General features: G+C 44.0%; 1 protein-coding gene across 7 annotated transcripts; it reads left to right on the forward strand.

The window, feature by feature from the left end:
• Positions 1-16896: 16896 nt before the first annotated feature.
• On the forward strand, positions 16897-95782 carry PPP1R14C (protein phosphatase 1 regulatory inhibitor subunit 14C). Of its 7 annotated transcripts, none has more exons than XM_057738110.1 (6): positions 16897-17795; positions 37729-37840; positions 73914-73995; positions 74881-74964; positions 76353-76385; positions 94202-95782. In XM_057738110.1, exons 1-4 carry the CDS (start codon positions 17481-17483, stop codon positions 74954-74956), a joined length of 585 nt encoding a protein of 194 aa, XP_057594093.1. In that variant the 5' UTR covers positions 16897-17480; the 3' UTR covers positions 74957-74964; positions 76353-76385; positions 94202-95782. The 7 variants fall into 7 exon arrangements, 6 of the variants coding, with proteins under 6 accessions (XP_057594093.1, XP_057594095.1, XP_057594092.1 ...); XM_057738109.1 differs by lacking the exon at positions 94202-95782 and adding an exon at positions 84467-84479 and having other exon boundaries at positions 17343-17795; XR_009054229.1 differs by lacking the exon at positions 73914-73995 and having other exon boundaries at positions 17343-17795; positions 94202-94218.
• Positions 95783-144179: the final 48397 nt, after the last annotated feature.

The raw sequence follows: 144179 nt of genomic DNA on the forward strand, positions 1-144179 counted from the left end.
CAAAAAATATACTTCATCTACTTTGATTGTATCTTTAAGACACTGTAGCTGCCATATCTCACGGATAGATCTTTTGAAAGATAATCTCAATAATTCCTGGTATAGGGACACACACAACACCTGCCACTGCCCACCTCAATCTCTTAGGGTTTTAATCTACAGATGCTCGTGCTATGAACAGGTCACACTTGGCTAAGTGCCCACTGACAGTGGCCTTGGTGAGCCGAGGTAATCCTGATAATTTAGCTGAGCCCCTGGGCCTAAGGGAGGACAGACGATTCTGGTCTTTTCAGGCCTCCCTGGAAGCTCAGGATCAGGGTCAACTCCAGGCCTGCCTCTGGGGGCAGGGTCAGCTGTGCGCCCCTCCAGCTCCTGCCCTCTCTTCCCCACTTGCTGAGGGCTGGCCCACTCAGACCGGCTCTGGGTAACACAGCACATTCTGGGACGGAATGGTGTCCGCCTGCCTTTTCCTGTTCACGGTGTCAATCAGGTGCTTTACACAGCCCTCCCTCCCCGCCCCCCATACCCAACAAGAGATATTGTGTTACTGAAACTTCCTGGGAACCTGGAATTCATCAAACAGAAACCCACAATGAGAAGTATGAACAAATCCTACAAGTGTTTGCTCCCCACAGGGCTGCCAGGGCAGGAAAGTACTTTGTGTTTCTTGCCCTCGGAGAGACTTGGGGCCACCCAGCCAGCTGCCCCTACATCACAGTCATGAGTCATGTGTGGAAATGTCTGGAAGGGACCGCTGTTCTCCAGGAGGACTATCCATCAACCGGGGCCAAGGGGCCATCATCGTGACCAGTGCTCTGATGAGGCTGGACACCAAGGGCCCGCCTGGGCAGCTCTGCAGTGGTGGGCTTGTCTCGTGGTCTCCCTCCTCTGGGCCTCTCTCCTCTGCCACGTCCTCTCCAGTTTCCTCATTGTCTCTTCTCACTACCCCGTTCCATCAGCCACACCCTTCTCACCACCAGCCCCCAACCACCCAGGCCAGCTGGCTTCATCCAAGGCCAGCCTTCCCTGGCCTGTTAAGACCCCAGGCTTCACCTCCTCACCTTCTCCTCCAGGCTTGTAACCTGAGAAGGTCCTCACCACTCATGCCCCGGGAGGCCACATACATCCCAGGGTGCTCTGTGCACACGAGTGTAACACTCACACCTTCTGTAACCCAGTGGCGACTGTCGGGGGACAAAGCACAGTCTTAAGGAGGGGACACGGTTGTGGGCAGGCTGTGGGGACCATCTCTAGGGGCCGGGCGGTAACCCTCCGATGAGACAAAGTTGGCAAACTACAGCTCGTAACTAAACAGCATTCACAGACATCTTTTGCTTTGCTTGCACAGTTTTCTTAAATTTTTATTTAGTTGTCAACATTTTAAAATTAGGAGAATTCACCTTTTAAAAATTTGTATGTCTGGATTCTTCTGAAAAATTGAAGATGTGGCCATGTGGGTCCTGAACAGATCTTGGGGGGCTGAAGAATGTACCTGAATTTTATATGCAAATGGGGCTGCTGTACTCCCTTCCCAGGGCCCTGAGGGCTAGAGGCTGGGAAAGGTCTTGCCGGTGGGGACGAGGTGCCATCAGGCCCCTGGGTAACTAGTGCCTGGTGAGAATGTGGAGGAATTCAGGGTCAGGATTCTCTGTTCAGAACCCGCATGTTTGGAATCAAAAGAAGGTAAGTGACACACTTGCACCTGAGTAAACATGGTTTCACAATGGTGCTGATGTCAACACTTCTAACCAACTCAGAGGCTGTATTGCTCAGGAAGTTCCTCAGAGGTCAAGGAAAATCAGTTCTGGGGAGGCGGGGGTAGAGGGGCTGGAGCTCAGGGCTGGCGTCAGGGACGTGTGACCTGTGCAGTCAGGCAGGTCGTGTGCTTGGAAGGGCCTCATGCTTAGTTTAATACTCGGCCGATATTGTCTTGAAATTAATGATAATTTTTGAGTAAGGGTCCCACAGTGTCATTTGCACTAAGCAATCTCCCCAAATTATATAGCCTGTCCTGGCAGAGCTTAACCAAAACAGGACCCCCTACCTCACCAAGGAGATATTTTTGAGATGAGGTGCTTTAAAGAGCCTTGGAATGTTGATGGATGCTCTGGTGTTCTGAGCAGAGACTGATTTCATGTAAAACTGTGTTAATCAGTGAAATTAGAGGATCCAGTCAACAGATGACAGGGCTTCCAGGAGGATGTGGGAACCACTTAACACACTGTTAAACAATCAGAAGACTACTGCTGTCTCAAGGAGGGTGAGCTTAACATCTTTTCTGCTTTAAGAAATTTTTGCAGACTATTGGGTGGGTGGACCTGAGCCGGCTAGGACCACATGTGGTGTGAAGCTGCATTGCCTCACAGCCTGCATGTGCAAGTAAATGCTCTGGAAACCTCTGGAGAGTAATCTACTTAGGGTTGTTACTTTCCTCCTAAAGGAGGACACATAAGTCCTCCTTTCAGGCGACTACCACATTAACTCAAGAAAATGCTTTCGAAATTTAAACCCCCTGAATGGAATATTTCTGCAAGTGTATTATTTTAGAGCCTTTTGCTAAATATTCTAGTTCATACTTAATTCTTATAATAATTAAAAATGGATTGAGGGAATTACCTGGTGGTCCAGTGGTTGGGACTCCACACTTCCAGGGAATTCCCTGGTGGTCCAGTGGTTGGGACTCCAGACTCAGGGAGCCTGAGTTTGATCCCTGGTTGGGAAATTAAGATCCTGCAAGCTGCATGGTGTGGCCAAAAAAAAGAAAAAGTGAATTGATAGGTTGTTATGGGTTGAATTGTGTCCGCTCCAAAACGTGTGTTGAAATCCCATCCCCCAGTACCTCAGAATGAGACCTTATTTAGAAATAGGGTCATTGTGGGTGTCATTAGTTAAGATAAGGTCACACTGGAGTCAGTGGACCCTTAATCTAATGTGACTGATGTCCTTATAAGAAGAGGGGAGGACACACAGAGACAGGTAAGCCAGCCACGTGTTGATGACCAAGGCAGAGGGGAAGTGCTACAGCTGCTGGATGGCCAATGTCAGGCGGCCACCCCAGCAGGGGGAGAGGCCTGAAGGCTGCTTCCCTGCAGATCGCAGAGGGCCTGTGGCTCTTGATTTTGGACGTCTCCCCTGGAACTATGAGAGAATACATTTCTGTTGTTTCAAGCCACCCGGTTTGTGGTATTTTGTTACAGCAGCCTTAGGGAACTAGAATATATAGGTATTCCTCAAATCCATGTTTTTTCTTTTTTTAGGTAAATCGAGTTTTTCCTAGATGCCTAGATTTAAAATTTTTAAAACTCCATTTTTTTGATATCTGGATCTCATCTTAAGCTTCCCAAATTTTGGCCTCATAAGTAAACTTCAGTATTTACAATGTGTGCTGTACTGCTTAGGACTGTTGTTATAATAAGAGGTGATTCGAGTCTATGCGTGTTACATTAAACACAGTAGCTGTCATGAATGAGTGTGGAACTATTACAGTGAACATGCAGGAATCCTCAAATGTAATCACAGGCAGCGGCATTTTTGTCTCACCTTGTCCTTAAGTTTCTCTGTGGGTCTAGTCCTGTCCCTGTTCAAGGTGAAAGAACTAGAAGCTTTTCTGGTTATTTATGATTTTTCCAGTCACTTTCAAACTAACCAGGCCCAACCCAGTGTTGTAATTCATATGCAAAGGTCGTATAATATAAAAGCTTGAAACTTCTCTAAAGCTTCCTTCCTTCGTGTTCACCCATTCAGGATTGATACGTGAGCACAGAATGAACTTCTGTAGTGGTGGAGCCAGCACACATCTTGGGCCTTTGCCATAGCACTTAGCTACTCTACTGAACCCACGCTGCACTACTGATGCAGAAGCAGGTGCACAAGCAAAGCGTGTGGCTCACGGGCCAGATGGAAATAAGTGCTGCATAAAATCTACGCTTGATATTTATTTCCCAGAAAAGTGATGCATTGATTATAGTTTTTCTGAATCACCTCAAGATATCATTTAATGCCAATAAAGGGTCTGCTAACTAGCTACAGCCTGGGATATGTCCTGGGGGTGGTCTTAGAAGTCTGTAAATAAACATGATCCATGTGTTATCTTGGCCACAGCAGGCAAGTGATCCCTACCGGCAAAACTCCCTCACTCCCATTTTAATTTCTCATTCACTAAAACCTCCAGGAGGTTTGGCGAAAGGAAGTCGTGAGTCTTGACCCTGCAAACAGAATCATTGCTGCTGTCCTCTTGCTTGTCTGATTAAAATTTAATTTCAAATTAATTTCAATTCTGGCCCTTCCACCCATGTCCAGGGGGAGCGGTGACACCTGGAGAAAGATAGCTATTTAAGCAAACAAACAGTTCAGCTTTTAAAACAGGCTAAAAGAATTTATCTATAAACACTTAACTTTCCTCCTTCAGAAAACAAGCCAGAACTCTAGGTCCTACCCAATGAATACACCTTGGTCATAGGGTGTTGCATCTGAAAGGACCCTCTAAAGCTGCCTGACTCGGGGGAGAGAGAGTTGAGTGAGAGCTTCCTGAACCTGAACAGCAGCTTTATGCAGGAGGCTGTGCAGTATCAGAATCTCAGGTTTGGAGGAATGTGAATGGGCCGTCACCCAGAAGAGCTTTCCCAGCGACTTGGTGATGCTTCTCTGTCTCAGTGTGATGGCCAGACGTGGTACTCGCATGCCGTGGCTACTTCATAACTGTTTGCTGGAGGGACAACCCCTAATGAGACGCTGCATAGCGTAGGGGGCTACACTGGCTGGCTCTACCCATTACCTGCTGTGTGATTTCGGCAAGTTACTTAGCCTCTCTCTGTTTCCATTGCCTCATCTGCAAAATGGTGAGTTGTCGTGAGGATTAAACAGTTAGTAGATGTCAAAGAAGTGATTATGATAGTGTTTGGGCTTTAGTGGGGTTATATAAGTGTTGCTGTTGTTATTACAGTAGAAGTATTTATATTCTCCCTTATTATTTCGGAATGTTGAAGTGGTTCCCAGTATTTCTCTCTTAATAAGCTCAGTAGAAGGGTATAGAAGAGTTACAGCCTATCAAGATTTTCATGTCCAGATAGCATTTGATATTTAAATATCTTTATGTATTTTTTTTAAATTAACATATGTAGTCATGTACTTATTCATTAAATGTACCGCTTGCCAAATCCCATGCTAGGTGCTAGGGAAACCAAGCCAGTACGGTAAGCCAAATCATTCCTTGTTTTTCTTCTGAGATTTTATAATCTAAATCCTGTTGGTTAAAAATCATTTCTTCCCCTAGTCTTACAAATTTTCTGAAACTACTTTGATTTTGTATCTTAAATATTTACACTCTCATAAACTGGGCCTGTCTTGCAGGGCCCTTTTGCAGCATTCTTTGGCTTACAAACAAAGCTTCCATTAATGAAGAAATCAACTGACATTCGGTGTATTTGTATAGAAATAAATAACCCCACTTTTGGAAAAAGATTAGATTTATTTGAAACAGACATTTGAAAAAAGTTCTAAATGTGTTATTTTGTATTCATTCCCTTTTCCCCCCCATAAAGTGAAAAACAGAAAATGTTTCAACACAGCAGGAGAGTGGGTGATTGCGGGAGCCGCTGACTAGATATGGGTGCCGAGGCTGTGAGCCCTGGAGGTGCCTCCAGCAGGGCTGGCAGTAGGTGACACGAGCTGTCATTCCCTCTTCTGGGTTCATGGCTGACAACACTAGCGCCTGATGGTGTTTTCCCTTGTAGAGCCTGGACACCGCCTCGCAGCCCAATTGCAAGCAGAGTGGTGGCCCCCGGAAGCAATATGAACTGCCATTTGAGATGAAGCTTATTTTCATCCCGAGTCTGCAGGAGACTGTGGTTAGCAGCCAGGTACACCCTCACCTTTAAAGGCTCTGTATTAGTACCTCGTGCTGGCGTAGCACAGTACTACAAACTGGGTGGTCTAAACAACAGAGATGTATTTTCTCCCAGTCTAGAGGCTCCAAGTCCAACCATCAAGGTGTGGCAGGACCATGTTCTCTCTGAAGGCTCTGGGCGAGGATGCTTCCTTACTTCTTCCAGCTTCTGGTGGTTCCTGGCAACGCTTGGCTTGTAGGCGCAGTCCTGCAATTTTTGCCTGTGTCCTCATGTGACTTTCTCTGGCTCTTTTCACACTGACTTCCTCCGTGTATGTCTGTGCCGCCATGTCTCTTTGCTTCTTAGGAGGACATCAGTTATGTTGGATTGGGGCCCACCCAGCTTCAGTATGACTTCATCCATTACATCTGCAATGATCTCATTTCCAAATTAAGTCACATTTAAGGTTCCAAGAAGGACGTGAATTTTTTTGGGGGCGGGGGGGCACCTATTCAACCTAGTACAGACCGTTTGCCTTCTGTCATTGTCACACAGCCAGTTTATCCCCATCAGTAGTTGCTGCCTTGGTCCTGGAGGATAAGAAAGGGGGCTGGCGGTGGGAGAGAAGAGTGGGACACATGTGACGGGGAAAGGCTGTGAGAGGCTCTGTCCACTGGCAAAGGGTGGTGATGGTGGATAGGGCACTTGGAATATGCACCTGGGGGAGGTGGGGACCTGGAAACTAGGAAGAGGAACACATTTCACCCACTCGCAGCTTGGTTCACAGCTGGAACCGACCCGCAACTGCATCCCAGGACTGGCAACTGCAGACGGCTCAGCTAACCCCCCATGTGTGGGGTCCGGCTTATTCCTTGCGAAGCCTGACTGATTTTACAGGACACAATAGGGGATACAGCGCAGCTGGTGAGTTAGATTCTGACCCTGTTTCCCAGAAAGTCCCCACGTTTCTTGGTTCACTAGAATCATGAATTTCCTGGAAGTTTTATTTTCTAAAATGATGGCGGCAGTCACAGTCGCAGTCCTGCGATATCTGTGGTGACAGATTTGGAAGTACCTTGAGGCTTCTCTTCATTTACTATGCTCTGCAGCATTTCTGGGCTTTTCCGTACAGAACCTCTTTCTAAGGCTTCAGACAGCCAAAGGGCATCTGTGGAATTTTTAATAATTTTCTCTCTCTGCGGGTTGGGTAATTGGGGCAGAAGAGGTTAATGCCACTTATTACCTATTCTGCAGCTTCTTGCCTTGCAGTCTACACTCAGGATATTATACACACTTCCTGCTTGCTTCGTTTTCTGGGCTGCAGCATTATTGCTGTACCGTGACATACAATGTTATAATTTGGTCTGTTTTTCAAACATAACGTAGCAACATAGTGCAATAGATTTTTCTGTTATCTTAAATATGAAAGCTAGAAAGAAATGCCATTTTCTACTTTTTTCAACATATTTCCTGGGATCAACATAATTCTCTACACAGAGTTCTGACAGACCATACTCTTTCAGTTTAAAAAAATTTTTTCCAGTTAGGTAATTAGATTTCTTGGTAATATGATTGATTTACTTATTTATACAATTATACAACTATATGTGATCCTTTTATTATTCTATGATTGAGATGTTTTTGTCAGTCTGTAAAGATCCACTCTTGTTATATTTCAAAACAGTTGCCCAGTTGCTTCGCCAATTTCAAATTGTACAATGAAATTCACACTGTGACTGAACAGTCATTTCTATAGAAATTGACATTTGATTAAGCACTGATGGAGGACTGATGATGATGATTCTAAGTTTTTTGTGGAGCAAAACCAGAGAGAGTAGTTAAGAGTGGGAAAGACTAGAAGAAGGCTGAGGACAGAGGGCAGTGTTGGGGGAGTCCTGTTGTTATACCTACAATTGTCCTCAAATGGTCTTGGGTGGTGGCCCTCCAACCTAGGGGCACAGTGGACTCACCTGGGAACTTTTAGCACCAATGTCCAGGCCTGACCCCCCAGGGACTTTGACTTAATTGGGGTGGGGTGGACCAGCATCAGATTTGCCTCCCATGTGTCAGGGAACAGGGAACTGCACATCTAGAAGATGTCATAGAGAATTGCCAATTGATTTCAGAATATCTCAGTTCTCAGAGTAGAGAAGGGAAAAGGAAAAGACTGCCTTCCTCATTTCAAAACAAAACTTGGCTACTCCCAATTTGGAACCAGATTAGAGATCTCTGTGAGGAGTGGGCTTGTGGTCCCTTGAGGCTGCCTATCCCCTGAGCCTCTCTCACAATGACCCTGGGCTCCACCAAGCCAAGCTCCAATGGATGGAAAAGGGATGCTGCATGTCTATAACTCCATGGCTCTGCCCTCAGCTCACGGCCCTACTCTAAAGATCCTGCGTAGAACTGAGAGGCGGCTGGAACTTTCAAGCAGGATCTTACTAATGACCAGGCCAGCAGATAAAAAATAAGATCACAACCCCACTACCCACAAAACCTCACGGTGGAGGGAGGGGTCACTTCGCCTCTAGCAGCTTGGTTTCTTTATCTTTTAAATGAGCAGAATCATCAATCTTGAAGGTAGGTTGTCTGCAGGGTTGGGGGCGGGTACTTAATGAGATAGCATTTATAATACAGCATCTGACAAATAATAGGTGTGAGTGATGGGGAGCTTTTGGTATTATAAGACCCAAACTATTATAAACCTACTTCACCTGCTCCAGATAAGACCAGCTCAGGACCTGCTGACCTGGCTATGAGCCCACTTCCCTGTGGAGGACACTTACAGGGATAGTTGAGTCTAGACATCTGCTCATGGTCTAATCACAAGGCCAATGAAAGATCACTTCTCCCACTTCCTCTGCAGCATCTAAGGAGTTGGCCTTCTAGAAGGGCCTTCTAGATTTCCACTGGGATGGAGCCCGTTGTAACACAGTGCAACACACAATACAACACAACACAATGCAGTGATCCCAACAGTCCTGAGAGTCATATAGGAACAGGGATGTGGATTTCTAAATATTTATTTATTTGGCTGCACTGGGTCTTAGTTGCGGCACACGAGACCTTCATTGAGGCATGCAGGATCTTAAATTGCGGCATGTGGGATATTTCAGTTGCAGCTTGTGGTATCTAGCTCCCTGACCAGGGATTGAACCTGGGCCCCCTGCATTGGGAGCATGGAGTCTTAATTGCTGGACCACCAGGGAAGTCCCAGGGATGTGTATTTCTACAGGAAGGATTCTCATGCCATCCTCCACAGCACATGGTGGGCAGAGTGCAGAGACCACGCAGCCTTCTGAGAACGTGAACATCTTTCTGGGTCACTAGGATCAGCTGTGTTTTTATCAATGATTTCCAGAGGAAGAAATCAAAGCCCGCACCTCCCTTTCTCAAGCTGGAGTCAATGCCCCCTTATTATTGCTGTCGTTACAGCTGTAAGAGTTGACGGTCATTCATAATGACAACACGGGGCCTTTGGCACAGAGGCTTTCGGAGCGTGGTTCCTGGGCTGGTGCCAGTTGGTGACCTGTTCTGTCTCTGGGCCATCGCAGGACAAGTGCAGAATGCAAGAGTAGATGTTTAGAAAGTTTTAAAGGCATCTGACTTTGTCACGGGACCAGTACAGACTGGCATCAGAGAGCAGGGTTTGGAGCAGTCTGAGTGCTGTCAGACTTGCTTGGTGAGTTGAAGGTGATGCAAGCGGCAGATTAGTTGTGCCCTGTGGGACCATGCCTCGGTCCACGATGACCTGGTCCTTCACCAAAGATGGCCTGGGGCGGTGGCCTTTAGAATCATTCCTACTTTTGCAGATGGGAAAACAACTGCTCAGCCGATGGCAGAGTCAGGTAGAGGAGAGGTGAAATCACAGTCTGATTTCACACCTGACTCTTTAGCCTCTGTCTCATAACAGCCTCAAACCAACAAGGTGTTGAAAAGCTGAAACTAAATACCGGCGGAAAAGGTGGTTAGAGCTCCAGCTGGTGTGTGGGACCTTGGGAGAACAGAGTGACAGTTATTTCCTTTATTTACTATGGAAACATAGTAAAAGCCCAGAAGCATCTCTGTAGAGGGGAGAAGTGTGACTTCCTCTGATTTAAAAGAACAACCACCTCCAGATTGAGCCTATACTGAGAAGAGAGGAGAGAGACCTGCATATTTGTGTATTTATGTTGGAGATTCAAGGAAAAAAAATGTACAGCCAGAAGTGGAGATTAGTTTTACTCATTCCCTATTTCGGGACACCTACCATTTGGTAAGCACTGTTCTTGGTGCTGAGAATATAAACTCCAATTAGCCATGTCCTCAGGAGTGTACAGTCTAGTGGGAGGGACAGATGACTTAACAGACTTCTTCTGTCCACAATGAGATGCCTTGTGCTACTACTGTTTTAGGAAGTGTGGAAAGTGAACAATGGAGTCCCTGCCCTCATGAAATTTACATTCCAGTGGGAGTGCGAGGCAGTTAACAAATACATATACACTTTTCAAGTAGTCTCAAGTATGAGAAGGAGAAAGAAAGAGATCGAGGGGATAGAGGGTGCAGAGAGAGTTGACATTGGAGCAGAGACTTGATCACAAAAAGGCTTGATGGGTGATGTGACAGATGGTGGTCAATGGGCAAACATGAGAGCAACACCTAGTTGAGACCAAGGAGATCGTGGAGAACTTAGTCCAGGAGGTGATCCTGGAGGGGGTGAGAGGTCAGCCTGGCACCATGCGGAGCTGGGAAGAGGGTTGTAGGCAAAGGCAAAAGTAGATGCGAGTGTTCTGTATCTGGAAACTCCACGTTCAGTGAGGTATTGGGCAGAGTGAGATGTGTATGTGTATGGGGGTGGGATGGGGAGTGTTTGACCAGATACTGGAGCAGAAAGCAAGGGCCAGAGCAAGAAAAGCCCGCTTGCAATGCCAAGTTGTTTGGACTTTAGCGTGAAGGGAATGGGAATACGGAGGGAACGTTAAGCTTAGGATACTGATCACGTTTGCTTTCAGAAATCTCCCTGTGGGAGCAGTATAGAGAATGGACAGAAGGCAAGGCATGAAGACAAAGTAGGAGCGCACAGGAGAAATCCACGGGAGAGCGTGGAGATCAGAGGAGGCGGCTGGTCTGTGATCCAGACAAACATGGGACGATTAGGATTTGCTTATTGGTTGGACATGGAGGATAAGAGAATGAGGTAGATGGTTCTCAAGTTTCTAGATTGAGCAGAGAAGTGAGTGGTGCTAAACAGTCCTGGCAAAAGGAAGCTAGGAAGTGAAGCAGGTCCAGCCTGGGAAGATGGTGATTTCACTTTGAATTTGTTAATTTGAGGTGACTTCTAGGCATCCAGGTAGAGGTGCCAACTGAGTAAGCAGTGGATACAGGGGTTTACCTCCATCTATTGGAACCTGTCAATGGGAACACTAACTGAATCGTGCTGTGTAGTGACTGGAGTAGATTCCCTATGGAGATGATTTCCCCCTGTTCTCTTCACATCCCTGGAGTCAGGATGTGCCTGTGGCCGCAGTTTCTCTGGGACATTGTTGGAACTATAGTGAGTCCGTTCTTTCTGCTATGTTTATGATCCCTTGACACAACAACAGGCACTGTTCTAGGTGCTTTTTTCCCCCAGGAACTCATTTTCCCTCAGAACAACCTGTGAGACAAGTGCTTCTGATCATTTTATAGCTGGAGAAATGGAGGCACAGAGAGGTTAAGTAACTTGTCAAGGTCACACGGTGCTTAAGTGGCAGAAGCCGGATTCAATCCAGGCACTTGGGATCTGGGGTTGGTGCTGGTAACTACCACCACATACTTGTCCTGAGGCTGCAGGCTCTACCAATCCCCGATGGCCTTTGATCTTCACCCTCCAGGCACTCCACCATTTCCCGAGGGAGCGTGGAGGTCCAGCAAAGGCCCATCCTCATGTCCAAAGTATTCTTCTTTAGTTCTCTTGTGACACTGCCAGGAGGACCACACGCAGGTTCTGTGTCAGCTGTTTGGGGTCAAAATTGTTGACCAGAACACTTAATAATGATGGAAAGAGAGTGCCAGGGAGGTAAATAAGCAGCCTGGAGTGTGCCACGAAGAGTGAGAGAGCCTGGACTGGCACTTGTAGGCATGGTTCTGGCTGACAGCAGCGCTCCTCCAACTCTGGGTTTCAACCCTTTAGTGGGTTGGGAAATCAGTTTAGTAGATTGTGAGCAGCATTCTTTAAAAATAATGAAATAGAACAGAATAGAACAGGACATGTCAGTGTATTACATGTAATATGGGTAAGTGACATGTGTGGATGTCTATTTAGGTCATGCCAGAAATGCATTTCTTATTGTGGTTTGTGTTAAAAAATTTTTTTTGAAAGAAATGGGCTAGGGGTTTCCCTGGTGGTGCAGTGGTTAAGAATCTGCCTGCCAATGCAGGGGATACGGGTTTGATCCCTGGTCCGGGAATATCCCACATGCCACAGAGCAGCTACACCTGTGCGCCACAACTACTGAGCCTGTGTGCTGCAACTACTGAAGTCCATGTGCCTAGAGCCTATGCTCTGCAACCAGAGAAGCCATGGCACTGGGAAGCCTGTGCACCAAAACGAAGAGTAGTCCTCCTGTAGCAACGAAGACCTAATGCAGCCACAAACAAAAACAAAAACAAAAACCAACCAACCAACCAAAAAAAACCCCAAAAGGGCTAGAGCAGCCTTTACTGTGCTGACATCTGTGCTGACCAAAACAATATTCACTGTACTGTTGCTCTCTAATGTATTGAGATAGGTGTATATTTGTGTACTTTAACTATAAACATATTTGCATAGTGCATGGGCACTAATAGATCTAAAGCTCGGACCAGGAATCTGCTGGAGGTGGTGATTTGGGGAGTCTGTAGCAAGTAGATGGTAGGTTGTCAAAGTGTAAGCTTTATCAGGAGACAAGGTCACCTGGAATGAGTGTGTGAAGGAGCTGAGGGTAGAACCCTGGAGAACCGTTTATCTTTAAGGCAGAGATATAGGAAAAGGAGTTTGCCAGAATCACTGTGATGGAATACACAGAGGCGGGAGCAAAACCAAAAGGGTGTTGGCAAGAAGAGATTCAAGACTGTCAAATGTGGCAGGAGGTCAAGGCAGATAAGAGCTGAAAAAACACAGATTGAATTGAACAACAGGGTTCAGTGGAGACCTGGGTTGGCAGTGGTGGCAGCCATGGTGCAGAGGGCTGTGAGGGGAGACAGAGACATGGGGAAATGGACCACTCTTCCAGAACACTGGACGTGAGGGCAGGAGGCCTTTGGCTGGACAGGGAATAACTGGCTCCTCTTGAAACAAATTCAACCTTAGTTTCACAGAAAGAGACAAACTATTCCACAGCTAGGCTTACAGGAAGCCGCAGGGATGCTTAATCTTTGTTAGAAGGGATGTGATGAAGCTATGGATTTCTTCCCCTGTTTTTCATCATCTCTGAACAGTCAGGTAAGAATTTTTGTTAATTGCTTGGACAAAATTTTAGAATTCTGACAGTGACTGCTATTGGCTCTGGTTATTTATGCAAGTAGTGGCTAAGTTTATTTTGGAATTATGATTCCAAGTTGTAGTACTTGATACAATCAAAGGCCTAGAGTTAGGAAGGGGAAAAAAAGGTGTGTATGTTGTGTGTGGGGGTGGGGGTGGGGATGAAATAGTCGCCAAAGGAAAATGACGTTGATACACTGTTAACAACATTGTTGCTCCCACTCCATAAAGAATAATGAAATAATGGGCTGTTTTGAAACCTGAAAATAATGTGAGCAACTGGTAGAATCCTAAAGAACAGATGACTTCTTTTTTTTCTACTTTTGTAATTAAAATCAGATTTAAAGTTACTTTTTGTTTGTCTTATGGCTTTATCGAGTCTTTGAGAGAAATCGGATGCAGGCATCTTATCACTGACCTGTACGATTCAAGATAAGAATTCTCTGTTGAATCTTGAATTCTCTGTTGAGGTTTGCGTGCCTTGCGGGCTGTAATTGTCACAGTCTCCCCATAGATTACCATCATTATTTGGACAACTAGCCTTCAAGGAATAAGGAAATTTGCACCTGAGTATACACATTTGTATTTTAGTCCCTGCTTCCCCAGGGAATGAAGAAATCCCTGGGACTTCTGATTGTTACCTTTTCTAACAACCTCTGGGTATAAACATCCTTTTTAGAGATAAAGGACGGATATAATTCCTAAAAGAAACTTTCCGCAAATCAGAAAGTAAGAAAGTCCAAGTGAAGAAAACACAAAGCGATAAAGAAAGGATATTGACGAATAAACCTTTTTTAGGCTGCTCTCACCTCAGGAAGTAATTGCTTTAAGGTAGAAGCTCATCTCTCTTCTGTTCTAGAAAACTCTCAGACCATTCAATTCACTAAAAACTATTCATTGTTTTTGATTAACTGCCATTTTTTAAAAAAACTTGTTTACGTTAGAAATGAAGCGGTTTGCCCTTAACAAATTTACACATTAATCTCATAGATGAGAAATATCTTCGGTTTTGCTGAATTTAAATATTCATCTATGTAAATGGTTTCTGGCCCGAGAATAATTTCCTTGTTCCCAAATATTTTGTCTTCAGTATTTGAAATTACTGCAAAAACAGTAATTCTATTCTCCATCAAGATACGAACATTGAGTTTTTTGCTTGTTTGTTTGTTTTGTTTTGTTTTTGAATTTATTTATTTATTGGCCGTGTTGGGTCTTCGTTGCTGCACACGGGCTTTCTCTAGTTGCCGCAAGTGGGGGAGCTACCCTTCACTGTGGTGCATGGGCTCCTCTTGTTGCAGAGCATGGGCTCTAGGCACACTGGCTTCAGTAGTTTTGGCACATGGGCTCAATAGTTGTGGCTCTCAGGCTCAGTAGCTGTGGCACATGGGCTTAGTTGCTCCAAGGCATGTGGTATCCTCCTGGGGCAGGGATCGAACCCAAGTCCCCTGCATTGGCAGGCAATTCTCAACCACTGTGCCACCTAGGAAGTCCTGAACATTGAGTTTTGATTATTCAGACATTGAATGTGTGTGTGTATGAGTGTGTGTGTGTGAGTGTGTGTGTGTGTGTGTGTGTGATGCGCATGCATCTGTGGTGGGAGTGGGGCTGTGGAGTTCACTTCAAATGTAAATTATGTCCTGGGTGAAGCTGTTGGATTTATAGGAAGAGGAACTCTTGTTTAGTTCAACTTATAATTCCAAGTCAAGATGACTCATTTGGGCATCTGAAGGTCAGTGAACCCCTGGAAAGAGCCTGACTCCTCCTTGGTTATTTTTCTACAAGTTAGGATGCCTAATACTCTGAATTTCATCTTATATGTCTCTTAGTAGTTGTCATTTTTGAAGTTATATAAGTAAAAACTGAATTTTAAGCATAAAGGAAGACATTTTATGCAGTAAGAAAAAACTGACACAAGAAGTTCTCAGAAAGAACTTAGTGAATTTTTATAAGTCCTTTGAAGTTATTCTTGAATGACTGAATTCATTGTCCAAAGACTCAAAGTAAGGAGTTGGAATTTTCCACTCTTTGCCACACTCCTGGATCCCAGGCACAGTTTTCAAAATAATTGGTACAGCCAGGCCCCAACACAAGAAGGAGGCTAAGATTTTATATAGTTTCTCCTTCATTAACTCTAATTTTAGCTGTTTTTGTTTCGAATGAAATTCTCTTGGTTAGTCCAGTTGGTTAAAGCTGGTGCTAGCTAACTTGGATAAGTGCCAGATGTTTAGAGGGAGACAAGCTTATTTGGGGGTGGGGGGGACACTTTTTAATCACTGCCCTACCTCCTCTCCCTCCTCCTCCTGGCTGACAGAGTCCCATTTTGTTGAGATGCTTGCCCTTTTGGCTATGGGAAGCGGGTTTAAAATGATCTACTCCCCAAGGCAGATGGGGGTGGGAGGTGGTGTGGAGAATTGTCATCAATTTCTAGGAACCAATCAGGGTAGTTTTGTCTCCCTTTCCCATGAAAGGTTGGGTGGGAAACCTATCACCTTAAAGACAGCTGACTTCTTCCAGGAGGAAGGGATTTTTAGCCTTGATCCCCTCTAATTATGAGAAGGGTTCAAGACCCACACCAGCCACCTTATTTCACACAATCCCTACCAGAGCTTTCCTTTCACTCTTCAAGGCCAGGTGTGTCCCGATAATGAACGTCAGGCGTGGGACACTTTGGGAAAATCCCTTTGTAGTCACGTTCTGGCTGGAAAACCCCAAGCGAAGGCATAAAGCAGATACAAATTTGGATAGAGCAGACCGGGGCACCATTTGCAGGGCCAGAAGAGTCAGGACAAAGCTGCTGGCTACTTTTATTTTCAGTGTCTTTTTAGCTGTGAGTCTAGGAGCCTACCTAGAATCCTCTCCATCGTAGAAAGTGTTCAGAGGAAGTTGACTTGATTATTTTATATCTGAGAAATTTATTTGAGTAGCTGTCAGTAACCTTTACCAACTTTTTACAAAGCTCATAAAAGCTGCTTATTTGTGGTTGAACATCTTTGCGGTTTCTTTCAATTGCCTGAACAGAAATGTCGTGTTACGTACAATGGAAATATATTAGTCTCCCTGTAAGTTTACACACATACACATGCAGTTTTCTGTTTAGAACGTCCCTGCCCATCTCCTTGCCCTAAACCTTATAAGCTCATTCACTTGTAACTCTTCTTGGCTGCATGATGTTTTAAAAGTAGTTCGTGCTGTTACTTTCGTAGCTAAAAAAGAGGTTGTTTGGAAATGGCGTTGAGAGGAAAGCTGGGGATGCAGGGAATACGATACTAGAAGTGTAAGACCAGTAACCAGCACTGACTCCTACAGAAACATTTGCTGTCAGGATGTCCCCTTGCCAGAGAGACATGGAGCCTTCTGCCCTTTAGATATAAAGATTTCCTAACGCTCTGCGTATGAGGTAGCAAGACACTGTGTAAGGGGAGAAAAACAGGTCTGAAGAGAATTTCTCAGGCGCGGTGATTGCCTGGTTGCACAAACATCGCCTCGTCGATTTCTCTCACAGTCTGAGAGGGGAAGTGGCATGAATAGGAATGGGTGTTTGGAGCCGCGGGGTGGGGCCGGGAGGCGGGGAGACACTTCCCTGCCCTCCGAGGAGGCGGTGGGGAGAGGAAAACCTTTGCGAGGAGCCTGCGGCTTGGTCCCTTCCCGCGTTCCCTGCCCCCGGTGGTCCCAGCCCCCAGCAGCGCCCGCCGAGGCCGCAGGAGGGGGCGGGTTTCGTGGGCTTCGGGACGGCGGGAGGAGCGCCATCCCCGTATCCCGGAGAACAGGACGCGCGCAGAGGACCATCCCTGGCACCAGACCCACGCCAGTCCTCTGGGTGTCTACACCCGGGCGCCCGGGCGTGTCTGTGCGCCCGCATTCTCCCCGCCGCGCGCAACTCCCACGCCCCGGGCCAGCTGCCTGCTGGTGCGGGGTCCGCCTCCCCGGCGGGACCGAGAGGGTCCCTGGCGGCGTCTTTAAGGCTGCGCTCCCCGCCCCTCCCTCCTCTCCGCCCTCCCCCGCCCGCGCCCCTCCTCGTCGCCGCGGCTCCTCCCGGCCTCCCCGCGAGCCAGCGGCGGCGCGGAGCAGGTGCCGGCGAAGCCCTCGCATGCCGCTGCCCGGCCCGAGGTGGTAGCGGCGCCGGGCGCTCCGCCCGCCCCTCCTCCGGGCCGCACTCGGGCTCCGGCGCGCGCGGGGACATGTCGGTGGCGACGGGCAGCAGCGAGGCGGCCGGCGGGGCCGGCGGCGGCGGCGCGCGGGTTTTCTTCCAGAGCCCCCGGGGCGGTGCCGGCGGCAGCCCGGGCTCGAGCAGTGGCTCGGGATCCTCCCGGGAGGACTCGGCGCCCGTGGCCACGGCGTCCGCTGCCGGGCACGTTCAGCAGCAGCAGCAGCAGCAGCAGCGGCGGCACCAGCAGGGAAAAGTGACAGTGAAATACGATCGCAAGGAGCTTCGGAAGCGGCTGGTGCTGGAGGAGTGGATCGTGGAGCAGCTGGGGCAGCTTTACGGCTGCGAGGTACCTGGGCGCGGGGCCGGGAGGGTCGGGGGCCTCGTTCGCCCGGCTGTGCCAGCGCAGGAATTCTCCAGGGCTCCGGCTCCCGGCTGCGCACCGGCCGCGCACCGGCCTGGCTCCTGGGGACCCAGGGGTGGGAGCGTGGCGCGGCGCGTTCTCTCTCCAGGGTGCTCTCTGGTGCCGGGGGGCAGCGATGGGGACGCCCCTCCTGGGTCCAGCAGCCGTGTGCCCGGAGAGCTGGGGGGAGCCCCTTGATGGCCGTGGGGAGGGATGGGTCTTGCTCAGCGCACTGCGTTTCTGCCAGCCCCGAGCTCTTGTCCGCTCCAGCTGCAGCTACCCCAAGTGAGGCTCGGAGGGGATCACCCCGGCTGCGCGCAAACCCACGAGAACAGCACTCACTGCCGGGATCCTGGCAGCCCCGATTTTTGTGGAGAGAGAGAGCAGGAAAAGCCTGAAAGCTGCTTATCGGAAAGGAGAGGTTCTCAGAGACCACCTCGGTTTTTGAAGCAATACAACAAAATCACAAGCTGAACGCTTTTCCTTTTCCAGCCAGCCACGATGCATGTCCCTATAATTCGCCCTTGCATTACCAAAGCTGCTCACGTTGGGCTTTGTTGAAGCAGCTTTCTTTCTTCCTGCCCAATTTCAGTGACTCCCCGTGACGGGCGCAGAATGAGAGCCTTGGGCAACCTGGAAGGGTGCCTGGGTGGAAGGAAGGGAGCCTGCGGGTGGTGTGCGGGATGCCTGGGATCGCCCAGCTACCCCTCCGCCGCGACTTCCCACAGTTCAGGGGCTGAGCTTCTACGCAAATCTGACTGCCGCCTAAGGAGAAATAGTTGATGTAAGGAGAAATATTTAGAGTAAGCTGTAACAAACGTATGGCAGAAACATGACCTTAGCCAAAATGATCGCCCATGAGAGTCTTTAGTAAGAGTAATTGTAAATGAAGTATTCTACTTCTCTTGAGGGAGTGGAGTTTGGAAAGGGTGGAAGAATGAAGAGGGTTAATAATTAAGGAAATGGCTTCTAAGTTAAAGGTAGGTTTGCGTCCATAGGGCTGTTACCCTCTTCAGCAAAAATGAAAGCCAGATGAACTCACTGGCTTTTCCTCTGGTTTGGGTTTCACACATTTTATGGCCTATTGTGAATACATATTTTCCTTAACATTCTCTTCGTGCTAGGAAACAGCATTCTCATTACAGACTCCTGATGAATGATGATGATATAACGAAGCTTGACTATATGACTAATGGGCTTGTAAAAATATATTGTTCCTTGAGCCCAGCTCTTACAAAAAGCCATTTTAATTGCATAAATAAAAAGTGGCCAAAATAGGAAGTGTTTATGGGTTTTTCTAAGTAGGAAGTTGGCAAAACTCTTTAAAGAAACAATTTATTTGATTTAGATGAGATTACTGTGGGATGAATGGATGTGTTCAGTCTTGCCTCTGTAGAATCCAGTTAATTTCCATTTATTTCATAATGGTCTTTATACTCCATTTTGGGTTTGGAGAAGATTTGGGTTAATAGAGAAACTATTGTTGAAATTAACAGTGCTTTAGCAATGCTCTTTTTATGGGAGACTAATTACATGTAGCTTGGGAAATAGTTCTAGCCTCTCAGCAGGTTGGTAAATTACATATTTTTAAAACTCTTCTGAATAATTGGAAAAAAATGAAAGATTCAGTGCTCACTGTCTTAAACATGTAGGTTAGATACTTACTTTAAAGGGTAAATATGACCTTGAATCTTTTCCTTCTACTTCTCCCATTTCAGACCTCAACGTATAGCAAACAACAGGAGATTTGAGAGGTTTTGTGGTAAAATGACACAAGGTGCTATATGCTGCCCGTATGTCACTAAAATGTGGCAAGTGTTTCTCTTCAAGTTGTTTGTTCTGTCATTTTAGGTTGAAGGAATATATCATTGAGGAGGTCGTTGGCAATTTGTAAATACTATATTGATGCTACACCTTCACTGAATAATAAAAAGCCTGTGGACTAATAAGTGGCTATATAAAGGACTGTCTTCCATCTATTTCTCCACTGGTAGGGATCTATTTTTAGCTTCAGTTCTCTGGTCTGGTAGCCTTTTTTTGCTGATAGTTTCAAGTATTTTAGCCTCTGGTTTGTGAATCGAGAAGGACCTACCTAGCTTGTAGCTCTGAATCTCATGAATATGAACCTTAGGAAATGTCCTTTTTACACTTAAAATTGGGAATGTCTCCAAATGTTTAGTGCATGAAATTGATACAGAAAGCCAACTTGCCAGATAGAGGCCTGAGCTATCTGCCAGGTTGGGGGTATTCTAGATGAACATGTATTTAATTTCAGAAGAACTTGCATCAGGCAGGTCAGCAGTTAGATGACTTGTCCTTTTTAGAATAGAAAATATTGGTCTTTTAGAGTGGCATAAAATATGACATTTAAAATTAGAAAGGAGTGGGAGAGAAGAAATACACAGAATAACTTCCTGGCCATGGTTTTATCTAGAAGTTTGCAGTGGCCAATTGGTTTTGTACAGAGAAAAATGCAATGACAGAATTTATGGAGTACTTATATTATGTACCAGATGTTGTTCTAGGCAGTGATTCATTTAGTCTTTGCAGCAACCCATATGAAGAGGGTGCTGTTATCATCTCTGTTTTACAGATGAGGAAACTGAGACACAGAGGGATTAAGAGGCTTTCCCAAGTGTGCCTAGCTGGTGAATGGCACTGGGTGAGGTGGGGGTAAGAACCCAGCAGTGTGGCTCTGAGTCCACGTTCTACCCACCAAGCCTGATGATAACTCTGCCAGGTCCCGTGGAAGAGAACAGATGGAGGCCCTCATAGCATGTGTCTAAATATTTAAAAGTTATGAATCAAGCTAATGAGCATTTATGTAAAATGTGCTCTATCTGCCTACCTTGACAAAGATATCTTCAAAATGGCCTGGAAAGCTAGGTTTGAACTTCGAATCCTCAGATTTCCCAGAGCTCAGGGCTGGTTGGGAGAATCTTCCCTTGGCCCAGGGCCTGCTTCTCTTGGTTTTTCGCCCGTGATATGTCCTACCTGGTGAAGGGCATTGGGTCCACTTGCATGTCCAGTCTGCCCACACCCTCTGCCACTCCCTAACCATGCCTCTGGCTCCAACCAGTGGCAAAGTCCCCCTTTGAGAGGCCAGACCTGGAAGGAGCCTATTCATGCCCTGGAAGTGTGCTGGTATTTAATCAGGGAATTCTGGGGACTCAGAGTGTAGCCTAAAACCAGATGGAGGAATACCGGTTCTGGATGGGTAAGTCCACCGGGTCCCAGGAGCTCTGCAGGAAGATGAGTGTGGCAGGAGTGGGGCCCAGGCCTGCGGCCCCTCTTACATAGTCTAAGGGTGGTATCGTTAAACACCACATTGCATAGCCTTTTGGATACATAAATAAATGTTTTTATAGATTCTAAAATGACTATGTTTCTAGTTATTTTCCATTTCATCTTCTTGTACAGGTAGTCACATTTTCATCTAGGAGTTTGATTATAATGGAACTGCTAGGTTAAATCTACATCCACATTTAAGGATTTCTGTTTTAAGACATTTTCATATCTCTCCCAAACCTTGATGGTTTTTAAGAGCATTTGATATCTGGCATAGTGTCTACTCTGACGAGTATTACAAGACGACTTACTGGCTAAGTCATGTCAATTTTTCCCATCTTGCCCAGCGTCAAGATAACATCTGTACTTCCAGTTTTGCAATTTGATATGCTTTGGAAATAAAAGCCTGCTGTTACCCTTTGATTGCTGAAACACCCGCAGCAGCCCAGGCATGAACAGACTTGTGCACTGAGGCCATCCCCTGGGTTAACCTGAATGTCCATTTCGGAAGGCTTTCCTTTTGCTTGCAGCTGTCTGCGTTATAAAAAGTGGTTTCTGGTACGTTACACTTTTTCATCTTCCTTTACTCTCTACCATCCTCATTTTGTAAGTCAGTGGTTCTCAAATTTTTTTGACTGTGGGCCTAGAAAAAAGTACCCTGGCTGCCTGATACAAACACTGACACATGGACAGATGAAAACGGAGATTCACAAAGCGCCACTTAATGTTAGCATATATGTGAAAGAAAAATTACAAAGTTAATATAAAATATGACTTTATTAATGTTTAAATGCAATATTCTGTTCTATTTAATTTACCAAAATTGCTGGTAATAACCCTCTAAATTGATTTCATAACACATTTTGGGGTTGTGACCTGCCATGAAAAAAATACTGCTCAAGAAAGGGAAAAGCTTAAACATATATAAGAGAATTAGCTAAAATTTATCAAGTGCTTTCTGTGTATCAGGTATGGTTCATGTAATCCTAGTAATAACCTCTGATATTCCCATTTCATGGATGTGGAAACTGAGGCACAGAGAAGTGAAGAAGTTGCCCCAGGCCCCTCAGCTGGGACATAGCAGAGCAGGGCTGTGTCCAGAAAGCCAGATGTACCTTAATCACTGCTTCCTGAGGTGGAACAGTGCCTGGCACCTTCTGTGAACCCCTGTAGGTTCCCTGCTCCCCAGATGTAGCTGTTGTAACTTCAGAGTTGACTGATAATGCATGTGGGGGACACCAGTGTCTTTGGGCTTGTTCTTGGATCAGGCCTCTTGTTTTTAGTTCAGGTCCTTGCTCTGTTCTCGATTCCCACTCTCCAACATCAAATACGCCTGCTTTGCCGCTTCGTTAGTACCTCAGCTGGAAGGGAGAAACTGCTGTCTAGGAGATGGTTTGTGGATTAGATGGTGAATCCCCATTTGTGTAGGTATTTGAGAACGAATAGGCTTTTAAACAAGACTGCTTAAAAAGAAAAACGCCATAAACTCAATCTGTAAAATATTAAGGAATAAATTAAACGTTAAAAGTCCATGAATAAAAGCATTCTAAATTGCCAAAGGATGAGAAGAAAACTGTACTTAACAAATCTCCCTTTGGAAAAATGGTCAGGGAAATGTGGTGTGGAGGCCGTGGTTAAAAGAGCAGATGCTTTGAAGCGAGGTGAACCTGAAGGCACAGTGTGGCCCCAGCACTTACCGGTGCTTAGAGATGAGGCAATTTCCTTAACCTCTCTGAGCCCCACTTTCCCCCTGCCTTTAAGGGAATCACCCTGGCCCCTTTGTGGGGTTGTTATGAGGACCGAATGGGTGAGATCGTGGAACCTAGTTGGTGCTATAGTTTGAACCATAACCAGCCACTAACTGTTGGTCGTTCTCTGTGATGTGGGAGAGCAGGAGGGGGGAAGAAAACAAAGTATTCATACCTATTTGGTGGTAGAATTTGGAGACAGATGTGGGGTCAGAGGTGGTGGTGTGTCTTTGAACTTGAGCATGGGCAAATATTCGCTCTATCATTCCCTTTCTTCCTAGAGCCTTCCTCATTCTGGAACTTCCCCTGGATTTTCATCTATGCAGAGAGAAGTTAGACATCAACGATTTGAAGGCAGGATCGGTCTCAGTTTTCTTTGTCTGTGTCCCTGGTAGGGCATAGTTCTTCGACCATTAAGCATTTTTTTGAGTGAATGAAAAAGGATCAGCCTTCAGAAAACCTTTTAAAAGTCACTGATGCTTTAGTACCCGATCAGCTGGTGGTGCTCCTTTATCATCCTCCTGGCTATGGAAGAAAATTGATCCAGGGTTTTGTTACAATCATCCACATCAAGCTCTTGCATCGCTGTTGTTTTATTTCAGCATTTTTGGATATATACCTACCTTCATTGCCTCATTTGCTCTACGGCTTGAAACAGGAATTGAAAGACAGTAGTCACAGCTAATTGATTTTTGAGCTTAGACTGAGCGAATTCTTTTGAAAACTGAATCTTCCTCCAGTCTCCCATCCACTCTTATCCTTAACTTCTAAGGTGCCCCTCACCACACTAGCCTACCTGCCCTGCTCATCTCTGACAACTGTTTGCTTCCAGGATCTTCTGTTTTTCTCCCACCTTTGAAACAGCCTGGCTTCATAGGGTCCCCTTGCCCAGCGCATAGTCTCCTCAAAGACATCATCTCTTTCTAGATGGAGGGAACAACTGCATCTGTTCCGTTTTCCGTGTGGTGTGTGCACCATGTGCGTAATTGCATTTTGTAGTTTACTCTCTTGTCTCTTGTTTCCTGCTCTTGTCTATTTCAGACCTTCACCTGTCTTTTCAAGGCATGTTTTCTGTTACCTGCCCTGCCCCTCGCAGCCTCCTCCGTTCAAGCCAGTGCAGCCACCCTCCTGGGCACTTCCTTCTCTTAGTTACCCACCTATCTGGGCTGCTTTTTCAACCTCCCATTTTCATCCCAGCACATATACAACTTGCAGTGTTTTTTTCTGTGACCACCAACACCCCTGCTTCCCTTTCTCAATCCTGTGCTCTCTCTGGTTGCTGCCCTATCTTCTCCTTCCCTTATTATTTTTCCAGATCCCCCCCCCGCCCATGAAACCCACTGTTTATCCACTGCAAGCTGATGTTGGCTCTCCTCCCATGGTTTCCCTGAGGACCTTCTTGCTTCTCAATCCAGTGGGTTTGTTTGGGTCTTTACTTTACTTGACCTTCTGAAGCATTAGGTGCCCTTCACCACTTCCCGGGGAAGCCTTTGCTCTGAGCAGACCTCTCCTGGGTCTCATCCTAATCTCTAGCGTCTCTTCCAGCCTCCTCTCTGGGTTTTCTTCCTCTGCCCGCCTCTTCAGTGATGTGACGCCAGCTCTGTCTTTGGGCCTCTGCTCTATTCTCTCTATTTCCCCCCACTCCTGCATCCTTTTTTGGGGTGATATGAATATTCCTGTGGCTTCAGTTGCTGTCCATATGCTGACAACTCTTCAATCTCTGTTTTCAGCCCTGATCTGTTTTCTGAGCACCAGACATATTCAGATGCCCTGTGGGAAACATCTTCAACTGGTCTGAAACTGAGTTTCTCATTTTCCTCTGCAACCTGCCCCTCTTCCTCAGTTCCCTGGGTGAATGGCAGGCATGCTGTCCACGGGTGTCCCAGCCAAGAGCATGCTGGCCTCCACCTCTGGCCTCTCCCTGGGGGTCACAGCCCACAGTCAGGAGGTCTTGCCGACGCCTGCTCCTCAGAGCTCTGCAGTCTGATCCTTTAGCTCCTCACTGCCACCGCTTTAGTCCAGCCTCTTATGATTTCTCACCTGCATTGCAGAAGACACGTTTTGGTTCTTGTGTCCCTCAAATTACTGCTACTACTAGTACTAGTACTACTACCAGCCCTCCATTATTGCTGCTGTTATTAGTACTTTTGCTACAAAAATAGCTCTTGGTCGAGGGCCAGGTGATTTATACATTTTATCTCCTACAATTGATCCTGGCAGTAACTTTGTGAGGTGGGCGGCATTGTCTTCATTTCTTCTCCTCATAGAGGAAGAAACTGAGGTTGGAGAAGTTGTTTCTTGTCCTTGTCCAAAGTCACGCTGACTCCCAAAGTCACGTAGCCTCGATACCACCATCGCTCCCAGCAGCCGCGTGTATTAAGTTCTTACTGCACACCCCATCCTTCCTGAGCCCTCACTCGATCCCTGCAGCAACTCTGCAAGGGAGGTGGGGAGACTGAGGTACACAGAGTTTGAGCGACAGGAACCAGTCAGAGGCCATGTCACTCTCAAGTGGCAGAGGCTGGAGCAAAGCCGTGACCCTGGTTCCTGGGCTGGGTCTCCTCCTCCGAGCCCTCACCTCCAGCTCTCCCTCACCACGGGTGCCTCAGAGCTCCCCCGACACGGCCTGCTGGAGTGTTTCTGAAATCCAGACCAGATCTAGTCGCACCCCACAGCCTTCAGGATTCAGCCTGCGACAAGGCGTAGGGGTTTTCTGCTGCCCCCTCTCTGCTCTCATCTCTCGCTCCTGCCCCCACCCCGTGTCTTCGGTTATCAACCGAGATCCTAGTGCAGGTCAGGCAGGAACTCCTTCCCACTTGCTTCTCCCTCTGCCAGAATCACGTCTCCTTCCTTCCTCCTCCTCACCTGTCTACTTCTTACCTGTTCTCCTCCAGGAAGCCTGTGACAGGTGTCGTCACTGGCAGGCTGGCTCTGCTGGCTTTCGCTTACCCCTTTCTCGGCGTCTTTCTGTAATCTTGTCTGCCGGCCTCGGTGCAGCTTTGTGAGGGCAGAATCTTGTGGTCCCTGCAGCCCCAGTGGCCTCTTGCATCCTGGGGTCCAGGACCTGGCTGTTAAATGAGTGATGTAGAAACTCCTAGACAAGTTGGCAGCATCTCCTGGTGCAGTGCATTTCAGAAATATATACCCCAAATTAAGTGCTTGAATATAATTTGGCTCTGTCTGTTAAAAATCTGCTCTTTGTGGGACTTCCTTGGCGGTCCAGTGGTTTTAAGACTCCTCAATTTCAGTGCAGGGGACACAAGTTCGAACCTTGGTCGGGGAACTAAGATCCACATGCATGACGTGGCAAAAAAAAAAAAAAAAAAAAAAAGAATCTCTGCTCCTCTATCATCGACCTGAAGTTTTGGTTCTTTTTCATGGTTAGGAATTATATCTGTGTGGTTTTTTGAAACTGACCTAAAAGAACGTTACGATGGAATAAGGCACAAATGCCCAGGTGATGAAAGTCTTCAAGGGAAGTAACCACTCGTTAATGCCATTCTTCTCTGTAATTTTAATTTTTCAGTATGTACAAGAATATTATTTTGTTTGCACAAGATTCAGAGCGACAGACTGACACAAGCCTTGATAGAATAAGGAATGAAAGCCAGGATTCCTGCCTCTGCTTAAACGTTCGGGCCAATAAATTCTCACCAGGTTTTTCTTAGTTAGCACTGGCATTTTGGAAATCTGTTCCACTGTGTAAAAGCTTAGAAAAAAGAAGAGACCAGAGTGTGATTTAGTCTCTAAAGCATCATTTTATAGTTGAGGAAAAAATGACCAAGGAAGGGCTTTTCATTTTTGAAAGAATCCTTAGGGCGAACTGTGGAAAGACCTGTGGAGGGCAGGAATCAATTTCTTTTCCTTTCTTTCTTCCTTCCTTCCTTCCTTCCTTCCTTCCTTCCTTCCTTCCTTCCTTTCTTTCTCTTTCTTTCTTTCTTTCTTCCTTCCTTCCTTCCTTCCTTCCTTCCTTCCTTCCTTCCTTCCTTCCTTCCTTCCTTCCTTTCTTTCTTTCTTTCTTTCTTTCTTTCTTTCTTTCTTTCTTTCATTCCAACAGATATTTACATAGATGGGGGAAGAGGTATAAGATGCCTTCATCCATTTAAACTGTGTAAGGGAAAAAGAGAAAGTAAAGGAGCTCTTTCCATTATAGGAGAAGAATGGAGGCGTGCATATGAGTGGAAGCCCTTTGAGGGTGGCAACTATTTCCTGTTCACAGTTGTATTAGCATTTTCAGTACATTTGTCTACTGCATAGTGGTTGTGTATTTCTTCCTTTACTCAAAGCCTGTTTTCAGGAAAGGTTATCTTAAATTCATTGACATTATAATGTAAATGACGAAAAACACTTTATTGTTAGTTTTAATAGGAAGTAAGGTCTTAAGTAAGAGAAAGTCATCACTTAATAGCTGAACTTCAGGAATGAATACACAGGGCAGGCTGTATCCTTTATGGGCTGTGGGACCTTGTTGGCATCTATGAGATCTATGACTCAAAACATGTTGCCAGTATGGTGCTGCGGCAGGGGCCCTGGCCTCTGTTCTAGCGGGGCTGCCCCTCACCAGCCAGATGCCCTTGGAGAGTCATTTTCACGACAGGCATTTGTTTTTGGGTTTTCTTTCCTCATCTGGGAAAAAAAAAAAAAGAAGGAAATCAAGGGCTTTCAAGCTCTGATCTTTAGCGATTCTGTAATAAAGCTGGCCAAGCATTGGAGAAAATGAGATTTATTAAAGGGAGGGTGATATTTAAAACAGTAACAGCGGGTCTTTCCTCTCAAGGCAAACCTGAGACAATGGGACTAGTTCACGAAGGATCATCTGATTCACACAATGATTTCCGCAGCTAACGTGAGTGTCTCCAGCCTTCCCACGCGTGATCTCTTGTGTGTTGCCACTGAGACCAGAAGGATCCAAATGAGAAGCCTTTTAAAAAAATCCTCTTTTCCCCTCCAGCACTTCCCCCCGCTGTTGATTTCCAAATTAAATTAGAAATCTAACAATGCAGCTACTCGGAGCTACCCTATCTACCTAATTTTTTTTTTTTTTTTTTGCATTTAATTGGGTTAACCTTTAAGAAGAGCTGGAATATTTGACTTAAAGATTTTAGGCATATAATTTATAATATTGCCTGTTGGGGGCCTTTCCTGTTCTTATTATTTGTCCTTTATCTTGGCAGCTCATAATTAACTAATGGTATTTATTTTAACTTGAGGAAGATTTGTGTTGAGATATAAAACAAGCATCCGAGAGAGAAAAGCGCAGCAGCTTTAGGAAATAAATTTTTAAAAAGGCGAAGAGTACAAATTAGCCTAAATAAGAGGCTGAATAAATCTGTACTAAACAAATTAATTTTCACTGGGGAATTTATTTCTGGAATGTCACTTTATAGTTAGTTTTAGAACTAACATGATGGGATGGAAAAGAGAAATTAAGATTTTTCATAGGCAGTTCTGCTAGAAATTGGAAAGCAGAATTGGTTGCTCTTTCTAATATTTATTTTATTTCATCATAGAATCCATAAAGTACCATCAGATAATCCCATTCAATCCACACAAAAGCTCTGTGATGTAAGTAGTTATCCTATTTTTAAAATGAGAAAATTGAGGCTCAGAGGGGCTTAGTAACATGCCCACGTTTAAATTACCAGTAGGAAGAAGAGGAAGACTCAGAGTTGGGAACAGCTCTTGGAAACTGTGAACATCAGCTTTCACCTTCACCCCCCTGATCATTTCCATGTATTCTAGCATTTTCGACCAATACACTGAGCAAGCCTTTTCTGCTTAATTTATTTGATATATTTTCAAATATACTGCATGTTAGTTAAACAGTTTACAGTATTCTGTTATTTTTTTAGATGAAGCATTTACAGGATTCAGCTGTTTCTTTAGAAAAATTCAAATCTATTAGTTCTTGAGTATATATCACAGTTGAATATGCTACTTATTTCTGGTTGCCACGTTTGTAAGAGCAGTTAGTGTTGGAGTCCTTATGCTCTGCATGTATCCACTGAGATGGAATTTTGAGGTAAACAGTTGGAAACTCACTTTAAAGAAGCCATTTAATCCTACATGTTTGAAAGTACCAAAGTACCTTTGACATGACTGAAGTAAAGAAATAATGCTTCTTCTAAATAAAATGTGAAAAACCCTTAACAGCATCTTTTGTTTCTGCTAAAGGATGTTTTTGTCCTGAGCTGGTGTGGTCAACCATCTGTTAATATGTTTTATGTTTTCTGTGTCAGTAGTTCAGTTGACAGAGCCACTTCATTGGTTTCTGAAAATTTTAATTGACTCAAATCTGTTTCAAGCCAAGCAGGTAAGGTGTTGAGTTTTCAGATAGGTAAAGATGGCTTTTCTGCTTAGTTCTTATAAGCTAATACTCTACTTAACAATTCTAATTAGTCAGCTGGTTTTTCTCCTGTTTGTGATGGGGTGTGGCAGCTCTCTAACAAGTCAAAAGAAAATGAGTCATTGATTTGGTGCTAAAACATGATTATGCTTGCTATAATGAAAACACTCTACAAATATTACAACTAAAAAAAATATCATGTACTATCTCTGGTAGACAAGTGGCTTTTCTTAAGCTAAAATATTCCGTTTCTTCATCAAACCCCAGATGGTTCACCATTTAGTAATCTTATGCCAGAAGCAGTTTATATGGATGGATGTTTAGATAGTGAAAGAGTGTGTGTGTGTGTGTGTGTGTGTGTGTGTGTATCTAGGTAAACAGACAGGCCATCACCTAAACTCGCCTGAGACTTCAAAAGCATTTAGTTGCTATTCAGCGTCTCAAACTGCTGGAATATTCCTACGTTAAATTTCAGGGAAGGACAGCGGGTTGCATTTAGTAAGTGGAAGATCCTTAGGTTAACTCGTTATTCTAAAGAAAAAAATGAAGAACTAGCTTATATATCCTTGACACCTTACTATGAATTGCCTTGCGTAAAGCAATTTGAAACAGTCAAGGAGGGCAAAGAATGAGATACAGAGAACATATAAAACAGCAAAGTGAAATCCAAATTCTCAAGGCAGCTGTTGTGACTAGGACACTGACTTACTAGGCTGCCTCCACGGGTGCAAGGCCGAGCTCTGAGTGGCCCTGGTGGGCGTGCGTGTGAACCTTTCCTTCCTCCCAAGGAATTGAGGTTATCTTTTCCACTTCACAAAGCAAAACAAACTGAAAAGTTTTGAAGTTTTACAGCTTCTTACTGGTGGTAGGAATAGGTTGTCTCATCTCAGACACCTGTTTGTTGGGATCACGGTTCTTTTTCCATCCTTTGTGCCTGGATGCAGGACATGAAGTTCTAAGACAGCTGCTCCCATCTCCCTGGGGTAAGTGTGGGTGTGGTCTGCCCAGAAGGATGAAGCAGGCTTCCCCCCCCACCACCTTTATTTGCAGACTGGTTATAAGCCATCATCTTCGGCTCCCTTTAATTTCCCCCTTTAAATGATATAGCCCTCTCAGGGATGTTTACAAGATTAATAATGTTAAAAATCATCTCAAGAAAAGTCCAGGATATTTGAAATTACCACTGGCAACATCTGTGATCTTTTTTCCGTAGTTAATTCTGCCTTGTTAATACATATATTCAAATGAAAGATACATCCGTTGGTCAAAAACAGAGAAGATTTGGAGTTCTTTTACTGGGAATAATTTTTGGTGGGGTTTATGCCTTGACTGAAAATTTTGGTTATGCACCAGGTTTTGTGAATATAGAGTAATCTAGTTAGTGTCTCAATGAAGAATCTTCTTGTTGGGTTGCTTCAAGAGGATTACATTTTTAATTCAAGGGAATTATCACATTCGAGTTAAGTGATAATAGATAACGTGCATTCTGGATACAAATTTCTTTCATAGGATGTCTTTTATGTGTGCTTAGAAAAAAGGTTGCAAAGATACAATAAATAGTGCTTTTTTAGTATCGTTATGAGTAATTTTAATTTTATTCATGCTTTGTACAATGAATGTGTATTCCTTTCACAAGAGAAATCTTATTTAGGAGAAGAGGTGGGAGTGGGTATCCTGCTCTGTTGTCAGGGTAAGAAAAGACTTCCTGTCTCTTCCGTGATTGATCTCTCAATCTCTCTCCTGTCATAGGGCTTGATAATGTTCAGAGCAACTTTTGGGGTGTTTTGCCTTCTGTTCTCAGGCAATTTTTAAAAAAGTATATTTATTTATTTATTTATTGGCTGTGTTGGGTCTTCGTTGCTGTGCACAGGCTTTCTCTAGTTGCAGCAAGGGGTGCTACTCTTCATTGTGGTGTGTGGGCTCCTCATTGCATTGGCTTCTTTTTGTTGCAGAGCATGGGCTCTAGGTGTGTGGGCTTCAGTAGTTGTGGCACATGGGCTCAATAGTTGTGGCCCATGGACTCTAGAGCACAGGTTCCATAGTTGTGGTGCATGGGCTTAGTTGCTCCATGGCATGTGGGATCTTCCCGGACCAGGGATCAAACCCATGTCCCCTACATTGGCAGGCAGATTCTTTCTTTTTTTTTTTAAGAACTTTTATTGAGATACAGTTAACATACAATAAACTGCATATATTTAGAGTGTACAATTTGGTATTCCAATCTCCCAATTCATTCCCCCCAACCCTCCCTGCTTTCCCCACTTGGCGTCCATATGTTTGTTCTCTACATCTAGGTCTCTATTTCGGCAGGCAGATTCTTAACTACTGCACCACCAAGGAAGTCCCTCAGGCAATTTTTTTTAATTGCAAATAATTAAGGGAAAAAATGAGCCAACAAGTACGTTCGTGTTAAATACTTTCCATTTTCAGAATAAGTAGTGATAAAGCTTTTGGAAATTAGGGTGTCTTTATCTTTTTGGGTGGAAAGACCATTTGTGCAGAGAATGGTGCTAACCAGCCACGGGGCAGAAGGAGGTTTAGAAAGAAGAGGGGATCACCCTTTACCCTCTCTCAGGAGCCCATCCCTGTCCTCCTACTTCAGCCTTTCCTTTAAGAGTCATAGAGCTGTACACCTAAGACTTGTGCATTTCACGATATGTAAATAATGCCTCAGTAAAGTACCAGACACACAGACACACAAGACTCTCCCTGTTTCCTCCTCTCTTTGCCCAGACCTAACAGGGAGCTTGTTTATACTTTTTGTCTATACATTTTGTCACCTTCTGCTTCCGCCTCAGCCCACTGCTGTGTCTCTGTCTCTCCTCTCTGAGAGGGCTCACGCCCTTCAGGATGCTGAGCCCCTCGTGCCCGTCTCCGTTCTTGTCTTCTGTGCGCTCAGCAGTATCTGACTGCCCGGCTTTCTGGAGCCACTCTGTCCATTATCCACCCATCAGCCATCCCACCGTCCGTCCATCCTCTCATCAGCCATTGTGCCGTCCATCTGTCCCTGTCTCCAAGATCCATCCGTCAGTCCTCGGAGCCACCTTCTGCTGGGCCCACTTATTTTTTTAACAAATAAACTTTTAAAATTTTACGTGGCTTTAGATTTGCAGAAAAATTACGAAGATAGTACTCCATGTCCACTGCAACCAGTTTTATCTATCAGCAACATCTTAAATTAGTTGGTACATTTGTTACAATTAATGAGCCAATATTGATACAGTGTTTTAACTAAAATCCACACTTTACTCAGTTTCCTTAGGTTTTTATCCAGGGTCTTTTTCCTGTTCTGGGATTCTATCCAAGATATCACGTTGCATTTAGTTGTCATATCTCCTTAGACACCTCTTGGCTGTGACAGTTTCTCAGACTCTCCTTGTTTCTCATGACCTTGACAGTGTGTGAAGTACTGTTAGGTATTTTGTAGAATGCCCCTAGAATGGGATTTGTCTGATGTTTTTCTCGTCATTAGCCTGGGATTGTGGGTTTTGGGAGGAAGGCCACAGAGGTAAAGGGCAGTTTTCATCACATCCTGTCAAGGAGCATCTTATCAACAGGACTTAGAACTGTTGATGTTGACCTTGAACACCTGGCTGGCGTAGTGTCTGTCAGGTTCCTCCACTGTAAGGTTACTCCCTTTCTTACTTTCCATACTGTATTTGGAAGGAAATCACTATGTGCAGTCCACACCTGAGGAATCTGGAGTTATGTTCCAACTGCTTATATTTCTGCATGATTTACATGGAATTCGTCTGCATGGAACTTTTGTCTCCTCTCCCCCCATTTTTTTATTTAGTCAATAATTTATTTAAATCAATATGCACTTGTGGATATTTATTATGTACTTGGGGCTAAAATTCAATGCTTCTGTATTTATTTTGTTGCTTGAATTGTTCCAACTTTGGGAGCTGTTTCAATTGACTCCTTTGTATGTTTGATATACTCCCATTTGTGTGTGTGTGTCTGTGTGTGTATGGTTAATACTTCCTTACTTTCTGGAACTACAAGATGTTCCAAGCTCATCTTGTATATTTTTTGCTCCACGCGTAGAAACAGTCTTTTCTCCAAGGAGATCTAGTTCCTTTTATTGGAGAATGGTATTAGAAACCAAAACATGGATGCTAGGTGTGCTTGTGGCTCCTGGGGTGTCGTTGTTTCTAGGGTCTGTCAGCTGTCAGAGTGAGGAAATGTATGTGTGTATGCTAACCTGTGTCTGTAAATATTTCTATAGGTAACCATCAGTATCTATATTAAGCTAAACATGAGTTCGAGATGATGTCTCCAACTCTAATCCATTACCACATGCATTATTCTAGCCTCTTTCTCTTGCCCATCTATAAATTCTCACTCCATCAGTGAGAAATCTGAGGTTCCCACCACATACCATCCATTCACTTAATTGTTCGATTGTAGCATACAGGTACAGCAGTATCAGAATTGTTAACCCACACCCCTGTGGGAAACAGCTTTATCAACTAGAGTGCTTATGCACAATTCACTTGCACTTAGTCTTACAGACTCTACTCATTTCCTGTTACTTAGGTCAGCACCTTTTCCCCATACCTCCTTCAGTGAGGTTGTTTCACACATTGTAATATAGTTAGATTGTTTCGTCATTTTGGGATCCCCCAATCTCTTAAATGATTTTTTAAAAATTTGCATAGCCAGGATGTATTCTTTGTGCTGTAAAGTTCTATGTGTCTTGACATATACATGATGTCACATATCCACCCTTACAGTATCATATAGAATAGTTTCATCACGCTAAAAAATCTCCTGTGCTTTACTTGCTCAGCCTTACCTACTTCTGCCTGAGACCCTGACAACCACTGATCTTTTTACTATTGCCATAGTTTTGCCTTTTCTAGAATGTCATATAATTGGAACCATGTAGTATGTAGCCTTTTCAGACTGGCTTCTTTCACTTAGCAACATGCATTTAAGATTCATTTACGTCTTTTCATGACTTGATAGCTCATTTCTTTTTATAGCTGAATAATATTCCATTGTGTAAATCAACCAGTTTGCAAGGCAGAAACAGAGACACAGATGTAGAGAACAAACACATGGACACCAAGTGGGGAAAGCAGGGAGGGTTGGGGGGAATGAATCGGGAGATTGGGATACCAAATTGTACACTCTAAATATATGCAGTTTATTGTATGTTAACTGTATCTCAATAAAAGTTCTTAAAAAAAATATTCCATTGTGTATTGGCATGTACCACAATTTGTCCATTCAGCTATTGAAGGACATCTTGGTTGCTTCCAGTTTTGGGGACAATTATAAATAAACCTGGCATAAGCATTTGCACACAGGCTCTTGTGTGGATATACATTTCAAATCATTTGGGTAAATATACCACATGTACTTTTTAAGTGCTAGGGGTACGGTGCTAGGGATACAGCAGTGAACCAGACAGGCAAAGTCCCTGTGCTCTTAAAGCAGATACACAAGAGTATCACAAAACGGTTTCAGCTTGTGGAAAGTGCTGTGAAAGAAATAAAACAGACTAATGGAATAAAGAGTGAATGACTGTGCCTAGATTGCTAGGACCAGGGGCGGCCTCTCTGAGGAAGTTCATTGCATTTGAACCAGGACCTACATGATTAGAAATGACACCAGCTGTGCAAAGATGGGTGAGAATGAGCTTTCTCTCAGTGGGCTCAGGTAATGCTGAGACCCTAAGGCAGGATGGACCTTGACATGGTCAAGGGTCTAGGGACAGAAAAAAATGTGAGAAGAGATCAGGAGTAAGAGTATTTAAAAAAAAAAAACAAAACTTTTTCCTGCAGCGTAACATACAGAGTACACAGATCTTAAGTGTAGGGGTTGATGAATTGTCTCAAATTGAACCCACCATGTAAGCACCATCAAGATCAAGAAAGGGAACATTGCTAGCACCGCAGGACCACAGGAGCCCCTGCTGTGCCCTCTTTCCATCGTTAGCACTGCCTGTTCACCCTTCACCCCCACCTGTAAGGTAATCTGATTGCCTTTTAAAATAACTTTTATGTCTGTTTCTTTTGTTCAGCATTGTGTGAGATACACCCAAGTCTCTGCATGCCATTGAGGCGCGTCCATTTTAGTTGCCATACAGTGTTCCATGTATGAATACGTCATAATTGTTTTTTAATCTGTTCTGCTTTTGATGCCGACAGCTCAGCTCCTCTGTACACCAGTGCCAGATCAAATCTCGGAGACAGAGTTCTGGGTGAAGTAGAAAAGGACAGCATTATTACTTTGCCAAGCAAAAGGGGAACACAGTAGGCTAGTGCCTCAAGAACTGTGCCCTCCTCTCTGGGGAACAGGAGAGGTTTTATAGTTGAGGCTTGTGGTCAGGGGTAGACGATAAGGATCAAGGCAGTCATAGTCTTGCATTCTTCTGATGGATAGGTGATGAGTAAGTAGGAGTCAGCATCATCAACCTTCAGGTCCAACTGGTCTGGGTTCTACATGCTTGTGGGCAGCTACCATCGTTAATCGTTAACTTCTCCCACCTGGAAGGGGCTTCAGTCTCTGCAAAATAGCTCAAAGATATTGTTGTGTGTATTCTTGATGGGGAAACGGGACCTTGCCCCAAGGCTGCTCTTGACTGTTTCTTCCTGGTCTCATATCCCCTGCCTTCCTTAATTAACAGCTGCTTGAATCTGCCTATTGGAACTCAGGGAGCGTCATGGAGGCTGAATGAAGGCTGTTTCCTATAATCAAAGAAATGGGGGACACAGAAAGGCTTTGTGCCCAGAAGCCCCACAGGGCCCTGTGCGGTATCACTTTCTGTGGGCATTGTGGAGGTTTCCAGCTTGGAATTATTCTGAAGTGATCTGCTGTGAACATTATTGCACATGTCTTTTGGTGAACATATGTCTGTGTTTTTGTTGGGTTGTATACATAGCAGTGAAATTGCTGGCTTATAGGGTATACATATGTTCAGCTTTGCTAGATATTCCCAGACAATTTTCCAAAGTAATTATAGTAACTTACATTCCCACTACAGTATCTGAAATTTCCAGTTGTTTCACATCCTTGCCAACACTTGGTATTTTCTCTTTTTCGTTTTGACCATCTGTTAGGTATGTAGTGTTATTCCACTGTGGTTTTAATTTGCATTTATCATGAAGTTCAGTCTTTTTTCTTGTTAATTGGCCCTCTGGGTATCCTCTTTGTGAAGTGCCTGTTCAACTCTTTTGCCCATTAAAAAATAAAACTTTGGGTTGGGTTGTCTGTCTTACTGATTTTTATGTATCCTGGATGCTAAACATTTATAATCCTAGATATCAGTCATTTTATACATCCTAGTTATCAGTCATTTGTCAGAAAAATGTATGTATTTTCTCCCACTTTGTGAATTGCCTTTTTCACTCTGATGTTTAAGTGTTTTTTGACGAATAAAGTTCTTAATGTTAATATTGTCCTGTTTACCAGTTTTTTTGTTTTGTTTTGTTTTTTTATAGTTGATGCATTTTGCATCCTGTCTAAGAAATCTTTGCTCCAAGGTCATGAAGGTGTTCTCCAATGTTATCTTTTGGATCCTTCATTGTTTTACCTTTTATAATTAGATCTGTAATCTATCTGAAATTGATGTTTGTGTATGGTATTTTATAGAGCTCAAGATTCATTTTTGCCAGTGGGAAAAACTGACAAAAATCCAGTAGACCCAGCACCATTCACTGAAAAGATCATCCTCTTCCCCACTGTGCTGTAGTCACGAAACAGGGGACCTTGTATGTGTGGGTCTATTATAGATTCTGATGAGTGTGTTTTCATGCTGGATGGGACCTTCCTGTTGTGCTCACTAGACTCCATCTCCAATTCCTGGCACAATGGCCCATGTGCTGTAAATGGTCATTAGATATCAGCTAGTTGATGATCAGGTCTGAACTTGCCTTTTTGGCAAGAGTATGTAAAATCCCTAGGTTCAGGCTCAAAGAAAAGATACTCAGATTTCATTTTAGAGAAGACTTTGCTGACTACTTAATTATATTTCTTCAACAGGCCCAAATACGGTTTTGGAAAAGTCCTGCTGGCCACAGTCCTAGGGAAGGCCAGTTAACTTCAGACTAGGTGGTAGCGCCGTGTCTATTCAACCATCCGGTCAGCCACCCAATAAATATTTGTTAAAGGCCTACTGTGTGCCAGGTGTAAAGTAGAAAACTATGAAACAATGGGATTCTTTCCAGGGTTTCTATTTTTGATTTTAGAACATTTATTGTTTCTTTCTTTACAAGTTCAATGTTCAGTTCGAGGAGGGTAATTTTTGGAATTTTCTTCTATTTCTGGGATAGCTTTGTTGTTCTATTATAGTTATTTAAAATTTTCTGTGTGTGACAGTCTGGGTAAACAGGCAACAAGCCTAAGAATTAGAGATTTTATGTTGCTATCAGAATATTTTAAAACAAAACCCTACAAAAGAAAAGAGATTAAACATTTTTTTAAAAAAGCACATTATTTCATCCAGTGAATTTAGTGAGCAGTGAAATACTTTTCTTGTTTTCAGAATTTAGTGCCAGCCCAAAGACCACATTCAGAGGAACAGAAACGTGCATTTTCAGGAGGCTGGCACTGTGAACCTAGGAGAAGAGTCGGTGTTACAGCAGATTGCACAGCAAGTGGGTCTCACGCTGGGTGCTGCTCCTGGTACCTGTCCATTGGGGGACCTGTCAGTCGGTGGCTTCTCCGTGGCTGCCATCTTGCTCCATTATGCTAGAGCCCCGGTTCATGTCCCAGGGCCTCTCTGCTCCTTGCCTCCCTCCAGGGATGTGAATGAGGAGGGGCGGGTTGGGTAGATGCCCTAAGCTGGAGCCAGTGCCCCGCATTAGCTGCTGGAAGGTGGGGCTACCTCTGCCTGCACTTCCTTGCCCCCTGCTGCCTGTTTCTGGTGGTTTCCAGTTTCAGCTGCTCAGAGCCCTTTGTGGACACTGGGAGAGGCTGCCATGGAGCTGGGCCATGGCCAGCTTTGCCGTCGGCCCCAGGAGAGGGACAGAGACGGGCGGGAGAACAGGGTGTCCGTGCTATTGACAATCACTTACATGCAGGACTTTGATTCGCTTTCTTATTTGGTGAATGTTGGTGCTTATTTTTATTTTCTTTCTCTCTCTTTTTGGTTTGTCTCAATGGAATGTTTTTATATGTTGAGTGAAACCTCACCTCTCTGGAGGTCACTTATTTGGAACACAGAGAGGAGCCTAAAAGAAAGCAGAATGGGTAACTTTGGGAGCTGAAGGAGCTGTCCTGGAGTGTCTGTTCTTTCTTTCTTGGAGAGAGCCTGAGGCTTTGGGGAGAGCTTGTTTCCTCTTACTTTAGCCATGGTTCTAACAAGCTTGATTTCCTGACTTCTTAGTTCACTCTGATTTAGAAGCAAAAAAGCAGGCTGCTAGATATAAGTGCTAGGAGAACATCTCCAAGTGACAGCTGACAGCCTGACAGTAGGGGGTTGACGGGGAATCTATAAAAAGCTCAGGAGATTGGAGCCATCTTCACAGAAGACAAAGAGCTCTATGCGTATCCGTGGCCTGGAGGGTTGCAATGCAGCGCAGTAAGACGTCTGACCTGAGTTATTAAGAAAATATTCAATTCTATTGGTAGCCTCTGCTAAAGGCTTCTAAAGAAGGCAGGCACATTTAGAGCAAATTTCAGGAAAAGAGTGTAAATGTTGGTTATCTGAAATAATTTGCTTACAAGTATAGAGCCTTTCTTTCCCTCTGGATACTAAATAGATAAAACAATTCTCCTTTTCTCTGTCATCCCATCTCTCCTCCTCCTCTCCATCCCTCTTGCTTTCTTTCCATCCATCCCCCCCCCACCCCTGCTCCAGTCTTCCTTCTCGCTTCCTTTTACTGCTTTCTCGTCCCTCCCACTTTCTCTCCTCTCTCCCCATCACCTTCCCCTCCCCAACACAATACAGTTTCCCATTTCCACTGTCTTTGAAGGACACAGATGTCCGATGGATTGCTGGTAAATGTACAACAACCAGCTCTCAGAAGAAAACTCTCCTGATTTACAGCCTTTGCCCATGTCCTTGGTGTAAATACTCCCTCTGTGGTTGATTTCAGGCTACCATTGTGAAGTCACAAACTTGGAGCAGAGAATTCACCTCAAGAGAGAGTAGATAACAGTGAAATTAATAAAATCATTAGAAAGTGATGAGTTTTGAGTATTTACAAACCTTATTTAAATATAAGCAATTTACCTGTATGTCTATAAAATTTAATTTTTAATAGTGACTGTTTAATAGCTGCCTTGTAAAATTCCTGAAAACCTAACCCGCCACTGCACACACCTAAGTAAGTACTTAGAGCTGAGGGATACTGTGTAATCTTGTTTGAGCATGGCAACAATCTAAATTCTATGAGAGAATCCCAGAAGTTCAGATTTAAAAGAGACCCTAGAGATCATTTTTCCCACCTCTCTGCTTGACGCATTAATTCCATCTGCAGTCCGGTGAAAGGATACTGCAAGGCTTCTGCTGTTCCTATTTCTCGAGTCCCTGTTCAGAACCTTGATTGATGTACACATTTGAAAGTGAAGGGACTTTCTTCAGGCTCCAAACCAGCTCAGGAATTTAATCTCTTTCTCCTGTTGCTCTCTAATTTCACTCTTATGGAAACAACCCAATTCTTGATTTCATAATTTAGCATAAAATAGATTTTATTTGTAAGGATTAATTTAAAGATCACCAAACCATGTCATTAAGTAAAATCAACAAATGTTTATCAGCATTTATTATGTGGTAGGTGTTCAGAATCTCTCCTGTTTTTTGGCTAAAGAATTTACTGATTCATCACTCATATTTTAAAGGATATTCATTATATAGGTTTTACTTAACCTATAAATGTTCTTTATATGGTATATTCATTCATGGGTATATATGTATGCTATATACATTTCATATACACATATATTCAGTCTATTCTACTTTCCACCTTCAGAACTGATGGTTCAAGTTGTACATAGGAAATATTTGACTTTCTCAGGCCAGCGAGACAAGACAGCTTTCTAGAAGACCTCTCTAACCCTGGGGCGTTGTTGCTTTTATGCGATGGTGAAGAGCCATCTCAGCTGGCTCTTCCCATATGCTGCCTGTGGTGTGGTTTCTTACGTGTATGTGTCTTACTTTCCTAATTCTTCTGTAAGCTCCTAGAGGGTAGGAACTTTGGTTTATAGTATATTGTGTCCTCCGAAAAGTCCAGCAGGTGTTCCCTGTTTAATGGATGTGGGCATGAGGTCATATTCTCCCATGTCAAGCCTGGGTATCTCCTTGGTCTCTCAGTGGCCATATTACCTGAACTCCAAACCAGTACTTGCCTTGGATTCCCTCTTTTTACTGATGATGTGATGAATCACCCAAAGAGACCTGGAGGGTTTTTTCTGTGTTTTTGAAATAACTTTGGATTTACAGAAGAATTGCAAAGTTGTATTAAGTTTGCCCATATCCCCATTCACCTAGCTTCCTCTGATGCTAACATCTTATCACCTGGACATATATCAAAACTAAGAAATCAGCATCAGTACAGTATAATTAGCTAAACTACAGTCTTTATTCAGATTTCCTTGTTGTTATTGTTGTAGTTTTTCTCACTTATGCCCTTTTTCTCTTCCAGGACCTACGCTAGAATATCTCATTGCGTTTAGTGGAGTTTGTTTTTGACTCCCCTCATATCCCAGCCACTCTTGGAGCTGCCTGATCCAGCCCCTTACACCTGCCCTTCTTTTCCATTCCTGGGACAAGTGCCTGGACTGAGCCCCAACCCCTTCCCACTCACATGTGGATCCTGGCCCATGATTATCAGGCTCCTGGCCCCCAATTCCCCCACCGTCTTGTGAGATGCCCAGAGATGCCAAGTGAACCATCATAAAGTGACTCTTCCCAGGTGGCTCAGATCTCTCCCTGAGTCAAAGCTGAGCCCTCCGCAGCCTCCTTTCTCACCTTCCAGCTTCATCTTGCACCCCTTTCCAGCTTCGACTTGGGCCTCTTCTGCAGACGGGGAAGGTCAAGTAACTGCCCACAGTCCCACAGCTGATATATGGTTGAATAGGGGTTTAGATAGGGGCCATCTGACTGAGGACCTTAAGTTCTTAAACCCACCAGTCTCTCATCTCAGATTCAAGATGATTTAATATTCCCCTTCCCGGAACCCTCCCTCTCTCTCAGTTAAGATTCTATCCATCCTCTGAAGTCCAACTCAGATCTCATCTCCATGATGTCTTTCATGTTAGGCTGAAATCAGTCAACTTCCCCAGCACATCTTAGTATGAGTCAGTCAGAAATAAATGTGATAGCATCACTCAGCTGGCTCTTACCATATGCTGCCTGTGGTGTGATTTCTTACGTGTATGTGTCTTATCTTCCTAATTCGTCTGTAAGCTCCTAGAATAGGGTAGGAACTTTGGTTTATAGTATATTGTGTCCTCTGAAAAGTCCAGCAGGTGTTCCCTGTATAAGAAATGTGCTTGAATAAGTAAATGTGATTTCCTGGAATCTCACATGGTAATAAATAGTAAAGAGTGTGTCTTTTTGGTCTCATTCTACTGGAAGCACACTCTGAGTGGCTTGAATGTTGCTAATGGTGCCGCTATGGCATTTAATCCCCGTTGAGCAAATAGTAAAACCAAAACAACAATTGGCTTTCCCCATATTAACACTTTATCCTCTTCACAAACCTATGAGGTGGATACTATCACCAGTCCCATTTTAAAAAGGTGGAAATCAGGCACAGAGAGGTTCCGTTAACTCACCAAGGGCTGCAGAGTAGCTGGTGGGGTGGGGAGGATTGTTCCTGGTGGACCTCTTGGATCTGATTCAGCAGGGTCCTCGCCAGCAGAGGTCACAGATGGATACAGAACCCACCTCCTCTTTTTGTGAAATCAGAGCGGTCATTTACTAAGGATACAGAACTTTGATACACTGAGCCTATTTTGGAGAAAGTGAGTTTGTTAATATTGTGAGTCTTTACAAATATTTAACTTCTTGCTCTTTATGACTGCTCAGTAATTTCCTTTGTAAAGTATTACTTCAGCAATAAAAAGCACAGATAAAGATGAGCTCCCTAGCTTGGCGCTTGTGAGGGCGTTTCTCACTGCAAGGAAGTCACCCTGACATTTCCTGGGTGGTGGTTGGGTTCCCCCAGGACGAAGGTAGGTAATTACCAGAACTCTTACTTTGTGTGGTTTGTTTGTTCCAATGCTTACTGGGTAACCATAACACATAGCTTTTGTCTCTGCTAGGTTTCAGGCTGAATCAGTTAAAGTGAAACTCGGATGTATTTTGGGACGTGCAATTTGTACCATAGGTTCAGAAAATAGCTGTGGTATTTTTAACCACCATTTGGTTTGCCATAGCGGGTGCTGAACTTTCTGAAGTTCTCTGTTTGGTAACAAGATTTCTAAGCCAGTTTAAGTCTCAGATTACTCTAAGAAAGAAGAATTCAAAACTCTGCTGGGGGTGTTTGGAGAACTGGCCTGATGTGATCTGTGGGGTTTTTTTTTTTTTCCCCTTTCTTGTGGGTTTATCCTTGGATTAGTTACCTGGTTTGGAGGTGTGGGGGGTGGGGAGAAGTTCTCATGATGGGGGTGAACAGGAGGGTCCTTGTAGGTCACCAGTAGCTGAGGGAGTGTGGGCTTAGGGGCAGAGCCCGCGTGATGCTTGCGGGCACCCCGCTGGCTAGTCTGGACAGGCCACCCTGGAGGCCGTCTCCATCTCTAAGGGGAGCCCGTGGCCTCCTTGAGTTACAAAGCCAGGAATAGCTCCTAAAAATCAAGCCTGAAGCCAGATGCTTATGGTACAACTTGTGTCGGACGCCCTTGGGCAACTATCTCTTGTCTTGTTTCCTGTTTCAAGGCAATATCTTTCGGTTTAAGCTGAACTTTGTGCTTGATTGCACGTCTCAGTGCCAAAGGGAGGACAGAAGAGCAACATCCTGTTTCTGTCTATGCTGACATTTAAAGTACCAGTAAGTTCAGGCTCCATAAATGTGAGAACTTCCTTCATTCATTTGAAGGAATTGTTCTTTGTCTAATTCACACTCTGCTTCTTTCTGTGGCTATTTCGGTGGATTAGTGGGTTGGTGTCTTGGGAGCCAGTAGAGCTTTTATGATCATCTTCGAGTCCACCACCTTCAGACAAATCCCTTTCAGGTCATTAGAGGCAAGATTTTTCTTTTAAGCTGTTCTTGGGGGTCAGGCCCATGTCCGGCAGGTCCCTACTGTTGCGCAGGTGTCTGGGTTCAGCAGAAGGCTTGGTGGAGTCACTGAATCAGGAGAATCCTGTTCGCTGTGTAGGGGACCCTGTGGGCGAGGCTGTGGGTTTTATACTGACTGATGAGGCAGGCCCCTTAGGGAAGTGGAATGAAAGATCTGCAGGAATTATTTAAGGCAGGTACCCCTTGCTCAAGTGACCTGGCTTTACTCTGTGTGTCAGCTGGCCTGTCTCTACCATCTGGCTTCCCGAGTTCCTGACTCCATGTCCTGTTTGCCGCCTTCCTTTTACCAGGAATTCTAATATCTGTGTTCCCCGTCTGCAAACGTGACCCTAGTTCCCGAAAGGTGACTTGCTGGGTGGTTTTGTTGTAGACGATTTGGGCTGTCTATTGTCCTCTGAACAGTTAAGCCCAGTCTTAACAGGCAGCAGAGAGCACGCAGGCCTTTCCCCTGCACTGCGGGTCGGTGGGGAGGGAAGGGGCGTCTGCTTCAGAAGAAGCATTTCAACAAAGACAGTTCCAGAGGAACGAAGACACACCACTCTGTACCTGTTGTTTCCGTGAAGGGATCTGGGGAGAAGAGATGGAAAATGAAGTGACAGTTTGGGCCCACTTATGGGTCTCACTTAATGGTGCTTTCAGGCCAGGTCTATATTGGGAAGGGAACTATCACGGTAGATAAGAAGTGAAAATCTTTGCCAGTGTGACTGAGGACTAGACCCTGTCTGTTGACAGCAAAGAAGGGAAACAGGGTCATGTGAAGCGTGTCTGAGGGGCAGTGGAGAGGCAGCGATTCCACTGCAGGGATGGGGTAGCCACCGCTGCCGCCCGTTTTCCTTTCCATTCTGCTGGCCTGAGGGCGGGTGGGGGAAGAGTTGCTTTAATTGGACCAATTAGACCTGCATCAGAACCCAGCGGCCCGGGCTGCCCACTGACCCTCCCAGCAAGTAGGCGGGACAGAGCTCATCGCCAAGGCCCTGTCTCGGGCGAGGAAGATGGGCTTCTCCTTGCTCTCTGTATCCTTCTTCTTTGCACTTAGTCCTGCGTGTGGAACAAACTGTCCAGTTGCTCATCGGTTTAATGTTTCCTCTCGATCGTGAACATGCTTTCCCCACATGGCTGTGGGCTGTGACATCATCTCCCAGCGGGCTTCGCGTGTGTGTGTGTATCCTGGTATCCGGGGCCCCTCATCACCCGCCACAGATTCCCTGGGGAGGCTTCGTGCCTTCCTAGTCTGTCCACGTCCTGGGCTCAGGGGCCGGCACCACACTGGAAAGGCTCGTGGTGACCTGTCTCGGGCCCCCCTGGGAGCAGTGGCGGGAGGTCTGGAGATGAAGGGTCTGGTCTGTGTGATAACCCAGCCCATGTGGGCGGCTGGAGGAAACCCCAGGTGTGGGCAGAGGAGCGTGTCGGGGGCCACGAAGATGGTGGAAGTCCTGTGGGGGCTGCTGGGGGTGGGGGGGCAAGACCAGCTGGAGGATCTCAGGAGACTCCGAGCTCTGATTGGAGGGGAAAGCAGTTGAAGATTTGTTGTTCTCCTTTCATGCCCGGCCAGCCATTGAAGTTCAGTTCTTCGGTATTAGTAAAGTTAGCATGATTGATGCAAACCTGCTGGAAAAGTATCTGAACCTAAGAGATGACTGTGTCTGAGCAAAGCACAGGCATAGACGCATTAGCACGATGGCTTGGTTTCCGCTTTCCTTTTTTGGAATCAAAGTTACACCTGACTTTCCAAAATAGTCATGGGACCCGGAAGAGGGTCTTCATGCTGTTGGTTGTTGTGTTACCTACTGCACCTCATCTGAGATGGAGAGCTGGCTAACTCTGACCTGGCATGAGGAGATACGGGGGCATGTAGGCTCGCTCCCTGAGAGGCAGATTTTCAGGTCTCACAGCTGAGTCATTCCTCCATCTACGGAAAAGGAGGGAGGCTGAGATCTGTGTACTTCTTGGAGGCCGCAGGCACAGCAGCCTCTTCAGGGAAAGCCAGCTGTGCTTGTTAGCTTTCTAGACTCTCTCTGTCACCCTGAGTGCAGACGTCCCTTTCAAAGCTCTGTTCTACTTCCTACATTACCCTCCCAGCTCACTTCCTCCAGGGGGAAGGGAGGCCTATAGTGTCTGCTGTCTTGAGAGTGGAGCCAGTGTGAAGAGGCCTGGGAGGAGGGGCACAGGGAAGGAAGAGACTTCCAGCCACAGAGGCCTTCATCTTCACAGTGAGGGGAACGGCCCCTCCAGGGAGAGGGTCCCAGTAAGTGTCTGGACTTGGGGGCCTGGCCACACAAGTGTCCTTTTGAATGGAAACTAACCTGGCAGATTTACTTTTAATTAGAATCTGAATCCCCAAATAGGCATCTCATGCTAAATCTCTGTTGCTGGTTCATGAGCTATTAAAATAATTACCATTATTTATGATGATGATTTTATATGTGTGATGAAACAGCCTTCTGATTGTTTTTTAGTGTGGTTGTGATGAAACTGAAGGTTAATATCATGCAGAGAATGAGTGAGGAAGAGGAGAGTTTGAGTCGCATAGTGACTGCGTGAACTTGGGGAAATTACTTAGCCTTTCTGTTCCTCGGTTTCCTCATCTATAAAATTGGGGGTCACAAAAGAGGTGTTGTGAGAATGAGTTGGGGTGATTCAGGTGATAAAGCATTTAGCACGGTGTCTGGTAGACATTAGGTTCTTGGTAAATGTTAGCTATTATTATGTTTGAGGCAGAATAGTGTAGACTGATACAAGGCTCCAGTTGTGTGACTGTGAGCAAATAACTGAACCTCTTTCTGAGCCTCAGTTTCTTCATCTGTAAAATGGGGAGATTAGTTCCACCTACATGAAAGGGCTGTCACAAGAACAACACATGATAGTGTTTGGGGAAAGCGGTTTGATGAAATAGAAGTACTATGGACTGTTAGGCATGGTAGTTTTATATTTCCTCCAGCATTGCATAAAGAACTCTACGTATGTAGATACATCTCAAGAGCTTCTCAGTTTGCCTTTGGTTGTTTCCTCTGATACAAACATGGTCACAGCCATGCAAGCCCTTCTTGGAAACGACCCTCTAAGCGTGTGTCTGGAGGACCTCCCCTCCCTGGGGTCGCTTCAGTGGGAGTCACAGGACAATCTGTCTGTGTGAGCTCCTCCAGCACATGTGACGTGGAGATAAGAGTGACACCAAGGTGATTTTGCAGAGACTTAGAAATGTTGCCAAACAGTGTGACGAGGGATAGAGGTGGGTGAGTGTAAAAACTGTAGGTTTGAACTTAAAGGAAGCCTGGGTGTGTTTTTACTGCTGAATGCTGATCCTGAACTGCTTCATCAGGTCTCAGAGGGGCTTTGCTTGATACAAGAAATGACTTAGTGCCAACCTGCATCGAAAAATTAATGTCTACTTTTGTATTGCAGTGCATCTGAAATAAGGAGAGACTGTCAAAGTTTAGGTTTATGTGGGGTGAGAGGAAGGTAGACAAACTACAGCTTCTCCCTTAGGAAGTAATGGTCAGATTTAAATTCAGTAGTAAGTGATATGTATCTTTTTTAAAGTGAAATCAACTAGGCCTGTCTTCAGAAGTGCAATTTTTCTTCCCTCTACTTCCATGTATTTATCTGTAAGTGGGCGCCTGCTTCCGGTGAGGCTGGCGGTTGAGGACATAGGCTTGATAAGGATCACCCAGCCTGGTGGGGAATCAGCTCCTCTACGAGAGTTATTATTTGCAGATACTTTTCAGGGAGGGGAGGCACCAATGGACATTTTCCCTTCCTTTCTGCTTCCCTTCCTTTCTGCTTTAAGTTTCAGATTGTCCTTAGAGGAGAAATGTTACTAGTATGGTAGAACCTTTAAAAACTCTTGTCTTGGATATTTAACTGTTAGTTATTCATGTTCTTCTCTGTTACGCTTGCTCTTCACTTTTTCTGTTTCCTCTTTTCCCAGGTGTCACACTTCTCAAATTAAAAAATGGTCTCTTGCCCATAATGGTTTTCTTGTTTATGCCTTAATCAGGAAAAACGTCACACAGGAGCCTAGACTTCTTGTTTCTAAACATAATAAGATGCTTTGTCCTTCACCTTAATTATAGCAGGCTGGAGAGAGAGGTTGCTCAGAGGCTGTGTGAGCCATCTACCTGACAAACACGGCTCGCTTTGTGGGTATCTTTGTTAAGATTTTTCATTAATGTGATGGTTTATTTCTGATTTGGGGCTCTTACAGCTTTTCTTTTCCATTGTTCCTCTTATTTGAGACTTGAAATAAAGTTACCTTGTGCGGTAAATGATTTGTCTGTTTCTTCCTTTTCTTCCATAGCAGCTGCTAGATGAAGAGGGAAATTGGATGCAGGGGTAGAATAAGAATATGTTTTTTGGAAATGCTGAGCTTAACATGGACTATACGGCTAACTAACTTGGGTGTAAACAATATTAAGGGAAATAAAACTTAATCTTGTCATTTGACTAAATTAAACCATTTGTATCAAATTGGCTCCAGTCAGTAACAGAGCACTTTTAGTTTAGTATGGCCAAGGGCACCTGCTTGACATTCAGACCTGCTGGGTTTGAATCTGGCTTGGTCACTTCCGTGCCTTAGGGCAAGTTACTCAGCCTCTGTTTTGCTCAACTGTAGAATGAGGATAATAAAGGTGTCTACCTACTTTATAGGGTCAGTGTGAGGAATAAGTGAGATGATACATGTAAGGTGCCCTGGGTAGCCCCTGTCACCAAGTAAGCACGCTAATAACTGTAGAAATTCATAAATGCCCACTTAATGTGCAAATATTCTGCTGGTTTGTAGATTGTCTTTTTCATAATTGCTGTGGTAACTTAGACTTTTCACATTTGAAAGGGAGTGATTTTTTTTTAAGTGAATTATCTTGGACAGCTCTCGCTCATGTTAGTTATAAGTTTCTCTTGAATTTTTTATAGTACAGTTAGCTCTAGAATTATAAAAAGGAAAACAAGTTGGTGAAAATGGGTTTATAAATTCAACTTTCTCTATCTCCACAAAATGGAAATAGAATGAAAAATAAAATGCATTTTGTCTTACTTTCTTCAGGGAAGTTCAGTGTTCAGAAAAATCCTTCCAAATGTCATAGTATGTGAAAGTAATTACAAACCTACATCCGAACATCTGAGTGTTGGTTTCTACCTGTGTCACTGAACTGGGACGTTTCATGAATGAGTGAGTAAAACATAGAAAAGTTTCAGTGATTTATGTAAAATCTCACACGGATGCAAACATTAATAAGTCTGCTTATTTTAAACATCTGAGAAAAGCAGAAGAGACGTGCTGTGGTGTGATGCTCTCCTTTTGACTGTTCACATACTTCTCAAGTTTTGAGTAGTCACTTAGGGTGTCAGGTCGGTGATTCATCTGGCTTTTGAAGACGGATTGGTTGTCAAAACTTGATGAACAACTAAATCAGGCAGGTTAAATATCATTTTCTTCTTTGTCATAGATGGACTCAGAAGTTAATGTCTGGGCTCTCCATTAACTAATCTGCAGGTGCAGTCATACATCTGAGCACAGTTGACGCTGCACCTGGTGTGCACGTATCCCAGGTAGCATGTGATGCTCTCACAGGAGGGGCTCAGCACTGGGCCTGTCCCGTCTTGGAGCTGAGGTGGCACTTCTGTGGAGTACTGAGGGGCTGTCTTACTGACACCTCCTCCTGTTAACAGGCAAACTTCCTTCTCTTTGATGAGCGCATTCAACCACCTCTAGGTAAATACAGATGCCTGTCTCTTTGTCCCCTTCCCCACCGCACTTGCTTTAAGGCCCCGTGCTGTGATTCGACATTGCTTGCATTTTGGGGGACATTACTTTTGGGCATGTTTAGAGCTTCTCTTTGCCAAAGATATGGTTAAGTGACCTCTGTTTTGCCCAGGGGGTCTGTTTTCGTCATTGGGTGGAAGGCTCCTGGAGGGCAGCTACTGCATGGGTTCATCAACAGTCGTATCCTGGAATGTGTGACAGTCCCTTGCACATGGCAGGTGCCCCAAAAGATTTGTGAATGAGGCAGTGAATGAATGAATTTATGTCTTTGAGCAAGCCAGGCCTGGCTGAGGCACGATCAAGAGGTTTTGGTCTTGACTCACCCACGGGGGGAGGGAATGGCTAATTCCCCCTTCTTGCCCTTGATTCCTGGCTGGGCAGCCAGGACCTTCTCTCAGCTAACCATACCATCTGTTGCTGGATCTTGGCTATCACATTCTGTTACAGATGTTTTCCCCTTTTAATTTCAGATTATTATTAAGATACCTAATTTCTAATGTGTGCATTCTCCTATCCCCACCTCTCAGCTTAGCTGGGTTGCTTTGGGTGAGTTATTGAACTTCTTTCCTTATCACTTTCCTTATCTGTGAAGTGACAACCGTGGTTCTGCTTATCTGATAGGCTGGCTGTGAGGGTGAGAGGAGTTAATGGTGTGAAGTACTTAGAAAGGGCCTGGCAGCAGTCAGCTCTGATCACTGACGGTCACTCTCAATGTCCTGTACACGTGCAGAGCTGCTCCCACTGAGGCCCCGGGCCATCTCTCCTTTACTCTTGGCCCTGCCAATGACCTCAGGGGTTTCCCAACTTTGTTTAACTTGCCACGGGGACCCTCCTCACAGCCACCAGAGGGATTTTCCAGCAACAGTCCGCTGTATCCCTAGCACTTAGCCCAGAGTCTGACAAATAATGCATATTAATAAGTAATTGTTGATTGGAGGGTGCTGAGGTTCACAGCTTAGCCCCCTGCTGGGTGTGGGGCTCAGGGCTCCACGGTCGGAAGGCCTCTAGTGCATAACGGGTCTGCAGACTCCCAGTCTGCAATAGGAAACTGATCATGATTTTTAATTCCAACAAGCAGTGACAAATCAGCTCAGCGCTATCTGTCAAGATGGGTCAGGTTATGTTGCATTCAGGCGTGCCCCCAAATCTCAGTGGTCTGGAACAACAAAATCATAATTCTCCCTCGTGCCGTGTGCCCAGTGTTGGCTGACGTGGGGCATCGGCTCCTCATGGGCACTCAGGGACCCAGGCCGATGGGGCTCCCTCTGGACGCGCGTTTCCGCGATTAGCAGAGCAGATCAAGTGGCATGTGAGACACCCATGGGCTCTAAAGCTTCTACCTGGAAAGGCACACAGCACTTCCGCTCCCAGTTTATTGGCCAAAGCGAGTCACTCACCACACCTCACTTCAGAGGGAGCAGCAAAGCACAGACCCACCCTGTGCAGGGATGGAGCCACCAGAATATCTGCAACCAGAGAGATCTTGCTGATAAATGAAGTGTTGCTGTCACTCCTCAGAAGGATTGCTCCCGGCCACAGCTCTCCCCGCGTGTTAAATCATTATTTTATTTAGTCAAGGAGAAAAATTCATCCCAGGAAGCTTAACAAATGGGGTTTTCCTTTGTGAGGGTCTCCAAAGTCCCCCAGAACAATCTTCCCGCCCACGTTGAGGGAAGTAACTCTGCCGTCTGTCTGAAGAGCACACGTCCTGTGTAATCAAGAGCTGGACCTCAAAGGGGAGGGTTTTACAGGAAAAGCCCCTCGGATAACTCAGTTATTTTATCAGGATTTTGCCGGGCCCTTCGGTGTGTTCGGGGGTTTACGTGGCCTTTCATCCTGACCACGAGGGGGGCCTGCCATTGTGTGGATAAGTTCCACATCAAGTAAGCCTGCTTTAAAAATCTCCTAAATAAGCCTTTGGGGGGTGACCTGGCTGTGCCCAGCGCTGAGCTGGGAGCTGGGGTTCCGTGGTTATGTGGGTAGCAAACACGGCGGCGGCTTGAAGCAAAGGCAAGTGTTGGGCTGAAGAATAAGGGCAGGGTTAGGCCCCAAGGTGGCAGGCAGGTTGGGCAGGTCCCAGGTGGGAGGTGGAGAAGTCAGCAGGGGCGGGGGGAGGAGTGAAAGGGGGGCCCTTCAGGACTTGCTCACAGGCCTGTGTGGCTGCCCTCAGGCACAAAAGGAAGCTGGTGGGGTCAGACCAGGAGAGCTTTGTGAGCAGGTTGAGGAGCAGAATTTGGGGTTTAGTCAGACGCCACTGAAGCAGGGGAGTGGGGTAGTCAGGTTTGAGTTTTTAAAAAGTCGCTCTTGATTTAGCCATACTTTTTTGTTTCCTGTGCTTTACTTCTTGGTATGATTTATACTTGCACAACTGATGACTCCCTGCAATATTTCTGTCTTAAATCTAAACTTATATTTTACACAGAATAACCACATTTAAATCTCATCTTTTTCAGTGTTTTTCACTCACAGAAAATTCAACAGTGTGAAAAAACCGAGAGAGACTGTTAGGCTCTCGCATAGATTCAGTCACTATGGAGAGAGATCTGTTTATTATCAGGGTTTATTTCTCTCGTTAGGTGGTTCCTACCATTTGTTGTCTTGTCAAAATTTAACTTTGTATGTGCTTCAAGCACTAAGTGTTGGTAATTTAGAACCAATGAATCTACTTCTGGTTTTGCTGGTTTTATGGTGAGATAATCGACTTACTGGAGTCTTTCTTCTTTTGGTAAGAGCTTAATTAGATGATTGGACAAATATTTATCCAGCATATTCTAAAACTATAAGTTTTATTTCTAAATGTTTGAAGGCAGATCAGAATTTAGAGAAAGAGGGGTTGGGGTGGGATGAATTGGGAGATTGGGATTGCCATATATACATTACTAATAAGAAAAAAATTATCAAATTGTACACTTTAAATACATGCAGTTTATTGTATGTCAATTATATCTCAATAAAAGTTCTTAAAATAAAAAAAAAGAATTTGGAGAAAACCTGTGTGGTTGCTGTGTGTAGAACAGGCTGAGTAGACAGAGCCAAAGTCGAGAGTTAGGAGGCCGGAGGGGGACGGTGGCCTGGACCAAGGTGTGTGTTAGAGGGGAGGCAGTGGTGCAGGGGCTCTTCGGAGGTGAGATTGGCAGGACTTGCCAGTGGGTGGGTGTGATGTCCAGCAGAAAAGTGACAGTGGTAATTTTCTCAGGGCAGCTGTCCTGAAGGGCAGGGGCACCTGGGAACTAAGAAGGGAGATCAGAAGATTGGTGGTGAACAAAACAAAAGGAGCTGCCTTCCTAGGAGGTGTTTCCATTTCCCGTTGCTCACTCCCTAAATTCCCCTTCCTTTCCAGTTATTTTTTTCTGGATGTAACTGAAATCAGTCCTGGAGAGTCAGTGCATCCCTGTCTCCCCAGAGTGCCAGACGAAGAGTGATACATTTAAAGGGTTTGCAGCCCTCCTCCATCCCCCACGCCCTGTGCTTCCTAATGTGTTTCCTTCTGTTGACACAGTGCCAGCTCCCACGGAGGTCAGAATGCAATAGAGCAGATTGCAGTGTTCTTTGATGACTTAATGGACATCCTCGTCCCATTTATCATGGTCACTGTTATTGCCTTTGAGGGAGACTCTGGTCTCTTGATTGGATAAGGAAGACACCTGCGTGTCCCTGATTGAATTTGGCAGATGTTCTGGTCGCCTTGCGGAGGACTGAGGAGACGCCCAGGTCTCGTCAGCAGTATACAGAGTGTTATCAAGCCATCTTTTACCTTGGAGGGATTCTGGTGACCCGCCAAGCTCATCACGTGGAGGTTGATTGTTTTAGCTTTTCTTTCAGTGGGAACATTGTCCTGACTTCACATTCTAGGACTGCTCCCATTTGGAAGCTTTAAAACCTTTCTTCAGACTGATGTGGATGTTTTATTATAAGCATACCCCTGGGTAGAGACTTGAAAGCTGCAGACATCCTAACACCGACAACCACAGTTTGGAATCTTAATCCTGGTTGGTTCTGTACTGACTTCAACCCCCTTCCTCCAAGTCTTCTGAACTGATGGAGTCACACAGATCTGTTCTGGGTTGTAACCTCCCACTGCCCCCAACACAGATCACCTCCAGGAAGGTGAAGGCCAGGTAGGTCACTGCCCAGCAGGGCCTTCCCAGCTCTTAGCCTGGCTTTGATTCTCCATCTCACTTACAGGTTAAGGGGGGGAAACGATGTTTTCCGTCAAACCACCTTTCGGTCAAGCTGTCTGACCCAGGACAAATCATGGAAGCTCTAGAAGTCTTCATTTCCTCACTTGTTATGCTAGCACCTACAATTAGGTTGAGATGAGAAGTAATTAAACTCTTGATTGTAACAGTTACAGGCGCAATGCCTGGCACAGAGGCGTTGATAAATATTAGCTATTGTTATTTCTAAAAAAAGAGGACTGCCCTGTTTAATTGTGTGCTATTTGACCAGACCTAGGACTGCGCTTTGTGATAGTTTGTGTTACACAGGTTTCTTAAAGAAAATAAACATGTAGGCTGGAAGTCACTGACTCATAGCGGATGTATGATTTTTTATTATTAACCAGTAGGTATAATAGTCTCTACTCTGGAGCTTTCCTGATTCTCAGAGGCTGTAGATTCCATGGTTGCTAAGCGGTCTTCTGGACAGAGGCCAGTCGCTCTAAAAGGCTACATAATAAAACATTTTGAGCTCTGTAAACAAAGGCATCACTCAGACATGATAAAGAATTTGAATCAAGACTAATTTTTTCCCTGGCCTGGGTCCATGGTTGACTTCCTCAGATTTATAGAAGCTCTTATTGGTGAGCACTTACCATAAGGCAGGCACTGTGTTAAGCAAAGGACATGCTATTTAATCCATGAAACAGCCTAGTGAGGTAGGCTCTCTTATTCTTATTCCCATTTTTATGAGGAAACTGAGGGGCAGAGGGGTTAGGTTGCACAGCCTGTAACTGGCAGAGCTGGGACCCAAACCCTGGTCTACTCTGCACTCGTGTCTGTGTTCTGAAATACTGTTACGGCTTGAAGGTGCAGATGATGTTGGGTTTGAGAATATTCCTTCGGGAGCAAATATTGAATGGAGTGCCAACAGTGTGCAAGGTGCTGTGAGAGGTCTGCTAAAAAGGAACCTGCTTTGCTTGTGCTCAGCCCTGGGTTCTGCCCCAGCACCACACCAAGGCCATTCTTGTCAGGGAGCTGTCACGTCCGCGGTGCTCAGTCCAGTGGCCCATCTCACTTGCAGGGTCTGACGCAGCTGATCAGCCCCTCCTCCTTAAAACTCGTTCTTCTACATCTGGCCTCCCAGGCACCACACTCTTCCCATTCCCTTGGCTGATCCTACCAGTCTTTCTAATATCTACACATTAGAGGCCTCGGGGATTAGCCCTCATAACTCTTTTCTTTTCTTTCTACATTCCATCTCTTGGGGGTTCTTATTTGGTCTCATAGCTTAAAATGTCATCTATACACCTTGGAATCCCAAATTTATGTCTCTAGCCTGGACCTCTCCATCAGACTTCATCCTTACATATCTAACAGCATCCTCTACCTCTCCACTTCAATAACCTAGAAGGTGGTTCAGCTTCAGTACGTCTAAAACCAAGCTCTGGTCTGTAGCTCCATCCCTTCCATAACTGCTCTTCAAGCCCATCTTGCTTATCTCAGAAATGGCAGCCCCATCCTAACGGTTCCTCAAGTCAGAAACCTCGGAGCCATCCTCTCCTTGCATCCTGTATTCCATCGGTCAGCAAATCCCATTGGCTCTACCTTCAAATTATACCCAGAGTCTGACCTCCTCTACCGTGATCTGTATCACCTACTTTTCTTTTCTAGATTATTTCAGCTCTACCTTTCAACTTTCTTCCTCCTTTGCCTCCTACCCCTTTATTCTCAACACAGGACCTAGAGCGATCCTGTTGCTGTAAGTCAAATTACGTGTATGTCTTTACTCTGATCTACAGGATCTGCATGATCTGACCCCCCCACCCCTACTCCATCATCTCTCTGATCTTTCCCTTCCTTTCCCTTCACTGACTCTGCTCCCCTACACTGGCCTGCTTATTTCTTGAACAAGCCATGTGTGTTTCCTCCCCAGGGCTTTGCAACTTGCTGTTCCTCTGCCTGGAACATTTTCCCCTGGACACCTGCGTGGCTCACTCCCTCACCTCCTTCAGAGCTTTACTCACAATGAACCTTCCAAGATCAATGTTTTTGGAATTGCAATACCTCAACCCCTCCTATATCCCTTTCCTGCTCTAATTTTCCTTATAGCACTCACCTCCATTTAACATTATTTGCAATACCTCAGTTCCAGGAGGACAAGGATTCTGTCTATTTTGTTTCCTGCTTTATTCTCAGTCCTGAGAACAATGCCTTGCATATAATAGGCGCTCAGTAAATATCTGTGGAATAAATTTATCTGCCCAATGTTTACTTATGGTCACTATGCACAAAGAACAGTGCTTAGAATTGGGAGGGACACAAAGATAAGTTAGACATGTGTGATGCTCTTGGAGTGTTCTCAATAGCATGAGAGAAAAGATGTGCGTAACACCTACTTTTAGAATCATTATTTAAGTGCCATCCCAATACGAGGCTTTAAAAGACAGAGACCTTATCCTGCCAGCTGTTCTAGAAGGAAGTGGTTTCAGGCACCAGAGTGGTCTTAAGCTGGGAGTGAGGTGTAGATGGGGATGGAAGAGTGTTCCAGGTGTGGACGCCCGTGTACACAGAGGCTGGAGCTTTCAGACTCGATGTGCAGAATGAGTCACTTGCTTCGCAGTTCCATTTTGTCTGTTTCTAAGCTTCCTGTTTGTGAAGTGCAGTGTCTCCTTAGAGGGGTACTGAATGCTTTTCCTCAGGTCCTCCCAAAGCATAGAAATTCAGTGCCTTTGATTTGATTGGCTGTAGGTTTGGGCTGGTCCATTTTGACTGTTCCCACCCATCGTGTGGATTTGATTTGGATGCCAGCCGCTCTGTGTAGTTATTTACGTGTCTCTAAGTCCTGGTCCGGATTCTTCATGTTGTACTTGGGTATGCTGCAGGATGCCAGGAAGGAGATAGACCCTGGAATATTCTGAGTGCTTGGTCCCTTTTCTGCATGTCTCCTCTCTTAACCTCTTGTTTAACTGCAAAGCAAACATCATTTGCGTAGGCTACCACTGGACCACAGGTAGGGGCCAGGCCTTGATTCACGGTGAGAAAAGCTGAGAGATTATCAAGTCCTGTGTTTCCCAGGCTTGCTGCTTATCAGAGTCCTTGGGGAAGCGTCCTGAAGCCACCCCAGGCCCACCTCATCCGCATCTCCAGAGAAAGGGCCCGAGAATCAATATTAAACAACAAAAGGAGGCTATAGTCTGGAGGAGGGATGGCACCCCCCATCGGCCTCTGCCGGCTCCTTCAGGTCTGGAACGGCCTTCCCGTGCAGCCCACTCTGGTTCTGAACAGCTGTTCCTGATAACAGCTCATTCCCTGTTTCCTTCAACTGTCGTTCCTGTGATGTGGCTCCTGACACCATTGCCCTAAGCCTCCTTCCCCTGCCTTTCATCCAGTTCTCTGGCAGACATTCATTGAATGCCTGATGTAGGCATGGCTTTCTTATCCCTTTTTCCCCCAAATCCCTCTTCCGTTTTGATTACCTTTCTCTTATCCCAAGAAATGGTTACACAATCCATCCATAACCCTTCTGAGGATCTGGACACAGCTCAAGCCAAGGTTTATCTTTGTATTGCACACCTCTGTTTGTTTTCTTTTTGGAGAATGTGTGCAAAAGGATACAGTCAACAGGATTTTTGAGTGTTGTGTGTAACTTAGTGGCGAGAACCAAATAATGTCCCACCACAATTTATATGTCAATGACAAATCATTCTTTTTCCATTCATTAAAGGAAGAACTCTCCAATTGTCTACCAAGTAACAGTTTATTATCCTAGGACGGTTTTTTGAATGTTAGTTTGAAGTGATGAAAAAACTTTTCATTTAAAATATTTTACTTTCTATTAAGTTACATTGGCCTCTCCTCACTCTGAAGGATGTATATATATCAATACAACAATTGATTCCAGAGCCTCTCTGGTTGGGTTGAATAGATCAATGAAGGCAACCCTTTTACTTCGTAGGAGGCTGGCTACTCTTTTTTTTTTTTTTTAAGAACTTTCATTGAGATATCATTGACATACAATAAACTGCATGTATTTAAAGTGTACCATTTGATATTTTTTCTTATTGGGAATGTATATATGGCAATCCCAGTCTCCCAATTCATCCCCTGCTGTGCCACCCCCCCTCCCCCCCCTCCCGCCCCCACTTTCTCCCCTTGGTGTCCGTGTGTTTGTTCTCTACATCTGTGTCTCTATTTTTCGGAGGCTGGCTACTCTTGCTTCATTTCACCTTTAGCACCAACAGTTCTGGCATTTGTGAACCTGATAAAATGCCTGCCTTGGCCAACCGCAAAATGTAAAAGATGCTCTTATAACTTGTTCCATAATTTAAAACCCTGTTTCATTTATTTAAACTCCTTGGCGGTAGGTGTTTGCCAGTCTTTAACATCTCAGTGAGTCAAGGGGAAATCCTCTTGTTTAAGTAGTGATGCTTGCTGAATTTAATTGTTGACATGGAATTTAAAGGTGAGATTGAGCCAGTTCATAAATATAACAATTGATTCCAGAGCCTCTCTGGCTGGGTCGAATCGATCAATGAAGGCAAGAGTTAAAAACAGATTGTGTGCCCACTTTCCCTGGACTATCCTTTTTCTTTTTTTTTACACAATAAACTGCATATATTTAAAGTGCACAATTTGATGTTTTTTTCCTTATTAGTAATGTATATATGGCAATCCCAATCTCCCAATTCATCCCCCCCCCCCCCACTTTTCCCCCTTGGTGTCCATATGTTTGTTCTCTACATCTGTGTCTCTGTTTCTGCCTTGCAAACTGGTTGATTTGTACCATTTTTCTATATTCCCTGGACTACCTTTACTTACATACCTAGAGCAGTTACTATTTATAGCCTGTCTTATATAACCTGCATGATTATCTTATCTCCAATTCTGGGTCAATTCCAAGAGGAAATTAAGTACTCATGCAATTATATGGCTTCCTTATCCTTAACTTGAATAGTCTAGAAAGTGTGTTTAATGGTAATGCTTTAGGCCTAAGCATTTTATTTGGGAAGCAAGTTATTCACTCAATAAAAATTTCACTGTGTGGGTATGTGGGTTGGATACCATGCTATACATGGCGGGGAAGGGGGGGGAAGTGTTACAAAAATAAATGAAGCACAGCCCCTGCCCTCCTGGACCTGTTAGTTTTCTGGTGGAGACAGCAGATCTTGATGGGTTTTAATGTGCTAGTGACCATGATGAGATTGAATGTGCCAATGACCACACAGTGTGGGTGGCCGGAGGACAGGAGACTCCAGGTGCTTGTGCAGTGTCCTGCTGTGGGCGGTGGTTGGCCTGAATGGCTTGCACCCAATCTCCTGATGCTCACTGGGTACTGAGGGGAGAAGACCTGAGACCCTTTGGCCTGGTCACTGTCTGGGCAGAAGAACCTGTCTCAGTGAGTGGAGAAATGGGACTCTCCTGTCCTATGTCATAGACTCTCAGGACTACCGTCCTAGTAGACCCTCCCTTTCTAAGCAGGAGTAACAACAGGGTTTTCAGAAGGAAATCATCACAATATACTGTGGTTATGCCTGCTGAGTACTAGCTGGGCTGCTTCAAACAGCCTAGAGGCTGGCAAAGATTTATGGTCACGGGGGCAACTGGGCCATCATAAATCTTCAAGCCTACTTGCCTTTGTAACAACGGAGTTAGCGTGCTGATGCAGAGACCCACTGGGACTCAGAATAAATCATTCAGGCAGTCACTCAGCAGATAATTATGGCGTGCCCGCCAGGTGGGAGGCCTTCTGTTCCCTCTTTCCTTTATGTCAATATTTAGCAGAGTAGGAGCAAGGCATTGGATTCTTGAATCTAATTTCTTTTTTTCCTTTTTTTAAATTTATTTATTTTTACCAGCTGCGTTGGGTCTTCGTTGCTGCGCGTGGGCTTTCTCTAGTTGCGGCGAGCGGGGGCTACTCTTCGCTGCGCTGCTCGGGCTTCTCGGTGCCGTGGCTTCTCTTGTTGTGAAGCACAGGCTCTAGGCGCACGGGCTCAGTAGTCGTGGCTCACGGGCTCTAGAGCACAAGCTCAGTCGTTGTGACGCACGGGCGTAGTTGCTGCACCGCATGTGGGATCCTCCCGGACCAGAGATGGAACCCGTGTCTCCTGCACTGGCAGGTGGATTCTTAACCACTGCGCCACCAGGGAAGCCCCTGAATCTAATTTCTGTTCTAAAGACTTTTTAAAAAAATTGATAAGGTGGTTTTGAGCATATCATCTTCAATCCAAGTTGTTCCTTGCTCAGGACAAACCCAACAAAGCTTTAGGAGAAGATCTGACCCTTCAGTACCTTTCCAGGAATGAAAACACAGTAAGTGTGAGAGATTTGCCCGCCTTGTTATTTGTCATCATTTTTTCCCTCGAAAAATAAATCTGTGGTTCAGTCAAATCACTTGTTAAAGGTAACATGAGGCGCCCCTGCTCCCGTTCCGTCTGCCGCTGTCCGTGATCTCAAATGAGTGTCTGTTCCAGGAGCAAAAGGCACAGGTGGAGGCGAGGTGGCAACCTGCCGCCTCACTAGCTGAAGCTTACTTTGTGACGGAGTCAGAATGACAACATCAGAGTTTTCCCAGTTATTGGAACGGTATGTGACTCGCCCAGGATCTGAGTCCCAAAGCTGTTATTCTAAAGGGGAAACTAGATCATAATCAGGGCGGACGGCATTGACGGAAGAGAGATGAGAATCCCCAGGTTTCAGGACGGCCTGGGCACCCTCCCCTCCCCTCCCCGTCCCACGGCACCACATAAACCAGGGAACCCTCCACTCACCACTGATCGAGCCTGGAACGTCTGCTGCTTCTTCAACCCTTTAGTTCCCAGACACATAGCCTGGGGCGACCATTCAAATCTCAGTCCTTGAGGGACAGCAGAGGGTTCCAAGGATTATCAGCTGAACCTGCCTTCTTTGAGCCACACGGACGTGGAAGATGGGGGAGTATCTTTGTGGGAGAGGGAAAGTCAGGAGAGGAGCCCAGGGTGAGACTTCAGCCCCACCTGAGAACATTTAAACTGGACCCACGGTGGGTTCAGTTCAGGTGAAGACTGCTTTCTACTTCCTGTTGTTTGTCTAGGAAGTTCCACGGTGGACCTCTTCTCACCAGCACCAGCTTCCAGAAGCTGCTCCGGCAGACCTGTGGCTCTGGAGGGCACTTGGCTTGTGTGTAAGAGGCACCAAATGTTTGACTTGAATTTGATGTTTACCACGTGCCCGGGATCTGTGAAGTAGGAACAAGGGGGCAGGTGGCCCAGAAGTTAAAGGGCTGCTTTGTTGGTTGGCAAATTGCTGCATTCCAGGCTGTCATGGGATGTCTGGTGGTGGGTATCGCTTTCCAATGTGGAGGCAATCTGCCTGTGACATCTGTCCCCTGATTGCCATGGTTGATGAGGAGGAGGTCCTGGGTTAGGCCCTGCTCTGGCTGCACTGTTGTCAGATGACCTCCGTCCCCCGCGGGAGGAGGGCTTCTCCTCGGTGAGGGGCTGTGTGCGTGGCTCAGGTCCCCTGCCGCAACTTCCTTTATCCTGGGCGTTGTCCTTTGTGTAAGCCCTGTACAATTACAAAAGCTATGGAAAATGGCTTTGGGGGGGATTCATTTTAAAAATACAGGCCCTGGCAGGAGTTGGGAAACACTCAGGTGACCTCAGCAGTGCCATCTTTTTGCAGAGGTTCCTGGGAGAATTGAAGATGAGCAGTGGCAGAGCAGCGGTGGCCTTAGGCCTGGAAGAACCTCCCAGGCCCCTGATTTGGTCAGGACAGGGCCACCAGCTCCCACTCACTCAGCTGAGCTTTGCTGCCACGGCCAAGTAGCAGTGTGCCTTTGGGTAGCGGCCACCTGCCGCCATCAGCATCGTCCCTGCACAGGTGTGCATCTCCTATCTTGTCAATGGTGAAGTCCCCAGCGCCCAGCCCCTGCCCAGCCCCTGGCAGGCAGACAGTGTAGAATGAAGGTTCTAAGAGGGGTGTGGAGATCAGCCACCAAGCACAAGGAATGGCTTTTCCTGGTTTTGTTGTCACTATCTAAGAAGACACTCAGAACCTCCTGAAGCAGTGGTTTGCAAGCTGTAATTGGCTTTAAATCCCCTGGGTTCTGGGTACCTGTGGGGCTTCTGAGTTCCTCCCTACACATTAGGGTCCAGTGACCCTGAGGGGGATGCCCAGGAATCTGCATCTCCACAGGAGGGGTTCAGGGGCAGGTATTCTATGCCTCACGACTTAAGAAAAAGCCCTTTAGGTTTCTAGCTGGGAAGTGCCCTGGAGAAATCTCTCCAAGTGGGGAATCAACAGTTGGAGAAGGGAACTCTGGCCCATTCCCCGGCTTTCATCCTGCCCCTGGGGTTTCCCAATGTTTGATTTCTTTTGCTGCTCCCACGTGGAGTCCCCGAGGCACACTTTAAAATTCTCTTCAAGGGCACTTTTAATTTTCAGTGGCATGGTTGAAACCAGTTGACATTTTAAAAATTGAGTGCTTTTATAGAGGAACAAGAACAAAAAATTACTGGACATACATTTAAAAACCAGTTAAGGTTGCAAAGATCAGATCTCAGAGAAACTTGATTTTAACCCAAGGAGACTGTGTGATACATTACAGCTAACCCCTTCTGGCGTCAGGGTCCTAATAACTTGCTTGTATGGAATAGTTGTGTTTTTTTCCTCTATAACCTTGAACCCTTCTCTACCCAAGTCTCCAGACTTAGGCCTTATCTTTTGCCCTCTAGGGAAATCCATCCAGTTCCAGCTTCCAGCCTGGGGAGCACCCCTTCCTCATCGCTGAGTGGAGGCTATTGGGGACTGGCCCGGCCCCTGTCTCCCACCCTTTGGACAGTCCCGTCAGGTGCAGGTGTGGCTGCCTCTGTTAACAGGCTCAGAGAACAGTAATGTCTAAATCAACCACTTCCATAGGATTTGTAACAGATGAGCCCCAGGCCTCCAGCTGGGGGTTTATTTAGCATGTTCCCTGGAAATTGTTAGTCATTCCCAGACGTGCCCTAACACCCTGAGTCCATTCATGTCTATCTTACAAAGGGTGTGGTCCATGGAAATTTAGAGTTGCCTCCCAGGTTCCAAATGGCTGTGGGTACACCTGCTGCTTCTGATGTGCTGAGTGCCTGGAGGGCTCCCTGGCTGCCAGCCACCCCCACCACTGATAGGACTCCACCATTCTCTCTTGCTGCTCTAGAATTCACGGAGATCAAAGGGAGAGAGATTTTCCCCAGCAGTGCCTCATCCTGAAAGGCGTAGAGCACACATGTTGGGTCAGGTTGTCTGCTTTTGAAACTAAAGCTATCAGCCCTGTTGGTCAAAACCCTGAAACACTCCATCTGTAAAACAGAGATAATAATACCCACCTCTGGGAAATGTTCACTCTTTAACTTAAAAAATGATTGTCAAGGGTTTACAGTGTGCCAGACCCTGTGCAAGGCACTGCTCTATGGACTTGGAGTTTAGGGAGGGAGACTAAAAGATGTAAATTTTATCTGTGAGGTAAGTACACAAAGGAGAGAGGCATGGTTTTAGGAATGAAGTTTTCAGGAATGCGAAGGGGGAAACTCATTACAAGGGAGACCAAGGAAGTAATTGCTGATGTGAGCTAATGAGTAGAGCATACTGCATATGCATGCAGCATGTGCAAAGGCCCTGTGGAGGCCTAAGTGGGGAGTGTAAGGAAGGATTAAATGAGGCTGGAGTGGAGGCCAGGGGCCTGGCATCCGGAGCCTGGTAGGCTATAAAGAATTTTGGTTTTGAGAACAATGGGAAACCACTACAGGTTCTCAGCAGGGCAGTGAAAGATTTGTGTTCTCAAAGTTGGAAACTATTTGGAGGGGCAATGAGAGCAGATGTGTGGAGGCTTGTTAAGAGGGTCCTGGAATAATTTAAGTAAGAGGTGATTTATCTTAGACTTGGAAAATGGTAAAAATGCAGGTTCAGGAGACAGTTAAGCCATGAACTTGATAGACTTGGTGATGATTTGATGGTGGGGACAGAGGGAGAGGAGGAGTTGGGGGCAAGGTATCCTTGAGCAGTCACATTGCCTACACAGAGTAAGCCCTCATTAAGTGTAAATTATTATGATAATTATTTATAAAGCAGCTGTCCCTTTGGTCTGCTCAATTTTCACAGAAGCTCTCGTTAAATGACTTTTAAGGGGGGACGAGGAGGCTGGCCTGTCTCCCTGAGACTGGCATTTGACAAATGGCAGGTGGGCCCATGTACCATCTGACCCTGTTGTGGCCCTTTCAGCGTGGAGTCGAACCTCCACATGGGCAGAGCAGGGTCCTTTCCGTCTGCCCCGAGGGTCCTCCGCCTACACCTTCATCCTGGTCTGTGATGGCGCTTAGTGCCTGGATGCACCTTAATGCCTGGATGCACTTAGGTGGAGCTTAGTGCCTGGCTGAATGTCACAGTGTGACTCACACTTGGGACCTTTTATACCTCCGTATATTGTGATAGGATTCACATGGCCATTAACGGGCGGGTCAGCCTCTCACCTTGCTGTGTGTTGTCAACACCAAACAGTAGTCTCCTTCTCTCCCTTTTTTAATCAATAGGTTTTATTTTTTAGAACAGCTTTACATTAATAGAAAAACTGAGCAGAAAGTGCAGAACTCCCATCCACCCCCTCCACCACCCCCACTCTTCCCCGTTTCCCCTGTGATTAACATCTGGTATCTAGTCTGGTATAGTTGTTAAATTGATGGGCCAATATTGATACGTCATTATTAACTGAAGTCCACTGATTACATTAGGGTTCACTCTGTATGTTGTACATTCTGTGGGATTTGACAATAATGATGCAGATCCACCATGACAGTTTCATACAGGACGATTTCACTGCTCTAAAAATGCCCCGTGTGCCACCCATCCATCCCTCCTTTCCTGTGAGCCTTTGGCATCAACTGGTCTTTTTACTGTCTCCATAGTTTTGCCTTTTCTAGAATGTCATACAGTATGATATACATATACAGTATGTAGTCTTTTCAGATGGGTTTCTTTCACTTAGTGATATGCATGAAGGTTCCTCCATGACTTGATAGCTCATTTCACCAAGTCTTTTATTTATTTTTTATAAAGTTATTTATTTATTTATTGGCTGCATTGGGTCTTCATTGCTGCGCTGGCTTTCTCTAGTTGTGGCAAGCAGGGGCTACTCTTCGTTTTGATGCGCGGGCTTCTCATTTTGGTGGCTGCTCTAGTTGCCGAGGCACGGGCTCTAGGTGCATAGGCTTCAGTAGTTGTAGCACACAGGCTCAGTAGTTCTGGTGCACGGGCTTAGTTGCTCTGTGGCATGCGGGATCTTCCTGGAGCTGGGATCGAACCCACGTCCCCTGTGTTGGCAGGCAGATTTTTAACCACTGCACCACCAGGGAAGTCCTCACCACATCTTTTAAATTCCACCTGCACCATGCTTGCACCTGAAAGTCTCCATATGGGAACCACAATTTCTTTTCGGTGCCCAGCATCTCTCCCAAGTGGCATTTCCACATTGTCTTCTCAGTCTTGCTCTTCTGTGCACCTGTCAATCCTGAAGACATTTGGCTGATTTAGGAGCCTTCCCAAGATAGGAGCTGGAAAATGACTGGATTCAGTGTTCTGTGCTCAGGAAATCTGACATCACAGTGACTCCATATTCCCATTGGAATGATTTGGTAGCTGGGAGAACTGCCTTCTCTAAGAATTGGGCTGTACCAGACTTTGAGTTATTACTGCCTTTGTGACACTGTGGGGGTAGATTGAGGGTTTCCCACCTTAAAAGCTCTGCTTGGCCCCTAAGCACTTTTACTGCAAAGGTGGGTGTGGACCGTGTTCTATCAGAAGACAGCCCCTTGCCGCTGAGTGGATGGGAAGCAGATCATCGCCAACTGTAGCTTCTCAGAGACAGGCTGCACGGCCATTGCCTCTTGCTCTCCTTGGACAGCACCAGCCCTGTCCTTTGGAGCACTCCTTTATTCCCCTGTGTCCTCATTCATTGCCTGCAGTCCAGGACCAATTTGAGATCATTGCTGAGTTGCCTTGTTCGTATTATATTTTGGAGCTGCCTGGTCCCTCCTGTCTTTTCATGGTGTCCTAATGTCTGTGTCCTCCACTCCCTCAGGACCCACTTGGAAGCTTATGTGTGATGCTCCTTGTGATGTAGGTGCTGCCATGGAGAGCGAGGGTCAGAGGCCAGGCACTGCTGTCACTCAGCACAGGGGGCATGAGGACGGTGGCCGCCCATCTGCTGTAGCTAGAGCCTTTAGGACGTCCTGTCCTCACTGTCCTCATGTGCCCACGGCTAAGAAGTTTGTCCTGTCATCCATATCATCTGCCTTAGCCAGTGCTTATTTTCAATCTCTCATTAGGAACAACCTCCCGGTTTTCCTGTCACTTTGGTATTGTTAGCAACCAGCCGTGCATCTTTGATGTTCATCTGCAGAAATGCAGAACCAAGTGTTATTGTTTCCAGAAAGCTCTGCATCTGGGGATTTTTGCATAGATTTTCTTTTCTTTTTTTTTTTTTTCTCCTTTTAATCCTTGTGTTTTTGAAAAAGCTGTCAATGTGTTAGGTCTTTACTTGCCATTTTCAGTCATCAGGAATGAAAGAGTCCTTGGAGGAGACGTTTACATTGAACTTTATTTTTAAAGCGGAATGAAGTGATCAAAAGTGCCCAGTCAAGTGAACACCTTCAGAGGTCATGTTACCATTTGCTAGTTTGCCCTACCTAGCTGGGCACCTTCAGGCCAACTTCTCATCCAGTCCCGAGAATTACAGGCGTGGGAGATGGGGTTAGGAGGCGAGTTATCTTGCCCGGCTCACGCCAGTTGTAAGGGACAGGGACAGAATTTAAACCTGGGCTTGTCTCTCTCCAAACTCTGTGCGCTGGGCCCGCCACTACCTGTCCCCCGCCAGAGGGGTCTCATTGTGCTGAGAAGCAGAGCCGCCTGAGGCCTGTGTGGGGGGATGCAGGTTCTGAGCCCTGTTCACCCAGATCCCCCTGGTGTTCTTTGATCACAGGATGTGGCCCCATGAGCTATTGGCACCAAGGATGGGACATATAGCACCATTTCTGCCCCGACTCTGAGTCCTTTTTTAAAAACCGTGTTTAGAGAGTTATGATTATCTCTCTAGAAACAATCACTTGTTAAAATGAATTGCTAAATGTTTGAGGAAGGGCAGCGATTTGGGGGTGGAGGAGGCCCACCCCAGGTGCCTTGCGGAAGGGGAGCGACGTGCTTGGAGGGCGGGGAAGGGAACCAGGGTGCAGCCTGGGGACCACACTGACCTGCCACTTTCTCAGGAAACTCCTCCTTCCCCTCGTCAGCACCTAAGTCGCTTTCCCTAACTCTCGGCCTGGGCACCCGCGCCAGGTGCTCTCCCTCCCCGCCATGTCCGCATCCCTGGCGGCTCACACCCACCATCACACCCACCAGAGTTCACTAGGGGCCCTTGATACCTGCACCTGGCAGAATGCTCTGGCTCAGCCCCCTCGTTAACCAGGGCACTTGCACACGTAGGAGCCTGCCCTTTGAGGTCTGGGTTAGTGGTGGCCCAAGTAGGAACAGAACATGTTTTGTGCAGCCGCCCTCGTCTAAGCCAGTGTCCCCTCTTACCCGGTTTCTTCTGCAGCCTCGTAAGTGGTCTTGCCTGTGCCCTCAGACCTCTCTTCACAAAGCAGCCGGGGTGAGCCTTTGTAAAAGGTAAACCAGATCACACCACCCCTTGCTCAACCCCCCGGAAGCTTCACTCTCAGTCCGGGTCCAAGTCAGAGTCTTTACAGGCCCCGCCCACCAGGTCCTGTGCAGCGACCTGGGAAGCTTGCTCCTCAGACTCACCTGGGCACCTGCTCTGCTTCCCCCTCAGTGCTCTTCCCTCAGATTTCAGCACGGCTTCCTCCCGCTCCTCCTTCAGGTCTGCTATTCAGATATTTCTCTCACTACTCTGACCACCCTATTAAAATTCCAGCCATCCTATGATTCCCTGTCCCTCTCCTCTGCCTATTTTTTTCTTGAAAATATTTATCATCATTTGCCACATCATATATTGTACTTAGGTGTTTATTGTCTGTCTTTCGCATCAGGGTTTAATCTCTGTGAGAGCAGGTATTTTTGGCAGTTGTTCATTCTTTATCCCCAGCATCTAGAAAGTTTCTGGAAGATAGCAGATCCTCAGTAAATAGATGTCATGTGGATCTTCACGTGACCAGTGGTGTGGATCTTTATCTCTCTGAGCTGGCGTTCGTTTTATATTGTTGACTGTTAGGGTGACAGTTCTTAACTGGGCTGAGTATGTGTCCCAAGTAATTTGTTCAATGATAATAGTGAAAGGACCACATAAAGTTAGTGAACTATCAAAAAATTAAAACATATTCTAGGTGTTTGTAAAGTAATGTCTGTCTTGCTCCCTGGTATCACGGTGTGTTTTCTTGAGCAGGAGGAAAAGGGGGCGCTCTGCATGAGGTGCTGGGGACAGGGCATGCCCTGTGGCATTTCTGCTCTCTTTTTTGCTGCGGCCGTCATTTGTATGCACTGATGCCCCAGAAATGAACCTCAGCTGTGGGGAGTGCAGGACAGAGGGGTGGCAAGGACAGCAGCCTCTCTGTATTTAAACCATCCCTTCACGTTATCATAGGATGAAGTTCGGTCAGGCTGTTTTAATCTTTTTAAAGGAGGAGTTCGGGGGCTTTGCTGTTTGGCTCTGAGCAAGCTTCAGCCTTTGAAGGTGATTTAACTTTGAAAACAAGTGTGTATTAGGGACATGTTAGTAACATGGGATCGTACCATTTGTCAGTGTTAAAGCTGGAATGACCTAAGCTTGTTTACCCTATTTTAGTTCCATTTAAGGCCTCTCCTACCCGGGCCCCTCTAAGTGGCCTGGCAGATGTGTGCCCATCAGGCACCAGACCCTGTGCCCGTATTAAAAATAGGCCCGTCTCCTCTCCTTTCACTCAGCTTTCCAGCTCTTTAAGCCTCCTCCCTCAGTCTTGATTTGTTTATGCCCTCTGGCCTTCATGGTCCACAGCTACAGACGACTTTCCTAGTTTATTCTTTGTTTCACTGGAGCACGTCTCCCTGAAATGGGAGGTAAACATATTAAGATGTAACACCTGATGTGTCATAAAAAGTCTGTGGTTTTTCTCTCTTAGTTGACAGTCTGGGAGGACATAGGTGTCCAGGTGGGAAGTTGTTTCCCCTCAGGATTTTGGAATGATTGTTCTCTTGGCTTCCAGCTCACAGCATTACTGTTGGGAAGCCTGGTGACACTGATTCTCTGTCCTTGTGTGTGTGACCTGTTTTCCTTCTGAAAGCTTCCCGGATCTCCACTTCATTCCCAATGTTCTGATATTCCACAGGGATGTGCATGGTGTAGGCTGGGCTCCTTTTTAAGCAGAAAAAATTTCTTGCAGATTCCAGGGCTGATTGAAAGGTTTAATATAATATTTAGATATGTACCGCTTAAAACCAAGCATAAACTCCTTATGCTTATGGTTCTTCTGATTACAAAATCAAAATTGCAAATTAAACATAAAGTACCCAACCGGCGGAACTCAAACATACAACCTGAATCGACTGGGACTGCTGACGTCGTTCTTTCTGTGAGAGGAATTAGGTACAGTTGAGGGCAGCGCAGGGTCCTTTGAGCGATGGCTTCACTTGGCGTGAATAAGTCAATTATGTATTAAATCTACCCTTTGGCCTTTTTCTCATCAGGCCATTAACATAATTCTGCTCCATGATAAACACAGGGCTGATCTGGGCATAGGCTGGTCCTCCAGACCACTCTTAGAATAAATGTGCTTGCTTACAGAAATGATTTTGGGTTACCATTAAAATGAAAACATGAAATGTAAACATTTTCACAGAGAACACATGTTCACGTAATCCCTGGGAGCTGGTGTGCCTCTGCTTTTCTTAGGTTTCTCCTACGCCGGTTTCCCCGTGGGCCTGGGGAGGGTGGCTCTGGGGAGGGGGGGCTGTCAGAATATGCCAGTCTCCCCCCAACCCCCACCTGGCCCCTGCTGCTGAGTCTCTCCCTCACTGCCTCTAATCTCACGTCCTTCATGTCTTTATCTTGGGATGGAGACTGCAGAGAACTGTGAGCCCCTGTCACTCTCAGGGAGCCCTTAAGCTGTGAGTCGTGGAGCTTGAAAACTGCCATCCATGTTGAAGCTGTTTCAGCACCCGTGTTCCTACCCCTTCACTGTTGTGGAGAGAGGCGAGCATTTGTATTTTCTAACAGCTGACGCCACGCTTGACGGGGCTCCTGATGTAAATTTTCTGGCTAGTTAGACGTGTGTGTGAGTATGCGTGTGTGTTTCCAGCACAGGCCGTCTGTTTCGGGAACACAACACTCGGTTGTATCACTGTGTCCCGGTGCCTGAGCCCGGGGTGGCGGCGGCCCGGCTGAGGTCCTGCCTGTGCGGGGCTGTGCGCCTCAGCGCTGCCACGTGTCCCTGTGCAGTGGCAGCGTGGGTCCCCCCGCGGCTTAGGCTCGGGGGGGCTGGAGGTGGCTTCCCTCTGAACTGCCTGTTGATTTGTGAGGTGTCTTTGAGGTCCCAAGGGTGCGCTCTGTCATTGGATGTTTCTCCAAAACCTCTCAGGCATCTTCTTTTTACTGTTCCCTTCTCCCACCTCCAACATCCAGTTCATCTCCAAAGTCCATCTCTTTTCCCTTCCTGTTTATCACCGTTTAAAATCTTCCCATTCTTGCCACAACGGGCATCCAAGCCCTGTTGCCTCCCACAGGAGGAGCTTAGCTGCCTCTCAGCAGCGCGCCACCTTCCCCTCCCTCGTGCGCGGGGGCGCCACTCCTGGGCCAGCTCTCCCAGCATTCCCCACCCTTGCTCTGGAGCCCTCGGTGGCTACCGTCTCTGCAGGCTGAGGGGAAACGGGCAGCATAAAGACGGATGGACTTGTTTGTCTTTCGCAGTATTTTAAGGAATTGTAAACCAACTTAAACAAAAAATCAGGATATTGTAACGTTAAAAATCTGTATTTTCAACTTTTCTGAAAACTTGGAAAATCTGGCAGCCCTGAGCACATGTTCCTAAAAGGTTACAACAGTTGGGAATGGAGGGTTTTTTTGGTGTTGCTTTTGCTTTTTCTGCCTTTCCTTGGGGCATGTTTTCTCTTGTTTGCCACACTCCTTGTAGCACCCAGCCTGCCTCAGCTCTCATCTTTGGCTTTCATAGCCATTAATATGTGCAGCCCAGAGCTGTCTGGCTCCCAGGCCAAGGACCTTTCACTGTGTATTTAGAACGACCCCTGTATTTTGCCTCCTGTGTACCATTCTGCCTCTTTGGGGGGCTCTCTCTCCCCCCCTCTAAAGCTGTCCAAATCCTGGCGTCCCACAAGGCCGGCTTGCATGCTCCCTCCTCTGTGAAACCCTCCCCGCCTGCCCCTGCTGGAAGTTTTCCCCCTCCTTCATCATAAAGCACTTGGGGTTTGGCTCTGTCTTTTGGTGCCGTTGGGTATCGTTTTGTTTCTATGGTTCGGCTGCCCCTCCAGTGCCTCGCGTGTGGTGGATGCTCAACGGATGTACAACCAGAAAGCTGCACAGACGTGATCAAGGGCCTCATTCTGTGGGTACCAACAGGAAGGTCTCTAACTAAATGTGGGATGATGTTAGCTGGTGACTTACCTCAGCCACTCTGAAGAGGTTGTTTCATCTGTTGTCACCAGAGCCCCTGTTTGCAGATCTATTTTTAATGTGGGGAAATCCCCAAACACAACTAACTAAATTCTGGCAAACCAAAGTAGACTGTGGGTGTAGTCACTCCCTTGTAAGTGATTCGATCTATTACCAAGGTTATTCAGTGATACTACTTTATACAGAAGAGAGAGCTCAAGAGAACATCAATTGAATTTGGACTATTTTCACATTCCTCATTAAAAATATACATAGGATTCTTTGCTTGATACTAGATCAGTCTTTTCTTCCCACATGTACCTCCATGGCCCCCATCTCTATGTCCTCACCAGGGCTTTGGTTTCAGTATCACTAACCTTCAGAACCCACCCTGTTCCACGGAGCTCCTGGCACACACGCTGAGCCTGACCTCTTCCTGGCCTCTGAGAGAAGTGGGTGGGGGTAAAGAGAAACTCATAGGTTGGTAGAAAATGCTGATGTCCGGTGATTTGTTATAATTACTCAGCTAGTGAATACTTGGCTTGCATCAACCCTCCCACTTAGAAAGCCAAGCCCAGGGTTTCCCAGCCATACACCCTTGCAACATGGTAGTGACCTTGTTTTCTTTAATCCTGTCAAGCTCCTTTGAGAGGGGAGGGGGCTTTGCTTTGTCTGGACCGGAGGGTGAGTGGACTCTAGGGCCGTCCTGTCCATTGGAGTGAAAGGCCCTGTGCCTGCACGTCTGGTACAACCACCACTCACCTCGTGTGGCAGCTGAGCCCTGAAATGTGGCTAAGGTGACCGAGGAACCGGATTCTTAATTGTATTTCATCTTAGTGAATGTAAACGTAAATACCACGTGTGGTTGTCACGTCGGACAGCCCAGATCTCAAAGGCTGGGGAAAATGGGTCAAGTGCAGTTGGTGCCTGCGGGAGAGCCCAGTGCAGCTGTGCTGAGAGGACACCTAATTGCAGACGCTGCTGCATGGGTGCGACTCTAGGTTGCTGTGCAAGTAAGAGCCTGTCTGACCAAATTTGGCAAGGCTTCAAAGCTGAACGATGTCTGCAGGGAAACCCATGGCTGTGCTGTGCTGACGAGGGCATTGTGCACTTACTTATTCCTTTCTTTCCTTTCAGACTAGCAGGCCCGGAGCTCCCTTAGCTGTGATTACTTGAACAGTTTCTATAACCTGCTTCCTCTGCTCGATGTCATTAAACTGTGACATAAATAGATACTTGGTGCCCAAACCATGTACAAATGCTGAACCCAAATGACTGTTTTGGGGGTAGGAGTAGGGGAACTTACGGGGAGACTGTATGGACTGCTACACAGATTGATATTTGTGGGTTTATCGCTTTGCTGGGTTTTTCTTGAATAGAGTCAGCCAAAACCTGCTCTGGGTATTTTGACCTTACACGCCGAGCTGCGGATGTAGGTGAATTACTCCTGAGCCACATTTGCTAGAATACACACCCAGGGTGTGCCCGGCTCTGCTCCAGGGGCTGGATTGCCTTGGCTTCAGCAGTCATTGCCCCGGGGAGGGTCCATGCGGCCCATGTGTGATTTATCCACACTGCGGCTTCCCAGCTGCCATCTGGGTTCATGGGCTGCCAGTTGTTCTGCAATCTGGTGAGTTTCTTTGTTGATGTTTCAGTTTCCACTGGTCCTTTCACTGTGGAAAATCTGGCAGACCCTTAACAGCTGTACCGCTATTTGTGGCTCCCATCTCCACCCTCAGTCTTACTTTCAGCCACAATTTCAAATATACACAAAATAGGAAGTCGGGCACAGGCAGCACTGGGGAAAGAGAATGCCAGGGTGGAGAGCACACAGTGGCCAGGGAGGCTGGTACACATGCAGGGAAACAGTGCGCGTGTCCAGTGCTGAGCAGTGCTCAGCATCCTGACTGAGCAGAGTGCAGCCTTGGGATCCTCGAGTATCCTTCCCCCTGATGGAGGCTACATTGGTACCCATCTCCCTGCTCTGCCCTGGAGAGGGCTTAAAAATGGCATCTCATTTGAAACAGCGGCTCTGTACATACCAATCTGAGAGACAGACTGGCTGGATGAAAGTGTGGGATACATGGCTTCTAGTGAAGGAGGGAAAAGCCACAGCAGCTTAGCCAGTTCTAAGGGGAGGGCAGTGATGCTGTGTTCATTGCCACATGTAGATTGAATCTCAGGGCCTGCTAGGTACCATCAAATATTCCCATAGGCAGATAAACACCTACACCCCTGTACTGTTTTCCTGGCATCATGGAAAGCCAGGAGATGATGTTTTAATTTTATTCTTATGCCTGCTCTCCAGGAAGAAGCATTCTTTCCCAGTTCTGAAGTCATTCAAATTTTCTAAGGAAATATGCTTTTTTTTTTTTTCACTTTTGTTAATATTATTATTAAAAATTTTTAAAGAGATTTTAACCTTAATAAGACTTGCCCCTCTACTTTGGGTTCACTTTTCCTTCTGCTTGATCTGAGCTCTCCAATATGGACTGCATATCTTACCATGGTACAGAAACAAAAGTCAGCACCCCTATTTACACGTGTTTTAGGAGCTCTGTGTCAGGAACTGGGGGCAGAGACCAATATATATGTATACACACATATATTTCTTATTATTCACAGTGGTGTATAATAGTCTTCAGTTTCCTCAGAACACTTGGGTCCTCACTTTTGTGTTGGAGCAGGAAAAAGGATGGTTGAGCACGATGACTCAGTAAATGCATTTTACTAGAAAGGAAATTCTCAGAAAGTCAGGCTTGCCCTCCCTGAGCCCAGACGATGCAGAGCAGCTAAGCCCAGGTGTACGCATAGGTGTCCCCACACGGGTTCCTCTCTGGCTTCTGCAGCTTCTCCTTGGCCATCCCTGTGGTTGGGGTGAGTTGGCGTGCAGGTGACTCCTCATGGGAAGGGGAAATGCAGCATTACAGCCCTCTCCTAAATGCGAGTTTCTCTCAACTTTCTCAGAGATCGGGGGACGATCCGCTAACAGACTGAGGGGTAGCCAAGGTCTACTGTGGGTTGGAGGTGCAGATTCCAAATCAGTGAGGTATGTCACCACACTGCAGCTGGACTTTCTCGCCCTCTGTTATGGACCGGAACTCTTTGGCTGCAAAAATATGAAACCTGACTCACAATAATAGGGCTTTACTGGAATGTAGGTGGGCTCCAGAGGTGGTTTGATTTGGTGACTGGGTGACGTTATTCAGACCCCTCTTTTCTTATTTCTTCCCACTATGCTTACCCTGCGTCAGACTTTCCCTTCAGGGCTGCACGATGGTTGCAGGCAACTTCTAGGTTACAGGCTTCCTCAGCCTTGCTTTCCAGCACGGATGCTTCTGTTGAAAGAGCTTCTTTTCCCAGAAGTCCCACGGGTCTCAGTTGAGTCTGTAACTGGGGCTGGGGTGGCATTGACCCAAGAATGACATTGCCTCAGAAACACATGGCGGACTCAGGATTTCCCAGACCCAGAGCTGGGAAGAGAGATGTAGAATCCCCTCCCCTGAAAAAAAAAAGATCAGGTAGTCACCAAGGGAAGGATGGATGTTGGGCAGGAAACTACAAGTCTCACTACTCTTCCTATAATCTGCCAACCCCCTATTACGTACTCAGGTGTGCATTTTTTTGCCAGAAAGTAGAAAATCATTATTTTTGAAATAACATTACTTTCTATATTTTGTGACTCGTCTCCTTTGTTCCCTACTCCTCCCTCTGTTCCTTTTCCTTCCTTCCCCTTCCTGCCTCTTCTTCCTTTCTCTACTCTCCCCCCGTTCTCTCTATCTCCTACTTCCCCTTCCTTCTCCTTTTCCTCCCCTTCCTCTCTAGTCTCTTCTTCTCCCCCTTAATTGTCAACTCATCTGTATAACGCAGATAAATTGGTTGGATACAATGCGGTATCTCACTAAATAGAATGTTTTCAACATTTGCCCCCCAGGAAGAAGAAATGCCAGATGTGGAAATTGACATCGATGATCTTCTGGACGCAGAAAATGAAGAAGAGAGAGCTTTAAAGTTACGGGTAAGCAGCATGCAGCACCTAGAACCTTTGATGGATGCTTGAATCCACTTGGGTCTCCAGAGCGTGGCTTGCACTGATTCTGCCCTGGGGCAGCGCTCAGGCAATGGCAGTTTGCAGAGAGAGCAATAGGATGCTGAGTATCCCTCTTCTAAACTGCATCTCTGGTGATAAGGCAGATCTGGACTAGAGTCAGTTCTTAAACACCTTACTGATATGAGTTTCTCAACCCCTTGGAAGAAAGATGGCTTTGCCTCGAAAGATCCGTTTGCCAGAGAAGGCAGCGATGTGCTGCAGCTGTGTGAGAAGGAGAGGGGCTGAGCTAGAACTGGAGTATCTAAGCCCAGGGTTCTGGTCCTGCAGCTGTGAATTATATCATTCATGAAATTAATTTCTAGATAAGATTGTTTACAGCAAAATTCTGTTTAATATAATAAAGTATCTTTAATTGGAGTATGCTCACCTGATATAGTGGATATTGAGATGCCCCATGTGTCCTTGGTCCAGAGAAATAAAATATTTATTTCCCTTCCCACAGGAAGCCAAATCTATCATTTTAAAATCTGCATTTGGGAGTTTCTGAAACCAATTAACCTTTGACCTGCCATTGTTCTTAATGTTCACTGATAATACTGTTAATGGCTGTTAGTTATCACGGATGGCAAATGATCGCTGAGGGCAAGGAAAGGGCACGTTTAAATGTGTTCATGTGTTTAATGTGTTAATAATTACTAGTGTCTCTTGAGTGGGGATCAGTCTCAGTTTAATGATTATTTCTTGTTGGTAAATTCAGTTGGGAGATGATAGCATCTTAGGAAAGTTACCGAAAAAAAAAAAAAAAAAAAGAAAAGAAAAAGAAAAAGAAAAAAAAAAACAGCAGGCACCAGTTCTATAGAAAATGTGATGGCATAAAATTTTTTTCTTAAAAGTGAGAACTTGAAAGATGCTTTAGCTGCCATCAACTTTGGTTCCCAGGTGAACAACTGAAGCCTGCAGAGGTGTGACAAGCTGCTTTGTGGTTGAATCACAGCCAGGCCCTCACTTTCCAGGTCCACCGCGATTGTCACCAGCTCTCACCGGCTGTCTCAACTTACGTGTACCCAGTTTATTAGTAACCAAGTTGGCAGCCCGAAGGACAGGGGTGTGTGTGTGTATGTGTGTGTGTGTGTGTGTATTCTGAAGAGTGCAAGACATGCCTGCAAATGAAGGGCACAACTTTTTGTATCTTCAGAGGGCCAATAAACACTGCAATAAAGTGTGATTCTAGACAGTCAATATGAAATCTTGACTTACCATGTTCAGAATAATACCATAAAGATGAAATGATTTTTGATTTCACTTTTAAAATGACACTGAATTTTAAAGTAAAATTTCTGTGTATTTCATTCTAGGAAGCTCTCGTAGACTGCTACAAACCAACAGAGGTAAACAAATCACTTTTCCTAAATGTCATATTTTGAATTGGTTTTTATCAAATCAGTGTCTCTATTTTTAAAGCTAATCCTCAGTAAATGGGTTTGATTATATGTACACTAAGTAGCCATTATCCATAAGTGAGATGAGTGTGGTTGAATAGCACTAACTTGCTTATTTGTAAACCTAAACATGTCTGGTTCTGGAAGACTTAAAACTGATGGAATTGGGTGTGTTGCCTGCTTTTATATAAAAGCCAAACTTCAAAGGAAATTGTGAGAAGGTTTGGAGTCATTTTAGTAAAAGTTGTAGATTTATAACTGGAGAATACATTCTATTAGTGTATAGGTATGTATTTTTAAAAAGCTTAAAGTTGATTCTGTCATTCATAATTGAACGACTGCCTTTATTGGAAGGATAAATTTTATGCTTTGTTTGGGTATTTGTCAAGTCTGTAAGTATTAATGTAAAAAACAGTGGATATTAGTTTGATTAGACCAAAGCATTTAATGTACACTCTGATGACCAAAAGCGCAAACAGTGTACAAAGTAAGGATTTGATCAGTTATGACAATATTGGTAAAAGAGGTATTTTCAGTTTGTTCCTGTGATAAATCAGAGAAATTAGAAGATCCATCAGATGTTTTGGAGTCTATTTACAACATCAAAGCAAACTGTTTGTTGAAGTGGTATGATTACAAAGTGAGAGGAAAGCATGCTTTTAAGAGTGTGTAAAATTTAAATGAGTCGGGATTTTAGGGTCTTTTGGTTTAAGGTCAGTTACTTATTTGAGCTTTATTCTTACAATGTCCAGTTTTCTTTTATATTGATTACATTCTGTATTCATAGAGATTTCTAAATTTTAATTTTAGTTATTAAAATATATGTGTATATATTTTAATCAATGTAAAACATATTCATAATTTTGAAAGCCAAAAATACTATTCGGCTTATGACGAAAAAGCAGCAATGTCTTTCCCACTCCTTAGTCCCTCTCCCCAGAGGTATATATTTTATATTTATGTACTATATTTATATATTTTTATACAACAACAATTTTGGCTATTTCCCTGCTATTTACTCTTATATTTCTAACCACGCATTTACTACTTTTTTTTTTTCACTTATTGACTTAAGAGGAAATTTATGATAGATCTCTCACTCTCCACACAATTCATTTCCCTCCATCCCCTCAATAAAGTTATATAACAGTATTGTGTTAAATCAGTAGTCAAGGTTAATAATTTTATGATTTAAAAAGTGTCTTTCACTGCGAAGTCAAGCAGTGAAATATGACCACTGCTCCTTTCTTGCATAGCCATTTATTTTTCCTGGAGTTGATAACTACCTTGTCATTTATTTTGTCTAGTGCCTATTGATATTTGTTTTTTTGAATTCTCTAGAATCTTTGTCAAATAATATATTTTTTGTGTGCTCAAACACATCATTAATATCCCTCCATGCCTGGCTTTCTTCCTGGAGCCCCTATGCAATAATCTGGAGAAGTTATTCTCTGGGTTTACTGAGTAGCTATCGTCCTGAGAATTCTGTTCACTGCTGTCCTATGTTAGATGCTTTGTTTCTTAAATCCTAGTCGTCCTCATTTTAGTTGGAGTACATCATCCAGTAGCTTTTGGGAAAGGATGCATAAAAGGTAAATTTTTTGAATCCTCGCCTATATGCAAATGTATCTTGATCGATAGTTTGGATGGTGTAGAATTCTAGAATAAAATTCATTTTTTAAAACTCAGTTTTAAAGGCGTTATTCTATTGTTGTATTACTTCTGTTGTTAAGAAGTCTGTTGCCTTTTCTATTCTCAGACCTTTGTATGTGACCTGTTCTTTTCCCTTCAGATAACTTTTAGGATTATCACTGTATTTTGAAATTTTACAATGATATGCTCTACTGTGGGTCCTTTTCTATGCACATGCTGGGTACTTTGTAAGCTCTTTTAGTCTGAAGATTTATGCCTTTCAGTTCTTCAAAACTTGTCTTTTATTATTTATTATTTTTATTATTTTTTTCTCAGTATTCTTTATTTTTTGATCTCCTATTATTTAAATGTTACATTTTCTGAATGGAGGCTCCAACTTCTTTTCCCTTTTGTCATTCATCTCCTTGGTCTTCTGTTCTACTTTCTCAAAAATTTCCCTGAGTTTATCTTCTAGGCTTCTTAGTGATTTTAGAATTTCATCTATCCAAGAGGCTTTTCTTGATCACTGTTCACTATTTTGTTTTAGTACAATATTTCATATATTATACATGTATTTATTTCTTTTTCTCTTTGAGGATATCAGTCAAATGTTTTATTTACTTTGTTTTTGTTTTTAAGATTATTCTGCTGTCTGCATTTTCTCTGCTTTCTTTGAATCACCTTTTTTTTCCCCCTGTCTGTTATTGTCCGTCCTTACTGATTCCGGGCAGTGTATCCATGTTTGAATGTTAGGACCCAGTAAGCTGATTGGAATCTGTGTGAGCACAGCTTGTCCACTGGTGGGTCTCACTATGGCGTGACCAGGTTGCAAATCAGATTTTTTTCCATTGTATGTGTGCATGGAGCAGGGGGACTCCTCAAACTGTCACTATTTGGACATCTCTTTCCTGGAGAGGTTTGTTTGTTTGTTTGTTTGTTTTAAGAGTTGGACACGGTTAGCTCCCATCTGAGGGTTAATAATTTGAGGCTTTTTGAGAGTAAGGATGGGAAAGCAACAGGAGACCTCATCCTTTAGCTCTTTAGGGACTAGAATTCCCTTATTTATAGTTAGTTGGGAAATTAATATAAGATTTAAAGATATTTGGAAAGCAGTAGCAAATTGTGGTGAAGAGTTAGACAAGTGTAGTAGGATTGCAGTCAGGAAAACTGATGGATTATGCCCATGAATTAACACGTGATGTGGGAGTGGGGGGTTGCTGCTGAGAGTGGATCTGGACTGGTGGGTGTAGACATGCCATTTGCTCACTTTATCGTTCCCTTTTTCTTCAGTTCTTCTGGGTGGAGAAGTTCATGTTTTGGTGTTTAGGTGAGAAAGGTTGGATATGCATGTCACACTTTCTCCCTGGGTTTTTGCAGTGTCTAGAGAGCAAAGTGTTTCCACTCATTCACAGCAGTTAGATGAAATGCAGGGTCTTGTCCTCCTGGAACAGAAGTGTTCCTCATCTGGTCTCTGTAAGGAGGCTTATGAGATGAAAGGAATGTTCTCAGGATTCCAAAAGAAGAACCAAGGAGAAGGCATTGGAGTTTATGAGTGAGCCTCTCATGTTTGTTGTTTAGCTCATGGTTTCTAGGAATGGAAATGGTGTAAAATGCTGGGAAATTTCAGTCAAGCTCATTGGTCTATTAAAGGATCATTTCAGAAAAGTTTAGGTAGTTTTGCCTTTGAGTTTATTTGCATAAGATACAGATTTTACTGGCACTTAGATTCTTACGGTAAAAATAATAGCTTCCGTTTCCTCAGAGCTCTAGAGTTCACATTGTGGGGACAAGCATTATCTTATTTAAACCTCACAACCATCACTTGAAGTAGAGAATTTGGATACCTTGTCTAAGGCCTCACAGCAGTGAGCAGAGAGGCCAGGACTCATCCCTGAGGCTCTGACACCTGGTCTTGTGCTCTCTCTTTCCATTCTGCCAGTCTTCCTAAGCTGCTTGACTCGGCAAGACATTTAGGACATTAAAGGACTTTGTCTTATCTCAGCTAAATGCCTGACAATTAATGATGTTCCTTTTCAAGTCGCCTTCCTGGAGGTGCTATTTTTTGATCAAAAGAATTTTACATACAATTATTATGCCACTTTGAAGCTAGAGATATAAGGAAGCCACCTTTGCTGAATCAGACACATCTATTTATAGTCTCATTGCAGAGGTGGGGGTGGGGGGTAGGAGGGTGGAAAGAAGACTGGACTTTGAATCAAGAGCCTTATACCAGCACCAGCACCAAACGTGTGTGACTTTAAGCAATTGTCTCAGCCTCTCTGAGCGGCCATTTCCTCCTTTATAAAAAAGTAATAATAATCACCTCCCTGGGTTTTAGCAAGGGCTGTCAGCAATGATAATACTCTTAGTGACAGCAACAACAACGATAATAATAGCTCCGTCATTACTAAGCACATGCCAAGCACTGATCTAATCACATGTATTAACTCATTTCATCTTCACAGCAGAGCTATGAGGTCAGCACTATGATCATCAGTTAGAGAATGTGAGACATACGAAAGGCTCTGTAATTTGCCTCAGGTGACATACTAAGTGGAGAAGTCAGGGTATGTAGGAAAGCACATGACATGAAGCTTGACACACGCTAGTTGAACCTGGTTCCATATAAGGCAATGCTTCTCCATTACATATTAAATATGCAAAATGCCCAAATTCATTGATAATGATATGGTTGCGTTATTCAATTTGAAGAGCAGACTTTTTTAAAAAATTAATTTATTTTTGGCTGCGTTGTGTCTTCGTTGCTGCACACAGGCTCTCTCTGGTTGTGGCGAGCGAGGGCTACTCTTCATCATGGTGAGGGCTTCTCAGTGTGGTGGCTTCTCGTTGCGGAGCACGGGATCTAGGCTTGCGGGCTTCAGTCGTTGCAGCACTTGGGCTCAGTAGTTGTGGCGCACGGGCTTAGTTGCTCTGAGGCATGTGGGATCTTCCCGGACCAGGGCTCAAACCCGTGTCCCCTGCATTGGCAGGCAGATTCTTAACTACTGCACCACCAAGTCCCTGAAGAGCAGACTTTAAAGAAGCTGCTGATTTCACAGAAGTGTTATTGTTTTGGCATGTCACTTTCTGTCAGAGACTTTGGGTTCGTGGTTTCATCCTGTATGGGTCCCTGGCTAATAAGATAGGGACTCGTGTCTCCCCATTTTGATTCATATTCCAAACTGTGGCCTCTTGAGATTTAAATCTTTCCTGACTTGGACCCTTTAGAAAACACAGCAGTATAATTGTGGTCACCATGCTAAAGGATTAGTGATTGACCAGTAAGAATGGTGTTTTGATTTTTTCCCCTTGAGTAAATGCCATTTCTGATGTAGTTGATATTAAAATAGAGCTGGTTTAAAGGTAGAAAAGGACATTTCTGTATAACGCACGAAGAAAAGGAGTAGTTTTGTTTTGGTTATTACCTGGATTTGAGGCATCTAGTGGACATTGTAGAAATCAGGGATGGGGATGCTGAGGCTGCCAGCAAGGCTAGGGAGGAGCTTCTTTTCCTATTTCTCACTCTTACTTTGCATGGTTTTCAAACCCCAGGATCACAGAGGAGCACTTCCGTTGTACTGGGGTGGTGGACAGAAAACGCGTTTAGTATGGGCTTGAGGATATCTCTCTTCCCATCTGTTAAGGGAATTGCTAGTCTGATCTATGGACTTTTCAAAATCTCTTCTTACAGTTAAATGTGGCTGTCATTGATCTCTGATAAACATTAGATTTTTCTTTCTGATTTATTTCCTTTTTTGTGAAATAGAGGTGAGGTATTACCTACCATCTTACAATCAAAGCCTGTAAATTGATATGCATCAGAGGTTCACACAGGATGACGCAGTCTGTGAGTAGGTGGTGAGATGCATCTTTGGGCCCCAGTAGTCAGCTGGGCCATGAAAATGTCATGCCTTGTGACGGTACAGAAGGATGCTTAATTATTGTTTGCAGATAGGAATTGACCAGTGTTTTCAGAAAGGCTGGCCTGCTCTGTTGTTCATCCTGTGTTGGTGGCAGGAAGGCAGATTCTCCTTCTTTGCTTTGGTGTCAAGGTGACTGCATCCTACTTTTCAGACAGGCTTTGGTGGTGGCCATTGTCAACTCGTCCTACTCACATCAGCTCTCTATCCATTTAAGATTTTAACCTGTCGTTTAAAATATTGTTCAGTTTATGTGTACATGGAAGTAGTCCCAGCCCCTGATCACTGAGCTGACTGCAGCAGAGAGAGAATATAAGCTGGGAGAGGCTGCGTGCGTGACTGGAGGAGGCACGGCTTGGCATTTTGCTATGTTCCCTTTATTCGTTTGCTCAACAAATGTTTATTGAAATCCATGTGCCTGTAACTAATCTAGGGACTCGGGGCAGTGAATATGTGTGTCCAGTTTAAAAACAATCTCCTAGAAGGCCACAGCCAACTCTGGTGAGAATTTCAATGCTCAGAGAATATTAAAATAGGAATAAAAGGACAGAAATGCCAGGATGTCAGCTTATCCCATGGTTCTCTAAGTTAGGAACCAAATTGCTTAATGGAGAGTGATTTTAGGGGATCTGCACTTTGCTAGAAAAAGCAGAGGAGGCAGCCATTTCGCTTGTTTAGTGGGTCTGAGAGCCTACATGCAGGGAAATCTTTTTATCTGGCCTCTCATGGGGTTTCCTCAAAAAAGACTGCAATTTTGGGCTGGGATGAGGAATAGAACTTGAATGTGAGATTAATGAGTTGAAATCTACCCTTTGAAAGCTGTCACCTTCAGCTTTCAACAATGTTTCTGAAAAGTGAAAATTGGGAACTTACAAAGAAAGACTGGAATCAGATGAGAATGACATTCTAGTGGTTGGAGCCATCGGCTATGAGAACCTAATAATGTTTTAGTGTAATTAGGCAGGTACATAACAAACAGTTGGGATTTATTGGCCAGAAACATGGGAAGCTTTACCTAGTGGCCAAAAGGATTTTGGTCCCAGTATGTCAGTTGCTCACACACTTTTTCTTTTTCCTTTCTTTCTTTCTTTCTTTCTTTCTTTCTTTCTTTCTTTCTTTCTTTCTTTCTTTCTTTCTTTCTTTCTTTCTTTCTTTCTTTCTTTCTTTCTTCTTTCTTTCTTTCTCTTTCTTTTTCTTTCTCTTTCTTTCTCTCTCTTTCTAAAAAATTAATTTATCAATCAATCAATAAATAAATTAATTAATTAATTTATTTATTGGCTGTGTTGGATCTTCATTGCTGTGCTCAGGCTTTCTCTAGTTGCGGTGAATGGGGGCTACTGTTCGTTGTGGTGTGGGCTTCTCATTGCGGTGGCTTCTCTAGGTGCGCGGGCTTCAGTAGTTGTGGCTCGTGGGCTCTAGAGCGCAGGCTCAGTAGTTGTGGCACATGGGCTTAGTTGCTCCGTGGCATGTGGGATCTTCCTAGACCAGGGATCAAACCTGTGTGGCCTGCATTGGCAGGTGGATTCTTAACCACGTGTCACAAGGGAAGGCCCCACCCACCTTCATTAGGGCTCTTTAGGCTCCAGGCCTCCTCTGCCCAGGGAAAAGGAGCCAGGATGTGCTGGAGCTGGCATTTGGATCCATTTTGAGTCGACATCATGTGCTCTGTCTACCTCTCACTGCCTTTCTCTCAGTTCTTACTACGTGAGCACAAGCTCTGCTTTGGAGCATGTACAAATCTGATTAAGATTGTCTTCATTGAGGAAAATCAATGCTGAAATACTAGGTAAGTTTGCCAAAGACATGGAGTCATGGAGCAAAATTCTGCCTTTATTTCCTGGTTTTATTCAGCACTCTGAAGTGTTAGAGAACAGTTCACAAGACCATGCTCACTTCCGACACCAGCTGCAATTTCTGAGGCCCCCAAAACCAGACATGTTTGACAATTTGCTAGAAGGACCCACAGAACTCACTGAAAGCTGTCATACTCACAGTTAAGGTTTATTTCTGTGAAAGGCTATAGATTAAAATCAGCCAAGGGGAGACAGACGTGGGACAGAACTCCAGGAAATTCTGAATGCAAAGTTGCAGGCTGTCCTCTCCCAGGGGAGTCATGGACAGTGTTGATTCCTTCCGCTGTGATGTGCGTGCCATGTACAGAGTAGCCAGTCAGGAAAGCTCACCTGAACCTGGGTGTCCAGTGTTTCTGCTGGCACCTGGTCATGTAGACATGGTTGACTGTGCACATAAGCTAACCTCAGTCTCCAGCCCCTCGGGATATGGAGCTGGGACCACATGACTGAAGCCCTCACCCTAAGTCACATTATTAGGCTCTCTTGCATGGCCCAAGGTCCCCAGGTAAACAAACGCACTTTTATCAGGGAGGCATTCCAAGGGTTTAGAGCTTGCCTCCTGCGATTCAAGGGCGAAGACCAGACCCCCTTTTGGACAAGGTTAAAATCTTTGCTACACTCTTAGGAGCAGGATGACCACGAGAGCAGTGATGATGATGGCAGCAATAACTGTGACCAAGCATCAGGAGACAAGAAGGAGATGCCATCATAGGAAGAACCACGTGCATCCTGCCTTTGGGTACTTCCCCTCCCCCCCCAACCCAGAAATTAATGATTGTTATTTTATGAAAGACTCGGTGGAGGAGGTGCAGGCTTTAAAGGGCAGTGGACCTTTAAATGGTTGGCATTTTCCAGTGACTGATTGTGATTTTATGGCCTTTTCTTTTTTCATTAAATTCGGAATGAATGATCATGTTTTAAAAGCTGATCAACCCGATATAAAAAATAGCTTTATATCCTCTTCTTGTGTTTAGACATATCTGGACAGAAGAAAAAAATGTGAGTTAAAGGCAGTTTGACACAAGACTTTTGCATTTCTGTATCTTTAGTAAAGGGAGTCACAATCAAAGAAGCAAGTCTCAAGAGGTTTAGACGTGGGTTTCTTTCATTTAGACAAGATTCAGATATTTGTAGTAAATAATATTGTCCTTCTTTGATAATGGGACCCTTGATAAAATTAGCTGCCTTAGTAGGAGATTATAATTTTGCTGAATTTACTTCATTGATTATTTACTGTGCTTGGATTACCTATGTGGACTTTATGTTGTGTGAATTACAAGTGTACGGACTGTGAGAAACCTGCTAGTAAGTGAAGGAAGAATTAAATGCCGGTAAGGTTGAATTTGGTGAGGGCAAATGTACTGTTCTACTGAATATAAACAAAGGTTAGGATTTGGGTACAAAATAAATTAATCTAAGAACAGTGGTCTGAATCTCTAAAATAGATGAATGGGACTGCTCTCACCAGCAGCACAAATTAATCTTTAATGGCGGATAGTCAAGAAAATAAATGGACAAAATCGTTTCGGTGGTTTTAAGTTAAAGGAGGGGGAACCAGGATGTAGTTAAGACCTTCAGGAATTTATGTTGGCAGAAGTCATTATAAGCACAGCAGGCACAAACCCTCACCCAAAACAGACTCATAAGCCTCTTTTCAGATAATGAAAAATAGGATCAGTGCTGATGTGCCCTGTCAGCACCTCTCTAAAGATAAACCCTCTCCCCTCCCCCCCAAAAAAAGAGGGGGAAGTGAAGTATTTCAGGGATGAGTGATGATGGCGCTTGTGGTGCTGGATAATGCCAGTGAATGCGGGGAGCAAATCCCGGCCTCACGCAGGGATGGGGTCGCCCCTGAAGCCATGTTCATCAGGGCTGATTCACTGCCTGCCCATTTGGCCTCCTGTGTGACCCAGATATTCAAGCCATTGAAAGTTTACCGTGTGGTTTTTAAATGCTTAGCCAGTTCTTTGGGTGAAGACATTTTGCCATTTGGAACAGTTTTCAGGTGTTGCCATTGCATTTGAAAAGAGGTACGTACTACCTACCCTTCCATTGTTCTCACATATCTAATCTTTGTTGCATCTAGAAATTCTTCTTGTAGAGCCTGGTGACTCTAGTTCACAATACTGTGTTGTGTATTTGAAAGTTGGTAGGAGCGTAGATCTTAAAAGCGTTCCTCATAAGAAGAACACTGTAACTCTGTGTGGTGATGGATGTTAATCGGACCTACCCTCATGACTATTTCCCAGCATATACATATATTGAATCATTGTGTTGTACACCTGAAACTAATGTAATGTTATATGTCAATTACATCTCAATTTAAAAAAGAAGAAATTCTTTCTCCACCTGATCACATTGCTTGCCTGATTCCCATGTTATCTGTTGAACGTCAGGCTTTTTTGGAAGAAGCGTCAGGTAGCTACGTAAAACGTGTGCAAGGTCACTTAATTTGCCATCGTTTGGCAGGGAGGCTCAGGACCAGGAGCAGATGGCCTCTCTGAATGTGCATTTTTAGGAAGTGACTGGTGCGTTGATTTGGGGTGACAAAGAGGAGTCTGCACACGGGGAAGTGGCTGACCCCTGTGGATCCCAGCCTTCAGAACCCTCCCCTGCTGTTTCTCTTCACCCCAGCAGGTACTCTGTGGAAGGGGTGGGTGGTATTTTTTGGGCAAGCAGGTAGAGCCTCCAGAGTTCTGCTGGGTGCCTTTATTTGGAACCTTCATGATCTACACAATCACTGTGGTTGGTGGCATCGTTCACCGAGTAGTGGTTTTAAGAATTTCTTTGAAAAGTCCTTTTGTCAAGAAATACTTCTAATCAAATGCCTACCGCATAATATCCGTTTATCTTGTTTACCTTTCCCAATGACTTGAAATGCTTGAAAGAACGACATGGGTGCAGTTTAATCACGCACAGAGCAGTGACTTGCAGTGATACCCTGGTTTCTCCTTTCCCCCCTTTCCGATGGACCCACCTTCTTTAAAGCAGTGCAGTGTCCTCACTGAGTGCAGGGGATGAATCGCTTTGCGTGACTAAGGAAGGGTCCCAGACGCCTGGCTATGGTGATAATTACAAAATGCGCATCCATCTGCCGCCTCTGGCACAGACCCGAGCAGGCAGGAATGGGTGGCAGCTGAAAGCCACGGGGCCCAGGAGGGATCGGGGACGAGAGCTCAGAGAGTGTGGCCACTGCGAGGCTATGCCCAGTGCCAGCGCCACATGGCCGAAACTCCAGAGCGAGGAGGGCCCTTCTGTTTTCACAATGCTGCCAGATCCCCGCAGAAGTGTGCTTTGGCTTCTTTCTTTCTTAGAAGTCTCTCCATAAATCAGGTGGCTGCATGTCGTATAAAGCCAGCTTTCCAGGGTCACTGGAAATGTTTCTTTTCCTTCTATTGCTTCTTTGATCTCTTCTGTGTGTGTGCACGCCTGCACCTCCCCGACCCCTCACACCCAGCATCCTGGGCTCCACTCTTCCCCAAGTGCTTCTCCTCTTCCCTAGCTCCCCTAGGTGCCCTAATGTTCCATTGCTGAAAGGAGAACCTCTAGAACCTTCCTCCATAGTAGCTGGGGCCGGTTGATACTGTGTACAATTCCACCCTCCCCCATTGATATACAGAGGTTCTTGTGTTTCCTTTCTGCTACGTCACTTTAATGCCTCAGCTGTATGAATTAATTGCTTCACGCACACATTTCTTTACTTTGCAAACCTTCCCTGAGCAGCCCCTGTGTCTTCAGCACCATGCTAGGAAAACAAACAGGAATTGCAACCAAGTAGCAGTGACAAGTGTGCACATGCATTACCTTGTATGCTTTATAACTATGTAAATAAATGAGACTTTGCAAGTTTTCCTCTTTAGACTGCTGTTGTGCCCAACATGAGATTTTGAGGTTTGTCCAGTTGATACAGGAGGCTCTGGTTTATTCATTTTTATTGCATTCCATTTTTAAAAACTGTGTGTAGTCATCTTTATTATAATTCATGAATACATTAGAAACCAACATGGATCTCTTCAGTAAGACATCTAGATTCTCATGCGCATTTGCTTTCTACTCATTAGAAAATCCACTATTTACTTGAGAGTGGTAAAAATATGTTAGTGTCATTATGACAAGTCTTCACCTCATAGGAAACCTGAAAAGGTCTCTGGGCCTCCCAGGTCATGAGACTATACTGTAGTCTTAGCAGATCTGCCCACACTCAAGTGTCTTCTGGAATTCCTTTTAAATTTCACTGGGCACCTGGGCAACAGAACATTCTATACTACTCTGCTGGCTTTTAAGGTGCAGTTCCAGGGTTAAATAATTGTGCCCAAACTTAACATTTTCAAACTGTCCAGGCTTATCTTCCAAAAATAGTGTATTACTCACTTTACCAACTCTCCTTGCCAAATAAAGGACCCCGAAGCATTGTGTTAACTGCAAAGAAGTTAGTTGAGGCTCCTCTTCTCTCCCCAAATCAAGTTATTTGGAATCCCAAGCAAATGCAAGCACTGCACATGCAGGGCAATAGTCTTTCCCGGAAAAAAAGCAGTAACATTCTTATGTATTAATATACTGTAATACATTCATCCCCTCTTCTGTTGATACTCACTTAGGCTGTCTTTATTCACAGACAACATGATTATCTATGTAGAAAAGTTACTGGAACTAATAAGTGAGTTCAGCAAGCTTGCAGGATACAAGATAAATATTTAAAAATCTATTGTATTTCTATATACTAGCAACAAACAATGAAAAATTAAAATAAATGCACACCACTCACAACATCAACAATATTAAATACTGAATATTTAGGAATAAATATGACAGAATATGTATAATATTTGTACACTGAAAACCACAAAATGTTGCTTAAACAAGACTTAAATGGGTGTAGATATATACCATTCTCATGGGTGAGAAGATTCATTATTTTTAAGATGTCCGTTCTCTCCAAATTGATCTGTAGATTTAATGCAATCTCAGTGAGAACCCAGCAGGTTTTTATTGGTAAGCATTTACAAGCTACATAATTCCAAAATTATTAAGGAAATTTAAAGGACCTAGAATAGTGTTGAAAAAGATTAATAAATTTGGCCGATTAACATTACCTGATTTCAGGACTTCTTATAAAAATCTATACTTATCAAGACTGTGGTATTGGTGTAAGGATAGACACATAAATAGGTCAATGACTCAGTCATTCCACTCCTAGGTATCTACCCAAAATAAGTGGAAGCATATTAAAGACTAGTACATGATGTTTTTAGCAACTTTATCCGTAATAGGCCCAAACTGGAAATAACTCAAATTTCCATCAACAGGTGAACGGGTAAACAAATTGTGATATTTCTGTAAAGTGACATGCCTTGGCAATAAAAAAGGAATGAACTATTAATACATGCAACAGTATCATTGACCCTCAAAATAATTATGCTGAGCTAAAGAAGCCAGACTAAAAGGTATATAGTGTTATCATCCTATTTATAGAAAACTCTAGAAAAATGCAAACTAATCTATAGTGACAGAAAACAGATCGGTGTTTCTCTGGGGTAGAAGGAATAGGGGGAGGAGGGAAGGATTGCTGGGAAAATGAAGAAACTGCTGGAGGTACTAGATCTGTCCGTTACGTTCATTAAGCAGATGGTATGCTCATAGTACGTGTATACTTTAAATCTGTAGAATTTATGGCATATAAATTATATTTTAATAAAGCTGTTTACGAAAAAAGTCCCTGAGGTCCTTTCAGTGTTGGGAGCTTCCATCCCAACCATTCTACTAAAATGTCTCTCCTCCAGGATGCAATGGCCCCTTTCTTGCCTAATCTAATAATGTTGTCTTTGACTTACTTAACCTCGCATGAGCAATTCCTTCTTTTGGCTTAGCAGTGCACTTTCTTCACAGTATTGTAAATCAACTATACTTCAATTTAAAACATTTTAAAACCATTTAAAAGATAAAATGAAACCGCACTTTCTTGAGTTTTCCCCCATCTCATTGGTTCTCTCTTTCATTCTCCTTTACTGTCTCCAACTCTTCTGGCAGATCTCACTTGGTAGAGGGCCTCTGGCCTTGGTCTTTGGCCTTTTCTCTGTCTCTGTTTACACTTGCCTCCAAGGTTTTCTCATCTAGTTTTGTAATTCCAAGTATTGTCATCTTGTGCTAGTCAATAGAATTTTCTGGGATGACGGAAAAATCCTACATCTGCATTGTCCAATATGGTAGCCAGTAGCTATATATGGCTACTGAGTATTTGAAATGTGGCTAGTGTGACCAAGGAATTATCCTTTTTATTTATTTTAATCACTTTAAATTGAAATAGCCACATCTGGTTGGGGCACTGTATTGAATAGCCTGAGTCTAAATCATTGTGTTTACAAACTATGGGTGCTAACCATCAAGTGGTCTTGACCTGTATTTTTTTCAAAATATAAAATAGAATAGAGTTGTTTTTACATAAAACTTCTGTTTCCATCTTGCATCTCTTGTGTACTAGGTTGCTGTAACAGTGGGCAGATCACATGGAGATTTTTAGGTTTTTTTTTTTTGTTGGTTTTTGTTTTTAGTTGAAAGCCACTGACCTGATGCTGGTGACGCCCGTATTTATGTCTTCAGCCATGAACTGAGACCTGAAGATATATTTATCTGACTTCTTGACATTTACCCTCAGACACCTATTAGGCAACTCAAGTCTGTGAAATTGTTTTTTTTCCTCCGGTTATCCCCCATCTCAGTAATCATCACCACCCTTCTGCCAGTGTCCTGTTGAGGATCAGTGACCTTAATTTCCCTTTTTCCTGTGCCCACTCCCCACTTTCAGTCCAGCAGCAAGGTCTGGGCTCTGCCTCTGAAGTGGATCTCAAATCTACCCATTTATTTGCATTTCAGCTTCCACGGACTCACGCTAAGCCACCAGCATCGCTTGCCTGGACCACTGCAACAGCTCCAGACTCACCTCTCACTCTTGTCTCCATAAAACTCATTCTCCACACAGCAGCTAGAGAGGTCTTCTAAAAACCTAAATCAGATGATGTTGCTTCTCTACTTAGAGCCTGCAGTGCTTTTCCATCACCCCGAGGATACTCCCTCACGGATTTACTCTGGCCTACAAGGCCCTGGCAAGCTACCCCTCGCACTTGCAGCGTGGCGCCCATCATGCTCACCTTGGCCTTTCTGCGCCAGGAAGACCCTCTTCCTTGCTTGTTTCTCTGCAATGACTCCGCACACATACCATGACCCAGACCCCCAGATCTTCAAGCTGGCCTCTCTTTGTTAATTCAGGTCTCAACTCAGATGTCATTTCCTCAAAGGGGCAGTCCTTCTTTGACTAAATTAGTGTTTCTAACCCAAGTCTGAGTGATCTGTTTTGGAAGTGAATGAAATATGTTGTTACTTATATAAAGTATTTTTGAGTAATATAAGCCAAGACCCTCAGTCAGTATTTTTGATTAGAAATCCCTGAATCTTGAGAATCATCTGTGATAAACAAAATCCTTCTGTGCAAATGGTGTTATCAAGTTTCTCTTTGAAGAATCAATATGGGTCTTGCTATTTTTGATTCACTCAGCTGAACATCTCATTATGCAAATTTATTGAATAATTTAAAATATGTACAATATAGTATGTTAAGTTTAGACATATATTGCGCTGATATAAAATTTAAAATGAGTTTTTCATTAATTTCAATATGTCATAAATACAAGATGAATTATTTATTTAAACTTAATCACTGAGATTTATGGATAGCGTGACCAATTTTTGGAGACAATTTGAATTTGATTTAAATTACCAAATTCCTTTATCTTGAAGAGGAAAGGTCTGTAGTTTAAGGTACATTATTCCTTATGTGATTTTAGTCTTTATTTTTATAATGGTCTTTATGAAAACCATGTTATTAAAATAGTGCATAAAAATGACCAGAGTTAAGATAAATGATAGGGTTTATGATTCTGACCTTGCTTCAAAAAAAAAGAAAGGAAATCCACATTCCGATGCTGAAAACTTTTCACAGCAGTTATTTGAGGAACAGATTCTAAAGACAATGAAATTAAAACTGTATGCTCAGTATCCTACGTATTGTTTAAACCACACAGTAAAGGGGGCAACAGGAAATATTTAACTTTACAAAATGAAGATTGACTAGAAGTGGGGAAAATAGAAGTAGGGAAATTTGGCATTATGTCATCCTAGAAAGTTCTTAAAGTAATGTTCAGAAAACTAAAATAGGGTGTCATTTTACCTCCCGTGTATTCCATTCTGTCTGAGTTCAAGAACAGTGGTGATGAAAATGTTTATGTCCTTTGACCTACTACTAGATAGCTCTCCAAGGGGAATAATACAATTGCAGACAGAGATTTATACACAAAGATGTTAACTGTGGCATTATTTATAATTTTGAAAAGCCAGGAACCAACCAAATAACCAGTGATGGAGGAATTAAGCAGATTGTAGAATATCCATATAAAAAAGCACCATGTAACCATTAGAATTAATTTTTAAAAAGACTATTTAACGTTGTGGGAAAAAGCCTTGACATAATGCTAAGTGAAGAAAATGATATATTTATACAGTATGATCTTAAGTATGTAAAAATAATTTCCGTAGAAGAAAATGTTAATAGCGGTTCATGCTGAGGAGTAATTGTTGCTGGTTTGTATTTTCTAGGTTTTCTAGAAAAAGCACATGTTACTTTTATAATAGCAAAAAGATTATTAAAAAAAGAAATTGTGGTGGCTAATACAATATTAACTATTTAAGCATGTGTTTTAGAGCCGGAGAGAAGCACGGGGATCATTTAGCCTGGGAGCGATGACTAAGGGTTGTAACTGGTAGGCGAGATTGTCTGAGAACTATTTTTCAGAGGCCGTAATGGAGAGGAAGTCTCCTTAGTGTTTTTGCGCTGGGATGTCCCTGCTGTGCGCAGTTCTGTCATTCACTGGCTGTCCTTTGCCCATCAGGAAGTCTGACTGGCTGTCAGCTTTGCTTCAACAAATATTAAAAAAGGAAGACAAAGTAATTATTATCTACTAAATGTGACTTCTTTGGTAGCTGAAAACTTTAATACATGAGGCAACAATGAAAGATTGCTAAAGGTTTAACATGGGAGCCATTCTAGTTTGTTCTTCAAACTTTGGGTTCTCATCCATGAATAGTCACGACATCATTTAGTGGGTCTCCCCCGGCATTACATTTTAAATGAAATTAGAGCAGAATAGAAAAATGGGGGCATGGCGTATAGTAAGTATTCATTCTTCAAGTTTTTACTTCAGGTGTGTTTTTTATATCCTGGGTTGTAAATATGAAATGTGTCTTGTTTTTCTTGTCAAATTATGATTTGCAGTCCAAAAAAGCCGAGAGACTCTTCATATGATCTAGACCAGTGGTTCTCAGTAAGATCCTGAGACCAGAAGCATAGGTGTCACCTGGGAGCTTGTTATAACGACACATTCTCAGGCCACACCCCAGACCTACTGAATCAGACACTCTGGGGGTGGGCCTAGCACTCTTAGTTTATTTAATGTTTCCCCCTGCCCCACCAGTGATTCTGATGCACACTCAAATCTGAAAACCGCTGGCCTAGTGTTGCTGTTTCAGGTGTGGTCCAGAGACCAACTCTGGCATCACTTGGCAGTCAGTTGGAAATGCAGAATCTTCAGCCTCAACCAGACCTGCTCGTTCAGAATCTACATGCTCCCCAGGTGACTTGTATGCAGGTATTAAAGACTTAGTAAAGGCTGGAAAGCACTGATCTAAACCACATAGTCCTTCAGGAGCCAAGGAGATGATGTCAAAGAGTGAAGGCAGGCAGCTTGGTTTTCTCTCTGAAAAGAGTTACAGCGGTGAGAAGGCAGGATGGTGTGAAGTTTAAGTATCTTCATTTGTTTTTAAATGTCCTATATTGTACTAGTTGGGTTAACGCACCCAACCAAACTCATCAACTAAGGTTAACTGTAAATGACATCAATTTTGTTTTTTTAATACATTTATTTATTTATTTATTTTACTGCTGTGTTGGGTCTTTTTTGCTGTGTGCGGGCCCTCTTTCAGTTGCGGCAAGTGGGGGCCACTCCTCGCTGTGGTGCGCGGGCGCCCCGTTGCCATGGCCTCTGCCGCTGTGGAGCACGGGCTCCAGGCGCGTGGGCCTCAGCAGCTGCAGCACATGGGCTCAATAGTTGTAGCGCACGGGCTTAGCTGCTCCGCGGCATGTGGGATCTCCCCGGAGCAGGGATCGAACCCGTGTCCCCTACATTGGCAGGCGGACTCTCAACCACTGCGCCACCTAGGAAGCCCCAAATGACATCAATTACTTCAAGCAGATTTTAAAGCCCAATTTTAATAGCATGACCCCCTCATGATAACTTTTTCTGATCTCTTTTAGGAATTTATCAAGGAGCTGCTCTCCCGGATAAGAGGCATGAGGAAACTGAGCCCCCCACAGAAGAAGACTGTATAATTCTGGCCCCGATGGAACTCTCCTGGACACCCAGGGAGGGGTTTGGACTTTTATTAAAGAATAGTTGTCCTTCTGAGCAACTTTTCTGGGGGTAGGGTGGGGTGGTATCTATTAGACATTTATTAAACAGCGTTCCTTTTTTTGCTTTTAAAGGTTTTGTGGGTGTCATATTTTAATAGCAAAGAGATCATGACTCTGGTTTCAGCCCAACCAGGGATTAACAAACCAGGCAGACAAAGAAGGATGGGCTGGGCCAGCCAGCATCTTCTTGGAGAAACCAGATGTTTAGAACCTAACGATACAGGGATGATGGTTTTCTTACAGCTGCTTTGGTAATACATTTTTCTTAAGTTGTGCATTTGACTCAGAGGTGAAATTTCTCGTACTTGTATATATCTACAGGCAACTAAGGTAACACGTTGATGTGAGTTTTATTTCACATTGATGGAATAAACTTGTGGTTGTCTTTTCATTGGAGATCATGGCAGGTATGTTTTCAAGAGGCCTCTAGGTATTCTTCACGTGAGTGCTGGAGACCTGCAATGTTCACTTCACGCACCAGAGTGAAAGAATTCAGTGTATCCGTTATTTTAATACAACAATGTGGAGTTGGTCAAGGGCTTGATTTATGGACTTTGTATTATTTCGTTAATCGAGATGCTTTGCCAGGTCATGTACTTATTGCCTCATTTGTGGTATTTTCAGGTTTCCTGAACCCTTTCTGTGAATGACTGTTCGGATTTCTAGAGAAAAGCCCATGCTATCTGAGTGGTGTTTTGCAGTGGAGCAAGGAAGAACCGTGTAGCAATTCATTTTCTGCTTTCAACCAAATACTGTGTATTATTCTCTCTCCATGAAAGCAGGTCATAAGGAAGTGAGCAGATTCAGTATCTTCCTTCTTAGAAGTAGATCTGGTCACTTTGGTGCCTGGGCAGCATCAGACCAGAGGGGTGAGCTCAGCGATGAGCAGGTGTAGAAGGGAGAAAGCCTCACCTCCTCTCAAGAAAGGTGATACAGGAGCATTTGCTGGTTTGGAAGCATGGTGGAGATTTCATTTCTGGCTTCTCTCAGTGGCATATGGTGAGGACTCTGGCCCTAATTGTGCACCCCGATCCCCTAGCTTGGAGCTGAGCCTGGAGCGCCTGCCCTGCACCTCTCAGTTCCGTCCCAGCTCCTTGGAGAGGATCAAAATGCAGATGGATGTGGGTGAGGTCAAAGGTCAGAGTAGAAACTCTTGCTTTCCTCCAGGAGGCCCCCACTGCCTCCCCACAGAACCCCCCTCCCATACTGTAAGGTGTCTCTAGGCGGCCCTGTCAGAGGACAGGGGTCAGGCATTTTATATCAAGGGTGCTCTGAACATATTTTATTTTTTAAAAGAACTATGTTTGTGAATTTTATGTACACTGGCAAGCTATTGAAAATGTATTTAATTTTGTAATGTTTACCAATGATTTATTTACACGCTATTTACTCGAATAAATGATGCTGCTTACAGCTCTGCTTACATGTTTGCCTTGCAAAAACAACATTGACGTGATGATTTTACTTTGTCAGATGCTCTGCAGACAAGGGTACCAAGCACCTGTATCTACCTTTTTATTTTCAGGTCTTTCGTCATTTGATCCTGGCCCTCACCTGAGGTGTCTTCAGATCAGGCGGTGAAAGCAAAGGAGCTGGGACACGTTCCCAGCTTGAGAAGGAAACAGAAGCTGACTCTGTGCTCTGGGCCCTGCTGTCTTCTATTCTAACACTCTCCCAGGCCCTGCCCCTTTCATTTCACTAAAACTCCCTTTTGCCCATCCAGTGTAAATCCTCGAGATTTCAGATTAGTCAGATATTCCAATCATTGTTAGAATCCCATGCACCCTATTAGTACAGAAAAATCAGAATTTGCAGGACTTCTGTTAGACTTGACCAGCTCAAGTTACAGTCTTCAGATGAAATAAGAATGAACTTTTCCTCCAAAGGCCTCTGATCCTACCACATCACACGCTGCATGCTTTCCCTCCCTGCCCCTTGCTCAGGGGCTGGCCTCTCCTGACACCCCTGAGCACTCAAGCTACAGGCTTGGACCAACTCCTCAACTGCCCATCCCTGTTCCAACACACCCTTAGTTGCCAAGCTCCTCCCCTGCTAACAGAGCTCAAATCTGCACCTGGTGGAATCTTGCCTTGATTGCTGCAGCCATCTTGGCATTGGCTTCTCCGTGTCTGGTCTTACCTCCCTCTGATCTGTTCTCCACCCAGTAGCCAGAATAGTCTTTCCCAAAGACAGCTCTGATCACTCCAGCCCCCTACTTAAAACCCAAAGCCTTCTGACTTCCCTACAAGGAATTGGCCCCTGCCTTTCCAGCCTTCTCTTTTGGCCTTGGACTAATGTCCAGTCCTATTGAATTCCTTGGGGGGGCGGGGTGTGTGTGTGTGTGTGTGTGTGTGTGTGTGTGTGTCTCTGGAATGTTCTCTTTATTTTTCCCTCTGAAGCTCTGCAAAAGCTATTGGCTGTATCTGGAACACCCTCTTCACCAACAGGCTCTCTCTGGAGAGCTGGATTGGACCCCTCCTAAGTGTGTGCACAGCTTCGTGGCACGTCTTCAGGGTATTACTACTGGCTGTTCACCTGTTGTCTCTTCTGTTAGATTCTAGGATCCTTGAGGTTGGAACTGGGTCTGATAAATCAAGCCACTGGCCCTGTGCTTGACCCATCAAAGGGATCAATATGTGTTTGCCAATTGAATAAACATGATGAAAGTTTCTTCAAGAAAACTCAGCTGTTTCCTTCCCAGTTAGGAGAGTGGTTGTTAGACCTGAGTGTACGTTTGAATCACCTAGGAAGCTTTAAAAATAGCTGAGGACTTCCTAGGTGGTGCAGTGTTTAAGAATCCACCTGCGAATGCAGGGGACAAGGGTTTGAGCCCTGCTCCAAGAAGATCCCACATGCCTCGGGAGCAACTAAGCCTGTGTGTCACAACTATTGAGCCTGTGCTCTAGAGCTCATGGGCCACAACTATTGAGCCCATGTGCCACAATTACTAAAGCCCTCGTGCCTGGAGCCCATGCTCCGCAACAAGAAAAGCCACCACAATGAGAAGCCTGCGGCACCACAATGAAGAGTAAGTCCCCACTCACCACAACTAGAGAAAGCCCATGTGCAGCAATGAAGACCCAACACAGCCAATAAATAAATAAATAAAATAAAATAAAATAAATAAATAAAAAACAGCTGATGCCTAGACCCTAGTCCTAACCAATTTAATCAGAATCTGTAGGAGCAGAGAGCTTAGGCATTTTTTCAGGTCCCCAGGTTGAGCACCCCTGGGCCACTGGGTCATTCTTGCGCAGTCCAATGCACACATCTGACGACAGGCCATGATGCGTGGTCAGCCGTTACAGCAGGTGGCAGCTATGACATAAGCACATTAACTATTTCTCATTTTAGTTTCTAGTGGAGGGGAATTAAAGCACAGCACTAGGGGAATGACTCCAAAGTATCCAACTTCTGGCTCAGCGATCGCTTGAACACTGGGAAATCTAAGTTTAAACGTCACAGAGTGGTGTCCATTTACAACAATCATAATAATAGTTCCCATTTCTTAATCACTGTGCTAAGTGCTTACCTGCCTTATTAAATCTCGACGTTAATTTTATTAGGTGAATTGCATTATCCTCACTTTACAGATAAGAAAATCAACTTGGAAAGGTTAAGCAGCTTACCTGAGGTCACACAGTTACAAAGCTGAGATTCAAACGCTTTGACCATGAGGCTTATCTGCCTCTTACAGGGTATTACTCTCAGTCCCACACACAGGAGGGAAAGCTGGGAGCTGCCTCTAGAGGGAGCCGGGCCCCTGAGCTGGCAGGTGGGGGTGGGGCGGCGCTGTGGTTGGAGGGGTCCTCGGCCACCTGCTCGTTCTCCCTCAGTCCTGAGAACCAGGGGGCTCCCTGCTCCCGAGCTGCAGGGCAGCCAGGCTCTGAGCTGCTGCCCTCTGCGTCGAGACTCTTATGCCTTCTCCCTTAACAAAAAGCTCCTGGACTTGGCCTTAGCAGCTGAGCAAGGAGCACCCTTTCATCCGTGGCCTGAGAGGACAAAATTGAGAGAAAGAGCAGCCCAGGGTTATGCGATTTCCAGCTCTTGTTAACACAGAGGTATTTGATTCCTCATTTACAACCTGGAGTTCCCATGAAAGGTGGGGTGCGGTGCAGAAATCAGTTCCTCAGCAGTAGATGAGTATGTAGTTATACCTGGCTCTTTCCAAGGAGACTAACCGGTTGGGAACATGAGCCCTTCTTGAGTCATGACCACCCTTTCACAGAAGGGTACAGACCGAAGGGGCCGCTGTCAAGAGATAGCCACCCAGGGGTCGGGCCTACAGCTGGAGATGCAGGTTGGGGAGCACCTGGGAGATGACCTCCTCCCTTTCCGCGGTCAGAGTGGGAGCCAGACGTTTGCCCCGTGGCTCCTTGCTGCCCTGGGCACTGCTCCACACCCAGCCCACCGGGACTGAGCTTGTTCCTTTCGCTGTCCTTCCGGTGTCGCTCAGCAGGACGCCCAGGCCCAGAGCCACCAAAAAACGCTGCTACTCTGGCTACTGCTATTGCTGTGAGTGATAAGCTGTCCTCTCGCTCTGACCCAGGAGTGTTGGGTCTTCGGTGCATGTGTGGCGCTGTGGCAGGTAACTTGGCAGCTGGGAAGTAGGGAAATCTCATACCCTGCCCAAATCTTGACAGTGCTCAGTCTTCCCGGTCTCTTTGAGTATGATTTGCATCATTCTTGTAACGAGTAGATACTTTCTTATGTTTAGACCCTAATTTGATCCATCATTTTCAACTATATAGGGTCAGATGTTTTCTTTAAGGAGATTATATGCCTGGAAATGAGTGCTCTGTGGACAGAATTCACTTTCACAAAAGCTACTTTCTTTCTCCTTGTTAGCAACAAAAGGGGCATGCTGCCTGGAGGAGACCAGGGAAAATGGGCCGATGGAAGAGAGACATACCTAATTTACAGAAAAGCGGCATTCTAGAGTGAGGTGGAGAAGACAAGCAAGTGGCAGTTCTGGCCTCACATCTTTCTCTTTAAAATACGCGCCTAAATAATGAGTAGCACATTATCCCTTGTTATCTTGACGTTCCCAAATTAAACTCCAAGAGCAGTTTATTGACCAGAATTTATTTGCAGTATCACAGTCTACCCAGTGGTCACTGAACCCAAAAACAGAAAAAAGAGCTCATGAAATAAATATCTGGTGCTCCCAGATTGCAAAGTGATGCGTGTAAAGTGTAACCAAACCCACTCTCTGGGTCACAAGTTGCTACGTGATTTACAGGTTGGCTTTCCTATTTAGTAGTAGGAAATTACTCCCAGTGTGAATTAGATTCTTAAAAGGGGCCATTACTGACTCAACCCCCCTTTTCTGAGCTATGGATTATACGACAAATAAGACAATCTATCTTATGAAAAATATATTTTTATAGCTCTTAGCACAGCACCTTACTCTTTTTGACTGTACTCCCAACATGGGGCAACAAAATGTACAATCTATAGGACGGGATTGCATCTTTTTAATAGGATGCTCCAAAGCCTTAGAGAATCACTTCTTTCTGAAATTAATGAGTGAGGAGTTGAACAAAACCTCCCTCTTAAAAAAAAGTACAGTGTTTTTTTGTTTTTTGTTTTTGAATCTTATTTTCTGTTTCAAACGTGCTCCCTTTAGAGCTGAGAACTCCCTGCCTATATCTTTAAGCTAGGCAATCTTAAAGCTATAGCTCATGTGGCCTTAAGAGGATCCCCCAAATCTCTGAAACTTTGTAAGAGAGAGAGGGAGAGACAGGATTGAGATAGAGCCACATGCAGAGCAGCAGAGAGAGATTGTGTACCAGAGAGAGAGAGAGAGAGAGCCAAAAGGGAGAGACACAAAGAGTGGCAGAGAGGAAAGAGCAGAGAGGTGGGAATTTTTAGGGAGGAGAGGATCTAGGCTCTCCTCAGGCTCCCAAAATGTCCATACCTAGAACAGATGAAGAAGCAGGGCCCCGAGCTTTGGAGGCTGCAGCCCTGCAGGAAGCATGGGTTGCTGGGTGTCCCAGAATGACTGGGGTGAGCCCAGCCTCCCCTCCTGGGCCTCAGACTTCCCTGATATCCTGGTCTCCTTCCTTCCCACCTCATCCTCAGAGGTTCCACTCTGCTGAATTCCTTCCACGAATATTAGCTTCTTCCAGAGATGCTGTTCTCGGATCAAGCAGCGTCCTGCCCAGCAGGGAAGCTGGTGGGGCTGGTCCTGCACCCCGCCACATGCACACATTAGCTTGTCCAGGAGGTGGGTTCCAGGTCCCTTTCCTCTTCTGCTTTTTGTGATGAGTTCTGCCCATAGGTCCTGAGGATCACAAGCCTTTGGTGTAGATTTACCTCCAACAGGCTCAGCTTCACGGGTTTCCTTCAGTGGCCAACGCCCTTTGCCTAATCTGTGCACATCTGGGCTGATAGAACACCTGAAGAAGTACCTTTCCTCCTCCTTCCCCTCCCATCCCTTCTAGCATCTTGTTTTGGTCATCAAACAAGCAAATGCACGGAGGCAAGTGTGTGAAAACTGCTTTGCAATGCAGAGCAAGGAGTGGGAGAAAAGTCCACACTTTATCATCCTGTCCCTGGGGAAAAAATGAGGGAAGAAAGGGTAAGAATGATGCCTTCTATACATTCTTCTGTTGTTTCCTAGGTGTGCAAAGAAGAAAAGCTATTGTTTTACATGTGGGCTGGGAATTTAAATTCCATAAAATATTTTATAACTTCTAGGAGGAAGTAAGCTCTTAATTGCTCTTTTTGCTCATGTTTTATCATGAGTCTCATCTAATTCAAAGTGCTGCTTTGTAACATGATCTTCATGTGCAGGAAACACCAAAGATACTTCGAAAAGCCACTCTACAATCAGGCTCCGCGTTTAATGTTCAGAACAGAAATTGCCTTTGTTTAAGTAGTTGCTCACCCTCCCACCTCCCGAGATCAAGAATGCCTCACCCGTGTATAGGATGAACCAGACAAAGCAATATTTCTAATAAGCTCCAGACCCTGAAGGCAGAAACCCTTTAAGAGTTGAAACTCCCATTTTATTGCCGACAACAAATATCAAACTGAATGTTCATTCAGTGATGATTGTCTGGGGAAAAACAAGCAGAAAGGAAGGGGTTTTAAAATTATAACCAATCATCAAGCCAGTCAACCACCTCAGATACTAACTTCATTACTAAGGGGGTCATTATTTTTGTGTTGTCAGAGTTTTAGTGAAAAGTCCTTGGGGGTTATTTATGAGGAATTGGGAAAGTAAATGTTAATGTCTGCCATAGATGTTTTATGACTAACTCTTCACATCCTTACATGGGATTGGTTGAGTCTGGAAATTACATTGGTTTTCCACTCAAGGCTTCGCAAGAGCTTTTATTTACTTATTTATTTTTATTCTTGTGTGTGTGTGTGTGTGTGTGTGTGTGTGTGTGTTTGTGTTTTAAATTGGCGTATAGCTGCTTTATGCTGCTGTCAGTTTCTGCTGTACAGCAAAGTGAATCAGCCATACCTATCCATATATCTCTTCTTTTTCAGATTTCCTTCCCATTTAGGTCACCACAGAGCAACGAGTAGTGTTCCCTGGGCTATACAGTAGGTTCTCATTACACAAGAGCTTTTAAATCACCTGTGGTTTTCAGAGCGGATTGTCTCCTCAGGAAGATGGATGGAGCCTGCCCACCATACTGCATTTCAGGTTTTTAAAATAATTCTGCTGCCGCATCTGGGCTCCCATTTTATTTTACTTTATTTTATTTTATTTTGATTTCATTTTTTTAAAGCTCTTTATTGGAATATAATTGCTTTACACTGTCGTGCCAGTTTTTGCTGTACAACAAAGTGAATCAGCTGTATTTATACATATATCCCCATATCCCTTCTCTCCCACAACTCCCACCTACCCTCCCTATCCCACCCCTCTAAGTCATCACCCATCATCAAGTTGATCTCCCTGTGTTATGCAGCAGTTTCCTACTAGATATCTATTTTACATTTGGTAGTGTATATATGTCAATGCTATTCTCTTGCTTTGTCCCAGCTTCCCCTTCACCCCCTACCCCATGTCCTCAAGTCCGTTCTCTACATCTGCATCTTTGTTCTTGCCCTGTCACTGGGTTCATCAGTACCATTTTTTTAGATTCCATATATATGAGTTAGCATACAGTATTTGCTTTTCTCTTTCTGGCTTACTTCACTCTGTATGACAAACTCTAGGTCCATCCACCTCACTACAAATAACTCAATTTCATTCCTTTTTATGGCTGAGTAATATTCCATTGTATATATATGCCACATCTTCTTTATCCATTCATCTGTTGATGGGCATTTAGGTTGCTTCCATGTCCTGGCTATTGTAAATAGTGCTGCAATGAACATTGTGGTACATGTTTCTTTTTGGATAATGGTTTTCTCAGGGTATATGCCCAGTAGTGGGATTGCTGGATCATATGGTGGCTCTATTTTTAGTTTTTTGAGGACCCTCCATACTGTTTTCCATAGTGGCTGTACCAATTTGCATTCCCATCAACAGTGCAGGAGCGTTCCCTTTTCTCCACACCCTCCTCCCCTTTCATTTTAAATGGTGACCCTGAGGCCAAGCCATAGACCCATTAATTTAATTTTATTTATTTATATTTATTTATTTAATAAATCAACTTTACTGGGAATAAAATTATTAAGAATTGAGATAAAATTATTTATTACAATTTAAATGTTTTTAGTAATAAAAATGAGTACTTGTTCATTGAAGAAAGTTTAGAAAAAGTAAAAATAGGGAAAAAAATCACTTGTAGTCTCATCATTCAAATTTAGTCACTCTTTATATTTCAGTGTATTTCCTCCCAGTCTATTTCTGTGTCATAGTGTTTTGTATGTAAACATCTTAATGTTTAGATAAAACCTTATATGATACTCTATTCACCTAGTAACATATAGCTACTCCTTTGTCTGGAACCTCAGACACTAGATATTGCCATGGCAGGCTTAGTCTTATCTACAAATATCAGCTCAGACATATCTTTAGAGATTTCAGTTTTTTTAATTGAAGCATAGTTGATTTACAGTGTTGTATTCATTTCTCCTGTACAGCAAATTGATTCAGTCATACATATATATTCTATACATTCTTTTAAAATTCTTTTCCATTATGATTTATCACAGGATATTGCATATAATTCCCTTAGTGCCGCTGATTTTATAAGAAAGACTTCAAAAGGAAGCAAGCTTAGTTTCTTATGAGGAGCAGGATTAGCAGGCACCGACTACAAGAGTGAGTCAAAAATTATCCGCACTCTGGCTGCAGAATTTATTTTAATTAACTTTCAGAAAAGACAATTACATCATTTTTCAACATAATCTTCTAGCTTTTCAATACACTTTGTCCATCCATCAACAAGTTTTCGTATTCCCTCATTAAAAAACATTTTAGGCTGAGTTGAGAGCCACGAATGCGCTGCTGTCTTCACTGCTTCATCAGCAGTGAATCTTCATCCTCATAGGGTTGCTTTCAGGGGACTGAACAGGTGAAAGTCCAATGGAGCAAAATCAGGACTACAGAGAGGATGCTTTAACACCTTAAAATGAAGTTTTGACAGTGTGAGCAGAAGTGTGCGGACGTGCATTTTCACGCAAGATCTCAATGCCCTTGGATAGCAGTCCTCTGCATTTAATCCGAAGTTTAGGCTTCAGCTCTTACATAAGCATCTCTATCCATTCATACACAAGTCTTCATGACAAAACACTTTTTCCATACTGCACACAAAGTCTTTCATACATAACGGCACCAAGTACATCCTCAGACCACAAAAAAGAAATCACTGCACGCTGATTTCCTTTAGAGCGAATCACAAGTGAGGGACTTCCCTGGTAGCACAGAGAAACCAGGGCAAGTTCAGTGGAGTTGATGGTACACCTCAAGTCTGCGAGGCCACAGTCAGGTGTTTCTAGAAGTCAGGGCGGAGCATCTGCCCGTGAGGGACAAGCGTCTGTACCCACTGTTCTCAAGCTCTCCAGCTCCACAGTTAGAAGCTTGGAGGACCTGAAAGAACTTTTGGTCTTTGTTGTCCGTGTATTACACTTTCTGCTTGTTAGTATTGAAATGTGTTTGCATCATTTCTCTCTCTTGGGGTGATACGTGGCTGGGGGTGGAGGTGACAGTTGAGTAAGCATCCTAAATCCAGTAGCCATCCCTGTGAGCCAAATTATGGGTAGAAAAATGGCCTTCCATAGCTAAGGTTCGAAGAAGGAGAAATCCGTCTAACAAGGCACACATGTTTCTTTCCAACATTTCTTGGGGCCGATGTTTTTTAAATCAAGGACAAGGTTATGGAAAATCATCTTTAATTAAACCTGCAGTCAGTCCCTCTAGGGCTCTGTGCTGTGTTCACCTCTTAAATTATACACTCCAATTAACAGAATCCTTCCTCCTGGCCTCAAGGTTTTATTTGCAGGTCTCACCGTAGTCTGGCAGCTCCAGTCTGTTTCATTCTGTCTGGAAGCATCATCTGTAGGATTTCTTTCCCGGCTGCCTTAGGCTGCATTCATCTTCTCTCCCAGTGTGTCTTTGTTGCGAGCCTGGCTAAGGCCAGAGCCTGCTTTATCTCTTAAAACACCACCCCCTGCCTATCACTACCCTGCTGACTTTTACTCCTGGCTCTTCTCTGAATTGATCTCCACCTGTCCATGTATTTAATAAAGATGTTGACCAGCATTTTTTGCTGCTTTCAGAAAGAAGCTTACAGAAGTGATGTTCCCTCCTTCAACTAGAAAAACCAAAACATGAAAGGAATTTCAGGGGAAGAAGTGGAGAAGCCTCCTTAATCAAGCATCGACCCAGCTGACACTGCACCCTAAAGTGCTTAGAAAAAGTCACTTGACATTTTAAATCTTCATCACGCGATAAATTCACCTAAAAAGGGACCAGAGAATGTGCATTTTCTTTTATGTGATCCACATATTTACCCTTAAAGACGTCAGCTTCCTGGAATATCTATTAAGAGCTATAAATTACTGAGCTATAATTTTAAAAAATTATTATTATAACAAAATATTTCTAGTGTACAAAAAAAATCCAAGGAACACTATTGAAATATCTGGATCTATCTATAGCTGTGTAAATATCTGTATCTATTTATCACCTATTTATCACCTAGTCATAAGCTTAAGAAGTGAAACAGACGAAACCGAAGCCCTCTTTATACGCCTCGCTGACCCATCCCTCTCTCTCTGCAGCAGTAACTCTGAACCTGAATTTGGTGTGTGTCCTTGCCATGCGTGTCTTCATAATTTCACTACTTATGTAGGACCCATAAACAATACTACATTAATAACGTCATGTAAATAGCATCATATTCTATGTATCTGTCTGTAACCCGGTTTTTGCATGTGAGAATTTCCTGTGTGATAATTTGACCACTTTGTTTATTCTACAGGAGGTGTCCATTCTCTTCCGGATGGGTATTTAGGCCCTGACTTTTAGCAATTATGAACAATGCTCTGATGAGCTTGTCATTACAGGGGATCTATGCACGTGACCGTCTTCACACGTGAGTCCTCAGGTGATCAGGCAAGTTTGGGAAACTCCAGAGCAAACTTTGCCTGTAATGGGCCAGATCATAAATATTTTCAGCTTTATGGCCACAGAGCTTTTGATAGGCTCTGTCAGTTCTCTCCCTACACCCCCACCCTCCAACCCTCCTTCTTCACAATACTGTAAAAATATAAAAACCCTTCTTAATTTGAGGGCTGTGCGTGGTACGTTGGCAGATTTGGCCAATTAGCTAATGCATGGCTCTGCTCTGAGTACCGCTGGCATGAGACACCTATATAGATGTCTCTAAACCTATTAGATACTGTCAAATGCTCCGAGGTGATTTTGGAGAGTCGCAAAATCTGTCACCTCCCCTTTCTCCCTGATAGTCTATGACTTACTTCTTCCTTCCCTCCCTCCCTCCCTTCCTCTTTCCTTTCCTCCCTCCCTCCTTTCCTTCTTTGCTTTCTTTATTCTGATACACTGCTTGCATGTTTTATCATTTCTATCGAACCTCTTGCTTGAAGTCAGATGTTTATCAATTACCTTTGAGGAGCTGAGTGCCAGAGTCAATCTTCTCCATAAAGTTCTTACAGAAGGAGGCGTATCCCATTTCTGGGAACCTGTGTGTGCCCTGGGCAGGCAGTACAGTGTGGAAATGCTTCCTACCTCTAGGAGCTAGAGCCCCAGAACAGAGGCCATTTGGGGATAAGGGGACCAGGCAGCGTTCATTGGATGCATAGTCATAAATGTCCTTGGATTACTTTGCATCCTTAATGGTGCATGGTAATGAAGGCTTTTAATTTTTATGATTATCTAGGGGGGAAACGTGGGGAATGGCGGTAATCCTGGAAGACAAAGAAAACATTAACACAGAACAGTCTTGAAACTACAAAAGAAAAATATGACACGTCTTGGGGGCCGAGTATGAAATCAATATTTGTAATGAAAAGTGTATGATAAGGAGCTCTGAGGAAATGGAGAAATTCCAGACCACAGGCTGCAGGGCTTCAAACAAACTCACACCAGTCACACTTGACAGGTTTTGAGTTAGAACTATAATATTAGAGAAATGTGTTGACTCTGTGGGATTTGAGAAGAAACTATTTTGTTATCAGAATTAATTGGTTGGCCTGGATAAAACCCAGAAGAGCAGGGAAATACTCAATGGCCCTGTGGCCCTGCAGGTGTGGTGTCGTTTGGCTTTTGGTGTCATTGGCTTAAAGAGGAGTAAAGAGAAGGGGTTAGATGGAGCTGCTCCCTAAACACCTGAGATGGTGACTGCTGAGTGCTGTGTAACGTACTGGAGTCACCAGGGGGCTCCCGGAGGACCTTGACCAAACCAGCAGCTTGGCCTCCTTGTTGTATAGACAGGTAGACAGGGAGGTAACTACTGGACATCCCAAACACAGTGAGGGGGTGCTATTGGGAGGTCTGGGGGCTGGCTTGTCCACACCCTTCTGCATGTGGCACATTGGGTGCCTCCTTGCAAGCACAGTCCTGGGTTCCCGGCACTTTGCACCTGTGTCTTGTGCCTTTTCCACGTCTAACCTATAAGGAGGCACCCCTCCCACGGGACACTGCTCCTAACCCAGCCAAAGGCTGTACATCTCTGAAGGCCTATTTCGGACCCAGTGGTGGGTCGGTGTGGTGGGGGGGGATTCCCTCCCCACTTCTCAAATCACAGGGGGCTGCTCAGCTGGAGCTCAGGGACATCAGACCCAAGATCCTGAAGCTTCAGATGGCAGTTTCACTGCATGGCTTGGAGCAGCCACTCTGCCTGTTGGTTTTCCTGGTCACACTGTTACTGAGTCCAAGCTCGCTCTGCTTGCCGAAAAAAAGGCCAATAAATTGGAGATGAGGTGTTGAGGCAAGGAATACGACTTTACATGGAAAGCTTGGCAGACCTAGAAGATGGCAGAATAATGTTTCCAAAAAACCATCTTATAGGGGTTTGGATGCCAGTTTCTTTTACAAAACAAAGAGGGGGAGGAGGTGGGGAAGTAAAGTAAAAAGGCCATAAGTCTTGAGGATACGGTTCAAGATGGCAGAGTAGGAGGACGTGTGCTCACTCCCTCTTGCAAGAGCACTGGAATTATAATTAACTGCTGAACAATCATTAACAGAAAGACACTGGAACTCACCAAAAAAGGCACCCCACATCCAGAGACAAAGGAGAAGCCACAATGAGACGGCAGGAGGGGTGCAATCGCATTAAAATCAAATCCCATAATTGCTGGGTGGGTGACTCACAAACTGGAGAACAGTTATACCACAGAAGTCCACCCACTAAAGTGAGGGTTCTGAGCCCCATGTCAGGCTTCCTAACCTGGGGGTCCAACAATGGGAGGAGGAATCCCCAGAGAATCAGACTTTGAAAGCCAGCTGGATTTGATTGCAGGACCTCCACAGGACTGGTGGAAACAGAGACTCCACTCTTGGAGGGCACACAAAATACAGTGTGCTCACCAGAGTCCAGGGGGAAGGAGCAGTGACCCCTATAAGAGACTGAATCAGACCTACCTGCTGGTGTTGGAGGGTTGCCTGCAGAGGTGGGGGGCAGCTGTGGCTCACTGAGGAGACAGGGACACTGGCAGCAGGGGTTCTGGGAAGTGCTCATTGGTGTGAGCCCTCCCAGAGTCCCCATTAGCCCCACCAAAGAGCCTGTAAGCTCCAGTGCTAGGCAGCCTCAGGCCAAACATCCAACAAGGTGGGAACACAGCTCCACCCATTGGCAGACAAGCAGATTAAAGTTTTACTGAGCTCCACCCACAAAATCCGATTAAAGTTTTACTGAGCCCTGCCCACCCAGCCCAACCCACCATCAGTCCCTCCCATCAGGAAGCACAGATGAGCCTCCTAGATAGCTTCCTCCACAAGACGGCCAACAGCAGTATCAAGCAGTATCAGCAGTATTTCATCTTGTGGAACTGAAAACCACAGCCACAGAAAGATAGAGAAAATGAAAAAGCAAAAGACTTTGTACCAGATGAAGGGACAAGATAAAACCCCAGAAAAACAACTAAATGAAGAGGAGATAGGCACCCTTCCAGAAAAAGAATTCAGAATAATGATAGTGAAGATGATCCAGGACTTTGAAAAAAGACTGGATGCAAAGATCGAAAAGTTGCAAGAAAAGTTCACCAAAGACCTAGAAGAATTAAAGAACAAACAAACAGAGATATGCAACACAATAACTGAAATGAAAAATACACTAGAAGGAACCAATAGCAGATTAACTGAGGCAGAAGGGCGAATAAATGACCTGGAAGACAAAATGGTGATAATCACTGATGTGGAAAAGAATAAAGAAAAAAGAATGAAAAGAACAGAAGACAGTCTAAGAGACCTCTGGGACAATGTTAAATGCACCAACATTCACATTATAGGGGTCCCAGAAGGAAAAGAGAGAGAGAAAGGACCTGAGAAAATATTGGAAGAGATTATAGTTGAAAACTTCCCTAACATGGGAAAGGAAACAGCTACCCAAGTCCAGGAAGCACAGAGAGTTCCAGGCAGGATAAACCCAAGGAGAAACACACCAAGACATATAGTAGTCAAATGGACAAAAATTAAAGATAGAGAAAAGTTATTAAAAGCAACAAGGGAAAAACAACAAGTAACATACAAGGGAACTCCCATAAGATTAACAGCTGATTTCTCAGCAGAAACTCTGCAAGCCAGAAGGGAGTGGCACGATGTATTTAAAGTGATGAAAGGGAAGAAGCTACAACCAAGATTACTCTACCCAGCAAGGGTCTCATTAGGTTTGATGGAGAAATCAAAAGCTTTACAGACAAGCAGCAGCTAAGAGAATTCAGCACCACCAAACCAGCCCTACAACAAATGCTAAAGGAACTTCTCTAAGCAGGAAACATAAGAGAAGAAAAGGACCTACAAAACAAAAACAAAACAGTTAAGGAAATGGTAATAGGAACATACATATCGATAATTACCTTGAATGTAAATGGACTAAATGCACCAACCAAAAGACACAGACTGGCTGAATGGATACAAAAACAAGACCCATATATATACTGTCTACAAAAGACCCACTTCAGACCTAGGGACACAAACAGACTGAAAGTGAGAGGATGGAAAAAGATATTCCATGCAAATGGAAATCAAAAGAAAGCTGGAGTAGCAATACTCATATCAGATAAAATAGACTTTAAAATAAAAAAATGTTACAAGAGACAAGAAAGGACACTACATAAAGATCAAGGCATCAATCTAAGAAGAAGAGATAACAATTATAAATATATATGCACCCAATATAGGAGCACCTCAATATATAAGGCAAATGCTAACAACCATGAAAGAGGAAATCAACAGTAACACAATCATAGTGGGGGACTTTAACACCCCACTTACACCAATGGACAGATCATCCACACAGAAAATTAATAAGGAAACAGAAGCTTTAAATGACACAGTAAATCAGCTTGATTTAATAGATATCTATAGGACATTACATTCCTAAATAGCAGATTACACGTTCTTCTCAAGTGCACATGGAACATTCTCCAGGATAGATAACACACTGGGTCACAAATCAAGCCTTGGTAAATTTAAGAAAGTTGAAATCATATTAAGCATCTTTTCTGACCACAACGCTATGAGATTAGAAATCGAATACAGGAAAAAACTGTAAAAAACATAAACACATGGAGGCTAAACAATATGCTACTAAATAACTAAGAGATCACTGAAGAAATCAAAGAGGAAAACCAAAAATACCTAGAGACAATGACAATGAAAACACAACAATCCAAAACCTATGGGATGCAGCAAAGGCAGTTCTAAGAGGGAAGTTTATAGCAATACAATCTTACCTCAAAAAATTAGAAAAATCCCAAATAAACAATCTAACCTTACACCTAAAGAAACTAGAGAAAGAAGAGAAAACAAAACCCCAAGCTAGTAGGTGGAGAGAAATCATAAAGATCAGGGCAGAAATAAATGAAATAGAAACAAAGAAAACAAGAGCAAAAATCAATAAAACTAAAAGCTGATTCTTTGAGAAGATAAATAAAATTGATAAACCTCTAGCAAGACTCATCAAGAAAAAGAGGGAGAGGATTCAAATCAATAAAATTAGAAATGAAACAGGAGAAGTTACAATGGACACTGCAGAAATAAAAAGCACCATAAGAGACTACTACAAGCTACTATATGCCAATAAAATGGACAACCTGTATGAAATGGTCAGATTCTTAGAAAGGTATAAACTTCTGAGACTGAATCAGGAAGAAATGGAAAATATGAACAGACCAATCATAAGTAATGAAATTGAAACTGTGATTAAAAATCTGCAACAAACAAAAGCCCAGGACAGATGGATTCACAGGTGAATTTTATCAAACATTTAGAGAAGAGCTAACACCCATTTTCTCAAACTCTTCCAAAAAATTGCAGAGGAAGGAACACTCATAAACTCATTTTATGAAGCCACTATCACCCTGATATCAAAACCAGACAAAGATACTACAAAAAAAGAAAACTACAGACCAATATCACTGATGAATTTAGATGCAAAAATCCTCAACAAAATACTAGCCAACAGAATCCAGCAACACATTAAAGGGATCATACACCATGATCAAGTGAGGTTTATCCCTGGAATGCAAGGATTCTTCAATATATGCAAATCAATGTGATACATCATATTAACAAACTGAAGGATAAAAACCATATGATCATCTCAATAGATGCAGAATGACAAAATTCAACACCCATTTATGATAAAAACTCTCCAGAAGGTGGGCATCGAGGGAACCTACCTCAATATAATAAAGGCCATATATGACAAACCCACAGCAAACATCATTCTCAATGGTGAAAAACTGGAAGCATTCCCTCTAAGATCAGGAACAAGACGAGGACGTCCACTCTCGCCACTACTATTCAACATAGTTTTGGAAGTCCTTGCCACAGCAATCAGAGAAGAGAAAGAAACGAAAGGAATCCAAATTGGAAAAGAAGTCAAACTGTCACTGTTTGCAGATGACATGATACTATACATAGAAAATCCTAAAGATGCCACCAGAAAACTACTTGAGTTAAGCAATGAATTTGGTAAAGTTGCAGGATACAAAATTAACACACAGAAATCTCTTGCATTTCTATACACTAACAATGAAAAATTAGAAAGAGAAATTAAGGAAACAATCCCATTCACCATTGCAACAAAACAATAAAATACCTAGGAATAAACCTAACCAAGGAGGTAAAGGATCTGTACTCAGAAAACTATAAAACGCTAATGAAAGAAATCAAAGACTACCCAAACAGATAGAGGGACATACCATATTCTTGGATTGGAAGAATCGACATTGTGAAAATGACTATCCTACCCAAAGTAATTTACAGATTCAATGCAATCCCTATCAAATTACCAATGGCATTTTTCACAGAACTAGAAGAAGAAATTTTATGATTTGTATGGAAATGCAAAAGACCCCGAATAGCCAAAGCAATCTTGAGAAGGAAAGACGGAGTTGGTGGAATCAGGCTTCCTGACTTCAGGCTATACTACAAGGCTACAGTGATCAAGACAGTATGGTATTGGCACAAAAACAGAAATATAGATCAATGGGACAGGATAGAAAGCCCAGAGATCAACTATGGTCAACTAATCTATAACAAAGGTGCCAAGGATATACAGTAGAGAAAAGGCAGCCTCTTCAATAAGTGGTGCTGAAAAAACTGGACAGCTACATGGAAAAGAATGAAATTAGAACACTCCTTAATACCATACACAAAAATAAACTCAAAATGGATTAAAGACCTAAATGTAAGGCCAGACACTATAAAACTCCTAGAGGAAAACATAGGAAGAACACTCTTTGATGTAAATCACAGCAAGATCTTTTTTGATCCACTCCCTAAAGTAATGGAAATAAAAACAAAAATAAATAAGTGGGACCTAATGAAACTTCAAAGCTTCTGCAGAGCAAAGGAAACTATAAGCAAGACGAAAAGACAATCCTCAGGATGGGAGAAAATATTTGCCAACGAATCAACAGACAGAGGATTAATCTCCAAAATATATAAACAGTTCATCCAGCTCAAAATCAAAAAAACAAACAATCCAATCAAAAAATGGGCAGAAGACCTAAATAGGCATTTCTCCAAAGAGGACATACAGATGGCCAAAAGGCATATGAAAATCTGCTCAACATCACTAATTATTAGAGAAATGCAAATCAAAACTACAATGAGGTATCACCTCACACTGGTTAGAATGGGCAGCACCAGAAAATCTACAAACAATAAATGCTGGAGAGGGTGTGGAGAAAAGGGAAAGCTCTTGCACTGCTGGTGGGAATGTAAATTGATACAGCCACTATGGAGAACAGTATGGAGGTTCCTTGAAAAACTAAAAATAGAGTTACCATATGACCCAGCAATCCCACACCTGGGCATATACCCAGAGAACACCAGAATTCAAAAAGACACATGCACCCCAATGTTCATGCAGCACTATTTACAATAGCCAGGACATGGAAGCAACCTAAATGTCCATCAACAGATGAATGGATAAAGAAGATGTGGTACATACATACAATGGAATATTACTCAGCTGTAAAAAGCAATGAAACTGGGACATTTGTAGAGACGTGGATGGACCTAGAGACTGCCATACAGAGTCAAGTGAGTCAGAAAGAGAAAAACAAATATCATATATCAACACATATGCGGAATATAGAAAAATGGTACAAATCAACCGGTTTGTAAGGCAGAAATAGAGAAACAGATGTAGAGAACAAACATATGGACATCAAGTGGGGATAGCGGGGAGTGTTGGGGGGGAATGAATTGGGAGATTGGGATACCAAATTGTTCAGTACAGTGTAAATATATGCAGTTTATTGAATGTTAACTGTATCTCAACAAAAGTTCTTAAAAAAAAAATTTATGTAAAACTGCAAGAAGGAAAAAAAAATTTAAAAAGGCCATAAGTCTTGCAGATATTTCTTGGAATGGCCAACCTCGGAGAGGGGATGTGTTAACTTCTTCCTTCTTGCTCCCACACACAGGTGGACAGGGTTAGGATACTTCCTTGAATAAAGGCATTTTGGTTTAACATTCAGGCAGGGGGTCAGGGTTCCCCCAGGCAGGCAATTATGTATAGACTGTATCCTTTTAGTGAACAAAAAGCAAAGGAAAGCAAAGGTTAAAGTAGAAGAAACATGGTAAAGTAAAGATCCAACATGGAGTCAGGATTGGCTCTTCCCTGCTACAACGCGTCTCCTAAGGCAATTGCAGGGCTGATGGAAAATAGCTTCTTTCCTCTGTCTCCATGACAACAGTGCACGCACAGGTCCTGCCTGCCTGCCTCTGTCCTCTCCGGGCCTGGAAAGGACGCCCCACGTCATGTATTGATCACCTCCTGGCCCTGACTCGTCGTGACCTCCAGCCGCTCTATCTTCACTCATTCCCTCTGATGTGCGAGCGCTGTCTTTTTATTGTCCCACTTTGAGGCTGGTTGTGCAAAGTCAGAAAGAAAAAGAAATAGTCACCTATCACCTGTAAGAAACATGCCTTTGGAATTTAATATAACTGATACTGGTGTGGCATTTTGTTTAAAAAGTGTTTTCATCTGTGTCATTTCATACATCAGCTCTGTGAAATAGGTGAGGCAAATATTATTATGCAAAAAAATTTTTTATTGTCACTTTATAAATAAGGAATTTGAAGCTTGAAGAGAATTTCTGAACATAATTTTTATGCCTTCCAGAAATCTCCGAAGTTTCCAGAGCTGGTAAGTGATGGACCTGGGACTCGTGCCCAAATCGTCAATTCTTAATCTTGTGACTTTTAACAAAACTATTGTTCCTTCGGGGTTCTCCAGAGAAACAGAAGCAATAGAATACACACTTGCCTATACACATATGCATATATCCATACAAATGCTTATGTGTATATATGTGTGTGTGTGAAATTTATTTTTTTAATTGCAGAAATATATTACCATGTTATTTGTTAGTATTATCATATTATTATTATCTTAAGGGTTATTTTATGTGATTGGAAGGGCTGGCAAGTTCAAAATCTTTTGGGCAGACTGACAGTCCAGAACTCAGATGAGAGTTACTGCTGCAGGTTTGAGGCAGAATTTCTCCTCTCTGGGAAACGTCAGTGTTTGTTCTTAAAGTCTTGAACTGATTGAATGAGGCCCAGCCACACTATTGAGCTTAATCTCCTTATTTACTATCAACTGCTTGTAGAAATTAACCACATCTGCAAAATACCTTCTCAGCCACACCTAGGTTACTGTTTGATGAAAGGACTGGTTACCACAGTCTAGCCAAGTTGACACATAAAGCTAACCGTCACAAATGTATCATAAAAATGCTCCTCGTATAAGCCTCAATTCTGTGGCGAGCAGAACTAAGAGTGAGGACAGAGGGCTGAAAATGAAATTGAAGATTTACACACTGGCCTGTGCTCCGGGGATGCTGTGTGCCCTGCAGGCACGGTCTGCAGCAGGTTCAGCTTTGCTTCCCTGGCACCCAGAATGATGCCTGGTCACAAGAGGCCATCAGTGAATACGGGCTCAAGGCATATATGGGAACCTTCCTTATGATCTCAGAGATGCTGATCATGGAATTAACCATGTTGTATAAAACTGGTGGCTTCCAGATCTTTCCTGCCCTAAGAGGAGTGATCTGGAGCCTGACTGTTAAGGATTGAATCATAGCTGTGCACCTTAGGAAGTAACTAAACCTCTCTGGCTGTCTTCCTCATTTAAAAAATGGGGGTGATAATTCTATTACGTAAGGTTGTTGTGCAAATTAAATGAGTTAATGCATGTGAAGGGCTCAACTCAGTGCCTGGCCCATAGAAATAGCCAATAAATATTAGCTATTTTTCCATTATTATTTACAGATCTATCCTAGACTCTTTTGCATTAAGCCCCACATTTTTCACTTGTAGGAAGGCCAGAGTTCTACAAACTCTTCTTTCTTGAACATTTCATGGATGCCTAGGTTATCACTGCTAATTGTGCACACTGGAAGCAGTATGTTATTTAAATAATTTAAAAGATATTACCTTATGGAGGAGAGTCCCTCCAAATTAAAATAATCAAGGATAGCTTGCTAATATGCTAGCAATACTCTGCTAAGACAAAGTGCCACAAACTGGGTGGCTTAAACAGAGATTTATTCTCTCATTGTTCATTAGTTCAGAAGTTCAAGATCAAGGTGTTGGCAGGGTTGGTTTCTTCTGAGGGCTGTGGGGAGAATCTGTTCTATGCCTCTTTTCTAGGTTCTGGTAGCTTAGCCTCAGGTGTTCCTTGGCTTGTAGGAGGCTGGTTTCTCCCTGTGTCTTTACATGGTCATTGGCTTCTTTCTATGCATGTCTGTCTCTGTGTCCAAATTTCCCCTTCTTGTAAGGACACTAGTTATATTGAGTTAGGGTCTGTCCTAATGACTTCATCTTAACTCGATCATCTGCGAAGATCCAAATAAGACCATATTCACAGGTACTAGCGTTAGGATTTCAATATCTTCTGGGGGAACACAAACCCATGACATGCAGCTTTCATACTGGGCCCAGTGAATTGTAAATAGCTTATGGTCTGGCCTGAGGCAGTGCCCTCTGGCTGATGAGTAAATACCTAATTCCAAACTGCACTGTGGCGTGTGCTGGGGAACCCCAGCCGGAGCAACGTTGGGGGCCACTGTGCTGTTATTTTAGCATTCATTGTCCTTATATTTTAACATCCTTTGTATCTCACAATAAGCACTCATTTAGTTGGTGGTTGTAGTTCTGAAAGATGGATTGGAATGATTTAGAAATAAAAAGCTATGGTGAAGTCCAAACACCATGATATACCATGTTGTCATCTTTAAGAGAGAGAGAGGTCGCTGAAATATTAGAGAAAAAGGTAGGTCATTTTTAAAAAAGCATTACTACATGGTTTTTGATTTACATGCTGTGAGAAATTATTTCTCCCACTTTACATATACCTGTATTCCAGTGTAACAATTGGTTTTGGTTATGCAAGGCCTTCAGGCTGAATTCCTCCCATGTAATGACCCTGCCCTGTATGTGTGCAATGCTGCAAATTCTCCCATGCTTTCCCACAAGTATCACTTAGCTGATATAGATATGCTATCAAAAGATGTTACCCTGAGGTCTGTAGGAAAGATTATGGTCCCTACTTTACAAGCGTGGTCACTGAGATACACAGAGAATGAGAGTCAGGGCCTAGATGGAGGTCCCATTCCAGGGCTCATTCCGTGACTGCAAATGGAAGACCTTGGTAGGAGGACAGTAAAACCTTTTCATGTCTGTGCACCACTGAGTTCACACTATACAAAGGACTGTTTCCAGACAAAACTTTAATCTAAAAAGACACATGCACCCCTGTGTTCACAGCAGCATGACCCACAATAGCCAAGACATGGAAACAGCTTAAATGTCCATTGACAGATGAATGGGTTAAGAAGATGTGGTACATATATACTCTGGAATACTACTCAGCCATAAAAAAAGAATGAAACAATGCCATTTGCAGCAACATAGATGGACCTACAGATTGTCATACTGAGTGCAGTAAGTCAAAAAGAGAAAGATAAATATCATGTGATATCACTTATATATGGAATCTAAAATATGACACAAATGAATTTATCTCTGAAACAGACTCAGGGTCGTAGAGAACAGATGGGTGGTTGCCAAGGGGGAGGGGGATGAGGGAGGGATGGAGTGGGAGGTTGGGGTTAGCAGATGTAACCTATTATATATGGACTGGATAAACAACAAGGTCCTACTTATAGCACAGAGAACTGTCTTCAGTATCCTATGATAAACCTTAATGGGAAAGAATATTAAAAAATGTATGTGTATATATATATATATAACTGAATCACTTTGCTGCATACCAGAAATTAACACAACATTGTAAATCAACTATACTTCAATTAAAAAAAAATAAACAAAAGACTTGTTCCAAATCTCTCAGAAAGACAGGAGAACCCTTAATGATGGGAAAAGATGAAATTGCACGATGTTGATTCATTCCCCTGGGTACTGTTTCTCCTTGAAATGGAATCAAATACTGGATAATGAGTTGTCCTGAGGTCTCCACCTTTTGAAGGTGATTGACCAAAAATCAATTGCCCGATTGAAGTAGGTCCTGCTGTTAACTGAAGGTCAAGCCTGGCAGCGCTGGTCACTAAAGACAACCATTCGTCAACTGTTGGGAATGGTTCTCGGTGCAGCTGCCCCAGGCACTTGCAGCCTTTCACAAATAGCCATCCTGTCATCACCTTTCTTCCGACAAGACCAGACACTTCCCTTCCCGCTTCGCCTATCTAGGGGGATGCTAGCAGCCTTCCATAAGAACAAGGCCCTGAGATGCTCGTGGGCACAGACACAGCTGCTGGCAGGACAGGGAAGGGAGTCGGGTGGCGCTGTGAGGGTCTAAACAAGAGCCTGTCGTGTGCTGGAAGTGTGCTGGGTACTGGTGTTCAACAGAGAATGATAGTAAGAGCTGCTGGTTTCTGGGGACCTATGATGTGCCAGGAGGCACTCAGCACATCTCGTGTAGTGCTTCATTTAATTCTCTCAACATTCCTGCGAGGCTGGTAGGTGCTAATGTTATCCTGTTGTACAGATAGGAAAACTGAGGCTCAGGGTGGTTAGAAACCTTGCCTAGGTATACAGCTAAAAGTAGGAGAGTCAGGAAGTTAGCCTAGTTGGTCTGCCTTCAGGCCAAGTCTTAACAGCACTTTAAAAACATCAAGGAATTTACGGTCTGGAGGGCGAGACCGGCAAGTCCATAGGAATTCCGATAAGGAGTGTAATGGTGGCTGTGGGAACAGAGAGAAAGGACCCTGAAGGGAGTCTTAGGGTTGCGGAGGGGATCATGGAAGCACTTCCAGAGTTGGGGGTCTGGCTCTGTGTCCTCCTGGCACCCTGTGATGGTTAATTTTATGTGTCAGGTTGGTTGGGCCACAGGAAAATTAGGTCAAACATTATTCTGGGTGTTTCCGTGAAGGTGTTTTGGACGAGATTACAATTTAAATGTGTAGGCCCGCTAAAGCAGCTTGCCTTCCCTAGCGTGGGTGGGCTTCATCCAGTCAGCTGAAAGCCTGAATAGAACAAAAAGCTGACCCTCTCCCAAATGAAGGCAAATTCCTCCTGCCTGACTGCCTTCCAGCTGGGACATTGGATCTTTTTCTGCTTTTGGACTAGAATTGAAACTTTGTTTTTCCCTGGAGCTTCAGCCTGCTGGCTTTTGAACGGGAACTCCACCGCTGGTCCTAGTTCTCTAGCTTTCAGACGTGGACTGAAGCTAAACCATTGGTTGTGGTAGGGCTCAGCTTGCTGACTCACCCTGCAGGGCTTGAGACTGGCCCACCTCCATGATCACCCAAGCCAATTACTTATAGTAAATCTCTATCTCTGCATCTATCTTTATCTACACACACACCCTTTCTACTGCCTGTTGGCTCTGTTTCTCTGGAGAATCCTGCATACACACACTGTTCTCCTTTTTTTTTCCCCCATCTTGGTTTTTTTTTTTCTTTCTATCTTTATTGGAGTATAATTGCTATACATTGTTGTGCCAGTTTCCACTGTACAACAAAGCAGATCAGCTGTATTATACGTATATCCCCATATCCCCTCGCTCTTGAGCCTCCCTCCCACCCTCCCTATCCCACCCTGCTAGGTCATCACCAATCATCGAGTTGATCTCCCTGTGTTATGCAGTTGCTTCCCACTAGCTATCTATTTTACATTTGGTAGGGTATAAATGTCAGTGCTACTCTTTCACTTTGTCCCAGCTACTCCTTCCCCTCTTCCCCGTGTCCTCAAGTCTGTTCTCTACATCTGTCTTTATTCTTCCTCTGCCTCTGAGTTTATTTTTTTTAGATTCCACATATGTGTGTTCTTATTGTCACATCACCTACGCCAGCATCTTATCACTGCCTGTTTACTTACTGTCCCTTCACTGGGCTGTGAACTCTGGGCAGCAGGGACCAGGTCTGTTGATTCCTTGCTGTACCCTCAGTGCCTGGTACCACCACGTAGGAAAATCACTAGCAGAATGCCTGAGGGTTGACTGACAGGATGAATGAGGTGCTGGGACTGAAGGATGAGCCGGGAGTCGGGAATGAGCAGAAAAAAGGCGACAGGGGTGGTGGATTGTGGCAGCTGGAGAAGGATGTTCTGTGTGTCTGTGAACAGGCACTGAGAGTCTCAGACCTCAGTGATTTCAGTGGGGTTGGAGACTGCAGTGTGAGGCCAAGAGGGGTGAAGCCGACAGCCGGGTCATAAGAGGCTTCACCCGTGTGTTTGGACTGTCTCCACACGGGGAGCCAAAGAAGATTTTGAGGATTCCAAAGCTAACTTGCAGTGTGACCTTGGCTAGAGAACTAACTCCACCTGGACCTGGGTTTTGTTGTTGTTGTTGTTTGTTTCATTTGTTCCTTTTCATCATTAGACAAATGAGGGAGTATCTGTCTCCAGAGGCTGTGAGGCTGCCTGGGGAGGTGTCAGCGCTGTGCAAGGGGAGGCCTGCTGGCGGTCCAAAGAGGGCAGGGCCTGGCGTGTCTGTGCGAGTGGATCCCACCTCACCCTTGGCCCGTGGATGCAACTGTACGGCATCCTTCTCCTCTGAGGGAGAATGATCGGCAAGCTGACGAATGAGTCTCTAGTGGCGTCGGAGAATTACCATGCCTGCTCCGAGTGCCCGACACGAAGGGAGTATTTCCTCTCTTGGGAGCATCCAGGTGAATAAATGGTGTCTAGAAGAGTCCTGGGGGAAGAATCACAGCAGCATGAGTTAAAAGCAAGGGCTATTGAGTTCCAAGTTAAAAAAACCTTGGATTCATTTAGGGGCCATGTTGTCTCCACGTGCTGGGTTGGTATTAATCCACGCTCGTAGAATATTCAGCTCAGCTGCCGACAAGCCTTTCGTTGGTCAAATGTACTCCTCTATATGGGAAGATGTGGAGGGTGAGTGGATTAAATAAATATTGCAAAGTCTTCCAAACCTGTTTGCTCCCAGGTAAACTCTTGTTACAGCACCAGCTGGTTGTAATTATTGTTTTGTTTACACAAATGGAATTGTCAACAGGTCTTGAAGGGAAAGGATATCAGAGTGATCTGCGGCACATAGCAGGTGCTCAATACAGATGAATGAATGCTTATACTCTCATGTGGAAGATAAATATGTGGAAATAAATATTGCAAAGGCTTCCAAATCCTAGTTTGCTCCCAGGAGAAGTATTTTATTTTTCTGAGCTTGTTAGAGGAAGAGAGGCAGATTGGTTTTCCCAGCAGCATGGTGGACAAAAAAGAATGGATAGGATTCTGTGTTTGGTACCAGGATGATGGAAATAACATAAATAGTTAGAAAATGCCAGTGGTTTGCACCACCTCAGCTGATGGGGATTGTGAATGGCAGGCTGGGGTCATTATTGGGAATTTGGCCTCTATTGTCACACTCATGTGAGCATCAGAAGAATCCAACCTGGTTCATATCATGTGAACAGGCACCTAGGAAGTCAAACGAGTACCAGATAGGTTGGAGCTGCTACCCAAGGAAGACACAACAGTATTGTCTAGCCTGAGGGCAAAGTATTTTTTCCCTTCCTTTTTTCATTCACTTTCTTGTGTAATACCCTCTCTTTTCCCTTTTTTTAAGAACTGTGTTTCTCTTTTTTTAATTTTTATTTTATTTCATTTATTTTATTTATTTACTTATTTACTTATTTTTGGCTGTGTCTGGTCTTAGTTGCAGCATGTGGGATCTTTGTTGAGGCATGTGGGATCTTCCGTTGTGGCACAAGGGCTTCTCTCTAGTTCTTCTTTAGCTGTGGTGTGCAGGCTCCAGGGTGCAGAGGCTCTGCAGTTTGTGGCACATGGGCTCTCTTGCTGAGGCGCATGAGCTCAGTAGTTGTGGCGCATGGGCTTAGGTGCTCCACGGCATGTGGGATCTTAGTTCCCAACCAGGGATCGAACCCATGTCCCCTGCATTGCAAGGCGGATTCTTTACTGCTGGACCACCAGGGAAATCCCTTCTCTGTCTTTCTTGTCCTCTTTTCACTCTTAAACTAAGTGCACCCTCGCCTCCTCTTCCTTGAATTCCTGTTTGTGCTGATCTCACTTCAGGACAGCAAAGGTGAGGGCCATGTGGATAAATCAGGCGCATCACGCAGCAGAGGCTGTTCACGAATCAACTGTATCCAGCAACTGCCACGTGCTTAGTGCATAGTCCCTTGCTGATCCATAGCCGGATAAGCAGATGAGTGACTGTCATAAACTATACAGACCCCACATGAGGAAGACTGAGCACAAACAGTGAGTGTGGCCCCCAAGTGCTGTAGGAATTCAGAGAAAGAAGAGATGAATGAGGAGTCAAGGGTCGATGGGCAAAGAGGAACACTCAAGGTATGAGGGTTAAAACGAGCAAAGGCAGTGAGGAGAGAAATCATGAGAAGACCAACCTGGCTGGAGTGAAAGTGTTGCGCCCCGGCAGGCGGGCAGACAACCAGGAAAGGAAGCGGGCTTTTGGAGAAGGCTAAGAGCAGTTCTTAGCAGTGTTACATTTAGGGGGTGCGGAACCCTAGTTTTGAAAGCTTGTCTAACTCTTGATCTCTGTCTCTTCTGTTCCTCCATAACTATTTGTCTCCTGTTATAGCACTAACTGGTTGTAACACAATGTACCATTTGTAACTATCTTTATGTTTATCCAAATGTAATTTTATCATCAATAAAATCTTAAAGGGAAAGAATAGCAGAGTGATCTGTGGCCCTTAAGAGCTGCTCAATACAGATGACTTAATGTCTATGCTCTCATCAGGTAACACAGGGCCTAGCATACAGGGCATTCAGCACATGTTTGCTGAAAGTCAGGGTTCCGTTGCAGATAACAGAGTCTACTGCAGTTACTTTAAGCAGAAAGGGATTTACCACAGAACATTAGCTGCTTACAAAATTGTTGGAAGGGCTAAAGGCGTGGGATTTTAGCCTGGGTCCCCAGGAATGACTTTCAGGAAAATATGATTGTGGGACAGACCCACCAAGGGTCTGGGAAATTCCATTTTTAATCCTTCAAAGTGACTGAAATATATGGAAGTCCTTAGAAGAAGGTTGGAGTAGATAAAGAACTACAAAGCTATCATCTCCACTGCACTGAGGAAGTGTCTGAACATCCCTTTGTCCAGCATGTGCCGGTAAAGATCAGCACTGGGAGTTGGCAAGAGGGGAAATTCTCACCTGCCTCCTATTTTTAATATATTTTTCTAGATAGGTCCAAACACTTACCCTCTTCCCTGATCCCAGTTTGTGCTCAAGCTAACCACAGTTTGGAGAAATGATTTGCTAAACCAGGCTGGGGCAAGTGCCAAGAGAATTGCTGACAACAGTCACTTTTATGGGCCAGAGACACAGAATCAGATGGGTCAGAGGCAGCCCATTCATCTCCCTTTCTTTCTCTTCCAGTCTTGTTCCTGGACCTCTTAGCCAAGACTGGATGACTGATGGTAGCTCTCATTATAACTGAAGTTCTTAAATTCCTAAGGAAGTTTCTAGAAGCCTGTATTTAACTCATTTTATAAATGTGGCTGGGAGATACTTCATCAGTCTCTGCTTCCAAATCTAACCTCGGGGCCAGGTGGGTTTGGGCATGTTCTTGAGCGAGGGCAGCTCTGCCCATGTGGAAGACTTGATGCCGGATTCCAACTGCATAATTCATGGAAATGATGCCACCATGGCCGCGGTCCCCCACCCCTCAGGAAGCATCTACCGCTAAGTTAATTCATTTGCATAGTACAGCCTATGGCTGTCCCAGTGCCAGGTAAGTGTCTCCCCTTCTTTCTGATTATAAAGGTAATAAATACTCATCCTGGAACGTTAGAAAATAAATCCAATAGGGAGAAAGGGAAAACTAATCTATAATTGTATCACACACTGTTTGCCACAGATTTTGGCACTTTTCCTGTCTTTTTTTTTTTTTCCAAAGTCACAGGATTTTAAAAGCAATCTAAGAAAACAAGTTTAGTCTATGCATATCTACATACAGCTGAGCAAGGTCTTCATCACGTAGCTGGGGCTCTTTCCTCTTGTAGAGACATAACCAGGGAGACTTCACCACTTTCCATTGCAATATTCAGAAAATTCCTTTTTTATAGTTCACTTTAAAAATTGGTGTGTTCATAGCCCATTTTCTCAGGCTCCCAGTGACAGATGACATTTGGCCCTCACTATCTGGATATGAAGAAAGGCCCACAACCTTCTTCGGACAACAAAAAAGCTGCTTGGTAGAATCATCAGGGGGCTGACGGAAGTCTGGGTTGGGGGCGGGGGGGATGATATGAGGGGTGTATTGAATTAATAAGGGCTTTTGTTTTAGAAAGTGTGTGCAAAGGCTGCACTAAACGGGCAGTAGCTCCACAACTCCCTTGACATATGTTCTGACTCTGCTACTTAAGCACATAAAACATTAGCAGATGGCTTTCCTTCTCTGTCCCCTGTAGAACATGACAGGCTTGGGCGTGTCCTTCTAGTCCGCTGCAGCCCTCACTCTGGAAAACGCGTGTCTGTGGCGTGGCTGCCAGCGCGTGATCCTCAGAGGGCTCTCACCTGGCCTGGTGAGTGAATGGTGGGTGAGAGCAAAGGCCAGTCTGGCCGGTTCCTGGTGGAACAACCAACTCTCACAGCAGCTGAAGTTCAGGTGTGGGTTGGGTGTTAAATATAGCCTCACACACCTTCTAGAGTTGCACTCCGGTAGCTTAAAAGGGCAAATCAGTCTTAAAATGATTCTCTCAGGGGAAACACCACATCCATTCGGGTTACAGGGATGTGAATGATCTTGATCTTTCTGCGAGGATGACCTGAAGTGAAATGATTCAGCTGTGGAGAAACAGTCACCTCAGCACTTTCCTTCTTTCTCCTTGCCTCCACCCAGATTCTGCCCCCAGCTTTTCCTTTTTATTGCTGACACATCTGAAGCATCCAGAAAATGCAGCCAGGGCTGGGAGAAGTTAAGTGAGAAAGAAAGAAAGAAAGCCAGGGGAGAGGAGAGGGCCTGGATGGGAGGTTTTCAGATCAGATTAGTGCTGCAAGCTTCAGCCTTTTCTGAAAGGAAGCATAATCTTCCATCTGTTCCTGGCGATAAACCAGTCCTGTATTGATTGCCGGACATTGATAGAAACACATGGATATGACAATGTTGCATCCTCATCCCACTCAATAGCAAGCAAGCTGAAAGCACTCCTCACCCCTGCCCCAAATCAACCTGTGAACAGAAGATGTGTTATTAGGATTTATATTTAAAATAAGATGTGTATTTGGTCTTAGTCCCAGTTCCTGGCACAGAGCTGCTAAAACTCTTGGAATTTTTTCAAAGTGATGAGAATGGTAAAGGCGTCTTTTGTTATGTGAATGAAGTGGCTTTTGGAAAGCCCCTAGGTCACCTAAGGATAGGGCTGGTTGCCAGGGGAACCAACAGGGTGTTTAGATGGTTGGAACTTTCAGTCCCAGTCCCTTATTTGGGAGGAGAGGAGAAGGCTAGAGGTTGAATCAATCAACAAGGGCCAGTGCTTTAACTGATCATGCCTACATCATAAAGCCTCCACAAAAACACAGAAGGACAGGTTCGGAGAGCTTCCGGGTGGGTGAAAGAACACGGGAGATTTGGGGGGAGGGAGTGGAGCGCCCGGAGAGGGCATGGAAACTCTGAGCCCCTTCCCCATGCCTCCCCCATGCGTCTCTTCCATCTGGCTGTTCCTGAGTTACATCCTTTTATAATAAACCAGTGATCTAGCAAGTAAAATGTTTCTCTGAGTTCTGTGAGCCACTCTAGCAAATGAATTGAACCCGGTGTGGGGGAGGGCGGGAGGGGGGTTGTTGAAACCTTTAGTCTGCTGGCTGGTCAGTCAGAAGCACAGGTGACAGCCTGGGTTTGTGATTGGCATCCGAAGTGTGGTGGGGGGCGGGGGGGTGGGCATTCTTGTAAGACTGAGCTCTTCACCTGTGAGATCTGATGCCATCCCCTGGAAGACAGGATCAGAATTGAGTTGAGTTGTATAACACCCTGCTGCTGTGGGAGAATTTGTTGCTGGTGGGGAATGCATGCCACACACATTAGATTTGAGTGTACAGTCATTAGAAGGCTAGTAAACATGTTTGTGGTGGGATAATTATAGCGCTTCCCAATCTTGTTCACCTCACAAGATGCACAGGAAGAGATATTTGATGGCATACTGGAACAAATGGCCAAGCTGGCCCCCGAGGGCTCAGACCTGTAACCCACCCCACAACACAAGGGGAATATTCTGAATGAACGAGCCTGGTCACACTGCGTTATCTGGGAGGAGGAGGGGAGAGGGGTGTTCAGCGCTGAGCAGCTGGAGATTCTTCTAGAGACCGATGTGCACGTGGTTGGTGCCTCTCTTCTTGCTCCCTTTGCCCCTCTTTGATTGATGGACTGGTTCTTTCTCTCATCAAAATCTGTCTTTGGGGACCTCACCTTCAGTTCTAGGAAAAAGGCCTGTTAAGCCAACACAAGGCAGCGCAGAATGTATGAAGCGAGAAGAATGGTCAGAATATATGTATTGAAACATGTTTCTAAACCCCAGCATGTGGTGCATGTAGGAATCTTCGGGAGTCTCCTTTGTAGATGTAGCCTTGGATCTCATCCTCAGCTTCCCTGCCGGAGGTCAGGAATCTACATTCTACCACGCTCCTCAGGGGGTCCTCCGGTCACGTTTGGGGAAACCAGCTCACACCGTGTCCCTCCCCCTCCTTTCTTCCTTTATGAACTGCACGCCAGGATGGTTAGAGTCACACTGTGCTTCTTCCACCCATTTGGTGTTTACCTCTAACTCCCTTCTGTCCAGACTTAGATTCTTGTTTTTCAACACCAAGTAAGCATTTCTAACCTTTCTGTTTCCCAGAGGGCACCCTACTCCCAAGCCATGCCTTCCAGGGTGAAAGGGTTTTCAGGAGGGGCCGGGGCTGTTCTGAGGGGCGGGTGCAGATGTGCTGAAAGGCTGTGTCTGCACTGACCTGCTTCTGCTCTTGAACTGATCGGGCTTGTGTGCGTAAAGAAAATGACAGCAGAGTGTACAGCACAAAAGACTCTTTGAACTTGAATTGATGCCTAGGCTAAGAGCTGGGTGAAGAAAATCAGAGCACTATGAACACAGGCTTCAGGCCACCCCAAGGGACCATGCCATCCTAACGCTAAATTGGGGAACTCTTCTCCTCCGATTAGTCTCTGAGGCCTGGCAGATACGGTCCATTTGTCCAGCCAAAAACTAGGGTGACCATATCATTTATTGTTCAGCCAGACACTATTGAGAGTGAAAAGGGTACTGTCATGTACAGGACAAAAATACATACAAGACTGTCCTGGGCACCCACCCTAATGCCCACTTCTTTAAGCGGGGGAACAGGAAAACGTCGGTATAAACTGATATAAATCCTGTGATTTCCATCAGTTTGCTAATAGAAGTCTACGTCTGATGCATGCTTCCCAGCCTGGGATGCTGAGGTCCAGCCTTCACTGTACAAGTGAGCTTGGATGAACCACTGGCCTTTGGGGCCTCCTCTCCTTCTCTGTAAAATAAGCTGAAAAACGGACCAGTTGTGCAGTCTCGGGACTGATTAAGGATCGTGTGCTCTGGTTCCCTTTCTCCTTTTCTTTGCTGACTCCTGTTCATCCAGCATCTCTTCCTCATTCTGCACCAACATGGGAATGGCAGCACCTACAGTTATTGTTACTATTTCAAATCCCTTGTTTCAATATGCAAGCCATTTGATTACCAAATCAAAGACTATTTTAATTGTGGAGGTGCTGCTACTAGATTGAATCATATCCTCGGTTGTTTACATGTCACTTTCCTCAAGTGCATCCTAAGCTCCTTTCCAGGAGGGAGGCTGGGAGCTTAGAGCTTCCATCTAATGTAGCACCTTGCGTGGCCCGGAGGTGGTATAGAAGTGAATTATAGCAACTGAATTGAGCTCATTCAGTTTTGGCAACAGTCATGAGGCTAAAAAAACCTTTTTCTTAATGGTAGCAGGAGCTCAGAATCACCTCAGTTTAGAGTGGTAAGGGTTTTTCTGAGTTTCATCCTCCTGCATCTGAGATAGCAACTCTTATAGAAGGCGGGTGGTGGGGTGAGATGCTGCAAACAAGGAAAACGGATGAACAGAGTAAATCAAACTGCTTCACTAAGCCTCTGACGCAGAGAACCCTCTGTGCAGAGAGACTGTTACCATCAGCCCCAGAAATTAGAGAGAAGAGGCGTTAGGTCTGCAGTTTGCTAATGACTTGATAGGATTAAGTGTTTATTTAGAACAATCCTTTATTTTTTTTAACTTTTTATTTTATACTGGCATATAGTTGATTAACAATGTTATGATAGTTTCAGGTGTACATCAGAGTGACTCAGTTATACATATACATGTACCTAGTCTTTTTCGAATTCTTTTCCCATTGAGGTAGAATTATCCTTTAAAACAGGAGTAGGCAAACGATGGCCCCAAAGCTAAATTCATCCTATCTTTGTAGGCTCTTGGAGCTAAGAATGGTTTTTCCACTTTTAAATGGTTGGGAAAAAATCAAGAGAAGAATGGTATTTTGTGGCATGTAAAAATTACCTGAAATTCAAATTGCAGTGTCTGTAAACAAAGTTGTATTGGAACACAGCCACGCCCATTGGTCTACAAGTTGTCCAGAGCTGCGTCCTGCCATCGCTGTGAGACGTTGCCAAGGGCCCAAATGATTCCCGCATTGCTTTGTGCTGCTGCTCAGGGGTGCAGTTGTAACTCAACAGCATTTGGGATGCTGCCCCTACTCCCATACTAGGACATTTCATTTTATTTCTTATTACCAGCTGTTTCCAACACTTCAAGTGACTTTGGACGAGAGTAGAAGTGAGTGTCTCTGAAGCTCTGGGTTCTAACGCAATGTGGCTGAGGGTGGATTTACTAACAACTGTAGACCAGAGAATCCCACAAGTTACCTCAGTTGTTTTAATTTTTAAACCTATGCTTACACTAAAGTGGGGGGTGGTGGTAGCATTTGAGACAGGTTGGAGTTAAGCCATCCAACTGCACTAGACTCACCTAGGAGTTGTCATGTACAGACGGATCTCTGAGACTTCGAGGGCTCAGACAACTGCAATAAGACAAGTGTCGTAGTCGAGTGAGTCGTAAGACTTTGGTTTTCAAGTATATATAAATGTTTACGCTATTCTGTAATCTATTAAGTGTGCAACAGCATTATGTCTACAAAACCAATATATATGCCTAAATTTAAAAATACCTTAATGCTAAAAAATGCCAAAATAATTACAATGATATCAAAGATCACTAATGGCAGATCACTATAACAAATCTAATACTAAAGAAAAAGTTTGAAATATGAGGATTATGAAAATGCGACAGACATGAAGTGAGCAAATGACGTTGGAAAAAAATGGCGCCAATAGACTTGCTCAGCACAGGGTTGCCACAAACCTTCAATTTGTAAAAAACCGCAATAAAGCAAAGCACAATAAAATGAGGTATGCCTGTATTTATAGTTATGTAACAGAGGTGCATAATAGCCTTGATTTTGCCTCTTGGTCCACAAAGCCTAAAATATTTACTACCTGGTGTTTTATGGAAAAAAATCTGCATTGCAGAGCTTTAAAATTTTCTGTGTCTCTCTAGAGAAGTTCAGAATCCTGGTGATGCCTGCCTTCGTGGCTGAACCCATCTCCGCTCCAGTCTGATCTTGCCCCACTTCCCACATGTACCCTGGGCCGCTGCCACAGCACTGACGTGCCCCACTCACTCCTTTTCACCTCCCTGCCCGACTGAAGGCTGCTTCCTGGGCCCCCAGCATCCTCTCCCACGCTGACTGCTAGGTCGGGTAGGGCACCTCTTTCCCTGGCTTTTTGATGAGGTTACGCTCATCAAGTGCTTACTGTGTACTAGGGACTGCTTCACCCTCTTTGCTGTAGTATCTAATTTAATCCTCTCCAGCCCACTAAGGTAGATACTATTACCATCTCCATCTTACAGATCACAAAACTGAGACTCAGAGATGTTAAGCAAACTGTCAGGGTCACACAGGTAGAAAGTGGCAAACCCAGGCTTTGAGTTCAGACAGCCAAGCCTGAGCATGCCCGCGCTGACTGCTTTGCCTTGAACATCTTTGGAAATGTATCTGGCCTCTTGCAATCTTTCCCTGACCCTCCATGGAGGCCGCCTTAGTGACCTGATTCGGGGTCACAGCCAGTGGCCCACGGTTAGGTGGGGCCAATCAGTTAAATACCTTCAAGTATCGGGGATTCAGTTTCCTCTGTTTGCAGTCCTGGGCAGCAACGTTGGGTCAGGGTGTCTGCTCCACATTTCCCAAGCAGCTGCTCCGCCATCTACACTTGGATGAAGAGCTGGGGTATATTGGCATGGGCCACCTGTTTTTCTTTTCAATACTTTGTTTTTGGCAACAGTTTTAAATTTATGGGAAATTTGAGAAGACGGTACACAAATATCCCTATACCCTGTATTGTTTCCCCTGTTATTAACATCTTACGTTAGTATGATATGTTTGTTACCATTAATGAACCCAAATTGATAAAGTTCTTATTGACTAAAGTCCATAGTGTAGATTTCATTTGCTTTACCCAATATCCTTGTTCTGTTCCAGAATCGCATCCAGGACAACACATTGCATTTTTTGATCTCGTCTCCTTAGACTCCTCTTGGCTATGGCAGTTTTTCATATTTTCCTTGTTTTTGATGACCTTGACAGTTTTGAACAGTACTGGTCAGGTATTTTGTAGAAAATTCCTCATTTGGAATTTGTCTGAAGTTTTTCTAATGATTAGACTGGAGTTACAGGTTTTGGGGAGGAAGACCACAGAGGTAAAGTGTTACTCTCATCATATCATATCAAGGGCACTTGTATCAACATGATTTACAACTGTCGATATTGACCTTGATCACCTGGCTGAGACAGCTTCTGTCAGGTTCCTCCACTGTAAAGTTACTCTATTTTTTTGACATGCTCTTTTGACCACAGGTATAAAGCTATGTTCTCCAATTGGCTTTCTCAGCAATACACCTGACATTTTGACCTCGATTTGTCTACCTCTTGTATCTTGTTTCTCAATTTAAGAAGGGAGAAAATAAATGGCTGTTATATAGTGAACTCCTAAGACCTCAGTACGATCAATCTGGCAAAATACTGCTCATCCTTTAAGGCTCATCCAAGGCTCACTTCCTCTTTGAAGCCTTCCCTGATCTCCCCAGGCAGAGTCAATGTGTCTTCCTAGGAGCTGCCACAACCCCTACTCCCAACAAGTGGGACTTTCACTTGGCTGTGATGATTCATGCACCCTATTCTTTCTTCCACAGGACTGTCAGCCTCTCAAGGGCACTGGCCATGCTCTATGAATCTCTGCATCCCTGAAACCTCGTTCAGAGCCTGGAATTTAGAAGACACTTTGTAAGTAAATGTTTGCAGAATGAAGGACCATTCACTACAATTCTCCTATCTGTGAGGGTGTCCGGAATCCTCCACAATGGAGACTTTAGTGGGACTCCTCTCGGTGAAGGTTTGAGGAAGGCATTGCTGAGGATCAGTTCTATTCTCTTTACGACTCCTTGGGAAGGAGGCAGGGCTGCCTACCTGGTGCAGCTGGACTATCACTGGAGTCCAGGACCTGTTCAGTTATTACTGAATGAGCATCAGGAGGAAGGTAGTCTTCCTTGGATATTAGGCTTTCTCTTGGTTGAGGTTTTAAAAAAATCTTGAAAAAAGAGTGTACTCTTAGAAATTGATGAATATATAGTAATCATAATAATAGCTATCATTGTTAAGCAAATATGCTAAACACTGTGCTAAGTGTTTCATACAGGTGATATATTTAAAAAAAATTTTTATTTCTTTTTGGCTGCACTGGGTCTTTGTTGCTGTGTGCGGGCTTTCTCCACTGTGGTGAGCTGGGGCCACTCTTCGTGGCGGTGCTTGGGCTTCTCATTGCGGTGGCTTCTCTTGTTGTGGAGTACAGACTCTAGGTACTCAGGCTTCAGTAGTTGTGGCACGTGGGCTAAGTAGTTGTGGCTCTCGGGCTCTAGAGCGCAGGCTCAGTAGTTGTGGTGAACGGGTTTAGCTGCTCCTTGGCATGTGGGATCTTCCTGGACCAGGGCTCGAACCCATGTCCCCTACATTGGCAGGTGGATTCTTAACCACTGCACCCCCAGGGAAGTCCCAAGATGATATTTCTTACAGCTCTGTAAAGTAAATCATTGCCTGGGCCTTACCTGAAGGTCATATGACTGGAGACTCAGAGAGGGAAAGCAACTTGTTCAAGATCACACAGATAAAAAGATCTACACCTAAGCGGGTCTAATTCAAAGTTCATTCTATTTCTATTGATTCTACATTGATACCCTTCATAAACTTTCTGCTTCTCTTCATTTTCTGCTTCTGCAATTAGCTGAGTCTAAGAAACTGATATGAGAAAGGACATAGTATTGGCCAACAGAACACAGCAGATGGACCAAGGTTCTGTTCTTTTTTCAAAAATAAGATTCCATTTTTGTAATTTTGTCCTAAAGAATGCTGACTCTAAACCATTTCTGTACATTTACCCAAATTCTCACTGAGTGACTTACTGTGTTTTCTTGATTTTAAGGTGAACATTTCCCCATATTTTAACATCCTCTAAAATTCGAATGTCTCTTCAATTGCGTTCGACCTGTATTGAAATCGAATTTCTTAAGAGGGAATGTTAGGTTCTATTTAAAGCTGTCTCAGTCTGGAGGTCCTACATGTTTGGGTTAAAATTCTCTAGGGAATATTTTTTTCCCACTTTCACTTAGTGTAAGTTCAGACTTGCAAGTCTTCTGCTGTTTCTTTCTTTTCTTTTTTTCAAAAATCTATTTATTTATTTATTGACTGTGTTGGGTCTTTGTTGCTGCACGTGGGCTTTCTCTAGTTGCAGTGAGTGGGGGCTACTCTTTGTTGTGGTGCGTGGGCTTCTCATTGCCATGGCTTCTCCTGTTGCGGAGCATGGGCCCTAGCTGTGTGGGCTTCAGTAGTTGTGGCACATGGGCTCAATAGTTGTGGCTCACAAGCTCTAGAGCACAGGCTCAATAGTTGTGGCACACGGGCTTAGTTGCTCTGTGGCATGCGGGATCTTCCTGGAGCAGGGCTTGAACCTGTGTCCCCTGCATTGGCAGGTGGATTCTTAACCACTGCCCCACCTAGGAAGTCCCTCTTCTGCTGTTTCTTTTTGTGGGGTGGATTGATTCTCATTTACCCAAACTGAAGGTGTAGTAGCTTTGGTGGACCAGCTTTATTTGGAGAATCTCCCAAAATTAGCCATTTTTTCTTTCTTATTGTTACATAAAGTAAAGATGTATCTTACAATCAATGGCATTTAAGATCCAATTAAAGGTGTGTTTATTGAGGTCCGATGTTTGTTCCAAGCAGTGTGGAAGCCAGTCTCCATGATGCCCTCCCTGTCCACTGCAGCTCTTGCTCCTGATACCTACGCCCTGTGTGTCCTCTCTCACACTGCATAAGACTGACCAGTGCAACTAACAGGATATTACAAAAATGACTGAGTGTAACTTCCAGTGCTAGGTCATAAAAGCCCTTGATGCTGCTGTCTTGTTTTCTTTCGGATCGCTCATTTTGGAAGAAGCCAGCCCATGCTGTGAGAACACTCAAGCAGTCCCATGGAGAAGTCAGTGCAAGGGGTTAGGACTTTTGTCAACAGCCAGCACTAACTTGTCGGGCATGTGAGTGAGCCAACGTGAAGGAAGATCTTTCAGCCCTAGTCAAGCCTTCAGATGACTACAGCCCTGGACTTGACTGAGTCCTCATGAGAAACTCCAAGCCAGAACCACCCAGTTAAGTTACTTTCAGGTTTGTGATTCACAGAAACTGTGAGATTGTAAATGTGCATTACTTAAAGTCACCAAATTTTGGTGTAATTTACAATATAGGAATGACGACTGATACGAAGTCTAGAAAAATCTATTTTGAAACAAGAAGTTTTACTTGTCTTTTCAAAAGCAGTTTTCAGTTCTTTGTTTTCTAACGATCCCTTATTTATTTATTTGGCTGTGCTGGATCTTAGTTGTGGCACGCAGGGTCTTCTTTGCCACATGTGGGATCTTCATTGTGGCATGCAGGCTCTTTAGTTGTGGCATGAGGGATCTACTTCCTTGACCAGGGATCGAACCCGGGCCCCCTGCATTGGGAGCATGGAGTCTTAACCACTAGACCACCAGGGAAGTCCCCCTTTGCCACATTAATGAGAGAATTTCTATTACTTTTAGGATAACTGAGATCTAAAGAAACTATGAATAGTTGCTGTGTCTAACATAAAGGTAAAGACTTGCAAATGACTTCCTACTTTATACTGTACGTTTTATGCTTCAAACTTCATAGTTTCATTGAAGAGATTTTTCTTATAATACTACAAGGAGGGATAGACTATGTCTTGCCTTTTTTTTTTTTTTAACAGAAAGTATTGGTTGTATTATTTTTAATCCGGAAGGAATACTTTAGTTGCAAAGATGTCCTTAATTATCCTGAAATGGCTTATTTTGAGGCACCAGCTCATATATATTAAAGAGACCTTGAGAACCCCTGGTCGCTAGTCTCAGCTATGTGGGGTTCTGTGACTCTGCCCTTTGGGCTTACCGAAACTTCCATTTTAATGAATATTTAATCAACACACTCTTTGGAGAGACTCTTGGGTTTTGATGTCATCTTTGGAAAAAGCCAGTTAGTGTTGTGTTGTGCCCTAGACATCGACTAAATCTTTGGAAATGACTGAATATTACTTTTCCTCTTTGACATCCACTTGATTGTTTTCACCTGCATTTTGGTTATTATCGTGGATTATCACAAAAATCCAATGGTTTCTAAACTTAGTTGTTCATCAGAATAACCTTTGGAGGTGTTTGTTTTATTTTTTAAAATATAGGTACTGGACCTCATGCCTGATTTCCTAAATTAGAATCTTCGGGAGTGGGCCTTGGGAATTTGTATTTTTTTTTAGTTAACAAAATCTCCTGTTGATTCTTTTAGGGTCATTCCAAAGTACCACTAACAGGTGTGTTAGAATCCACTGGGTTTACTCCTTGCCCTTCCTCCCAGCCTCTAAGTCTTCAGTGAAAAGATACAGTATAGTATTGGCCAGAAGAAATCTTAGGGATCATCTGCTCTGCAATCCCTCATTTTTCAGATGAGGGAACTACTTCATGAGAGAAATGACTTACTTTCTTGGGAGTTTTAGTTATCCCATTAAGCATTAAGACCATGTCATTGGGAATAAAGTTAGTAAAAACAAATACAACAATAAAAAAAATACTACAATTGCTACAAATCGCTGTTCCAGGGAAGAGTTGCCATTTATCTTTAGGACACCAAAACTTACACGTGACTTCATGATTGTTTTCTTAAGGTTTTCTAATGATGAATATCAGAAGGCATAAAAATACATCTTGCTTTTAGGTTGGATAAAGAATTGGTTAAAATATATTTCATCCAGAAGGAGATACATTCCTTGCATGGATACAAAAAAGCTTAAAAAAAGAACCAATGTAGCCGGATTTCTGGGTTAGGGTCTCACAGCCTGGGGGAGAGAGGAGGTAATTGGTAGGAACCTGAAGACAAGCAGTTCATAGGATCTCTGTGAATGTCGTCGGCCAGGAGCCCTGAAGGGAACGCCCATGAGAAAGTCTCTACGGTTGGGTGGCTGGGGAGATCAGGACTGTGGTGTCAAATTCTCTATGTGATGTCACAGGAAGTGTGCTGTCATGCTTCCTCTGTGATCCCAGCCTTCACTAAACTGTCTTCTACACACTAATCTTGTGTTGGTGGTGCTTTGGGGATGGAGGAAGAGGGACAGCGTAGGGTGGAGGGATGTTGAATGGGAATGGAGCATTCAGGGGAAAAGGAAGAGAGAGGGAGAAGGAGAGCAAGTGAGGGGGGAGGGGAGGGGAGTGGGGAGAGAGAGAAAGAGAGACAACAGTGCATGGAATGTAATCCCTCTGAGACTCCCAGGAGACATGGGGCACCGGGCTTCATAAAGAACGTGGCATGGACTCAAGGTTTGGTTTTGTTTTGTTTTTGGGTGTTAAGGGAAAGAGTGACCCCCTAGAAGAAAGACTTGGGAACTGACTTTCCAAGCAGACACTTGGATTGCATCATGGGTTTTCTATGAAACGGAAGGGTTTCTAGCATGCCACACACATTCCTGCCACATAGAAACCTCGGGTCCTGATGGACATTCCCTCCAGAGGCCGAGACTGCCCTCTTTCTTGTATATCCAGCTGTTCCTTTAGACACTGTCTCAGTGCTCTCCAAAGAATAAAGCCACAAGTACTTCATCATAAGAAAGACAGGTTTACAATAGCTGGGTTGAAAAGCTTAATGTAGCCCCTAGGAAAGGGCCAGAGTTGTCAAGGGAGAACTGAGGGGGCCCCCAGCTCTTCCTAGCCTTTGTATTCTCTGATTCTTAGGAAGAGAGGGGCCAAACCCTGGTTTGTACCCTGATGAATAAAATGGCTTGGCTGGGTGTCAGCTGGCCTGCCAAATCTGGCAGCTGGCAACGAAGAAACGGAGAACTTCCAAGGAACTAGCTCAGTTTGCATGTGTAATGTGTTCATATATGCTGTCTGCATATAGACTGTATAACATTCATGACACAAAGAGGAGGATTTTGGGTTCCTGGGGGGAAAAGGTCAGAAATAGACATTTCTAGGGTAGCACAAAGCAAGATATAGATTCTGGTCTCACTTGTGGGGTGATAGCCACCAGAGGACTTTTAAAAGGCAGGAAGTCACACATGAGAACAAAGGAAGTCATTCCCACAGTCAGGGGCGAGACCTGAAGCTCAGGGAGGCAGAGGGGTTGCCTGGCAACATCAGAGACCTCATAGAGATGCTAGAGGGATCATTTCTCATGGGGAAGCTGAGCCCTAAGGAGCGAAATCCCATTTCACTGAAGCATTTGGTTGCATGCAATGGGTTTCTCAACTCCTACTGTGGGCAAATGGTGATGACAAGAGTTCACAGTTAGAAGAGAGGTGATATGGTCCTGAATGCTTGCAGAAGCAGTGAATAATGGATCCACTACTTTGTATGAATATTCCTACTGCAGGCCATCCCGAGAATCAGGCATTAGCTTCTAAACTAAGATTCACCCCTGACTGTCCACGGTCACTTTCCCTCTCAGGGCCTTGCAGTCCCAGCCTTTATAGGAAATGAACTGCCCCTGGTGTGGCACTGTTCTGAGATCTGGTGTGAGGGCAAAAGAAAACTCACTGGATTATAAAAGCTCTTGAGGATGGGACTATCACTTTTTATTTTAATTTATTTTTTAAAATATATTTATTTATTTATTTATTGGCTGCGTTGGGTCTTTGTTGCTGCAGGTGGACTTTAGTTGTGGCGAGCGAGGGCTACTCTTTGTTGCAGTGGGCAGGCTTCTCATTGCAGTGGCTTCTCTTGTTGTGGAGCATGGGCTCTAGGTGCGAGGGCTTCAGTAGTTGTGGTCAGTAGTTACGATGCATGGCTTAGTTGCTCCACGACATGTGGAATTTTCCCTGACCAGGGCTCGAACCCGTGTCCCCTGCATTGGCAGGCAGATTCTTAACCACTGAAGCACCAGGCAAGTCCTAGACCATTACTGTTTAATCTCTATGTATTTTATAGGCATCAAGCATTGAGTTTTTAACATAATAGGTCCTCAAAAAGCTTTCATTTTGTTGAGTAGTCAGAAGCACCTATATTTCCTTGGGGCTACATGGCATCTGGCTTTTCTAATTACACTGTGCCATTTTGCTTAGATATTAAAAGCAAGGGTGAGCCCCAGGAGAAAGGCTTGGAATGTAACATCTCAATAGCAAACACCTGGATTACACTATAAAATATTTTCTATGAAATGGAAGAGTTGGAATCATAGCACGTGTGCACTTGTGTAGCAGAGGAATCCAGATGTGTCCTCGCCCAGTATATTCCTGCCGGTGGAACACTGAAGGGGTCAAATGGGATTCAACACTCCTGGTTGCTTCAAGTTTTATGGAAAAGGGAGTTTACTATCCTTTTGTGTGTCAGGTCAGATCTTCCCAGGATTATTTTGTGAAGGAGAAAAGTTCTTCCTTTCTCCGAAGCTTTGAGTTTTGGGATTGGGGAGAAGAGTAGAACTTTCCTGGGGAGAGAAGTGACGCTGCTGACTGCTGGGCCTTTCCTGCCAAAATGGAAGCACATAAAGGGCAAGAGGCCCTGTAGGAAGCATATGACTTAGAACTGAGTGAGTCTGTAGGATTGGATGCAGACGCTAAGCGGTTGATGAGGCACTCTTGCATTAAGCCTTCTAGATTTTATTCCTAGCCATGTGAGCCAGCAACTTTTAAAAATCTCTCGTTTTTTCTTGTTTTGCAATATAATTTCTTTCTCCTGCTAGATCTGAACCATTAAAAAAACAAGAGTGAGCATTTATCCTTCACATACAACTTCGGTTTCTGAGTCCTATGAAAAGTCTTTTAAAATGAAGCTAGAGTAAAAGCAAAGATGCTACTCATTTCCTCCCCAGAGTGGACCAGTTTCATCCCAGGACCCATACATGTTAGGATGCCTAGGCAGGGTCAGAGGTTAGCCTCAGGCAATTGGGCCAAATCCTCATCTTTGTTCATTCTGATGAGAAAAGAAAATTTCTCTGGTTTGTTGTTTTCTTTTGGGTGGTGGTGGTGGGCGTAGTGGTGGTGGTGGTGGTAGTGGTGGTGGTGGTGGTGGTGATGGCGGTTGTCAATTTTGCAAGTTTGGAAATGGCTTTTCTACAGTTTTCTCCAGTCACTCTAAGTCTCAATTTTCAAGAAAAGTTATGTAATGGTGACTTATGTAAAGTAAACTTCTCTGTTTTTTTCTCCAAAAGGCTGACAGTACCATGTCTAAATTTATGAAAGCTGAACCTTATAAAGAATGAACTTATCTCTTGATAAAAACTAAATCTTGATTCTTTAAATTTACCTCAGAACCTTCAGGTGTTTTTCCAGAGTAAAAGAGAAAGTAGCAATTATGTGGAAGGCCACTCTTCAGTCCTGGTGATTGACTGCTAAAATGGCAGCATCATTTCTAAATGTGTAGAGAGATGTAGCAGGTACATGATCAAGCAGGTGAGTGAGCCAATGCACATTTAGAGGTGAGACTATTGGAATATTTCTGGTTCCTAAATAAATACTAAAATCATATTTTTATTTCTACATTTTATTTTTTCATGTTTGTTGAAGTATAATTGACAAGTAACATTGTAATATGTTTAAAGTGTAAAACATAATGATTTGATATACATATATATTGTGTAAGGATTCCCACTATCAAGTGAAGTAACTCATCCATCACCGCACATATTAATCTTCCAAATTTTTTTGGTGAGAATACTTAAGTTCTACTCTCTTAGCAAATTTTAAGTATACAATGCAGTGTTATCCATTAGAGTCTCCATGTTATATTTTTAGATCTTATTTATCTTATAACGGAAGGTTTGTACCCTTTTACAACCTCAGCTTGTTTTTTCAGCTTCCAGCGCATGGCAACCACCATTCTACTCTGTGTTTCTATGAATTCTATTTATTAAAAAAAAATTTATTTTTAGATTTTACATACATGATAGCATGCAATATTTGTCTTTCTCTGTCTGCTAATTTATGCAACTTAGCCTAAGGTGCTCCAGGTTCACCCATGTTGTTGCAAATGGCAGGGCTGCCTTCTTTTTTAAGGCTGAATAACATCACATTGTACATATATACATTTCCTTAATCCATTCATCTGTCAACAGACACTTAGGCTGTTTTCGTGTCTTGGTTATTGTGAATCGTGTTGCAATGAAAATGGGAGGGACTGATGGTGGGTAGGGCTAGGTGGGCGGAGCTCAGTAAAACTTTAATCTGCTTGTCTGCCAGTGGGTGGGGCTGTGTTGCCACCTTGTTGGATGTTTGGCCTGAGGCCACTTAGCACTGGAGCTTACAGGCTCTTTGGTGGGGCTAATGGTGGAATCTGGGAGGGCTCACGCCAATGGGCACTTCCCAGAACCCCTGCCACCAGTGCCCCCATCTCCTTGGTGAGACACAGCTGCCCTCCACCTCTGTAGGCAACCCTCCAACACCAGCAGGTAGGTCTGATTCAGTCTCCTATGGGGTCACTGCTCCTTCCCCCTGGGTCCTGGTGAGCACACTTTTTTGTGTGCCCTCCAAGAGTGGAGTCTCTGTTTCCACCAGTCCTGTGGAGGTCCTGCAATCAAATCCAGCTGGCTTTCAAAGTCTGATTCTCTGGGGATTCCTCCTCCCGTTGCTGGACTCCCAGGTTGGGAAGCCTGACATGGGGCTCAGAAACCTCACTTTAGTGGTTGGACTTCGGCAGTATAACTGTTCTCCAGTTTGTGAGTCACCCACCCAGCATTTATGGGATTTGATTTTAACACAATTGTGCCCCTCCTACCTTCTCATTGTGGCTTCTCCTTTGTCTCTGGATGTGGGGTGTCTTTTTTGGTGAGTTCCAGTGTCTTTCTGTCGATGATTGTTCAGCAGTTAGTTGTAATTCCGGTGCTCTTGCAAGAGGGAGTGAGCACACGTCCTCCTACTCCGCCATCTTGTTCCATTGATTTTTATATCTATTTTTATGCCAATAGCATACTGTTTTGATTCCTATAGCTTTGTAATATAGTTTGAAATCAGGATGTGTGATGCCTTCAGCTTTGTTCTTCTTTTTCAACACTGCTTTGGCTATTTGGGATCTTTTGAGGTTCCATGTGAATTTTAGGATTATTTTTCTAGTTCTGTAAATAATACCACTGGAATTTTGATTAAAAACAGCACTGAATCTGTAGATCTAGCTAGTATGGACATTTTAACAACATTAAATCTTCCAATCTATGACCATGGGATATTTTTCCATTTATTTGTGCCTTCAATATTTTTTCATTAATGTCATAGTTTTCAGTGTACATATCTTTCACCTCCTTGGTTAAATTTATTCCAAATTATTTTATTCTTGTTGATGCTATTGTAAATGGGATTGTTTTCTCAATTTCTCTTCCCAATAGTTTGTAGTTAGTGTATAGAAATGCTACATTTTTAAAAAAATATTTATTTATTTATTTATTGGCTGTGTTGGATCTTTGTTGCTGTGCATGGGCTTTCTCTAGTTGCAGTGAGCAGGGGCTACTCTTCATTGTGGTGCACAGGCTTCTCATTGCAGTGGCTTCTCATGTTGCAGAGCATGGGCTCTAGGCATGCAGGCTTCAATAGCTGTGGCACATGAGCTCAGTAGTTGTGGCTCTCAAGCTCTAGAGCACAGGCTCAGTAGTTGTGGCTCACAGGCTTAGTTGCTCCAAAGCATGTGGGATCTTCTTGGCCCAGGGATCAAACCTGTGTCCCCTGCATTGGCAGGTGGACTCTTAACCACTGCACCACCAGGGAAGCCCCTAGAAATTCTACTGATTTTTGTGTATTGATTTTTTTATCGTACAATGCATCCTGCAACTTTACTGAATTCATTTATTAGTTCTAAAAGTTTTTTTTATTTTTTACGGAGTCTTCAGGGTTTTCTATATAACATCATGTCATCTGCAAACAGAGACAATTTTCCTTTTTTCCTTTCTGATTTGGATGGCTTTTTTTTCTCTTTCTTGCCTGATTCCTCCAGCTAGGACGTCCAGTGCTCTGGTGAGAGTGGGCAAATTTGTCTTATTCCTGATCTTTCAGGAAAAGATTTCAGCTTTTCACCACCGAGTATGATGTTAGCTGTAGGTGTGTCGTATATGGCCTTCTTATGTTGAGCTGTGTTCTTTCTATACTCAATTTGTTAAAAGTTTTTAATCATGAAAAGATGTTGAATTTTGTCAAATGCTTTTTCACTATCTATTGCAATAATATGATTTTTATTCTTCATTTTGTTAATGTGGCATGTCACACTTATTCTTCTCTGGATGTTGAACTATTCTTGCATCCCAGAAGGATCATGGTATATGATCCTTTAAAAATACTGTTGAATTCTCTTTGTTAATGTGTTGTTCATGATTTTTACATTTATGTTCATCAGGGATATTGACCTGTACTTTTCTTTTCTTGTGGTGTCCTTGTCTGGCTTTGGTATCAGGGTAATGCTGGCCTCATACATATTTGATTTCTAGTTTCATACCTTTGTGATTGGAAAATATTCTTGATATGATTTCAATCTTCTTGAATGTATTAAGATTTGCTTTGTGGACTAACGTATGATCTATCCTGGAGAATGTTCCTTGTGCTCTTGAGAAGAATGCGTATTATGCTGCTGTTGGTGGAATATTCTGTGTATGTTTGTTAGGTTCATCTGGTCAAACATGTAGTTTAAATTCAACATTTCCATATTGATTTTCTGTCTGGACGATCTATCCATTGTCGCAAGTATGGTATCAAAGTCTCCTACTACTATTGTATTACTGTTTATTTCCCCTCAAATCTGTTAATATTTGCTTTATATATTTATGTGCTCCAATGTTGGTGCATAAATATTTACAATGATTACATCTTCTTGGGGAATTGACCCTTTTATCATTGTATGTTGATCTTTTTGTCTCTGATTACAGTTTTTGTCTTAAAGTCTGTTTTAAAAATATAGGTTTAGCTACCACTACATTCTTTTAGTTTCCACTTGCATGCAATATCTTTTCCATCTCTTCACTTTGAGCCTATGTGTGTCCTTAAAGCTGAAATGAGTCTCTTTTAGGCAGCATACAGTTGGGTTTTTTTTTTTTTTTTAAATCTGTTCAGCCACTCTATGTCTTTTAATTGGCAAATTTAGCCCATTTATATTTAAACCAATTATTGAATAGGTGTGGAAATAATACCTTGTTTATTGCTTTCTGGCTCTTTTGTAGTTCCTTTCCTCCTCTCTTGCTCTCTTCCTTCATGCTTTGATGATATTTTGCAGTGGTATGCTTTGATTCCCTTCTCTGTGCAGATATCCTTTGTGTATCTGCATAGGTTCCTGCTTTGTGGTTACCATGAGGCTTACATAAAACATCTTATGGTTATAATAGTCAGCTCTGTTCAAAAGCATATGAAATCTCTACATTTTAAAACTCTCCTCCCACATTTTATGATTTGGTGTCACAATTTACATCTTTTTTTTTTACTGTGTTTATTAAAACATTATTGTAGTTATAGTAATTTTTAATACTTCATCTTTCAATTTTTTAAATTATTTATTTATTTATTTATTTATTTTTGGCTGTGTTGAGTCTTTGTTGCTGTGTGCAGGCTTTCTCTAGTTGTAGTGAGCAGGGACTACTCTTTGTTGTGGTGCACAGGCTTCTCTTGTTGCCGAGCATGGGCTTTAGGCACACGGTCTTCAGTATTGTGCCATGTGGGTTCAGTAGTTGTGGCTCATGGGCTCTTGAGCACAGGCTCCATAGTTGTGCCACACAGGCTTAGTTGCTCTGGAGCATGTGGGATCTTCCTGGACCAGAGATGGAACCCGTGTTCCCTGCATTGGCAGGCAGATTCTTAACCACTGTGCCACCAGGGAAGTCCCTGTCTTTTAATCTTTATATTAGATTATAAGTGATTTACCCACCACCATTATAATTTTAGAGTATTCTGAATTTAACTATATATTCACCTTTACAAGAGAGTTTTATCTACTAAATTTGAAAATACATACTCCTAGCTATACACCATACAAAACTGGTGCCTATGAACACAAAGCGAAATGTGAAGAATGATTATAGCATCCTTATCTAGAAAACCAACCATCATCACTAGTTGAATAAATGATGACACATTCATACAGTGGAATCCTGAATGGCAGTTAAAATAAATCAATTTCTTTACCTTCAAAAGATAAGTAAATCTCACAAACATAATATTATGAGAAAGAATCCAGAATCAAAGAAAATATGCCCAATTATCATATATTGTATCCAATTTGAAGACAGGTGAAACTAAACATTAATATTGGAAGTCAAGATGGTGGTTGCCTCCAGGAGTGGGGAGGAACAGGGTGATGACTGGGATGGGGGAGCACAAGGGGAACTTCTGGACCACTGAATATTTTTTATGTACTCACCAGGGTGGTGTTTTATGGGTGCTCACTTGCTACATACAGGAAATTCCAGGGGAAGATCTACCAGCTGGCTGCTTTCTGAAATGATTGCTTTTACTTTTCAGGTTTTTATGACTTCACTGTTTCTCACCTTTTTCTTGTGCTCACACCTTGGTGTGAGGGCCGATCTGTTTATAGCTATCACCTTTGGAAGCAAGTCTGGTGCTCTATGAAAAAATTTCTTGGGGTCCACAAGGA

The sequence above is a fragment of the Hippopotamus amphibius genome, chromosome 6 (genome assembly GCF_030028045.1).
Source record: "Hippopotamus amphibius kiboko isolate mHipAmp2 chromosome 6, mHipAmp2.hap2, whole genome shotgun sequence".
NCBI classification, from domain to species: Eukaryota; Metazoa; Chordata; class Mammalia; order Artiodactyla; family Hippopotamidae; genus Hippopotamus; species Hippopotamus amphibius.

Excerpts from the sequence above, each read along its gene's own strand:
- PPP1R14C (XM_057738110.1), top strand. The coding sequence starts at position 17,481 with ATGTCGGTGGCGACGGGCAGCAGCGAGGCGGCCGGCGGGGCCGGCGGC. Across the intron at positions 37,841-73,913 it reads TACAGCAGATTGCACAGCAA|AGATCGGGGGACGATCCGCT; the intron begins GTGGGTCTCACG and ends CAACTTTCTCAG. Across the intron at positions 73,996-74,880 it reads GCAGATTCCAAATCAGTGAG|GAAGAAGAAATGCCAGATGT; the intron begins GTATGTCACCAC and ends TTTGCCCCCCAG.